The sequence below is a fragment of the Xiphophorus maculatus genome, chromosome 17, assembly GCF_002775205.1.
Source record: "Xiphophorus maculatus strain JP 163 A chromosome 17, X_maculatus-5.0-male, whole genome shotgun sequence".
NCBI lineage: Eukaryota > Metazoa > Chordata > Actinopteri > Cyprinodontiformes > Poeciliidae > Xiphophorus > Xiphophorus maculatus.
The window spans coordinates 1,136,774-1,271,312 of record NC_036459.1 but is presented as its reverse complement, the minus strand read 5'-3'; the positions used below and the strand labels follow the sequence as shown (position 1 = coordinate 1,271,312).

The 134,539-nt window shown below is 37.0% G+C and overlaps 7 protein-coding genes and 1 long non-coding RNA gene across 10 annotated transcripts; 3 read left to right on the top strand and 5 right to left on the bottom strand.

Annotated features, from left to right (window-relative positions):
- Positions 1 to 8,123: 8,123 nt before the first annotated feature.
- On the bottom strand, positions 8,124 to 10,365 carry LOC111611871 (23 kDa integral membrane protein-like). The gene is made up of 7 exons (XM_023350611.1): positions 10,238 to 10,365; positions 10,089 to 10,163; positions 9,680 to 9,769; positions 9,428 to 9,535; positions 9,317 to 9,349; positions 9,139 to 9,222; positions 8,124 to 8,216 (listed from the first exon to the last, which is right to left on the bottom strand). The coding sequence occupies exons 1-7, from the start codon at positions 10,355 to 10,357 to the stop codon at positions 8,124 to 8,126; spliced, it is 603 nt and encodes a 200-aa protein (XP_023206379.1). The 5' UTR covers positions 10,358 to 10,365.
- Positions 10,366 to 14,186: 3,821 nt separating this feature from the next.
- LOC111611792 (tetraspanin-33-like) lies at positions 14,187 to 22,227 on the bottom strand. The gene is made up of 9 exons (XM_023349878.1): positions 22,121 to 22,227; positions 18,997 to 19,062; positions 18,283 to 18,411; positions 18,024 to 18,098; positions 17,690 to 17,785; positions 17,196 to 17,281; positions 16,247 to 16,337; positions 16,084 to 16,167; positions 14,187 to 15,613 (listed from the first exon to the last, which is right to left on the bottom strand). The coding sequence occupies exons 1-9, from the start codon at positions 22,178 to 22,180 to the stop codon at positions 15,491 to 15,493; spliced, it is 810 nt and encodes a 269-aa protein (XP_023205646.1). The 5' UTR covers positions 22,181 to 22,227; the 3' UTR covers positions 14,187 to 15,490.
- A 5,240-nt stretch (positions 22,228 to 27,467) lies between these two features.
- Positions 27,468 to 38,319, bottom strand: tspan8 (tetraspanin 8). The gene is made up of 8 exons (XM_005810173.2): positions 38,194 to 38,319; positions 31,080 to 31,142; positions 30,771 to 30,890; positions 29,493 to 29,567; positions 29,317 to 29,412; positions 28,954 to 29,067; positions 28,760 to 28,843; positions 27,468 to 28,060 (listed from the first exon to the last, which is right to left on the bottom strand). The coding sequence occupies exons 1-8, from the start codon at positions 38,248 to 38,250 to the stop codon at positions 27,989 to 27,991; spliced, it is 681 nt and encodes a 226-aa protein (XP_005810230.1). The 5' UTR covers positions 38,251 to 38,319; the 3' UTR covers positions 27,468 to 27,988.
- A 1,877-nt stretch (positions 38,320 to 40,196) lies between these two features.
- Positions 40,197 to 53,226, top strand: LOC102225650. The gene is made up of 6 exons (XM_023350610.1): positions 40,197 to 40,249; positions 43,536 to 43,840; positions 44,152 to 45,226; positions 47,816 to 47,891; positions 48,499 to 48,796; positions 50,196 to 53,226. Exons 2-6 carry the CDS (start codon positions 43,561 to 43,563, stop codon positions 51,401 to 51,403), a joined length of 2,937 nt encoding a protein of 978 aa, XP_023206378.1. The 5' UTR covers positions 40,197 to 40,249; positions 43,536 to 43,560; the 3' UTR covers positions 51,404 to 53,226.
- Positions 53,227 to 53,965: 739 nt separating this feature from the next.
- LOC102225381 (F-box only protein 15-like) lies at positions 53,966 to 69,001 on the bottom strand. Its single transcript, XM_014472960.2, has 11 exons — positions 68,919 to 69,001; positions 61,738 to 61,971; positions 61,585 to 61,656; positions 60,731 to 60,835; positions 60,428 to 60,646; positions 59,949 to 60,149; positions 58,447 to 58,567; positions 58,289 to 58,371; positions 57,106 to 57,251; positions 56,067 to 56,191; positions 53,966 to 54,456 (listed from the first exon to the last, which is right to left on the bottom strand). The coding sequence occupies exons 2-11, from the start codon at positions 61,956 to 61,958 to the stop codon at positions 54,190 to 54,192; spliced, it is 1,560 nt and encodes a 519-aa protein (XP_014328446.1). The 5' UTR covers positions 61,959 to 61,971; positions 68,919 to 69,001; the 3' UTR covers positions 53,966 to 54,189.
- Positions 65,963 to 91,064, top strand: dyrk2 (dual specificity tyrosine phosphorylation regulated kinase 2). Of its 3 annotated transcripts, none has more exons than XM_023350024.1 (7): positions 65,963 to 66,003; positions 78,987 to 79,090; positions 81,028 to 81,370; positions 81,455 to 81,618; positions 83,253 to 83,642; positions 84,546 to 84,636; positions 85,581 to 91,064. In XM_023350024.1, exons 3-7 carry the CDS (start codon positions 81,046 to 81,048, stop codon positions 86,219 to 86,221), a joined length of 1,611 nt encoding a protein of 536 aa, XP_023205792.1. In that variant the 5' UTR covers positions 65,963 to 66,003; positions 78,987 to 79,090; positions 81,028 to 81,045; the 3' UTR covers positions 86,222 to 91,064. The 3 variants fall into 3 exon arrangements, with proteins under 3 accessions (XP_023205792.1, XP_023205791.1, XP_005810229.1); XM_023350023.1 differs by lacking the exon at positions 65,963 to 66,003 and adding an exon at positions 68,425 to 68,668; XM_005810172.3 differs by lacking the exon at positions 65,963 to 66,003 and adding an exon at positions 77,583 to 77,925.
- Positions 91,065 to 105,916: 14,852 nt separating this feature from the next.
- LOC111611812 lies at positions 105,917 to 112,392 on the top strand. The gene is made up of 3 exons (XR_002754245.1): positions 105,917 to 106,017; positions 108,803 to 108,910; positions 112,306 to 112,392. It is a non-coding gene; the product is annotated as an uncharacterized LOC111611812 (long non-coding RNA).
- Positions 111,403 to 116,103, bottom strand: LOC102230430. The gene is made up of 4 exons (XM_005815448.2): positions 115,859 to 116,103; positions 114,991 to 115,062; positions 112,893 to 113,162; positions 111,403 to 112,444 (listed from the first exon to the last, which is right to left on the bottom strand). The coding sequence occupies exons 1-4, from the start codon at positions 115,988 to 115,990 to the stop codon at positions 112,277 to 112,279; spliced, it is 642 nt and encodes a 213-aa protein (XP_005815505.2). The 5' UTR covers positions 115,991 to 116,103; the 3' UTR covers positions 111,403 to 112,276.
- Between the last annotated feature and the right edge of the window lie 18,436 nt (positions 116,104 to 134,539).

Sequence of the window (134,539 nt, the reverse complement as noted above, 5' to 3'; positions counted from 1 at the left end):
ACGATTCTGACTTTTTTCTCATACCGACATTTTTATCAAAATTCTGACATTTTTCTTAAAACGAAAGTTTTTCTCAGAATTCTAACTTTTCTTAAAATTGACATTTTTCAAAAAATTTTAATTTTTTCAGAATTTTGTTTTCAAATCAGAAATCTCATAATTCTGACTTTTTAAAAAAATCAAAAGTCTGACATTTTTATAAAAATTCAGATTTTTTCCCCAGAATTCTGACTTTAAAGTCAGAAATCGTGGAGGATTTTTTGTATGATGCTTTTCGTCCTCAGGACTCTGTTTGCATCAGAGCGTAGACTGGAAACCGGCCAGGAAACCGGCCAGGAAACGGGCCAGGAAACCGGCCAGGAAACCGGCCATGAAAACGGCCAGGAAAGGAGTTAGTCAGCGATCAGGAAACCACCTTTTCCTCTCTGTTCTGTCATTTTGTCATCTCCTAGCAGCTAGAATGACTTTGTACCCTGTTGCCTAGGTTCTAGGCTACAGGGTACAAAGGGAATAGGACTGTCAATGTTATAACAAATGTAATTAATCTAAAAATATAATATCAATATAATTTCCCCAAATTCTGACTGATCAGATTTTGTACTTTGTTCTCAGAATTTTTCATTTTTTTCTCAAAAATCAAACTTTTTCTCAGATTTCTTTTCAGAACTCTCACTTTAAACTCAGAATTTGTTCCTTTTTTCCCACAGAATTCAAATTTAAACTCAGGAATCTCAGAATTCTGACTTTTTTTCCTCATAACTCTGATTATAAACTAACAATTTTGACTAACGAAATAATTCTGACCTTAAAATCAAAGTTTTGATTAAGAATTTAGTTTCTTTTTCTCAGCATTCTGAATTTAAAAATCAGAATTCTGACTTTTTTGAAGCACACACCAGACATTTTTTTATTTGTTTGCAAAGTTTTGGCAGGAATTTAACTCCATATATGCATGGCTGAATGCTATGTAATTCTACCAGAGACCTTCAGGTTTACATAACAATGTGGGAGAGAAGCTGCCATGTCTGGTTTTCATCAGCTGACATAAAATCCAGTTTATTACTCCTGCTGCTGCTGCTGCTGCTGCTGCTGCTGCTGCTGCTGCTGCTGCTGCTGCTGCTGCTGCAGCTGCTGCTGCTGCTGCTGCTGCTGCTGCTTCTCATCTCCATCCACGCTCATGTCGTTAACCCGCTAACAGAGACATCAGGGAGCAGATGTGAGGAAAGGAGGAACTATAAATTACTGAGAATTTCTTTAGATAATAAGATAAAGAAATGTAAGTTTTGTTTACTGCTGTGTTGGATCAACACAAAATGCAAAACAGTCCAAACTTTGGGTTTTGCTGGAAAGTCAAATAATCTTCATCGTGCATCAAGGCGAACATAAATCTCTCTCTGAGTTAGGGTTCAGAGGGTAATTCGTCTGAATCTGATTTAGCCACATGGTTCTTTTCCAGGCAGATAAACCCTGGAGTTCGGAAATAAGAGATAATTTCTGCTTGAAATGTTTATGTGACATTTATGAATAATATGGTAAAAATATGACTTTGAAAAAAACAAATTTTCTCTTATTATTGCTGTTCATTTTTGACTGCGTAATTTTACAAAACATCACTCTGTAAACAAACAGCCTCAACAATCATGTTTTATTTACTGTAGTTTGCTGAACTTTTCTAACCCCGACATCCCAGTGGTTTACAGGAAACCTCAGCACTGGGAACTACAAATTTCCAAGTAAACCCAAATCCCACTATGTACAGTCAGTCAGCAGAAGAAAAAAATAGACCATGTGGTTTCAGAAATACCATCTAAATCACTTGAATAAAAACAAATCTGGAGAGCTTAAATAAACAGAGGAGGGAGAGAAAAGGACCAAATAGTCAGAGGAGCTAATGACAGGTGGAGGGAAGCAGCAGGTTGGAGCAAATAAGGGAATAAAAAGAGTAAACAGAAAGAAACACTAAATAAACTAATGGAAAAACACAAACGATAAACTAAATGAACTGACGCAAGGAATAAACTGAGATAGCAAGAGAAATGATCAGTAAAAAAATAAACTAAACTGAACATAAATCAACTTAAAAATCCAAACATCTACAGATCATAACAAGCAGTTTTTAAATCAGTCCCTAAAAACAATTGTCATTATTTTATGCTAATTTTAACCTCAATTCAACTAAGTTTTACTCAGCATTTGTGATCTAGTTTTTTAGTGCAAATATTTTAGTTCACTGGAAATAAAAACAATTACTTACAAGTAACTTTTATGCATGATATAGAAGCTTGTTTTAAGTCAATAAATCCTTAATATTGTTAAGAAAATGCAGATTGTTTCACTTATAACAAGATATTTTTACCATATTATAATAATCTGACAGTAGAACTGGTACATTTTTAATCTATATTAAGGAATAATTGTCCTTAAACTCCTGTATCTTGCTGAAAAGTTACTTGTAAGTTAGTTTTGTCTTATTTCACATGAACTCAGACATTTTCACTAAACTAAACCAAAAACACTCAGTAAGATTTTATGTTTTTCCATAATGATGGACAAAGATTTCAAAATGTTTTGAGGTGTGAAAAGATTAAAACATCAAAGAGCTACAAACTTTTAATTAGATTTTATTTCTATGAATATATTTGTCCAGTGACAAGAGGGATTCTGTTCTGTTGCACGATGCAGCTGTCTGAGAAATCAGCTTTTTCCTTCCGTGTTTTAATAGAATAAGTTCAAACCAAACTGAGTCCAGATGAGGCTTTTGGGGCCTGTTAGCTTTTAGTTTGCTAAACAGAAAGATTAAATCTAAATAGTGACGCACCGGAAAGGCCTGCCTACACATTTGGACTCCGTTTAGACAGAACTCGACTGACGGCGTTTGGCTGCCAGCCTGCAGCTCAGAGCTGCAGCGAAAGTGATACTTGGTGAACATTCAGAGAGAATTTTTCCAGTAATCTGATCCCTGATGCCAAAACCCACCAACTAACTGAAAACCTTTCACAGCAAACAGAAACGTAACGTCTGCAGCGGCTCAGGTTTCGTTTTAGCTTGAGTTTCAGTTTATCACAAATGAGAGTTGATCTCAACCGCAGATAAATGTTAGAAAGCAGCTTCACAGACAAAGTAGAGCTTCAAGTCTGAACTTGTGAAGATGCGATGGCGTGTCAGGGTTATGCAGACAGACAGACAGACAACCTTCCACCAAAAGAGAAAAAACAGAATCTGAGATTAAGACATTTTTGAGAAAAAGTTTAAAACTTTCGACGTTTTGAAATTTCCTGATTTTGAAGAGATGAAAAATTTGCTAGAGAATAATTTCAATTTTAAGATTAATCTCAAAAATTTTCTAGAAAAATTCCAATGAAATTCCTGAGTTTGAAAATTTAAGACTTTCCCAAAAACCAACAAACATTAATTTATGTCCAAAAGACGTCTGGTCTTTAAACGCTTCAGCTGCTTTTTGAAGTAGTAGAAACCCAGATGGAAGTATAAAAACTTGCACAAGGTAAAACTAGCTGACCAAATGTTCTGGCTCGGCCTGGGTTGCTAGGCGACGGGCAGAGTTCCATTGGGGTTGCTAGGTAACGGCCAAGAGACCAGAGAATGTGACTTAAATAAGGAGGTTTTTGAAACATTAACTTATATTAACTGAAAAAACGGCCAGATGCTTCAGGTGTTTTTAGAACCAACAGAAACACAAAGTACAAAAGTGTCCAAAAAGTGAATTTTGAAATCCAGATCCCCCTAAATTGTAAGCAAATTTGTGAAACCGTTTGTAAAGTTGAGGTTTTAAACACATAAGCTGATTCCTGCTTACAGGTAACAGCAGTGAGTAACGGCCACACACTTTTCCTTTTGTTGCCAGAAGTTGCTCAACATCCTATTACCCCACCGTCCTCAACTTGCAACATTTTTATCAGTAGTTTAATGGGAATAAATTGCTTTGCAGATCATAGCTTTTATTTACGACCTGGGGATGTGATTCATCGCTGTTTAAATGTTTTTGACTGACGTCAAGGATCAGATTGATTTGTCAGATTGGACAGAGCGGGTGGAGCCAGTTTACAGTTTCTCCAAACAAGATGGCTTCCACTCAGAAATGTCTGATAAGTTTTTTTTTACTTCTTCTTGTTGCAAGTTGTTTCTTTTGTTGGTAGATTACTGAGCCATTTAGGAGAGCAGACCGTGAGAAGATGAAACCTTTGCATGATTGCAGCTGATTAAAATTGAATCCAGCTGCTGCAAGAAATGAAACCAGAAACCGGGTTCTGGATTCTGTCCAGAAGTGTATGGGCATGTAATGCACCAGCCCTCCAACATCCTCCTCCAAAGCTTCACACAAATAGGAAAAATTACAATATCTGCCAGTTTTTTCTCTTCGGCTCCCCATACAGTTATGAAATGCATCACTGTTACACAATAGAACCGAATCCAAACAACGAAAGAATATATTACAGGAACTAACAAGAGGTAGAAACGGAAAAATCCTTGGTTGGTAACAGAAAGAACTTCAGAGCTTCGATGTAAAACCAGCAGGGAGAGAATGAGAACGGCTCATGTACAAAGAGTTCGCACAAAAATCCTCACACAGACAATCCTAATGAAGCAACCAAAAACCGACTGGAAATGTTGCCTCCCTTTTTACGGATACATTGGCGACACCTGCATTGCATTCTGGGAAACAGTGACTATTGAGAAAAAAAAAAAACACAACAGTGAAGGATAATAAGCAACAACACATTACAAGCAGGTGAACGGCCAGCAGTAAAAGTCGCTTTGCAGGGTTTTTAAAGCTGCTGAAAGCAAATCTAGGATTCAAAATTCACCTTTTGCATTTTTTTCCATTTGTTTCTCTGCTGCTTCTAAAAACAACCCAACAGGTTTTTTGGTATCTGGAAAATGAGCGGTTTCAAAAACTTCCTGGTTGTTGAGTCACACTGATCCGTTACCTAGCAACCTCAGCAGAGTTCCACCTGTTACCTAGCAACCCAAGCTGAGCTCCAGCACATTTGGTCGGCTGGTTTTACTGCTGTATGCTCTGTACAATGGCTGCTGGAAAAGACAAGTGTTTTTGTTGACTTGCCATCCAGAAACCACTTCTTACATTCTCGTTGATTGTGCAGGAGGCTCCACTAATGCTTTTCAAAGATAATAGGCTAGTGCATCTCGCATTAAATAATAGTCAGTAATTTAAAATCAGATAAGGTAGATCTTTGTTTTTACTGATGGAAATGGCACAATTTGAAGTAACTTCCTGAATTTTAACTTCCAGAAACGTTTTTCAGTTTACTTGAGGCGAGTTTTGGCTTTTCTTAAAAAGAAATAATGCAGTAAAGGGGAGATGGAAACATTTCCTTGATAAGTTCTGAGGTAGTAAATCCTCCCATCCACTGGTGGCTCTGTGCCTTACCAGAGGCATGAAACTCTGAAGTCCAAGCCTGAAGCTCAGAGGGGAAGTCTGTCTATTGATCTAAGACGTGTGGTTCATGCTAACGTGCAGCCGCTACTTCCTGTTTACTGCAGCCGCTACTTCCTGTTTACTGCAGCCACTACTTCCTGTTTACTGTAGCCATGCGTAGCGTCAACATCTGATATAATTAAGCTTTTAATAACCTGGTTGATTCGCTCAAAACCTGTCGAATTGTTTTTGTTTTTGTGGCATTTTAAAAATTCACTCCAAATTTATGTCCTCATTACCATTTTACTAAATACTTTTTATTCTTATTTGAGTATTTTCTTGAATGGATACTTCATAAGTACATTTCTTGGTTAATCTTCCTTCCTCCCTTTGTGGGTAATTCAAAGCTTCTGACATTTTACTTCTTTACAGTTTGTTCTGCTTTGACAACCACACCCTAAAATCTGTGAGAAGATCTTGTCAACCAATGGAGAGTTAATGGCGGCTGCATTAACAAAAACTGCTTTAATGATTGTTGTTCTTACTGATGACAGGTTTGCTTCAGAGAGTTTTTGTGTGCAACAGGCAGAAACAGGGACTGGAATGTCGTGATTTTATGGGATTAAACAGAACAATGTAAACCTCCATGCATGTCTGGAAATGTTCTCATGGTGGTTTGCAAAGACGTTTTCTTTTTGTTCATGTGTGGGAGGAAGAAAGCCAAAGTTAATCTATAGTTTAACTCATTCAGCGTGAAAAGTAAATGTAGTGAGATGGAAAGCAGCTGCAGAAAAATATATATATATTTAATATTAAGCATTCCTCAAATGTTCAGAAACTGAAGGTGTAAAAATCAAGAAGGTATACGTCTCCAATTACCTTACAACCAGGTTTTGCAGCAATATGAGCAAAAAGGCATAAAATAAATACAGAATCTCATGAGAGCCATGAATTGTCTCTTTCCAGTTTGTTCTGACTATTTTCTAACTTTAAATTAAAACAAAACTTTAACTAATAGGTTAAAAAGTATGAATTATTTAATGTCCTACATGCAACAGAAGTCAAACATTTTTCTTTGCACCAAAGCAGGATGATCATGAATTAGTTTTTATAGTGCGGATGCATAACTGCATTTCCATGATAAGGATGGCAGATTCTCTCACAACTATATTTGTTTCCTATATTAATGTGCTTTAAATGCATAAAATATTTAAGATTTGTGTTGCAGTTTTCTGTAGTTACTGCTGCACTGATGATGTTTAGTGTTAATAAAATCTGTTTTGTTCCTGATCAGACTGGAAGTCCTGACAGGTTTAGTTAAAAGTCAGACTCAGAAACAACCGACGGCTCCTTCTCAAACTCCAACGTTAAAGGTTAAAGTTCAACACAAAAACTGCTGAACAAGGTTGGCTTGTTTGGAAGAGCTGGGGAAAAATCTAGAAGTGGTCGGCATACTTCTGCCTATGTGCTAAACACTAATAACTTAAAAACATTAATAAAAGTCTCCGAACACAAACCTTACTGAGTTTTCCTGGTTCAAGTGAACATAGCAACAAGTTCAAGGGAAAATGTCACGATTACTTTATCTTTCAGAGTCCAGTCTGACAGGAAATCCTGTCATTCTTCATCTGATAGTTGCAGAATATCAGATAAATTCAACTTGGACGCGTGAAATCAGGGGGAAAATTAAACTGAAGCTCAGGAGGAAGAGCAGGAAACCGATTGGGTTCAGATGTTTTTCCCTGCTTTAATCTAAAGTTTTACCAGAAATCAATAAACCATCAAAACCAGTTTAATTACATAAGAACTAATGAAGAACGAATCCTTTTTAAGCTTTTCTCTTCTGTTTAACCATTTGTTGATTTTAGTTTTATTTGTTGCCTTTTGGCCTTTATGAGAGGTTTTAATCTCAACTGGTCAAAGAAAAGGTTTTATATATATATATATATATATATATATATATATATATATATATATATATATATATATATATAAGTGAGGCCTGTCAGGTGGGAAGGCAGAAAGAATAATAAATCACTAACTAGATGTAATCATGGCTGCTTTTGACTTTTACTCCTTTACATTTTACATTAAGTATCTACTTTCTACTCCACTACGTTTCTATGATGTGTTACATTCATTGTGTTTGTTTGAAAGTAATCAATGACCTTTTCGTTGAACTGTTAAAAAACAAAGTTTGCTCAAAGCTCTGGTCCATGTTTAAAAATGATTTCAGAAAATGATTTTGATTCTATTATATTTGGACAGAAAAGTTTCCCTGCAGCGATCAGTGAAGTTTGAGGAACTGACTGAAGGTTAGAAATTACTGTAAATGGAGCATTTTGTTTTGTTTCATTTCAATGTTGTGACAGAAATTAAGAAAATTAAGATTTTACTGCTGCCACCTTGTGGTAACCAGATGTTACTACAGAAAAACAGATTTAAGGATAAATTAAATTCGTTTTATTTATAAATCGTTAAGAAAATAGTTTTTTTTTCTTTATATTGAACTTTGTATTTTTTTTAAGATTCTGCAAACAGAACAGGAACATTTTAAGGCTCAGCAGTTTTTCCAACAAACATTTAGGAATGAAATTAAATCAGAATAAAACACAGTGACATGTTTGGTTTGCAAAGCATTTTCATGTCAAAGTTTTTACCAAAACAAAGAAAAAGTGAGAATAATATTCTTGCACCCTGGCACAAAACCCTAAAAAAATTAAAAACTTTAATAAACCCTCATTTCAATATCTGGCTCTCCGACGTTGTCATGACGACTGAACTGCGTAATCATTTTGATGGCGATGATCAAACTCATCATCTGAAAGAGCAAGTAGATAAACAAGTGATCAGAAAAAGGAAGTTTCTATTCTCACAATACGATGTGCTAAACAGAAGTTTTCTGCTCTTGATTTTCACGTTTCTGTCGTCCTGCTAAAACGCCTCTGCTTAAAGAAACATTCAGGCTTCATACCTGTTAAAAACCCAAGTTTTTAACAACGGTAAATGGATGACAGTATGTTATAAACCGTGTTTTTCTCTGCTCATAACTTAACGACCTTATTCAGAGACAACCTGTAAAGGAAAGACTGAGAAAGTGGCCACAGGAAGCTGAAGCTGCCCTACAGGCTGAGGCTACGGATCGGATCGCTCTCTGCCAGCCTCATGGAGCTACATCTTCTCTAAGTCTGTTGTTGAACGTCATCTCTTCTGCCATCATCTGTCGGGGCAACAGCAGCAGAACCAGGGACTAAAAGAGGCTCAACAACCTGATAAAGAAGGCTGGTTCAGTCCTGGGAGAAACTGTGGAACCTCTGGAGACGATGATGCAAAGAACTTTATATAAAATCAAGAAAATTATGGAAAACCCTGAACATCCTCTTTATGGGAAGGCAGAGTGTCTTCAGTCAGAAGCTTCTTCAGATATGCTGTAATACAGACTGTTTCTGGAAATCTGTATTTTTACTTGGGTATTTTCATACAATATGTAGATAGTCATAGAAGTTTGTTCTGAAAGTCTTTTATTTTTTAATCCAGGGGAATCAAACAGATGAAGACGTTCTCAGATCCTGATGGTCTGAGTTTATTTTCACAGTCCAATCTGTCAGATGAACTCCTGCTCTGCCTCCATTTTTATGTACGTTTTTCCAGTAGCTGTGATATTTTTTTATCTGGTCATATTTTACTTTTGACTTGTTCCACATCATTTAACAGTTTAAAACAAGAGAATATGAGAAACTTACAGCAGCTACAGCAAATCCAAAAAAGATGCCGAGAACAATATTTGCCACATGTTCAACATCAGCTCCAATGATTTCTCCACACGGCTGCAGAAGAGAAAGTGGGGAGAAAGTTACGGATTGCAGGCTGGAGATGTGACAGAAAGGTGAAGCTAAATTAGTCGGGTGTTTGACTGAATACCTTGGAGTAGACGTGTGATGGCCTGGTGGATCCCTGTCAGAAAAAAACTATTTCAAAGATTTGCAGATAAGATTTTTTTACATGATAATTGTTAAACCTTTTTAAGCTCACCTGTGGGCTGGGTTTACATTCATGTGAAGGTTTGCAGTCTATACAGTGACAAGAGTCAGGGATGTCTGAACCCCAGTCCTGGACTCCAGTCCATCCACAACAGTGAAGCTGAAACACGAGACAAAACCGTAACAGATGCTTTCACTTTTATATAATTATTTGTCCAGAAGAAGTAGCATCCATCACGCCTTTAATTAAAAATGTTTGTGTGCCTCCTTTAAAACACCACCAGGGGGAGCCCTTTGGTCTTACATGTTCTTGCCGGGTTTTTAGCAATTCTTTTTTTGCGTCGTTTTTCAGGATCTCCTTGGCAAATTCAGCACTTTGACCTTTTTCCATGACCTAAACAGAAAAGAAGGATAAAATTATTTTAGCCAATTTTCTTTGTGTGAAAAGTAAATTCACACAAACATAAATCAGGAAATCCAGAACAGAAAAATTAAATTTAAGTTTAGTCATTGCAGCTTCATTAACTGGAATCATGGGAGACTGTGTATTCATTTCACGACTTTTACATTTAAAACTCTTTTTTATATAATATTTAATGTGTTTTATTGTCTTTTTATTAAACGTCTGGTTTCAGCTCAATGCCTGCTCCCCAGACTGATCTGCCACAATAACTTTATCTTTCCTGCAGCAAACAAAGCAGGCAGTAAATTACCTGGCTTTTTAAAACAGCAACATTAATCCCAAAGACGATCATGACGACCATTCCGACGCCGTTGATCACTGCAAACTGCACAGAAAACAATCAAATTAATTTTACATTTGTTTTTTATTTGAATGAAATACTTGAACTGGTGCACATACAGCTATGAAGCAGCATTTACTCTTGGTCCATGTTGCACATCTGCCAAAAATGGAGATCAGGACAAGGCCGATGGCAAACACCCAGAGCCGCGTCATCATGGGGGCGTTCAGTTCTTCCATCTGATCAGTGAGAGCAAAAACACAAAACTTACAGCTGAAGCTGATTGTTACATAACATGATGAACATCCGTCCATCCAATTCTGCAACCAGGTTATGTGGCGCCAGATTAGAAGTCAGTATCTTCCCATCAGTTGATCTTGGCATCATTGGCCTTCATTCAAAGTAGAAGTTTAACTGCACCAAAAACTATTAGATGTTCTAGTTCATCAGAGAAACTTTAAATCGCTGGACTAAAGCAGCGTTTCTCAAACTTCATCAGGACCTTAAATTTCACAAACACTCACGTAATTACCCCACAATAACACAACATCTCAATATATACAACCGGAAATGAAATTATTAGTCTCTTATCGTCACTTATTGTCATTATCAAGTCTATTTGTGGCGTTCTGAGTTTTTTCTAAGCTTTTCAATGATGTCAAACACATGGAAATCAAAAAAGAAGTTGCTATGTACTATAAGTGTTTGCCTTAATAACATTTTATGTTTATCGGTAATTTAGAAGCACAATTAAAGAAAAAAATACACGAGTTGCTTTGACAGAAACAAAAAATCCTTTTCTGCTCTATTAAAGTTTGCAGACCAGTGTGATAAAGTCTGGACTAAAGTGAGTCTGAAGAGACGATTTAAATTAACTTTTCTGAAGGTTTGCAGTCAAACAAATGTGTAGACATAAAGGATACAAACATTTATGGACAGCAGGTTACATACTGAACACAAATACTCACAGGATCTCATTTAAAAATATGAATTATCTCCTCAAGTAGTAAATATTCTTCTGAAACAGTGACTGTTAGGACTTTAAATGTGAAGATTTAACAGTGAAGCTTGTTGTGTGTTTTACCAGTTTCCCGGTTCCAGTTCTGTATAACAGGCAAATAAAGAGAATCCCAAAAACCTAAAGAAGAAGTTATGCATAGATTTAGTCAACAAAAACAAGGAAAATCAAAGAAATTATTTTAAAAAAATCACATTTCCAAAAATAAAATTGTGAATATTAAAGAAATCATCATGTGTTAGATATAATTCAATATTTTAGAACGTAATAATTTTACTTGGTGAGTCACATATTTGATCCACATAAGGCAGGTTTTTAAATAAATTAGTTTAAAAAAGGTAATTTCTTATGTTTCGTTTTTGCATAAGAAATTGTGTAGTTTCTGCATTAAACACTAGAGGGCGACACAAACTGAACGATGCTGGACATAAAACATTTATTATATGAAAAATAAGTGACTCAAACACCTCAAAAATCTGGACAAAACTGCTGATGTTGAAAAATTATACATATTTCAATACATGAACTCAGTTTAAAATAAATAAATTCTTACACTAAACAAATCGACAGAAAGGCCAGGACTGTCTCTCTGCTTTTCAGGCATCATAAAATAATCTAACATAAATATCAGTACGTAGACATCAAAATAATAGTAAATGGATATTTTGATATTTTTATTTCTGCCTCTTCTTTCTAGCATTTTTGCCATGAAAAGCAAAATTCTGGTTATTTTTACCTGCTGGCCTCAAAGTGTTTCTTCTTAATGAACATTATATAAACTTTAGCAAAAATAATCAATTAATTTAAATCAAAGGTATTTTACTCACCCCAAAAACACAGCTGAAAAATACAAAACCATTCTTCAGACAGCAGTTATTTTTTTCCATACTTTCTGTCTTACTTTGACTAGACCGCAGAGACGGAGAGAACTGAACTGTGCAGAGACGAAGGTGAGTGAGTCACATAAAGAGCAATTCTGCAGCCAATCAGTGAAACCGACCAATGATCAGCAAGAGGAAGTGTCAAAATAAAACATAAACTAGAGCAGTGAACGACCTCTTTCATTTGAGGATTTCATTTCCACACTTCAAAACTTTTTCAAGCAAAATTAAAGAAATATTTTTAACAATAATACACAACAACTGGCAAGACGGACAAAATCATTTTGGACACATTAATAGACGAGATAAAAATGTTAGACTGACACCAACATCAAATACATTTTAGAAGCTCAGATGAGAATTTACATTTGTTTGATTATTTTAATTTTAACATGCCTAACTACCTAAAAAACTAAACTGTTTTTGTTTCTGACAGTTTGGTTGGTTGTTTTGTTGTGAAGGTTGGGAGTTGTAGGTTTAAAAGTATCTAAAATTTTCCTTTCAGAAATGCTGATAATTTGTTATTACAGGTGAAACACTGAAAACCCAAACAGTTTGTTTTTAACAGACTTTATTTAGCCAATAAATAAATATTGGCTAAATAAAAACATTTGTTTTTATTAAATGTTTTGGCTAAATAAAAACATTTGTTCTCTAAATGTACGTATTTTTTTTGGCAAAGTTACAGAATATAATAAAAAATATGTTAAGCTGCTTCTAAATGTTTTCTTTAGTGGTTTAAAGCTGTAAAGAGCAAAATCTACAACAGTTTGGCTGTTTAAAGAGGAAATGTTAACAAAATGTTAACGTCTGTCTGAATGTGGTTTCCACACCAGCAACAAAAAAATAAAAAATCTGCTAACAGGTGGAGATGAAGAGAGACAGCGACTGGCTCAAAAACATTTCTTGCTGCTGATCAAGTCAGATTATTTCTGCAAGTCATGCTGGTAGCAAAACCAGTGACCCCATTTAGTGGCAGCAGCTAAAAGGGAAATTTCATCAAGAAGAGAAAAGTACAGAGAAGAGAAGAACAAACATAATCAGTTTCATGGAGAAAGGTTTTACACTAAAGAGCAATTATAGAAGTCAGATTTCAGAAATATAATCGTCCACGGCTCATATACAGAGGTCTTAGTAGAAGGTTTGAGTCCCAGCCTGTTGACCTTTGCCCCCTCTGATTACCCACTTCCTGTCTGACAACTGTCAAACAAAAACCACGAAAGCTGGAGAAAACTTAAAAAACTCAGATAACGAAGTCAGAAAAATGTTTTAATTAAAAAACAAAAATAGCTGAGGAGAGGAAGTTTGGTCAGTTATGCTAGCTTGACTATGACAACTGTAACATTTAGATGTGCTGTGGAATTTGGCGTGTTTAGGTTCAGTTATAACATTAATAACATGCATCTGGTCGTCTCTTTCATATGCTCCTCCCTGTCCAGGTGAACACGGGTTCTGGGTGAAAGTTTTACTGTCCTTCATGGTCCAGTTTAACAACGTTATTCAGACGAGCTAACGTAGATTTTAAGGTTCAACTGGAGTCTAAAGGTACAAAGCTTCTTTTTCTTAACGTGTCACTTCCTGTCAGATGCTTGCGAAGATACGACATCATCATCTGGGATTCCCAGATTAATACTTTCAGTGATTAGTCTCTCATTATTCTGACATTTAGAAAACATGTTGGTAATCCTGACTGTCCTAAAACAAAAAAAGTTCAGTTTGTCAGCACAATATTCTGCATTGTTCACCAGTTTGATTTTTGTAGTTCTAGAGAACTGCAGAATTAGAGCAATCTGATGCAGAGTGATGTGGTTAACCCCAGATTACACTGCATGCGGCTCCACTCAGCTGCAAACCCCCAGGTGCTCCGAGAAGCCTGCGGGTGAACTGGGCGATGGCGTGATAAATAAACACCAACGTGGTTAGAGTTGCCTTTTAACTGTAATTAATGGAACATTGGCCAACATATTTGACGTGTTTTGATGTTTTTGTTTCCTGAACATAAAACGTGTGTTTTATTGATGCTTTATTGATGTTTTTCTCCCTTCATTCGATCAAAACTGACTGAAGGTTAGGAGTTAATTATTACTTTAAATATAATTTTACATACGTGTTGTTTCTTTTTTATTTAATCATTAAAATTAAGAAAAAAAGTTCAGATTTGAAAAATTCCCATTTATCAGTCGCTGCTTCCACCTTGTGGCATTTAGATGTAACTGCAGAAAAATCACTGATTTAACTTTAAGTTCATTTTATTTACAAAGCACACTTCAGAAAAGAAGACAGCATTTTTTTCTATATATTAAATTTTAAAACATATTCTGCAAACATAGAGACATTTTAAGGTTAAGCAGTTTTTCAACACTGGCTCCCATTTATACAATTATCATCATTAAAAGCAGGAATCCTGATCCAGAGTCTCTTCAGCCCCTTTAGGACCAGATTTCCCAAGAAAACAACAAAAAAACACAACAGAAATTTGTGTGATTAAAGAAAATGAATCTTATGTGCAAATTGTTCTAATTAGAACTTTATGTTTTCATAAATGTAGTTATCAATTTGGACTTTTAAAAACTAGACAAAAACTTGGTAACATTTGGTGGTTTTGCAGTGCAGTTATCAGAAATGCACGAACTATTCCTAAAGGTTCATACTTTAAGAAATTTTGGTAACCAAACATCTGGAAACCAAATGATTTGAATAAACTCTTCCAGTTCTTCGAAGGAGAAGGGAAATCCAAAGTCCCATAAAGTTTGGTTTGTTTGGAGAGAAGTGAATGTGAAACTGAACAAAACAGTTAACTTTGATGCGGTTTGGATGCAAATGTGAACGTCAAGTGGACCGGAGACTGCTCCAAAAGCAGGAAGAGGTTGCTACAGTGCAGGGAATTCTGGGTAAATACACCAAAACAGACATGCTAGCCTAGCGCTAGTGGGAGAAATGTCTCGTAGTCTTTTGTAAAAGACTAAAGAAAAATCCTACAACCTCTAAAATCTGACACTACTCCAGTTTTGTTTTCATTTTGTGAAGAAGGAAGTTGCACGCAGTGGATTTCATGCGTTTCCTTCAATGGGTCTTCCTGCAGCGCCCCTACAGGCGAGGAGGGGAACAGGTTTATTGGTTGGTTTGTAAAAGAGAAACAGCAGCTGAAAACATAACAAATGTTACAACTTTGGTCCCAAATCGAACCGAATCCATTGGACTATCAGAGAGACTCTACCCAACATCAGTGGGAGAGTGAATCTACATTACAGAGAAAATTCTAACTTGTGCTCTCAGTTGTGTGTTTAAACACATAAATCTGTGAAAAACTAAAATTAAAAGCTATGATGGTGGAAACTACAAAAAGTCCAAATGACCCGTTTCTGGTTCTGAGTCCATAACCTCACAGCTCTTCCTGTGTTGTTCTCTCTAGCTCCACTTAAAGGCTACATGTTAGCATCAGTGTTCGTCCTGTTTGGCTCAGGGGTCAGAGGTCAGGAGAGGGAAGGTTTGGGTTGGTATTTGACTCTGTTAAAGTCGTCGACCGTCGTCTCGACCGGAGGCTTCTTCCAGAGATCCTCCAGACCCAGAACCAGGCACAGAATGATGGCGGTTATCTACAACACACACACACACACACACACACACACACACACACACACACACACACACACACACACACACGTGAACCTCAAGAAATGACTGATGAATCATCATAATGTAGATATTTTTAGAAATATGCAACATTTTCATCAGTTTTCAATTTTTAACAATTTTTCACTTTTTCTCCAGAAATATTTGCATTAAATTTCACAAAATGACAGTAAAAGAACCAGAATTATGGTTTTACATCTGTTTTTTTCTTGTCATTAGGTTGGAATCAATTTGTTTTTTAAAATTGTAAAATAATTTCCCATCCTCTTTTTGTAAAACAAATTTCCAAACGTAGATATTTATCTAAATGTATAAGACCATCAGACAGAATCCAGTTTCACTTTGTGACATTTTGAATGTCATATTTTCAGTTTTTTAGCTCCATAAGACGGTGAAAATAATAATAGGAAGAAACTAGAAGCTGCAGGTTTACCGTGATGGTGGCGAAGGCGGAGATTATTCCGATCCGGAGTTTGATGGGGAATCCCAGGTAGCTCTTCAGGATGGGACCGCAGGGCTGAGCGACAGAAAAAACTGATCCAGAGGGAAGGAGGGACAGAACATCAACAGTCTGTGAGTAAATGAAGCGGCGATACCTCAGAGTGAACCCAGAGTTTATCTGAAGGATGAGGGTTTGTTCCAGTCATCACACAGGATCCCAGTGAGCTGGAGTTACTGGTCTGAGCGCTGAGGAATGGGGAGGAAACAGTTAGTGAGTTAGGGATGTGATAAGAAAATAAAATATATATCTACGAGAATAAAGTATTAATACTACGAGACAACGTAATGTTATGACTTTAGTCTCGTAAAATTCTAACTTTATTCTTTTGAAAATATTCAGATTTTATCCTCTTAGTTTTATTCTTGTACGACTTTATTGTCCAAGTATTATTATAGTTATTTTTTCCTTAGTTTGGTCCTAATTGTCTTGAGAGAAACCTTCCCGGTTCTGCAGTAAATGCTTTATTCAGCCTGTGGCCTGCAGGGGGCAGCATTTACTTACATGTGATGAACTTGTGTTAGAGTTAGGGTTATGCTGTGCTCTGTATACCCTGCTAATTAAAACAGTTAATTATTTCTGACTCTGTGAGACTATTGAATAAAAGAATAGCAAAGTAAAAAATACATTTCTAACTTTTGTTGTGTTTATGTCAATTTTCTGTTTTGCCAAAACTCTCCTGAGTCCCTGGACATTTTAATAGATTTATTCTTTCATAAAACTTTCTGCTTTATGCAAACATCATAACTACCAGGTCAGTTTGCTGGGAGGTTTTTCCTTTAGCTTTTCTGTTGAACTAAATAAAGAAGTTTGTCTTCCTTCAGCATGATTGGTTCCAAATAAAAATGCATTTTTCAACTTCTAGTTTCTATTTCTATTTTCATGCATCATAATCAGTATTAAAACTATATGGGTAAGAGAAAAAATACATTACACAAAATGCCATAAACTGTATTTAATTTATTTTATCTAAGGAATAAATTAATTTAAAAATTCCTCCAAAACCTAAAATTTGTCACATAATTTATTGTTGCTGCTGATCTAACCTCAGGCCAGCAGGGGGCGAGCATGAGCAGGAGTCAGGAAGGTGATTCCCCCAATCCTCAAAACTTCGTAAACCGCAGCAGGAATCCTTGGAAACAAAATATTCACCGCAGAGAAATGAAGATGATTTTTACTGCTAATCAGTATCAGGAAAAAAAGGTTGCAGCAGGAAGCAAACTCGCAATTACATTTCTAAAATAGTACTGAAAATAAAACATAAATTAAATAAAAATACACAAAATAATCATTTAAATTAAAAAATTAACAATTGTTTAAAAAAATATTAAAAACTTAAAACGAAAGAGTAACTTGCTAAAAAATAAAATACTTTAAAAAAATTATAATAATGAAATAAATAATTTAAAAATAAAAAAATTAATTAAATAAAAGTAAAAAAATGCGTTAAAGAAAAATGGGAAAAAATAAAAATAAACTTTAAAAATGAAAGTTAACAGAAACACTGAAGCCTGAATTTCTGGTTAGTAATGTGGCTCACTGAGGTCTGGAGTTTCTGCAGCTCCGTCTGGATGAAGAGCTCAGCTCTGTGAAGAGGAGTAACGTTCAGGAAAATGTCCTCCACAGCGAAGTTCACCTGCAGAACCAGAACCAGAACCAGAACCAGCAAACACCTTGTCAAAGAGAGGAACCGGAAAGCCAGATAAATGTGAACAAACTGAGAAGAAACTGCAAGACTAGACAATAATCTGCTAAACAAGAACACATGTTGAATATTAAACTGATTATTTAGTTAAAATGCAAATTTAAATGAAATTACTGTAATGACCTGTGCAGCCCTGCAGGGGGCAGCAGTGACTCAGAAAAGACGTTACCTCGGCTTCAACGTGAACCAACGGAGAAGCGACGATCATCAGAGCCACAAACTCCACAAAAATCAGAGCAGAAAACTGCAGAAGATCAAATTATTAAGTTAAAATAATTATTTTTAATGAAAGAAATGCTAAGAAAATATCATTAAAAACAGCTGGAAGAATAATTGGAAATCAATATTTAAAATAAACATATTTAAAAATAACCCAAACAATGTGGATGTTGAAAACAAAACAACTAAAACTATATATTTTAAGTTACCAGCAGCAGCAAAAGTTTGTGGTTTGAAACCGCAGCACTGATGCCCAGAACAGACAGAACCACTGTGATCGGGCCGAACACCTGCAGAGCCAAAACACCGTCGTCGCTAATCGATAACTGGTCGAACAACTGAAACAGATTAAAAAAGAAAAACAGTCACTGGCAGAATTAACTATACAGGTAATGTTAGCTTCATATGAGAGAGATTCATTTTACCAACCCGGAAATTTTATTTCAGTAACTTTGATGATTTTGGCTTAAGAATATTAAAAATATAAAACTTAGAAAATTAGGATGTTATGTAAAACAAGTAAAAATTATTTTGAAAACAATTATGGCCCCAATTACCAATTACAAAGAGACTCCAAATGAAGAGTAAGTCACAGAAATTGGATGTATTCAAGCATATTTATGGAAAGTTGAGTGAAAGGAAAAAAGAAGCAGGGCTAAACAAGTAAAAACAAAACACTGGACATCTTAAATGTTCAGATTAGCAAGTCATTTTTTCCTGATTTGGTCCAGAAAAACATTAAAATAAACAAATTTTAGCTCTAATGTTTTCAATACAAACCCAGGGAAAAATCAAAAGCTAGATTTCATTCTTTCATTTGATCAACTGAGGCGAGATTTATATAAAATAGTCAATAAAATTCACAAATATTGCAGAAAAAAGCCATAAAATGTGAGGTTGTGTTTAAGTGTCAGCATGGTTACCTCGGCAACAGGTACGTTTCCTTCAATTGATGAGAATCCAACACCGATCATCACAACACCAGACACCTGCAGAGCCAGAGAGAGGAGTCAAGGCGCTTTCCGAAGGGGGCGGAGCCTAACGGCGGGGCCCCATCAGCTGGGACCGCTGGAGGCTCAGCGACTCCCAGCTGCAGTTTTATCAAACTGTTTCAGAGAGAAAAGGAAACGTCCACGTTTCTGCTAAACGCCAGAATAATCTGCAGAACAGGATTAGAACCACTAATCACCATAAAACTTTAAAAAAAAAGAAAGAATCCTGAATTTAATCTCAGAATTTTGACTTTAATCTTTTGAGAAAAAAAAAAATCAGAGAAAAGTTAAAATTTTGAAATAAAAGTATAAATTCTGATAAAAAATTTATTTCTGAAATTTTGCTACTTAGAATACCGAAATTCTGAATATAACTTTATACTTTGTTCCATTTATTGATGCCATTTTTAAATATTTGATGTTTTGATCAGCTACTCAGTACCTGAATACTTTTTACTCTTACTAGAGTAATTTCTTGGACGGCTACGTTTTACTTTTACTTGAGTAAAAAAAACGTGGCGATATTTTTACATGAGTACAACTTCAGAGACTTGCAGCGTTTTGCTGCAGGAGCGACAAGCAGACATTATTAGAAAGACCTTAATTTTGGAAAGTTGAAGCAACATTTAAAAACGTCAACCAGGAAGTCAAAGCTTGGGGACAAAAACGGACAATAAGTCCCAGAAGACCATGAAGTTGGTCACAAAACAGCTTTAGGACATAAAAAGTCATTTCTTCGGCCAACGCCTGGAAAACACACGTCCAGCAAACGATTGTGAAAAGCTCTCAAAGGAAACCTAAAACATTGAGTTTGGATGCAATTGCACCAAAAAAGATTTAGGGACATGTATAAAATCTATTCAGCAACTGGAAGTAATCTTAACCAAAATTAAAAAAGAGAAAAGTTTATCTAGGTAAACATTAAAAAGTCAGTTCTGGTTTCAGCTACATTTGGTTTTAGACATGAATGACTGAATGAGTCCCTGCAGATTCATTCCTCACTGCTTTGGCAACAACAGACTTAAAATAGATATAAAGGTATGCAAACACAATGTGATACAAACACCAACAGCTCCTCAAATCCAGTTGGAAACCAAATTAAAACATGAAAAATGAAACAAGGCGGTTAGGTTAACCTGAACCTAATCAGAAAATGAGCCTCAACAGTAAAATCCTAAGCCTGGGAGTGAAAGTCTCATGAGCTTTACGGCCAAGTTGAAAAGGAACATTCAACATAATCACTGCAATCAGCCGATAAGCAGCTCAGCAACAGGAACAGGAAGCAGGAAAAAGTGACTCCAAACGATAGAAATTAAAATAAAAATAGCCACAGAAGCCAATGTAATCACACACGGTGTTCCTGCTGCAGTAATGATAGTGGACAAGCAGCCGGCAGGCGAGATTTGGCAACATGCTGAGATAAAAGTGAAGAAATGTCGTAAAATACACGAGGTGGAAACAAAAAGGTGAGAATTTTATGGAAAACGAACGAAATGAGGAAACAGTCGGCAGGAAGACGATAAGAGGAAATGAGCAAAAACAAACGCTAATGACACAAACATGTTCAGGCATACCCGTACATTCAAAACCATAACAGTAAAAATATATTAGATTGATCAGAATAAGCACAGCTGTAAACATGGATAAGTTTTTATTTCATTTTATTTATAACAGATTTCTAAAATTTGTACTCCGACCAACACAGAGCTGGTAAACGTTGGATCTTCTTGCATGAGGTTGGCTGATTTAATGACGTCACAAATGTCAGGTAAAAATAAGAAAAAATATAAACAACATGAAGGTTTTACTGTGACACTTAAAGGAGTTTTAATTTCTGCAGGAAAAATCTGAAAACGTGTTAAAGAAAACACAGTATCATCTGCAAAACTGGTGATTTTCCTGTTTCATTACTGATTTAACTCCTGACATTAATTACATCTGAATTTTTTCTTATAGACTTTTTTTTAAACAATTTAAATAGTTTGGCTTTAAATACATATTTGCCAGTTTCTACAAAAACAATTTAGATGGGAGGAGGTCCTAAAATCATTCCCTGAGGAACTCCAGAATTTGCTTGACAACCTAGTGAAACAAGTATTTCATGAGATAAAGAAAATCTACTTAAGAAAGAGCTATAATCTAAATGAAAACACCCAGGGATGAGGTTAAAAACAAGCAAAAATAAAGAAACTATAATATTGTGCACTAGATGTTATTATATTTGCAAGGGATAAACAAGAGGAAATTACTTTGTTCTGTTATGATAAAGAAGGGATTTAACATGACAGACCAATGCAAACTGTACATCAGCTTACACACGTCTTCTTCATGGTAAAACATGGCGTTGGCACCATCATGCTGTGGGCTTTTATCCTTTAGGAGGGATGAGGAAGCTGGTAAAAGTTGGATGGAGATAAATTCAGGAAAATCCTGGAAGAAAACCTGTTAGATGGTGGGATGGATGTTGGTCTAGTCAAAGTCTAGAGTCAAGCTCAAGAATATTCAAAACGTTACTTTTCAATGAAAATTGGTCAAAACCTTCTGTAAACATTATAATTATCAACTATTTTGTTTTGTCACAAAATCTTAAACTTTGGGTTTGTAACTAGAAAAAATATTAAATATTTAAATTAATTTTAAAATGAACTGTATATAAAGCAGAAATAGCCTGACTGTATTTCTCTTTAATTTTTTATAGCTTTTCACTTCGTTTATTGTAATAAAAATGTGGCTCAATATTAAAATAAAGTAAATTGGTGAAAGCTGATTAAATGTGTTGTTTCATTTCTTCATTTAAAAAAATACACACTTAAATAAACACAAAAATCTGAATTAAACATCCATACAAAAAGAGTAAGTAAAATATATTGATGATGTAATAATTAATGATGCATTTAAAGCCAAAAGAAAAACAAAGTGATTTCTACTCTGAAAACGTTTTAGGATGATAATTATATATTCACCAAAATTAACATTTAGATTTTTGCGTTTGGTTAATCTGACGTTACAGATGGAAACTTTACATGGAGTTGTTAGCCGTTAGCATTTAGCTTACCAGCAGCAGCACAGTGACGCAGATGGAGAGTCCTCTTAAGTAACTCCAGCAGCGAGCCATGATGACGGCCGTCTGAGAGCCGAGCTGGAGAGGAAAGAGCAAAGAGCCAAGTGTGTGTGGACAAGAGAGAGAGAGCCAGAGAGAAGGGGTGTGTGTGTGTGTGTGTGTGTGTGTGTGTGTGTGTGTGTGTGTGTGTGTGTGTGTGTGTGTGTGTGTGTGTGTGTGTGTGTGTGTGTGTGTGTGTGCGTGCGTGTGTGAATGTTGTTTAAAGCTCGGGAGTGTTTGGCTGCAGAAAGAAGAACATGACCAAGTTTGGAATACCAGCTGAGTGGAGGAGAGAAAGGAGGAGGTTAATTGACAGAAGTGATTAAAGATGGCGGCTCTAAATGACGACAATAGATCTGATTATCTAAAACATATCAACAACAACTGGACTCCTGAAAAATCTGAAACTGTAGCAGGATCATTATCACCAGTCATGATGCTAATGTTGTTGTTCTCACCAATTAGCCGCTTTCCTGCTATTGTGTTTGTGTCCGAAACGCATAAAACATTAAAGCTGCAGGATGTAACCTTTACAAAAATACGTTTATGTATTTATTTACTCTGTTGCCATGAAGTGAGTCAGAGAATCTGTGAAAACAAAAACCAAGATTCTCCAACTACTATTTCTGTCTGAAGACATGCACCAAACAGAGTCAGGAGGCGGGGCTTAGCGCTGTCAATCAACCTCATTTGCTCAGTGCCAAATGTGCAGAGAAACATCTTACCTTTAGAGGAAACCTGTGTTGTGGAGTTTCTGTAGAGTCAGAGCTAGAGCTAGCACTCTTAGTCACAGCTAAGAGTGATATGCTAAAGTTCAGAATGTTAATAATTATAATTTTCAGCCATTGTTTTTGTCCAGATTTATTGCATTCATCTTCTTCTGGTGCAGAATAAAATGTTTCACATCAATGGCGTAAAAGTCGAATAAAATGCAATGATTTAGTTCCACATGTGGACGAGACACAAATCTGATTTTTTGGAGTGAAGAAATCGGAGTTGGGGGGGGAACCTGCAGTGGGAATGTAACTATGGATACGATGCTGATGCTGTGTTTTCAGACCATATGCTAGCTGTTTTCACCCAATCCTTGGTGTATAAAGAGCTAAAGGCACAACTTCATTCTGCCTGCCAAAAAGCTTTGGATTCAGCTGCTCCATTGAAAAGCAGACATCCAGAACCCAGATTAAACCGCCACACGATCTAAATCTGCCTCCAACATCAAACTCTCCAAGCCTCCATTTTCTTTTTCACACGCTGAACTTTTAATTTTCATTAGTTTTGAAACGTTTTTGAGGAATTTCATCTATTCTGGACAAGGTATTCAGCTCTAAAGCCTAGATTTCTCCAACTTGTGACGATCCAAACACTTTAACCCCTTGACCTTTTGCCAGTATATGCGGGAATCAACCATGGATGGATATTTGTGTTAAGCTAATCTGACACATTCAACGATCCGGCTCCTGGTTTCCCAGGTGATGGCTCCCATCTCCTCGGTTTAAGTGTGTCGGAGAGAAAAACCAGACGTCCCATTTACTCCAGAGGTTGTGCTGGTTGCTATAAATAAAATACAGCAGTGGGGTCTGTCTGCAGAAACAAAACCCTTGTTTGGGAGGACCTGACACCACTTTTTATAGTTTTATGACAAAGAATAGCAGCGATCCAAATTGAAGGAGGGCAATACAATAACCAGACGCCTAGCTAATGTTGAGCGAAGCTGAAAGCTGAAAACTCCGTCAGTGGTCCAGTTTTGTTTAACTTTATGACCAAATACACCAATAATCAGTTTGTTTTTAGGGTGAATAATGTAGCAAAGCAGCAGAGTGAAGCAGAGAGGAATCCTGCGGTCATTAAGAGCCGGGCTGTGTTGACTTTAGACTAAAAATAACCAGAGGGGGAGAGGCCGACTGCGTGTTGCAGACATTAATGTTGCTGCTTGTTTCCAAAGCTCTCTCACACACACACACACACACACACACACACACACACACACACACACACACACACACACACACACACACACACACACACACGTACGTCAGCTGTTCAAAACGGTAAAACAAAGCGCGTCCATCCATCGGGTCAGACATAAACACCATCACAGCTGCTCCACTTCAGGTCCAGCCTGCCAATGTCAGCACCAGCATTCGTCTCGTTCGACGTTTTAAAGCAAAACACAAACCATGAATGAGAATGTTTAAAATTAAACGCTCAAATAAACACTACAGGAAAAAAAAGAAGATTTCAGCCTGTAGGGGGAGACAAACTACGACAAAATATTAGATCCACGTAAAAAAAAAAGAAAAATCGCAAGAATAAAATTATACTGTTAGTAGAATAAAGTTTAAATAATGCGATAAGTTGTACTATTAGTAGGACTTAATTCTTGTAATAATCCTTGCTAAGAAAATTTTTATGAAAGATTAAGAAAAGTCATTCAAGAATAATATGACTATTCTCGAAATATTGACCTTTTTCTCAAATTACGACTTTATTCCTGTAATATTTCAACTTTACGAGAAGTCATAACAAGAATAATCTCGTAGAAGAAGTCGTAACATTACGAGAAATCGTACAAAAATAAAGTTTAAATAATGCAGAAATAAAATAATGACTATTCTTGAAATATTGACTGTCATATTACGACTTTATTCTGGTAATATTTTATGAGAAGTCATGTTATGAGAATAAAGTCACATGAGAAGTCAAACAAGAATAAAGTTTAATACGAGAAGTTGTCCCATTTGTATATTTTATACCAAGATAAACTAAAAAAGTTACTAGAATAAAGTCCAAAATTACAAGAAGTAATAAGATTTTTTTTAAAAACAGTATAACAAGAAGTTGTAGGAGAATAAAGTTGAAATAAGGCAAAAATAAAGTCATGATGACTAATTTTAAATTTTAAATCTTAAATGGAAAATAAGATTGAATCAAGTTGTGACTCGTGTGACAATTTAGACGGATGACGATATTAAACCAAATCTAGCCAAAATATTAAAAAAAGTAAATTAATAAAAGCTCAACTGTACACAACATGTGGAAGCCTTTAAAATCTAAACATAAAAACTAAATAAATAAAGTTAAGTAATTAAGCTCTAAAAATTGGGGTTTTCACAATAAAAGCTGCTTCCATCTGTTGTCGCGTTAGGATAATTCTTTGGTGCACATCTACCCGAAATGAAGGAAAATGAATGAAGCCGAGCCAGAGAGCTGCAGAAAGAAAAGCTACATTTACAAGGAATAAAATCCTTATAAAGTCACGTTAAAGTTCTCCAAATTCTCAAATGTGTCCTTCAAACTTTGTGGCTTCAGTCTTAAAACTAATCCAGCCTCGGCTCCATTTTCCAATGAGCTGAATAGATAAATATGTTGCTTTTAAAACTCAGAAAAAGGAGAATATTCTATAAATAAATGAGCTACAGACACTTATTTCTTCAGGCATTTAGGAGCGCCGTGCTTGTTACTAGCGTGCCACCTGCTGGTCACATTTGGCTACTACACTTACTGAAACTAACATTTTATATCCACACAGAGAAAAAATACTTGTAGCTTATAATGAACACATTGCTTTGTCTACAGTGCAGAGCTTATCAAATACTAGCAGAGGCAGAACACAAATTTAATGCTAGCTCTGCTTGTATTAAATTAGACTCATACACCCTTATAATCAGACGAATATAAGGAGTTACGGTAGGGAAACCAGTGGATTTCTGAAATTTAGGTTTTTAATTGTAATTAAACTAATTACTAACTAATTTCACATACCTGTAAATAACATTTGAAAATCTTACCTTTACTTTGATGTGACTTTTTATTTAATAACTGAAACGTTTTTGAGATTTATACTCAACTTTTAAGTCGCTCCGAGTATCTGGGAACATTTAAATAATTTAAGATCAGCTTTTCCTGGGGTTCAAAAATAATGTGACACACAGGCACATTTGTCCTCTAATGAGGACATAATGTCAGTTTTCCTTCACTGACAGCAAAAGAATAAAATACAAAAACTGATAAAAGCTGACAAATGTAATGATGTGTAAAATTCTGTAAAAAATAAAAATCCCAATTGAATCAACAAAAGGCAGAAAACTAAATAAAGTATAAAGATAAATGGACAATGGAATTAACGTTTAAAAGCCGCCGTCAATTTTAATGGAGCATATTTTAATATCTAGCAAAATTATTTAAGATAATGCAATAGTTACCAACATGAAAACTAATTTGACACTCTTCACGCTCCATACAAATTTGTGTAACTATGGAGTTGAATTGGCGCCATAATTTTTCTTTTCAGTTTCAAAAATAATTTACGTTTCAAATATTATTATTTTTTTTGCCATTTCAAATATATTTTTGAACAAATGTCGTCCCGATTTAGCTCCGTCGTAATCCAACACTGTGAATAAAGTCTCCGTCGCTTTTATAACGAAGTTGTTAGCAGTTAGCTTACCAGCAGCATGACGTCAGAGAGTCCTCCATTTCCAGCCGCGAGCCACGATGGGCCAAATACTTTCAGTACGAAGTCGTTTGGATCCCCTTGGATGTTTTCCTTCTGAGATTTAGCAAAGATACGTGAGCAGTGACTGTAAACAGGTGTTAGCATTCGGCTAATCGGATACAAAGAACCCGATCCTGGTTTCCAAGGTGACGGCTTCCATTTTGTCGGTTCTTCACAACTAGCAGAGAAACACCAGACTTCCGGTTTACTGCAGAGGTCCTTCCGGTTGCTACAAACATGGGGGTCTGTTAATAAAATCTTAATTTGAGAGGATCTGACGAGAGGCGGCTCGAGTACAAAAAATAAAATAAAAAATAGAGGAAAGAACCCTGCACGCCCAAAAACTACTTCATGAGTAAAAATATTGTGAAAAGGTTTAAGTACCGAGTAAATAAGCATCAAGTCTGATTCAACATTTTTAAAAAATTGGACAATTTTAATGCCAGGCATTTTTTTAAAACTATATAAATATAATAATGTAAAAGCAAAATACATTAAAGACTTCTTTTAAAACATTTAAGGAGACAATTCTGCAAAAAGACAAAAAAAAAGTTAATCTAGACTACACATTCTGAAAGTCACATTTAACAATTTATGACATGTGGAAGAAAAATGATGTCAAAAGAAAAATTTCAATAAACTCACCTGCATTTAATTTGCTAAAGTGAATTTCTGCCAAAAAAAAAAAACAAACTAAAATAAATAAAATAGAGAATAAGCGTTTCACAGTTTCCCCCAATTCTACAGTTTGTCAATTACAGTTCAACGACCAATACAATCCAAATGAAATGCATCCAGTCTGGCTTTATTTGAATGAAGCTTTATTTCTCTTGAATAGAAAACTGACATTTTATGTTACATGGTTAGATGGATGAAAACAATCAAAAACAAGCCAGTATAGATTTTAAAAGTAAATAAAGAACTGTACAAGTTCCTGAGAAATAACCATTCACATGCAACAATATATGGAAGCCTGGTGCTGCCCAGTTAAAAAAAACAAAAAAAAAACATTCAAATCCAATTAACTTTGGTTTTGCTGAAGTGTTATCAATAACAACTATTGAGGCAGCTATTTAAATAAAACTCAAACAGTTCTATACTGATGAATGTTAAGAATTTCACATAACAGCTTAGTTTCACACAAAAATAAAAAATATTGAGCAAATCAAACCACCATTTTTTTTTTATCTTTCCTGGTCCTGAAACCGATATGTATACTGGCATTAATAGTAATATGCTCCTTCACAATAAAAGCTCAGAATAAACTGCATTAGTTCTGTTGTTGGGTAGGAAGGAACTGGCTGATTGGAGGCGACTCAGGTGACTCAGGCGGTGTCGACGGCGCTTTTCCTCCCAATCTGACAGTAGAGCATCATGGAGAAGACCATGCCGAAGAGCTGCAGAGACAAATGTACCAAGTTAACAAACATAGAAATACTAAAATAGACAGGCCAAGAGATTTTTTAGGTCTGTAGGCGTCTAGAAGCATAAAATAAATGAATAAAATAAATACAAACAACTTCTTTTGGCATCAATCCGATACAACTGCCCAAGAGTCGTTCGACCGAAGGAGGCTAGCAGAGGGACGGTTTTAGGGAACATAATACCAAACTAAACAAAATGCACAAAATTCACATTAAAACCTAAATAAATTATTTTAAACAGTTTCAGCAAAAAATATATAAAATGTTATTTTCACTTTAAAATATCAGGATGGAGTGTCAAACGCCGGGAAATTGTCAACGTAAAAGAAATAGAGCAACTGACAAAAATAATAATCTGACTAATTTTGAGATCAAATCCAAGAAAATCTCAGAATTCTAAGGCGAAAAAATCCAAATTCTGTGCAAAAACAATAGTCAGAATTTTTAAAGCAAAAATGTATATATATATATTATTTTTTTATTTTAAACCAATGGCCCTAATGCTCTTCTGTAAAAAACATGGACCAAGTCGAAGAGATCACCTGATTCTGGGGCAGTACCAAGTATCACCAGCAGGTGGTGTGAATAATTGTGCTGTCTGCTGTTAGATATTTATGGTTTAAGTGAGATTAAGTGTTTGACATCTTTAGAGCTCAGTGTGTGCATTTTTACCAGAATGGCGGCGACTGCGAAAGCTATGCCCAACGCCACCACCATGTTGTCCTTCATGTAGCTGATGATTTTGTCGTAGCAGGGCTGCGGGACGAGGACAAGACGCGTTCATCACAACATGAGCTGAGAAAGCTCTTAAAATTAAACAATTTTCAAAGATTAGTGCATCATTTCTTCACATCTCGTCATCTTACATCCTTATAGTTTCCATTGTTGCACCCGTTAGCTGGAGTAGTGGTGTTGCACTTGCAGGAATCTGGGATTTTGGTCCAGTCTGACGGTCCATTCATGAGTCCACAACACATGAGCTGCAAACAAAAAAGCAAGAATTAGTTTCACTCATTTAACTTAATAGTGAAACGTCCAACTCTGCATGGAAGAGCCAAATATAATCCTGTTATTAAAGAAAAACATTTTGTCGTCAGCTGGTGAAGGGACTAAAAGTGATGCAATGGCCTATTTTACAGAAATAAGCCGGGAACGTTACAGTGAAGCACAAGAGAGATGAAACTTTGGTCCTTCAGACATCAGATTTATAAAGTTTGTTGCATAAATACCTCACGCTGCAGTTTCTCCATGTCGGCAATCACTTCTGGATTCTGGGATGAAATTGGGGTGAATTCCTCCAGTCTCTTCTTCAGCCAGTCCTTCACCTACACAGAAACAAAGTTTAGTCCTTCAAACTCCAAACAATAAAAATATTAAGGAGTAGGGGACGATCCATCCATCTTACTGTGTTCCCCCCGACGGCTGCCACGATGCCAGCTGCCAGCAGCAGGACGAAGATGAGGAGCAGGAAGATGAAGAACTGCAGAGATGGAACAAAACGAATGCAGTTCATTTCTTCATCAGAATCCAAAATGTCTTTATTGGTACATTTCTTACACTTTGTTTCACACATCATCCTGTGCACAGCTTTCATAATGACATTAAAATAGTAGCTGCACATTTTAACGTGCAAACAGCAGGCAGGTTTGTTTGTGTGTCCAACAGGTGGCGCTGTTGGAGGGAATAATTGTCAGCATTATCAGTCCCAATTAAACCTATTGGCATAAAATCCCTTTTCTTTAGGTAAATACTCATGCAGTCACATGTGGGGTTCCCCAAGGTTCGATCCTGGGACCCCATTTAAAGTCTACACACTCCTACTAGCTCAGGTTACAACAAGCTGAATCTGAACCCGTACAAGCACAGAACAGATTATTAAAAACAAATCAATAACTTTCTCCAGCTGAACAGAAACAAAACTGAAGTTCTTATTTAAAAGAGGAACGATCTAGAGTTACAGATCTAGAGTCACGCAGCTTCAGTTATTACAGCTGGAGACTAGAGATCAGGCTGAAGTCTGAACCTTCAGAGTCACATAAAGACAGTTACAAAATCAGCCTTCTATCACCCGAGGAACGATTCCAGTGTTTCAGCTTCTATGTGCCACAAATCTGGAACAACATCCAGAAAACTGCAGAAAAACAGAGTTCCTTTAAGTTGAAGCTAAAAACTCACCTGATTAGAGTTTATTTTTATTACCAGCAACTGGAACATTTATTAACATTTGATATTCGCTTGATGGCATTTAACAAAACGTAATGTTTATTTGTTTCATAACTGGTGAATGTTTTAAAGACGAGTCCTTGTCTGTAAAAATGTTTTCACCCCAGTTACATCAAAATCTGCAAAACGTCCTGAGGTTTGAAGCTTGACTGTTGTGTCATCAAGCGTCAGATTAAACATAATTTAGCATTCTTGGTCCGTCTACATTTCAGGCAAGTACTTTTTATTTTTTTCTCGCAAGTCAATTTATTCAATTGACTGCAACTCCTAATTAAAATAAATAAATACATGATGTGTTCAGTGTTCTGCTGTTCACTAGAAGTTTGCTGGTCTGGTGATGTTTTGACAAGATCTATTGAGGCGGTTAAAAAAAATACCTCAGATCAGTTACTGACCTGCAGTTAAATCAACCCGTCGTTGCATGAAAATGACCTGGAAGTTGATGCTAACGGATTCTTACCACCAGCAGCATGCAGCGGCTCTCTTTGTAGGCGCCGCAGCAGCCCAGGAAGCCGATCACCATGATGATCACCCCAATCGCGATCATGAGGTCGAAACTAGGAAGATATTGATCTGTAATCTGGAAAGGAGGAGGTGGGAATTAATCAGGCATTGAGATGGGATCCAGCAGCTTCAGAACTGGTCAAGTCATGGAAAGAAATAAAAAATGAAAACTTCCAGTTGAATGAAAATGACTTGAAATGTTTATTTCCCCCAGCATGCAGAGAGGAAGATGATGCATTGATTCTCAATATAAACGGAGTCTCACCTTGTTTCCACCTTTGGTGACTTTCAGGTAAATCCCAACTCCAAGGATGACGCAACCGCAGACCTGAAGAGGAACAAGAGAGAAAGAAAAAGATTCAACATTAGTTTGTTTGCTGCAGGTTGTTCAGAGCAAGGAACCTTTAAGGGGAGACACAGTTTATTACACAATTATAAAAGTCATGTGGTGTGAATTTATTGAAAGTTTGTAATTTGATCAACAAATTAGGAGGTGGTTGTCGGTTTCTAGCCGTTTCAAACTTTAGTGAATATCTCCGTCTATGAGCTCCAACCAGGTGTGTTGCGTTCACAGACAAATTAGCTCGACTCAAACAAGTAAAATCCATTAATGAACTGACAAAAACAACTTTGGAAAATTTCAGTCGCTCCGTTCACTTCCAACGTCCATCATGGCGCCTCGAACGATTATGTGACGAAGTTGCAAAGGGTCAATAGGAGGCACACCAGACATTTAGCAACAGATCAGTTACCAACCCAAAACATCTACTCAAACTCTGGCAGTTAAATGCTTCCATACATCAGGGATGATAAATTAGGTGAAACGGTAAGAACTTCCTGTACCAACTATTACGTTCAACAATTATGCTAACCACTATTAGCAACACAAGCTAATGCATTTCACATTATAGTCCAATCAGTTTCACAGATCAATGTGTGAAACATCAGATGGATTTTCTTGCGGATAGTTGTATTTGGAAGGCAGCCATGTTGGAATTTGAATCCATTAGTTACAAATAAAGAAATTAAGTCAGCAGGTTATCGGTTGGGTCGGACGCCCAACCCAACAATCGGGTTGGGTGTCGATTTCAAACTTTTGAAATCCAAACCTCTCGGGTCACGGAGCGTTTCCAGCTGCTCAGTGGGTGTGACTCCAACATGCATTATTCAGCTCTCACACAAACCACCATAAACATGGTGCTGCGAGTGATTTTACGCCATAAATATTTAATCTGAGGAGGAGAGCAGAAAAACAAACCAGGCAGCCAGTCTGACTGATGGAGATGGCTGGTGAGGCGGCTGGACAAACAGGAAATCCGCCTTTAAATCGCTACAGTTACTGCAGTCAGCTGGTCTGCTTAAAATGTTCATTTAAAAGAATAAGACAAAAATAAAATTCTTATACATTTGTAATAATGTATCAGGATTTTCTGTTCCACATCATAATAAATCCTTGAAAGTGTTAAGAGGGTGAGGTTATTGATAAATCACTTCTAAACCTCTGAATAGACAAACTACAAAAACAGGAAGACATGATCCAAACAGCAGCGCCCGACCCAAACCTGTTCACTGGATAGACAGGATTCCCACACTCCGCTGCGCTTAATTAACCAGTAAATCCAGTACAACCACCATCAACTGCTGGCCAAATAAAGTTGAATAAAATAAATAATTGATTAGAAGTATGATAAAGTACTATGAGCTGTACTTAAAACTTTGTTCTAGTCAGAATTAAAAGTGAGAAGGGTTTTATTAAAGTAAACATTTCCAACTTTACATATAAAAAAACATTTTGTTACTTAAATCCCACAAAAACCTTCCTGTTTATCTGAAGCATTCGTTATGCAGATGATACCTTGTTATACCTTACAGAATAAAAAACAATACAGAGTAAATCACTGCATTTTTTTAAATAAATTGAAATACTTTCAGTCCTTTAGTTTTAATGTAGACGATGCAAATACATTTTTAGTCTTAAATACTAGTTCTGTTCAATTTCTGGGTTTTTTCAAGCCGCAGGTTAATTTTCATTAGAAAAACTTTTACTGAATAAAATTGCAACAACTTCATTTAAAGCATCAAGGTGCTTCTTTATCTTCATTTAAACACAAAACAGCACTTCTCTGTTGGAGATAAAGAAACACCTTCATCAGATGAGCTTCAGCATCTTTTCTGCCTTTCAGCAGGAAACGCCTGCAGATATAAAGGCCAACTCAGCAAACCGGTTCTGGAGGTGAAAGGTCATCCAAGGAGGACTTTCTATCAGTTACAGTTGAGTCATTAATCCTGCATTGTAGTCCAGTTAACAGATGAAAAGAAGTTAAAAAAACATTAAAGTACAACTAAAAACATTCATCTAAATATCCCCCAGTATTTTTTTATTTTTTTTGAGGTGGGAAAAACCAAATGCTGAGTTTTAGTTGTTGGAAAAAAACCGCAGGGAGTCAAAACTGATCCGGTTTATCTACAAACAGAACGAGCTGCTGGTCGACAGCCGGGGGAAAAACCACCGTCGTCCCGTCTGAGGAAACATTCAAATCCCAGTTCGACACCAAAAACTGTAAAAATGATGTTTAGTTTCAGCTGAAACTTTCTGACTGGACAGAAACCCAGAAGCAAAGCAGCAGATGTTTACTCTAAACAAAGAAAGAAGTCATTCCAGAGCTCTTTCTAGAAAACTCGACCGGATTACTGTGACGCAAACGCACAGAAACAACAAGAACCAAACCTGCAGAGGGACATAGCAACCTCACTGAATCAACAAACAAACACGGCCGCTGAGGAAAAGCAAGAAGGAGGATTTAAACTTCAGGCTTTTTTATATATAAAACTACAAAAACATGAATGTTCCACTAGAATTAGGAATATTACAATTAATCCAGATTAACAGTGTAAAAGTCGAACTTCAACTGTAAAGAAACCAACAATATTTACTATGATATGAAGCTTCAGGACTGCCAGGAATAAATCTGGATTAAGTATATTTAGGGAATAATCTGAATGAATTTGTTTTTAACATGGATTAGACTGTTTGGTCAGGATAATTTCTGGATTACCAGTTCACCACTAAGAACATAATTCAGCCCCTAAAGACAAGAATTACCTGGATTACATTTGGGACAAAAACAATATAATGAATATGATTATAGTTAAAGTCAGATTTAAATCTCAGATTTGCAACATAAAAACAGCAAATTAAGATCCAGAATCCAGTCAACACAGATTCTCACAATCGCTTATTAAAATTCTAAATTTAGATAATATGGATTACAATAAACTGGAGGTCCTGTCATGACATTAGCATTAGATTACTTCTTAATTTTAGAAATCGCATGTTAAACTGAGATCAGGTAAAACTAATCCATATTATAATCTACAAATCTTGTAAAACATGAATTCTACTTCCATATGAAAGACCAAGATTAAATGAGAAAAGACTGAGATTAAATGAGAAAAGACTGAGATTAAAGGATGTTTTCCTTAAGATTAAACGGAAAACATCCTGAAAATCTGGATTATTTTCTGTGGATTAAAGTGGATTCCTAGTCGTGTTTTGGTTTCATGTGTCTCTTGTCCCAGGTCCATTTCTTCTCAGAATCTTTTCATCCGTTCATCTCAAACAAAAGCGTTCATTCATAATCCAGAGCGTTTCGCTGCGTGGGCGTCTTCGTCCCTCCGCAGTGACTCACAGGCCACCAGTCTTTCGCAACAGGCTTCTGAGCAACGTGTTCAGTCATGTTCTCATAATCTGCGTCTGGATCCAGATTAGTTTCAGAAACCACCACCAGGTCAAACCCTGAAACTGTTGGAGAAATTTGAGCTCCTGCACCACAAGTTGGTCACGATGTTCAGTTTTCTGTCAATAACTTTTCTGCAGTTTCGACACAAATTAAACAAGAAAATGATCAAATACAAGAACCAAACTAAAACCACAATAATTCTCAGCAAATCTGCCAAAAAGGAAGAAAATGAAGGTTTAAACTAAATCAGGAAAAACTACAAAAAAGTATTTGTCCAGTTTATTGAGCAAATCTGTTTGGTTTTTTTTTTTAAAAGGAAATCTTTCATTTTTTACAAGAAATATCTTGGAATAAATGAAAAAAGTGGCAGTGGAAATAATATTTTCATTGTTCGTACATAAGAACTTAGTTAATTTAGTATTTATGCTTAAAAATTATAGCATTTAACTGAGTAATTTTGTATTTTTAACATTTCTTAGAAGCTCTTTACTTCTGCAAAACATTATTATTATTATTATGTTAAAAATCTGATTTAACTCAAGTTACAGAGTCATGTTGCCTTTGGAGGGAAAAAACAGACAGTGATTGCAGTCCTGATAAATTAGAAATGTTAGCCACATTGCATCTTTAATCTAGATTTTTCCCCTTTATATTTTAAAAATTTCATTCATATTTGAAGTAATTTTTAATCCATTAAAGTGTGTTTTCATCAAATGTTTGATATTCTGGTAAACTTTCACATTTAAATCTTATAAAAAATGATTTTCTGGGAAATGAGGTCGTTTTCTATTCATAAGGATTAAATTTGCAGATATTAAAATGATTAAATTTGCAGATATTAAAATGTTTAAATTTGCAGATATTAAAAGGATTAAATTTGCAGATATTAAAATGATTAAAACATGAACACATTCAAGTCATCAGAAGTCGACCCAGCTTGATAGCTGCTGTATTTTAATTTTTTCTTCACATCTTTTCTAAGATTGAATTATGTGTACAAATAAAATCTGGTGTTTGTTGAAGTGGAAACGTTGCAGAATTGGATCCCTGCAGAGTTTTCAGAAACACTCGGCTGTTTGCATTAAAGAGGTTTTGTTTGTTTTTTCTCCCGACTGCAGATCATAATCGTTTCTGCTCTCAAATGTCAAAGCAGGAAAAAAAAAAGTCACGATTTCATTCAGTCTGGCCGTAGTTTCACATATAAAATACAAAACGTATCTCCTGTCTGAATCCAAATGTTTTTACGTTCTGAACTGGATCAGAACAGAGCCGGGATTTCTGCTCAACTCAGAGGTGAAAAACAGACGCAGGTCCAGTTCAGCCAGATTAACTCAAACTGGTTTCAGAGTAAATAAAGGAGCCGCCTCAACATTTCCATCATTCTGTGAAAACATGGTGTCCAACATGGCCGAGTGGGTCGAGATCCAGTTAGCATCGATCTGGAGGCGTTTCAGGAGGACGGGAAGAACCACAGATAAAAGCTGCACTGACAAAACAAATGAGTTAAATATCTGCACATAACTGCCAGGAAAAATAAGAGATTTTAGGAATGAATATCTAAAATTCAAACACTTAAGCACTTTTAGTTAGGCAAAACCATTTCATTAATAAAAAGTTTAAATTATAAACTTAACCGTTTAAAACTCAAGCACCTTTGATTTTATATGAATATGCAGGAAAGTTTCTGCTGTAGGTTTAAAATAAATAAAGCAGTTTATTTATAATAAAAGCTTCCACCTACACTTTATGTCCTCTGCTTTGGCAGAAATTTCATTATATTTCATCTATTCCTGTATCAGTTTTGTCTTTTTTACGTTTTCACTGGTTAAAAATGATCAAAATAAAATCGTGTTGTTATCTTTAAAGAAGTTCATGTTGGTTGTTCAAGTTAAAATAAACTGTAGGAACAATAGAAGTAAATCCTACAAAACATCTAAAAAAACAAAAACAAAAAAGCCCCGTCTTGAAACAGGAAGTTTAATTAGGAGGAGATTGAAAATGTTGGTGATCGACGTCCACAAAAGTTGCGTTGACTGGTGAAAATTGCAAGTGCAACATTTGCAAACCAGAGTGAATTTGCATCAATATAATTATCAAAACTGCCTGCAGTGACTGACAAGGCCTCAGGTCAAAGGTCAGAGCAACAGAACTGGATTTGTGCTTTAGTTTTATAATAAAAATATTGCTTTTTGTGTCTATAGTTTAGTTCCAAATATATTTAGTAACAAGTTCATCACGAGTCATTTGAATAAATTTGACTTTAATTTCAGCTCAAAACTTTCACCGTTTGTTCTGGTTGCAGCGTCTCAAACTGGAGCAAAACGTCCAGCGAAGCCTTACGACGAGTTCTACAAACATTTCTGGAGACGTTAAAATGTTTTGTCCACCGGAAGCAGCCAGTCACGCCTGCCAGGGCGTAAACTTTATGAGAAAGGCTGCTGGAGGGCGACAGCAAAAAGGAAGCTTCAGAACCAGTTCCACCAGTTTACAGGTGCAGAACTGGTTATAGTTCACCATTACTCCCAGGAGTGTCAAAACTAAACCAGCAGGCCCAGTTTACGAGCAAAACTCCTCGGCTTTCACCAAAAACAGGCTGAAGACACTAAATAAACGGCTTAAAACTCCACTTCTTAACAAAAGACAAGACCTTTCCAACAGATTATTTCATTTCTATCTTTTAATTTTCAAAAAATGTGAAGCTTAGATCATAAATTCAGAAGGACGTTCAAACAACCCACATCTTAACTGCAAATTTTTGTTTTGTTTTTAGTGTGAATGTCTTGGCACACTCAAAATAAGATAAATGTAACTTAAAAATAACTTTTCAGAAAGCTTCTTTCAGGTAAACAAAACATTTTAACTTAAAACAAGCTCCTATCCTGTTGAAATGTTACTTCTTAGTTAGTTTGTTTCTTTTCACTTATACAAACATGTTTGCTCTAGAAACTGGACCAAAAATATCTGGTAAGATTGTGGATTTGAACCGTAGCGAAGCACTTTCAGCATGTAGTGCCACATCCGTTCTCAAGTAAAGGTAATTTTATTTATGTAGCACATTTTCAGCAACAAGGCAATAAAAAGTGTATAAGTAGCGATTATGAGGCATTTTCTGATCAAAACAAAACCTGCAGATGTAGTTTTGTGCATCTATTAGGAGAAAACAAGCATTTAAAAAGTGCATCTTTGAATGGTGGAATGAGGAATAAAACTTTCCAGGAAGTGGTTAAGTACCAGGAGACCATGTTCAGCTGAGCGTCATCTCGTTTAGCAGCAGAACCGCCTGCCTGGTCCATTAGCGTCCATTTAGGGGGAAATGCAGCTGAATGAGAGAGACGAGCTGGTTCTGCAGAAACAGGAACGGCTCTAAATGGACTCCAGTGTTTCTGGGAGAACCTGGCCACACCCTGAAACTCAGCTGGTTTGGTTTGAGGGCGAGGCCAAAAATAAATAAATAACACCTGTTCTACAAAAGTTTATACATAAAAACAACAACATGAAGTGATCAGGACGAGAACAGAAACAGATTTAAAAAGCTTCATTTGAGATGTTAAATACCAAAAACCACCTCAGAGCAGGTAGAAAAACTAAAAAAAGAATCTCAATTTAAACTAAAAGATGATTTTTATGTGTGAGACTCACCCAGAACAGCAGGTTGAAGAAGAAGAGCAGATTCTTGACACACTTATTAACCGCCATGGTTCCAGTCTGAGGCTCCTCACAGCAGCAGCAGAAGCAGTCAGAGCAGAGCCGGTATCACCTGGACGCTTTTCCTCCTGCTGCTTTTCTATATCCCCCTACAGGCTCCGCCCCCTGCAGGCTCCGCCCCCTGCAGGCTCCGCCCCCTGCAGGCTCCGCCCCCTGCCGCTCCTCCTGCTCACAGAGCTTAAAGATGCAGAAAATACTAAAGTTTTACCAAAAAACACTCAAATAAATCAGATTTATTTCAATGGGTTTTTCAGTGGTAGAGCAACATAAATGCTCTGATGTGACGTTTAAATTCAAATCCCCCGATCCGCACTGCAAAAACAGAAAACCTTAACAGGTAATTTAAGTTTAGTTTCTAGTACAAATATATTAATACACTTGAAATGAGACTAAATTAACTCATTAGTAACTTTTCAAAAAGAAATAGGAGCTGGATTTATGTAAACAGAACTAATCTCAAAATTTATATTCTGAACAGATTCTTTATTTTGAACCGATTCCTTATTCTGAACAGATTCTTTATTTTGAACAGATTCCTGAATCTAATCTAGTTCTACATTCTGAACAGATTCCAGAATCATTTATAATAAAACATTCTAGTTCCACTAGCAGATTATTTCACTTATAAAAATACATTTTTCTCATGTTATAAAAACTAAAACTTTCTCATCAAAACTAAGGAATTATTTACTTAAATAAATCTCCTGTCTTCAGGAAAAGTTACTTAGTTTTGTCTCATTTCGAGCGTACTCAGATATTTTCACTAGACAGTAACACAAAGATTTGATCTTATAATCAGTGAAAATGATAAAAATAAACAGCAGGAACCTCAGAAAGACGCTTTGAGGACTCTGTCACAGAAAAACCTCCCAGTTTGTTAATGGACCCGGCCGGCCGGGTCGGTATGAATGAAGTTTATTTCTCAGTTGGTCTGTGAAGCTGATGCTCAGGACGTTTCTGCGCTGTGATGCGTTTAGAGTTATGAGATCTCGCCGAGCCTGAGGTGAACAGATGAAACGTTTCTCTGAAATGTTGAGGACGGATCGGAGAACGCAGCGGCTCAGATGGAGGCGTGGTGGGAAAATGCTTCCGTTATCTGAAGCATGAAAACAATTTAACAACCTGATATGTGCACAAGAGTTAAGAGTTTTCCTTCCTCTTCTGCATTGATGCACAATCTGTGTCATTTTTGTAATTAAATAAACTTTTATTGTAGTTCCAATTAAGTTGTTTTCATGTGGGAATTAAAGTTGATCTTCCTGTCAGATTATTTCCTCCAGAATAAAAGCAGAGAGAAAATATCTGGAGAAAATATCCGCAATGACGTCAGAGAAGAAACGATCAACCTGTGAAGAGTTATGAGGCCATTTTCAAACTGAAGTGCAACTAATTTCCAAAGATGAACAGATTCAAATAATCTGAACAAATTCCCGGCTCTCATTTGATTATAGATTTTATAAAAATACTTTAATTTCATCTGAACTTATTCCCAGACACTAAAAACAAATTTATTTTTTAAAGAAATTCATGACTTTGAAAGATTCCTGAGTTTAACCTCGTTAAAGATTCTGAACTGATTCCTTATTTTGAACAGATTCATGTGTTTGATCCAGTTCTAGATTCTGAACGGATTCTAAGATTCATATTTGAACAAATTCCAAGATGCTAATCTGATTCCTTATTTTGAACAATTCCCAATTCTGAACAGATTAATTTAATTGATCAATTTTGAACAGATTTCTTATTTTCAACATATAAAATGTATGTACAAAATTATTGTGGAGTAAAAATACTCCTAAAAGTAAATTTTTTCCAGAGTTACTCATCTAAATAGTTACTGTAGAAATGAGACTTCATCGCCATCTAGTGGCAGCTTTAAAGAATTACAGCCAGTGGGTTTTATGTCCCTCCCTTTTATAGCTCATTCATGAAGCAGACAGAAAAAGAGGAAGCACATGCGAGGAAGAACCGAGTCTGGACTCCCGTTTTAGTAAGTAAACATTTATATTCTTCTGCTTTATTGGATTGCAGGAATAATCCCATAATCCCTGCGGATGAACTTCTGCTTTCTGGTGAATTTCACAGTCGCTGTTTGTTCTCTAATCCCCAATGTAAAAAAAGAAAATAAACCGCGTAAATGTGCCATAGAAATGTGAAGGGAACGTATTTCCCCTATTTTCTACTTCATGTCATTTTAAAAATTTCAGGTTTGAATCAACAGAAATGTGAAAAATTTAACAAGATAAACTGCTACGTTACTTTTTGAAAAAATCCGTTTCAGAGTTGACATAAATATAATTTTCTGTTTTATTACGGAGAAGTTTTGTAGCCTAGATTAGGCTTTTAGTAAAATACAGCGCTTTGTTTGCACTTTTATTTTCTACTTTTGCTTCTTTGTCACGTAAATGCTTCACACACATTTCATTTTAAACAAAGACAACCCAAATAAACACAAAAAGCAGTTTCACATTGATTATTTTATCTATTAATATACAAAAAACAATCCTATCCAACAGGAGAAAGTAATAGCCTCTTATTTTATAAAAACGTTACACTTTTATTTTTTAGAAAAGTCCAAACTTTTCTTTAAAAAAAAAAAGCTCACTTTTGTTTTGTTGACACTTCAAAATACATTTTATTTATAGTTTTATTTTTACTTATTTTGGATATTTGAAATGTCTTCCAGTTTCAGTGTTAAATATTCTTTAAACATGAAAGTTTATTGATTTTTTAGTTGCTGTACTTGCATTAATATGCCGTTATTGGTATTTTATTAGTTGGAAAATGGTCTCAAAATGACAACTGTGTCTTTCCTACAATAATTTCTGGGAAAATTTATGGTCCAGATATGATAACTTCTGCTTCCAGTGCAGATAAAAACCGTCCTGATGGGATAAATCAGGATGTCGCTCAGTTCCCGTCCAAAGGTTCGGTTTCGTTTTGCTTCCTCGGTTTATTGACCCGTCCAGCAGTTTGACTTAAACAAAAAACATCACTGTAATAATAAATCAGGTAAATGCTGATTAAAGAGTTTTTGTAGTTTTTCTGCAACTTGAGGCCCAGAGATCAGTTCACTGAGCCAGTAAATGTGTAGATTAGATTAGATTAGATTAGATTGCAGAGTTATACACAGTAAAGTGAAATATGTTGTGGTACCTGCAGCCAAAGAAAGAAACATAGCAAAAGAAAGCAGGAGTTTACAGCACATTAAGTCATAATTAAAATGATAAAACTATAAAATTCTAATCTTCTGTCATAAAATTAGTAACAGGATGTAATAAAGCATCTTATTACTTCTTCACAGCAATAGGATGTGACAAAGTGCATGGAATAAAACAAACTGGAGATACTGAATTATTTAAGCCTCAGAAGTGAAAAAATGAATCGTTTGTGAACAAAAAGTCTTTTTCACCTTTCAGCCTTAGACCTGACAGTCTGGTAGATTCAGTTTGATTCGTGGCGAAGCGCCAGGTAGCCACTCCCCTCTGCTGCACCTTTCTGCAGCTTCTCCGCTGGTTAGTGATGAGAACCAGGTGGACTCAACCAGAGAGCGCAGGTAGGTTTGGTGTGACTGACCCGTCACTCCTGTTTGAAGGACAGGAGCAAACAGTGCTGGCAATTCAGAACTGTGCAAAAGTTTCTACAAACTGTGAAGGACAGCCGGTAAGCTCCACAATGCTGCTGCTGCTGTCCTGAGTCTCACTGGAGCAGAACATGGACTCTGATTGGTTGTTGTACTGAACAGTTTTAATATTCAAATCAAGTCAAGTGAGTAATTTAAAAAAAATCACTTGGTCTTTATTGTTTATGGCAGAAAGTGAAAAATGAATAAATGTTGAATAGAATTTTGACTAAAAATATATTTAAGAAATGTTGATAAATATGCTAATTTATTTATTGGTGTTGAATTTTACTATAAAATATTTGCTATTTATTATACTTTTGGAATAATTAGTTTAAAGGGGTGGAAATCTGTTTGATTATTTCACAATGTATTTATCTTGTTAATTTCAAAATGTAATAGATGTGTTTCCGTTTCTTTCAGCTATGTGGCTGGAAGGCTAAAAACTATGATGACCATCATATAAAAATAAAGATGGATCAGCTACAGTGGAGGCTCTATGAGTGAAATCCAGTTAAGATTCACAGTAGAGACTTTCCCTCTCAAGTGGGGAATCGCACAGGAAACCAGACTTGATAAAACTTGACAATTTGGGCTGTTGTGGTTCTCTGGTCAAATCAACCAAACCATTTGAAAAATCTGTTCCCCTCCTGGCCTGTGGGGGCGCTGCACCAATAACCACTGAAGGAAACATGAAAACTTCCTTCTTCACAAAATGGAAACAAAATGGATTAGCGTCAGATTTTAGCGGTTGTAGGATTTCTCTTTTGTCTCAAAACCATGAGTCATTTCTCATGCCAGTGCTAAGCTAGCACATTTGTTTTGCTTGCATTTACCCATAATGCCCTGCGCTGTGGTCCTCTTCCTGCTTCTGGAGCGGTCTCCGGTCCATTTGGTCCGCTTCAAACCAGAAGCATTCGAACTCTGGTTCACTTATCTGTACTGAGACCGAGGTTTGTACCAGAACTAGCTTTTTTGGTTCTTATTAGAGTTTGATTAGCATTCACACCTCTCCAAATGAACAGAACCTTCTAGGTAAATGGACTGCAGTTGGATTAAAGCGGACTGAACAGGGTTGGTGGGAATGCTCCCTTGGGGCGCAGGAGTCCGGTCCAAAATCAGGAAGTGGTCTGCAGAGCAGGGAATTCTGGGTAAATACAACCACAACAAACGTGCTAGCATAGCGCTAGCGGGAGAAATGTCTCATGGTCTTTAGTCAAAGACAAAAGTGAAATCCTTGAACCACCAAAATCTGACACCACTCCAATTTTATGTTTTGTGAAGAAGGAAGTGACTCAGTGTTTTCAGAGGTTTATTGTGTCGTTTCCTTCAGTGGTTCTTGGTGCAGCGCCCCCACAGGCCAGGAGGGGAACAGGTTGCTCAGAGGGTTTGGTTGGTTTGACTCAGAGCAGAGAGAAAGAACCACAGCAGCTGGAAATGTAACAAATGTTGTGACTTTGGTCCCAAACTTCAGAATAAACTAATACCAATTTATCCAAATGTTTTACATTCATGGGTTTTTGGGTGCTGTCAGATTAAACCAAACTAAATTCATTGTTTATAGTGAACATTTGTTTAATTATGATAGTTTAAAAAAAAAAATCAAAGACAAGCTTCAGTAATTTAGTATTTTGTGTATTTTTTGTGTTTTCAGGGTCTCAGCTGGTTCCTAAACAACAATGGCGACAGCTAAAGAGGATCTGTGGAAGACCCTGGAGGACCTGACAGGCGACCAGTTCAAACAGTTCAAGTGGCTGCTTCAGGCTGATGGGAATGACCCCCGGTCCATCCCGGTGTCCCGGCTGGAGAAGGCGGACCGGACAGACACGGTGGACCTGATGGTCCAAAGGTACGGCGAGGCCGAGGCGGTGAGGAGATCGTTGCAGGTTTTAGAGAAGATCAGCAGGAATGATCTGGCACAACATCTGTCAAACACAAGATCGGCGCAAAGAGGGGACGGTAAATATGAAAACTGTTATTGTTATAATGTCCCAAAATTCTGACAATCTCAGATTTCTGACTTTAATCTGAGATTTCTGATTTAAATCTCATAATTTAAATTTGTATATCATTAAATATCAAAATTCTGACTTTAATGAGAATTTAGGTTTGTGAGGAATCATTTTATCTTAGATTTCTGACTCTAATGTGAGAAATTTTACTTTCCTCTCAGAATTCTGACATTAACGTTACAATTTAAGTTTGAAGCCATCACTTAATCTCAGAAATATATGAGTGGTCCAACTGATTCTGTTTTTGCTCCAATCCAGGCCTGACTGCTGTTCCTTCCCAATGTGAAAGTGAAAGACAGAAGTCCAGACTGAGGGAAATGAAGTCAGAAACGAGGCTGAAAATAAAAGAGAGAAAGATGAAGATCTGTGAGATCCAGCGTTCAGCAGAGCTGAGCAGGAAGTCTGCCGAGCGACAGACCGCAGAGAGTCTGCAGACTTTCAGAGTTTTAATCCAGTCGGTCCAGGAAAGTCTGTCCCATCTCACCGAAGCCGTCGAGGAGAAGCAGAAGACTTTCCAAAAGCAAGCGGAGCAGCTCATCAGAAAGCTGGAGAAGGAAGTCTCAGAGCTGACGAAGAGCGAGGCGGAGCTGGATCGTCTTCTCCTTACGGATACCAACCTGCAGTTCCTCCAGGACGTGGAAACCTCCGACCTCACAGAGTTCTCCGTTCATCAGCCGTCCTACGGCGAAACCGTCATGGCCTCCGTGAACAAGCTGAAGGAATTGCTTGACGGAGAAATGAAGAGGTTCCTCAGCAAGGCCAAGCTGATCCGAATGCAGCAGTTTGCTGTCGATGTGACTCTGGATCCGGACACGGCGCATCCCAACCTGGTTTTATCTCCAGACGGGAAGCGGGTCCACTGTGGCGGCGTGAAGCGGAATCTCCCCGATAACCCGGAACGGTTCGACACTGCGGCCAACGTTTTGGGCAGGCAGAGTTTCTCCTCTGGGAGAGTTTATTTCGAGGCTGAGGTGAGAGAAAAAACGGCCTGGGACGTCGGCGTCGTCTACGGGTCGATTGGCAGGAAGGGGTCGATCTCGTCGAGCCCCGGCGGCGGCTACTGGGCCATCGGATTACGAAGCGGGGATACGATCAAGGCGGCCGGTTTGAACCTGGATGTAAAAACTCCATTGAACAAAGTCGGTGTTTTTGTGGATTACAAGATGGGCTCCATCATTTTCCACAACGTTGATTCTGCAGAAGAGATCCACCGATACTCAGACTGCTCCTTCACGGAGAAACTTTATCCGTTCTTCAGCCCCGGCGTTTATCACGGCGGCTTGAACGCCAAACCTCTGATCATCAAGTCACCGCCATCCAACTCCATGAATTAAAGCATCTGCAATTCAACTGGTTGTTTTTTTATGATTCCATTTGTACGGCGGAGTTTAAAGTCATAATATTACGAAAATAAAGTCGCATGAGATTTAATACAAGATTAAAGTTGCACTAATATGACAACAAAGTCATATTTGAAAAATAAAATAGAAATAATATGAGAATAAAAAATATTTTAAGAATAAAGTAAAAAATTCTAAAAATAAAATCAAAATAATACGAGAATAAAGTCAGAATATTATGAAAATAAAGTCATAATTATGACACTAAAGTAATATTTTAAGAATAAAGTCAAAATGATGAGAAGTTGAAATAATGAAAATAAAGTTATAATATTGTGGAAAATAAAGTCAAAATAATATTAGAATAAAGTCAAAATAATGAGTATAGTTGTAGTTATTATATAACAATAAAGTAATATTTCAAGAATAAAGTCATATTAATACAAGAATAAAATTATAATATTTTGACAGGGTTGAAATAATACAAGAACAAAGTCATAATTTTATGCTTTTATTCATGTAATATTTTTATTTTCAGAGTGTGGTCCTAACACTTTATACGATACTTTATCTAGTGGGTGTTTGTGTAAAACTTGCATCATAAAATCAAAATAATTAAAAATGTTCCATTTTACACACAACTTCTCCATGTTTTACTGTCAGAGGTTTAATATTCCTGTTGAAACTTTGTTTTGCGCTGTGATAAAATTCAAACTCTGTCAGTCAACATTTAGTTTCAGGCGTCAGTGTGGGAGTTTGAACGCTACGTCACTCATTTAGCTCAGTCACTAATAAAAAAACGAGTTACAATAGAAGCTAGAATAATTACTGGTTTCATTTAATAACATCACATTATTACAAACACGTTCGCTCTTTAATACTATAATAATTTTCCTGTTTTTAAAACAATTTGAGCTGTAATTGTCATGATTGTATTGTAGATATTGCCAGGAGACGAGATAAACTATTTTCAGGTAAACAGACAAATTATGTAGACAAGACGTTCAGGTTGTAATAAAACCAAGTCCTTTTTTAATTATACACAACATTACGTTTCTCTGTTATTGTTACCATCATTAATAAATAAGGGTTTGTTCTTTTTGGATATCACTGGGTCAGATCTTATTCTAGATATGTCTGTCAATATTTTCACAAATATTTACTAGGCGTGTATTTTTGAAACAGTTTGAAAATAAATATATAAAATATAACTTTATATGTCCCACAGATGATACATATGTTTAAATTAAGAGCTAAACGCCAGTAAGGCCTGCAAATAGTTAAATTGAAAACATAATTGTAATTCAGCTATTGTAATTATTTGTATGCAAAACATTTGAGAAAGGGCCACAGGTTTATTGTAGTACCATCTTTCTGCCACCAGATGGCAACATCCGCTATTTTCGCTGTTTTCCCTCCGGGTTTTCTGAATCTCATCCTATCCATCTCTTTTTCTAAGAACATTTCCAAACCGTCTCTTTCCTCTCGCCAATCTGTTCACTTCTAATCCCGTCCATCCTGATCATCCCAATGAAAATCTCTGCATCTTATTAAATAAGAGGTGGGATCTAGACAATGTTTTTCTTTTCACAACGTGTATAAAGTTTGTTGAATTGATGCGATTGATATGAAAAAGGAGTAATAAATCAAAACCGTTGTGCAGTTTTCATTCTGATTATAGTTATGTGACAAGTTAAAGTTCAGACTGTAGATGTATAAATAAAGTCAAAGTGACAATATACATCTACAGTATATAGTAATGACATCTTAATACCTCAATGTAACTACACTTGTGTTAAGCCAGTCAGATTGAAATCGTAAAGAGTAGTCATAAAGTTCAATAGGGGTCAAAGTTCATGTGATGAGCAGCACAATTAAGCAGATTCTGTGAACAGCATTTATTCACAGAACACATTTCCATTTATAAACAAAGGTGTATTATAATACAATAGAAGTATTATAATGGTATTTAGTAATATAAATTGAATATATATATATATATATATACATATATATACAAGGCAGCTAAAGAGGTAAGATTATTTACTTTGGTACAATAGCGCTCAGTGATTGGCTGGTTGGACTTACTTTCATATGCTACTGTAGCTGTTGCATTTGCATGCAAAAGGTAGTGGGATCGATGCCCGCATCCTCCAATTTTTCATCATTTCTTTTGCGTTCAACTTCATTTCGACTGTTATTCTAATAAAAATATACCAAAGTATTGACGCTGTTCTACTCTCACCAGTGATCCCTTCAAATCAACATGAAAATCGCAGCAGTTAACACGTCATAAGTGTTTACTAAAGAGCTATCCTTTAACAAAGATATCTTTTTGACAGAGATATCCTGTTAAAGAAAGGATATCTCTATCTTTAACAGGACAGATATCCTAACCTGTTAAAAAGAAAGCATAATTGATCCCCTTTAAAGCTTCAACAGGAGCAGATTTATGATTGATGATGGGTGTTTTACTGTCTGCACGTTTGCTGAAGCTGCTTTCAGTTTGAAGAGTACGCTCCTCCTCTGGAAGCATAGGAGCTGATAAGAGACACTGACGTCTACAGGAAGTCAGACTGAAGCAGGACTGAAACTGTTACACCGTTAGCGGACAGAAACATTCAGCTGTATTTAAACAGCCGGGTTGGACTGAGATGGGTGAGTTTTCCTTCTACGCTTGATTCAGTAGCAGAAAATATAGAAATACTCGGCACAAGAACAGAAACTAACATGTTTAGCAAAGCAAAGAACGAGGTTTGCTTTCTGTTTGATAAACGCCTCTCTGTAAAAATAACGCAGAGATGTTCCAGGCTCTTTAAAGCACTTTAAAAACAGTTTTACACAATTAAAAAACAGATTTTTGACTGTTAGTTCTGTCGCTGTAACAGAAAACACCTAAAACAAAGCTGGGCTAATTATATAACCAGAAACATTTACAGAATAAAGAGTTTTTAAACTAATATTTCCATGAAGGTAAGTCAGGCAGTAAAACAAAACAAAGTGAAAGAAATATATCAATCGGTTGCATTGATTTGGAGACATGAATTCAATCAACAAAGCAAAATGGAAACTTTCATTTGGTGTTCTGCGTTGAGAATTAGAGTTGTGTATTTAGCCTTTGTACATGACATGGAAACAGGTTTTATCCTGTAAAAATCAACCTTGATTTGCAGAAGTAAGCACAATCTTGTTTGGAGTATATTTGTTGGATCTCATTTAAAGACATTTATTTTAACTAAATATTTTTCTGTCTCCATATTTCCAGAAGTTCCCCAAAAGTGACAGCATGGAAAAACTTTCTGTGGAGCTCCTAAATACTCTCAAGAACTTGAAGCAGGATGACTTTGAACAATTTAAATGGTTTTTGAAGCAGGATGACATCTTGAAAGGTCAAAAAGGCATCCCAGAAGATGAGCTGGAGGGGGCAGAAAGATGGGAGACGGTTGATCTGATGCTACGCCAATACAAAGGCCCTGGGGCTAAGCAGGCAGCAATCAATATTTTACAGGCGATTGGACAGAACAACCTGGTGGAACAGTTAAAAAGATTCTGTGAAGAACAAGGTAAGGGAAAATAAAACAATTCTGACAATAGAAATGTGGAACCATGTGTATTAAATGTTTCATTGACGTTTAGTCTCACAAATGTGTGCTAAATTTGCCAGCACAGTTGTGTGAGTGGAATAATAAGATACCAAACACACACCCTAGTGGAACTCCTGTGCTCAGACTGATGGACGCACTATTTAATCTAAGTACAGATTTCTTACTTAGAGCTACTGTAGAGAAGAAATCCCATCACACTGAAAAATTTTACTTTGCTTTGACACGTAAATGTTTAGTTTCTTGTAGTTTAAAAAATATTTTTTTTCGAGATTAATGTGCCGCACATACATGTTGTCTTCAAGCAGACTTGAGCTCTTCTGTCTCCATCTAACTGGGTTGCATAGTTATGTGGGTGTCATTTTGAGGGGTGAAACGATACCTAAATCTCATAAGACGAGACGAGAGGTGATATTAAGTTAACAAGAACAAAATGAAATACTTTCAAGAAAACTTTAAAAGATTTATGCTGCAAAATGGCCTTTATTCTGCATTTTCATTTTCACCTGAAGCTCTTGTCTGATTTCATTCACCTCTTCAGACCTTGGGACAGTGCTTCAACCATACATGGTCTTCAGTACAACATTTACCATTTCCTAGTTGCTACTGATAGCATGCGATTGTGAAGTAGCTCAGCGAACCCCTAGACACCAGCGATCAGTTGTTTTATTAATGCTTTCTGCCTCCATCAGCCTCTCAACAACTTGAAGTGCTCAGATATTGTTCGTCTTTCTCACTTTGTTGCCATTTATCATTCCTACTGAAAAGCCAAAATGCTGCCAAACAGATGATTTAAGGCTACTTAAGGCATCTTCTTAACCGTTGCGCATCAATTTACCCTGTGCGCGGTCCGGTGGGGACACAATAACCCAGCATGCGCTTTTACAAGTTCTTTTTGTGTGTGGTTTTGAGATCAGCTTGACTGGACAATCCCACGCTTTCCCGCTGTCCGACCGTGACATCTGGTGCGATCCTCCTGAGCGTCACATTAAGACCGAGGGTTAAGTTACAACGATGGCAACTGGCTAATGCTCATGAGATAGCAGTCACCGCAACAAAAAATATGGTGACGTTTTATCTTGTTCTCGTTACATTTTCAGTAAAGAATGATGGTATGGTTAGTCTCTGTCGTTTAGGTTTCGTCCATTTTGTTGGACGTTAGTTCCCAAAGTTCTCCCCTGATCAGTTGGGTGTCCTTTGGGTAGCCTGTTGCATAGCTCCACTTCCATGACAACAGGTCTTGAAAGAGTCATTGGTAAAATTAAACAAAATATATTGCAGCACTAATTCTGATATGTAAAAACTAGAGTTGTTTGTCCAGATGGAAGAGCTACTTCATGGATGCCTTGCTTTGTTTCAGATCTCAACCCTCGGCATCTACGTTTTGTGACAGAAGGCATTGGAGAAAAAGAAGCCGAGTTGGAAAAACTCCGTGAGTTTGCAGTGGACGTAACCTTGGATCCGGATACGGCGCATCGCGATCTTGTCCTCTCCAGTGATGGGAAACAAGTTTACGACACTAATGTGACCAAAGATCTCCCAATGACCTCCCAGAGGTTTGACACATGTGCCAGTGTAGTAGGAAAGGAGACATTTTCCTCAGGAAAGTTCTACATTGAGGTTCAGGTTGAAGGGAAAACTGATTGGTCTGTTGGGATAGCCCACGAGTCCATCAACCGGAAAGGGAAAATCTGCCTCAGCCCCAATAATGGCTTCTGGACTATATGGTTAAAAGACAAGGTTTATGAAGCTTTGGCAAAGCCTTCAGTCGTACTCCCTCTGAAGTCCCGTCTTCAGAAGGTGGGAATCTTTGTGGATTATGACAAGGGTCTCGTCTCCTTCTATAATGTAAATACAGCAGATCTGATCTATTCATACAAAAAATGCTCCTTCAAAAAAAATCTCCTGCTGTATATTAATACAAGTAGTAACTGCAATGGCAGAAACTCTGCTCCGATGATTATCACTCCTGTAGTTGACAAGATAAACAAAGCAACACTGAGGAGTATCAAGGAGTTTGCATTTGAGGTGACTCTGGATCCAGATACGGCACATCCAGAACTAGTTTTATCTGACAATGGGAAACGGGTCCATCATGTAGATGTGAGGAAAGACGTTCCAGACAATCCAAAGAGATTCAGTGACCATGTCAGTGTTTTAGGAAAAAGTTTCTCCCATCAAAGATTCTACTTTGAGGTCCTGGTTAAAGGGAAGACCGACTGGACTATAGGAGTCGCCACCGAGTCGATTGAAAGGAAGGGAGAACTCACACTGCAACCAGAAAGTGGTTTCTGGACAATTTGTCTAAGGAATGGGGAAGAATATGAGGCATTTGATAAACCAATAGTCCGTTTAACTAGAAGATTAAATCCAGAGAGGGTGGGAGTATTTGTTGATTATGATGGAGGTCTGGTCTCCTTTTATAACGTAGATACTGCTGATCTTCTCTACTCCTTTACTGGTTGCTGCTTCGCAGAGAGACTTTTGCCTTTCTTTAGTCCCTGCACTAATATTGGAGGTACAAATTCTGCTCCTCTGATTATTTCTCCTGTCAGTCTCTTTGATTAGATCAATCATATCGTCATTTGAAAGACCTAGAGACAGCGACGAGTGACGGTGCATCCTGAGAGAGTCACCAGTCCATCTCAGAGACACACAGGACAATCAACCATGCCCAAACAGTCTCAGACCTGAGGTAGACTGAGGGTACATTCACACTAACCCTGGTTAGCCCACTTTGAAATAGAAAGTCTAGTTCAGTGAGAACGTCAAAATCTGACGTGGACCAAAAAAGCAAACTCTGGATCGCCTACAAACCTAGGTCTTGCATTGGTTGAAGTAGAATCTGGCATGGTTCAAATTAATATGTGAATGCCAAGCGGGCCAGAGACTGTTCCAAAGACAGAAAGCAAACTATAGCATTCTGGGTAAATACAACCACAACAAACACATGTCTACTTCCAGAAGGAGAAATGGCTCCTGGTCTTTTACCAAAGGACGGAGAAATACTACAACCACTAAAATCTGTTGCCACTCCATTTTTGTTTACATTTTGTGAAGAAGGAAGTTGCGCTTGGCGTCTCCCCAGAGAGAACCTAACTAAGTACAGGGAGAACATGTGAACTTCATGCAGAAAGACCCCAGCTCAAGGTTCAAACACTTATATGTCCAATCCAGATTTCAAGCATGTAATTCAGTTAACTTTGATGATTCTGGCTTATAGCTAATGAAGCAAATTCAGTTTGTCAGAAAAGTACATTACATCCAACAGGTGAAAAAGGATTTTAATGCAAAAATGTGGATGAGTTGAAACTATGTCCATGCCCCTTACAGTACAGCATTTGCTCTGAAGTCCAGGTTGCTTTGGTATCGGTCAGACAGTCAAGAACAGCACCACATGGTGATTAGACCAACTTTTGGTACCTTTGGCTGTGTGGGTTGGTGTGGGTACCAAGTCCTGTTGGAGAATGAACTCAACATCTCTAAAAATAACATCAGTAGAAGAAAGAATGAAGTGATCCAAAATGTCCTGGTAGATGACTGTCCAACACCATCAATGAGGCTCTTAAAATCCTCACTAACTGCGGAAACATCACACTGGAACTAAAACGACCAGATTCCCACAGGTTCTGGGACCTTAATTTCAAAAATTAAATTCAAGGTTTTGTCTTAAATTTGGACTTTAAACCACTGGGAAAGAGTCCAGTCCTTTTTCTCTCTGGCCCAGGCGGGACCTCTGTCCTCGGTGAAGCAGGTCAACTCAAGGAATGCGACTGTTGTAGCCTGGATATGTCTTGTGAATCTTTACTTCCCAATACAGGCTGCAGTAATCCCTGCTGTTTGTGCACCTTTTTTCTTCCACTCTACTTCCCATGAATGTGCTCAAGTTCTTGTTTCTGTTTTTACTAGTTTGTTTCTATCCAATAAAACTTTGGGTTTCATCTGAAGTTATAGAAAAGAAAATGTAAAATATATGTGTAATGACTCTATAAGTTGCCATTTTTGAGCAGAATTACTGAAATAAATTATTTTTCAATGCTGTTCTAATGTATTGAAATGCATCTGTATTCTTGCACCATTAATGTTTTATTTTGAAGAGTGCACCGGTTCATACTGTCCTAAATTTCACAGGTTGTGTAAACCGTTTCCGTTATTCTCTCAGTCCTGGTCTTGTATGAATTTTGTTTTTTTCCAGCTTGAGACTTTCTTCCACTTTCAGCACCTGTAGTTCCTGTGTTTGTTGCTTTGCGATGTGCTCTGGTTTGTGACTCAACGTCGTGTTTACAGACGAGTAAATCATTGCACTGGCTTATTTGGTGCTCCAAGTACTGCAGCAGTTAAAGGACTTAGTTCATTAAAGTTTGAAATGTTGACCAAGACTTTTAGGCAAATCAAAATAAAATGCAATTCTTAGAAAGCAGGAACTTTGTGTTTTTTCTTCTATCTAGAATGTTTTATTTCCAAGTTTACAAGGAAGTATGACAGATTTGATGAAACCCAGTCTCTATATGTTGATAAAACCATTTTTACGAAACAAAGCTTTGCTTCAGTGCTAATATACAAGCGATTTTAGTACTTTAGAAACAAATAGGTTAGAGAGTAGCTTTGGCCTTCACCTTTTTTAATTCAAAAGTTCAAATAAAACAGCAATAAACTAACTGTGTGCAGTTCTAGAGGCTTATTAACTATTTTGGCGACACCTAGAGGCCATCCTGGGTAACTGCTGATGGGAAAACCATTATTGCACAAATCAAAGACAATAATTAATTTAGTACAGGTTACTGCTTCACTTTCCCGATGTTTCTGAACATAAACCTCTTTCTTGAGGTTGGATTCTGGATGAATTAATGCAGAAACAGACCAAATTATCGAAGAACCACTCACACCAGTGTTTCTTCAGGTAAAAATCTGACTTTCATTTTCTGCCAGTGTTGTAAAAACACTACTGTGGTGTTCAGTTTCTGCAACCAGCCGTTTCCATCTTCAGATTTTATGAAAAACATTCAGAAAACTGAATGCAGCATTTTCTGACTATCGTAATAAAAGCTTTTCACCAAGTGTGTATTAAGTGAATTGAACAGTTTATTTAAATTAATATTTAATAGTTAATACAAATCAATCATGCACATTTCCAACAGGAACCTTAATGTTGGATCTGTTTGGCACCGGAAAGTAAAAAAAAACATGTTTTTCCTCTAACCTAAAAACCAATTAATCTGAAACCCTTTGGAAAAATTCACATTAAATTCAGAAACGAGTTTTTAAACAAGTCCATCTATCCTAACAATAATAACAGAAACCAAACCTGTAGATGGGAACCAACAACTCTGCGTGAAACGCCCTGATGCCCAGCTTCAGTACTCCCTGTTGAATCGCTTGTTGACTTTGGCGACAGGAAGGCAGACGGTGAGGCCGATGAGGAAGAACTGCTTCTGCTCCTCCAGCCACACCAGCAGCATCTTCACCTCACCGTCCGCGTTCCTGTACAGCATCTGGAAGTCGTGGCCGCTGTAGTCGCAGGATATGGCCGTCTTGGCCATGGTGATGTGGATGGGCGTGCTGACGCACCAGAACGGTTTCTGGAACTCATCCAGCAGAGTCAGGCTCATGATGCAGCAGTTCTACGCAAAACGCAACAGAGAAACATCAGAACTGGACTCCTCAAACAGAACCTTTCCCAAACTTCTTCAGGCCGTGAACTACTTACCCCATTTAACACACACTCACTAAACCTGAAATTGGCCCCACAATAACACAACATCTTAATATATACCACCTGAAATGAAAATATTAGTCTCATAACTACTACTGGAGGCGTTTGAGTTATTCACAGATTATGAGAGTACCTACTCTAAGCTTTCCAATGATGGAAAACACATTAAAACCAAAATATTTATTTAATACAAGTGTTGGGTGCACTAATAAAGTATTAGGGCTATTTATAATTTCAAAGCATAAAAAAAGGAAAACAGACTTGAGTTGCTTTGGCTTAAGCAAATATTTTCTTTCAGCCAGTCGACAGCCCAACATAAATCATTTTATTGTAGGTATTAAGATGCAGTTAGTCAGCGTGGGGCGCAGCGCTGCTCACTGCTTCATCACCAGCAGATCGAGGTTTATGATGATATGTATATTAATATCGTTAATATCGTATATTAACTCACCCTGAGAAACTTTCCACCAGTATCTTCAGGTTTTCTTTTTAGTGACCTGGTCTTCAGCCAGCCTTCCATCATTATTTTTAAACACAATCCTTTGGTAAGCTAACTGTAGCGTCACACTTTGAGCTCACAGAACCTCACAGGACCTCACGGACAGGTAGGGGGCGCCAACAGACCAGGGGACCAGTTTGAGAAAGACCCGACTACAGTGTCAAAAATATTCACCAACATCCACAGACTCATAAAATCCAGGAACTGTTAATGCTTCAGCAAATCAAGACAAATCCCTGAGTAGCTTAGGAACAGCTTGGGAAGGCATGTCTTCATTTCAATGATATTAAAAGTTTGCAGAAACCATCAACACCATTCTGGTTAGATTTGAAGGATGTTGGTGGAAATCGACTCCGCTCAGGTTTTATAACGACATGAATGGTCAGGTTTGGTGTGGAAGGAAATGACCTCACAGTGGGTTGAGACTGAGTCATACCTTCTCATCCAACATCAGTGTCTGACCTCACAAATGAACGTCTTCACCATAAACCAGGGGTGTCAAACTCCAGTCCTCGAGGGCCACAGTCCTGCAACTTTTAGATGTGCCTCTGCTGCACCACACCTGAATAGAATAATTAGGTCATTAAGGCTCTGGAGAACTGATCTACACAAGGAGGAGGTAATTAAGCCGTTTCATTTCAGTGTTTTGTAGCTGTGGCACATCTAAAAACTGCAGGACTGCGGCCCTCGAGGACTGGAGTTTGACACCTGTGCCATAAACACTCCTAAACCTTCCTAGAAGAGTTTAAGCTGCCAGAGCTGCAAAGGAGTGAAACATCGTAACAAACTGAGACTGTAAATTCACATCTCGACGTGTCTGAAGGTCGAGATGTCAAAAACGAACAGCAGATATTTGTAGCAACACAGAGTCGTGACAGGAATCATGTTAAATGACTCAAAATTTAACTTAAATTTTTCTAATTTAAATTAAATAAAACCCAAAAAGTTTGAAAAGTGGCACATTACTGCCACCTTGTGGCGGCAGAGTATCTGCTTAAAAAATGTCGTTTTGTTTTTACCTCCACTGCTCCTTTCACGTCCTCATGTCTCCAGGGAAGTCTGATGCTGCCAGATAGCGATCTGTGCTGAGACAGATTTGACCTCTGGATGACCTTGAGCTTCACCAGGCCGTGCTGAATCTGAGCTGACCTCCGCCAATCAGAACCGAGAGAAACGGGATGAAAACAAATCATTTAGGATGCTTTTAAATCTACAGTCAAACATTTACAAAACATCTAAGACAGGGTGTCTAAAGTGAGGAGCGGGGGCCATTTGTGGTCCTTGGACTGATTTTATGCGGCCCCCCAACTGCAATTAAAAAATGATATAAATTTGGCCCGTAGATCCAGATGGAGACTTTGAATTTGTAATCAGGGCAAAAATTGTTAGCAACATGATTTTATTATACAAGAAAATGTGAAGTATAACACAAAGTATTTGTCTTTTTATGACCAAGTTTTATTAAAAGGTAAAACCAGGAGGCTTTTACTGAAAAGCCGACTTTGCTGCACCTGAACCAGTTTAATTCTGTCTTAAACTAGGTTAAATATAGATAATATTGTGAGAGAAAGCGACCCAAATCCTTATACTGTTACTGAAAATAAATGTATTCAATTGAGTCCAAAAGAAACTGAAAACATGCAAAGTTAAAGTAGAAGTAAGTAATATATTTTTGTAGGAAATCTCAGAAATTTGCGAAAAAAGAAAACATGATTTTTAGATTCATATCAAAAATGTTCACAAAATTTGGAAATTTGAAAGATTTTTCAGATTAATCACTAAATTTCTGAGGTTTTTTTTGCAGAAATGTAATTATTTTTGTCTTTCTACAATGGACCTAATACACCGTCGTAAAAATTGCTTTCAAGTTTTTGATGTACAATAAAAAATATGGCTACTTTATTTGCTTGATTTTAGGTTGGGTTTTTTTGTTGTTTTTTGCAAAAGGTTTGGACTTTGCTGATTTAAGATATTAATCCTGGATTTTCTTGACATTTCAGTCAACAAAATACGGAACGGAAAATTGTGAAAATCTTTCAGCTTTTGTATTTTGATCACCTTTGTGGCAAAACAGCTGCTGGAAGCGTCCCGACATGATCACAGTGCCGGTGTTGTGAAGGACGAAGTGCAAACTGTAGCCGTGAAGACCCAGCTCGGGGTCCACATCGTCCACAGGGGGAAGCTCCACGGGCTCAGAGTACGGGCTGCAAGGAGGGACAAAAAGAGCTCTGTGATTTTCTACCTTTCACTTACTAAAAAAACCTAGGCAAAATAATATGATTTTGTTGAGATTGAGAATGTCCTTTTAGACTTAAAAAACAAAGTTACCCAAAGTCAACATTTAGTTCTTGTTATAGAGGTTTATTGATAGAAACAGCTAAAGTCTCTGTTTTCATGTCAAAATGTGGACAGATACAAATATCTAGTATCTAATATCTAACATCTATTACATTTTTCCTATTCTAAGGAAAACAACAAATAAAAGAAAATTGTTTCTGCAGGTTTTTAAACAAAGGCAAGTTTTAAACATTACAGGAAATAAAATTATATGTCAAAATATTTTCCCCAAAGCTTTATCACATTTAATTAACCTGTAAAAATGGCATCAAAAGAAATGCTGTTGGTTGACATTTATAGACTGAAAATGCTGGAAGGTCTTCATTTTAATGCATTTTATAAAAATATATTTTTCATGTTTTGCCAATCACTAATAAGACCTGATAGAGGATAAATCAGTCGATTGGGTGATTAATTGGTGCAGTTTCAATAAATCAGTGCTATCAGAAGAAATAAATGACATTATGAATAAATTTAAAACATTTTATATTTTAATGCCTAAAATTAAAATGATTAAATTTCAGTTTTTTTAAAGCTGTGCAGAAATAAAGACTAATAATTCGCACCAATCAGCGGCTGATTGAAAGAAATCAGCAGCAGTGACGCACTGCGTCCAGCAGATGGAGTTCTTACTTCATTTTGATCAAAATCACGATGCAGTTGAGACCAAAATCAGTTTGAAATGTTTAAGTTGGGAAACATGGTGCAGTCAGTTCACCTAACAAAACAACCAGCTGGGTTTTAAAAATTGATTAAGTAATTAAGTCGTCACTAATGCACTGTTATTGATCTGCTAAATCTAGTTTTTCTCTCCACTTACTTTCTTTGTCTGACAGTGAAAACTGAGTGAGAATAAACCAAGCAGAGAGAAAAGCAGAGGCCCAGTAATGAGGAGGAGACTCACCAGGCTGGAGAGCCCAGCAGACTTTTCTCCACCAGCTTGTGGAAGTGAAGGCTGATCATGATGAAGGCCACCTGGTTCTTTCCCTACAAACATTCAGACGTTAAGGAGCTGAAGCATCCAGGTTCAGCCCTGATGGGGCCCATCGATTCCCTGTTTACCCTCCAGACTCCAAAGATGACCCCCGGCTGCAGAAGCAACATCTTGATCAGTTTGTCTTTGCCGATGACAAGAAACGGACTTCCTGTGTCCAGCTTTAAGATCAGGGAGCGCCAGTTGGGTCTGGAGGAGGAAGAGCAGGAAATGTTCGGCTTTTCAAACACAGAATGAGACTTTGAGGACAAAATGGTACAAATGGTACTTACTGAACAAATATAGATTAATAATCCCCCTTTAATGCTAGAACAACCAGGAGGTCATTTTGACTGTCATGGCTATTTGTGTGTTTATGTTTGTATTTATATTTGATGGAAGTTAAAGCCTTGCTGCTTCCTGACTTTTCCTAAAACTGTGTGAATTTTCATTAAAATTATCTGCTGTTGGGCTTAATAACAAACTGGAACTTCCAGGAATTATCAATAAATTAATAAACTGTATAATAAATTTTCAAAAGTTCTCAATAATTTCCAGTTATCATGTGTCTCTTTTCTCTCTCTTTCTAACAAAAACTTGATGATACAAGTCTTCAGTCTGATGTTTTGATCTCAACTGGCTCCTTTTTTTAAGGATATTTTTTTCACACAGAGTTCATAATTAATTTAATTTCTTGTTTCTATTAGTTCCAGCCTTAAATTACATTAGAGTTTAAAGTTTATTGAGCTCGGAGTCATTATGCCATTACCATTATATTAATTGAAAATGGTCTCAAAACAGAAATATTGTCATTTATCGCAGAAACTTCTGGGAAAATTTGTCATCCAGTAAAATTTGCAGACACGACAACAAAAATTAAAATCTCTGAAAGCTGCAGCAGACGCCTTATTTCATTTTGACCAAATAAAATAAAGGCTCCAATGTGTCAAAGCTGTAAGTAAATAGGTAGAATAATATTTTCTTGCTTTCATACTTCTTTTTACTAACTTTTGAGATCTACTTTGTGTTCTGTTACTTTATCTCATACTCCTTGATTATCATCTATTTCAGATATTTTTATGCAATTTAAAAATTTATGTTTTAAATTTGCTTATGTGATACAGTAAGCTAAAGTTGTTGATTTATTGTGATACATATTTATTAGATTTATTAGACAAATTGATTGACAAAAGTTGCTCTTCTATATTTCTTGTAATAGTTTGATGATGATGTCCGATACAGGCAAAAGCTTAAACCACATATTAAATAAAAATGGTGTATTTTGGTCTTATTTTGTTTTTAAAAACATTATTAAGCTAGTTAAATTAAACATCATCTTTGTTGTAACCTTGAAAGGGGAATTAAGTGAAGTTTGAATGCCGCAGTCAAAATGACCGCTGGCAGCCATTTTAGTTTTAACCCTCCCTCAGACCTAAGGAAGGTCGAGTGGAGCACAAGTTAGCTTGTTAGCTGACCCAGTGTGAGCTTTTACAAGGTTTTTTTCCCTCTTTGGTCGTTTTGGGAGCTGACGGGACATTCCCATCTCCTCCTGAGTATCAAGCCAGGACAGCAGGAGAGCACTGGATCTTACTTCGTGGTTTTGATGCTGCTCTGGGGCTCCTTCCTGACTCCGTGCAGCTGAATAGTGGTGATGTGATGAAACTTCATGTGGATTCCATCGCTCCAGTGAACAATCACAGACGACTCAAAGAAGTGCGCCTGGCTCTGCTCCAGCGTGTGCTCCTGACCCAAACGCTCGCACAGCGTCAGCTCCCAGCTCACATTCAGGCTTCTGAGACACACAGCTGGAATAAATACAACGTTTAAACGGAAACAACTTTTCTCTCTTAGTTCTTCTCACCAAACATGGAACATGTTTGTCTAAACTCACAATGCTGACTCTGCAAAATACATTGCATTTTGTCATATAAGACAAACCAGGAAAAAAAGAGCAGTGCAAGAAAAATTACACTTGGCTGTTTACTTTTACAATATCTGAAAAGTGTGGCATAAATATATTCAGCAAAAATTCTAAGAAGTCCTGACTTTTTTCCAACCACCCTCCCTGACCTGAGGGCCCACTCCGTCTGCCGGGGCAGGCCGGTGTACGGACTGATGTCTTTCAGGGGTTTCCTCCACTTGATCAACTCCTGCCCGGCCATCGATTTAAAGTACAACCTCTTCCAGCGGCTCGTCAAACAATCCTCCCCCTCCACGCACTTCTCCGATGTCTTCAGCTTCCAGTTCCGACTGCCGAACTCCGACGTGTAAATCCTCTGCCACAAGACGCTGCAGTGACAAAAATCCAGAGGGAGAGGGACTTTCAGACTCCGTTTGGTCATGAACCTGACCAAACGGTCTGCTTGGACTCACTCGTCATTGGAGAGCCGATGGAGGAGTCTGCTCACGTGGCTGAGGCAGAACAACGAGGACGGGTCCAGGTAGGACAGGATCTTCACCAGGATCTCCGAGGGAAGACTGGAGAAAATGGCAACTTTTTCTAAGAAATATAAGTTTAGGGACAACTCCATGCTCCGTTTACTATTTTTTAATCACTTTATCTATTCTTTTATATTTACATTTTTGTTGGAAGCTATTAGCCTTCACGTGCTACATCATCATCATCCCTCATTAGCAACCATCAGCCTTTCTTACAGAAGAGGATTAAGGCCACTGAAAGAAAAATGTCTAATTTAAATCAGAAAATTCTGCCTAATTTAAGAATTTTGATTTTCATCTCAGGATTCTGACTTTAATTTTAAAATTCTGACTTTTCTTTTGATTTCAGTCTCAAAATTCTGATTTTAATCTCAGGATTAACACCTTTTTCAGAATTCCGGGATTAAGGTGAGAATTTGTTTTTTTAGTTAGTTGTAACCCTCTTCTGTATTTTTTATTATATCCTTACAAATCCCATGTACTAGACATTGAAGTGCCATATTATTCTATGGAAAACATACACAATAAGAACTGTCAGGTGCAAAAGACTGCTGATAATGTTTTTTCCTTTTAATTTGGAGTTTAATAACGTTTTTATTAACATGTTTAGGCTAATTCGAGTGCCAAACGCTTCATCAGTACATAAAACTCCAACAATAACTCAGCAAATCAGACCAGGCTTCACTTCACAAACCAACCAATGACAGGGCTCGTTCTCAACATTAGGACCAATCAGAGAAGAGTTTGTTTAAATACAGCGGATATTGTGGCTTCTTTAATTAGCTCACCTTTCCAGTAGGTTTAGCTTGCATGGAGATGATTTTCTATGGGAGCCTTTTTTTGGCGGTCCACTATCAGAACTGAAAAACAAAGCAATTAAAAATAAATCTATCAAAATTCGTATAAATAAAGACATTTAAGGAACCATAAAGAAACGACACCTAGCTTCAGTCTCGCTAACCGAGCTTCGAGTAGAAACTTTCCTCTGTCCCTCCTTCCTCCTTTGGCCTGAAAATCCTCTCCCCTGACCGGGAAACCTTCCCCCGGGTCGCGAACTACCTCTGCCTCGGTTCGGTTGTCCCGTCTCCGGAACCCGTTGGGCAGGCTGCCGCTGCAAACCCTCCAAAAAGCTTCGAAAAAACTCGCCCCGTCCCGCCGCCATTTCCAGAGGGTGCCTGTTTGCAGAGAGCAGAAACCGGATCATCCGCTAGATGGCAGCAGAGATGTTTCTAAATCACACCTGGACATATAATGTAATAAAATCTTTTTGAGTTTAAGATCTGCATCTTGGTCCAAATATAAACAGTTTTGGGGATCATTTAAGATATTTTAATATAAAGTGTGGCATTGTTAGTATTTCAATACATGTATGCCTTAAAATTAACTAAATTTCAAAAATGCTTTATTAATCCCTCAGGGAAATTAAACGTTATTGTAACTCAATCGATGTGACATGATAGGAAGGGTCTCCAGTAGCAGTCAATCTTGCAATGCATCTGACTGAAGATTGTTGCTAATAGCTCCTATGCTATTGATGCTCCTTCTCTACATCTCTTAAAAACCTTGGCAACATTTGGGGTCATAGTTCAGGTATTATTTGAGCTTTTGAGATGTTAATCTCAAATGCTAAGCTCCCTGTTGTAAAAACAATACCTTGTTGCCATGGTTACATCTGTGCAAAAGTTAAAAAAAAAAAAAAGTAAGGCAATATGTCTTTCGGGCTGCATTGCAACTGAAACCAGAGGGAATAATTGGGTGTATTCACACCAGCCATGTTTAGTCCGCTTTAATCGAACTCCAATTCATTAGGGGAGGTGAGAATGCGTAATTGTACGGTGGCCGACAGGTGCAAATGCGCAGCAAAAGAGAAAACATGCAAACAAAAAAGAAGACACCCCCGAATGAAATGCAGCAAATAAAAAGAGAGACGCAAACACCCCCGAATGAAATGCAGCAAATAAAAAGAGAGACGCAAACACCCCCGAATGAAATGCAGCAAACAAAAAGTGTTGAAAACGGAAGTGCTCCAGACCACTAGGGGGAGTCAAAGAAAATAGTATTCATTTCTATGGGACCAGATGCAAGATTCTTCTTCTTCTTCTTGGTATTTATTGGCGGTTGGCAACAAACTTACAGTAGCATTACCGCCACTTGCCAGTATGGAGTGTGGTTCGAGATGGTCTATAAACTTTCACTTTCTACCTTTTCCCTCCATTAACTCCTGATTAAACATACCCCCACACATACACACCTGCTTATATTATCCAACTTGCTTATAACTTTATATACCCCTCTTTGATATTCTTTACACATTCACACCCAACTTGCTCTACTCATATCCTATGAAATAGCTTTGTTTTTTTAAGATACCGAATAATTATTTGAATATGTCTACTCCCGAAATCTCTCCTCAAAAATTCTATTAAATTAAACCTTTCTTTAATACCTACACACTCTCTCAGCATGCATCTTCTCTCTTCTTCATACTTACAACACTCTAAAATAACATGCTCTATTGTTTCAGACTTCTCACAATAATCACACTTTCCAGATGCAAGATTCAGAGAGATACCTTTACTTTCTTTCAAATTTCTTTCTCTGAATCTTGCATCTGGTCCCATAGAAATGAATACTATTTTCTTTGACTCCCCCTAGTGGTCTGGAGCACTTCCGTTTTCAACACTTTTTGTTTGCTGCATTTCATTCGGGGGTGTTTGCGTCTCTCTTTTTGTTTGCTGCATTTCATTCGGGGGTGTTTGCGTCTCTCTTTTTGTTTGCTGCATTTCATTCGGGGGTGTTTGCGTCTCTCTTTTTATTTGCTGCATTTCATTCGGGGGTGTCTTCTTTTTTGTTTGCATGTTTTCTCTTTTGCTGCGCATTTGCACCTGTCGGCCACCGTATAATTGGACCAAAAAACGCGAATTCTGGTCCGCCTACAAACTTAGTTCTCAGTTCAGTTGAACCAAGAACCGAACTGGTGCGGTTCAAATGCATATGTGAGCATCAATTGGACCAGAACAGGAAGCAGACTACAGCGCAGGGCATTCTGGGAAAAGCAACCAAAACAAACCCGCTAGCAAGAGAAATGACTTGTGATCTTCAGTAAAAGATGAAAGAGAAATCCTCCAGCCGCTAAAATCTGACTCTACTCCATCTTTGTTTCCATTTGGTGAAGAAGGAAGTTGCGCTCAGATGTTTTGTGTTGTTTAACTTCAGTGGGTACAGCGCCCCCACAGGCGAGGAGGGGAACAGGTTGACTCAGTAAAGTGAGAAAGAGAACAACAACAGCTAGAAAAATCAAACCGATTCGACCAAATTATCAGGTGGAAATTAGAACAATTCAGAGCTAGCAGAGCTTGAATTGACATCATATATGAAGAACAATGTGTGTGTGTGTTAGGGGTTGAACGACTACATATTTTTTAAGGTCGACTACATCATGATAATAGTCGAGTCGATGTCGACTAGTCGCGGTGACGTCATAGTGACGTAAGCGCAAAAACCCTTCACAACTACTTGGAGGCTATATTAGCTATTTTCACGGCAAATATTGACCCCCCCCCGCCCCCCACCACCACACACACACACACACACACACACTCTCCCCTTCTCCTGCTTTTACTAAGTCTATTATGGAGATTCTTTGTGAGCAGCGGGGAAAAGTTTGTTGCACAAAGTCGGGTCTGACTTTTTTTTTCTAAACACCGGCTGATGCTGATGATCTCTGGATAGTTACTATAGGAGTCAAATTATCACACTGACTACATGGAGCTTTTGGAACATCACAAGCCGAACTTGTTATGAACGGATCCCGTTTGGTTACAGCTGAATTCAACGAAACCACCTGCTTCTCCTCCGCCCGATGCGCGGCAGGAAGCTCTGCTGACTCAGCAGATTGAACGATTTAAGATATTTTCTAGTCAACGTCAACATGATAAAAGTCGAGTCGATGTCGAGTTGACTAGTCGTTGTGACGTCATAGCAACGCAAGACGCAAAGCTTTGGAGTAACGTACAGGCTTTATTACCCGTTTTCACGGAAAAATACGGCATTTACACAGAACAACAACAAGTGAAACAACAAAACATCGGGATAGTTTATGATAAATAATAAGTTGCTGGGAAACCAACATTCAAAAGGAAACGCACATCTTTTAGATGGCATGTAAAAACAATAAAAAGAGGTGGCGCGGGGGCGGGGGGGTAAATAAAGTTCACTTGCTGTCAATATTCTCTTCGCTAAGAGTTCGCTAAGAGCACATTGTCATACAAGGACCCAGTAATTTCTACCTGTTTGACAAGATGTGGGTTTTGTCCTCGATCTGTTTTGAAGACGCCATTTTATAGCCAGTGTTCTGTCAGATCAGCTGTCAGAGTATCATACACTTCTGACAGCTGATCTGATGACACTTCTAAGCACGAAGTGTCATTCTTAGCCCGAACTCACGGCTATATATATGTCAGACAAGTATACACTGTCATTACCAACTACAGGCTTTTATTTAATCAGCAGCTATCATTACCACAGATCTTTATTTAATCAGCAACATAACATCATAATGTATTAGTTAGATCGTCGTGACAAAGACACTCGCGAGCCGGCTAAGTGACATCCTTAGCGGGAAGGGGGCGAGTTTTAGACGGCTCGTGTTTTGTAGTGGACTGCAGCTGCAACTCCATCTCCTTTTAAAAACACTGTAAAACCACAAATATGCATCCATCTACATATCATTTAAACTAATGTATTAACTTATTTTTCTTCTGTCTTGTGACGTATACTGTGCTGTCAGATCAGCACAGGCTGTCACCACCGGCAATCACATGACTGCGACTAGTCGACATGAAATGTAAAAACTCGCGAGACGTCCTAGAGTCGACTAGTCGACTAGTCGACTAATTGGTTCAACCCCTAGTGTGTGTGTGTGTGTGTGTGTGTGTGTGTGTGTGTGTGTTTGCTTCTCTTTGTAATTTAACTAAAAGCTGAGAAACCTGAGATCACACACTCACACACACACTGTTGTTATGTGAAGCGCCGTGTCTTTGTCTGTGATGTCAACATGTTATTGGTCTCCAGGCAGCTCCATAAACAACAGAACGCTGCGTAACGGGACGATGCCCTCATATGGAAACTTTCAGACACCTCACATTCATTCGGAGTCTCCTGGGAATCGGAGCGGAGAAAACTGGAGATCCTCGGAGACACACGTGGTGAGTCCAGCATCTTTACACATCTTCATTTTCACCTAAACATGCTAAATATAAAGTTTTTGTCTGAAAATTTGGGGGAAAGAATGAACACGTCTAGTTTGTAAACGGCTTCTTGTGTCTAAAAAGAGAAACCAAGTTGGAGAAACGTAGCATCTCATACTAGGTGTCAAGCATGGTGGAGAAAGAGTCATGATCTGGGCTTGATTTACAGCTCAAATTCTAGTCCAAACTGAGTTATCTACAGCAAAAAGACAACACAAAGACCGAAAAAAAAAAATCAAGCTGCTGCAACGGCCTACTCAAAGTCCAGACCTCAGTTTGATTGTAAAGTAGTGACAGGAACATCAGACTGAAGCAAGAGAGGTTAAAAGTTCTTCCACATTGATAAACAATGACACGAGATTATGCAACAAGCTGCTAAATCACCTGTAGTTTATATTTACATATACATTCTGTTCTGCATTTTGAATCTTTGCAAGGACTGCTCTAAGCTGCTTTTTATATTGACAGCATGTCATATTTTATTCTTATTTTTATTTTGTCTACAATTGCTACTCAGTGGTGGTTGTTGTGTGTCTTGTCTCTATGCTGCTGTAACTGCGAAATAATTTCCCTGCTGGGATGAATAAAGTAATTCTATTCTATTCTATTCTATTTCTAATAAAACAAAAACATAAAACGGGTGATTTGTTGATTTGGGACAAAGTCTGCGTTTATGATGCCAGCAGTCTTCCAACGGGGTCATTTCAGGTTATGTAAATATAAACGATAAGAGATCACGTTTTACACGGCGGCGTCACTTCATGTGTAAGAACGAAGAGAGAAAACGACGACAAAGAAACTTCAAATTATGACAGACCCAGAGTCTGAACCCAGAGAGGACTGACGAATCAGAGAGAGAGAATTCATTAATAAATGCAAAGAAATAGCAAACAGAGAGAAAATGAGACCAATGAGGGACTGGTTCAAAACACAGAGCAAATGGAGAAATATGGAGCAAATGGAAATATTTTGGATTAACTAAGATGAGCTGCGGCTCTTTTCTTATCCAAACCTGATTATTCAGACAGGAATCTGTCAAAAAATTACGGTTTTCTAATATCAGAGATACAACTGAACCAACAAAACATTCACTGTGTTTACATAGGCTGCGCTTTCTTACAACGCAGTATTAGCGTCACTGAAAAGACAGAGTAAATTTCCACCAGAAACTTAGAATTTTTTTTGTTAATCTCAGAAATTTTCTAGAAAAACAACTTTCGAAAATTTTTTGAGTTTTCAAACTCAGAAATTTCCTTTTTTTCTAGAAAATGTCTGAGCTTAACCTCAAAATTTCTGATTTTATTTCTATCAAAATTTGTGACTTTTCAAACTCTTTCCAAGATTTTTTCTTGAAAACGTCTGAGACTTTTGGCAGAAATTTACTACTTAATTTTCTATTTTATATATCTTATTGTGTTTTAAATTGTTCATAAGGCCAAGTAGCTCCATGTCTTTTTAAATTTCACAAAGGAAGAAATTTAAGACAAAGAACTATTAAAAACCTGAGTTATGCCCATAAAGTATCGTGATAATCTCAAATTTTATTTAAAATTTGTTGATTTAGTTACATTATTGGATCTAAAAAAAATCTAAATATAATTAAAAAGTTAATTTATTTCAGTAATTAAATTCAAAAACTGAAACCCATATTATATTTATTGCACATAAGTTATGTACTTCAGGAAGTCCAAGAAATGTTGACTAATGAAACCAACAAGAAAATGATTTTTTTTATTCCTCAAATAACCAACAATTAATGCTATATGCAAGGAGTCCGTTAGAATGTTGAGTGGAAGGAAAAAGTGCATTAGAAAAAGTGCAAAGACAACATTGAGCCACCACATTCAGCTTTAGAGAAGTTATTTAGCTGCTCTCAGTTGGAAGAAATGGCTTGTTGCCATGGTTACACATCCTATTAACTGTCTAAAAGTTAAAAAAAAAAAAAAGTAGGAGCAAAAACCCAAAAACAAAATTTAAAACCAGAGGGAAAAATTGTACAAAAAAGATTTGGTGCAACTGAAAGAACTAAAAGTCTGAAACTGTGTCTTTTTATAATTTATGTGAAAACTATCCACAGATAAATAATTTTTTTTTTGTTTCTCGGTTATAAAAAGGAATAATGAAAACTAAAAATGCAGAAATGCTGTTTGTGTAATTTGAAAAGATTTTATTGAATGAAGAATGAAGTCATAAAATTACTACGACTTTATTGTCATAATATTATAACTTTACTTTCATAATTTAATTTTAAAATTCCTTTTAGCATAGCCCTAATGCTCATACATGTCATATATATATCACAATCCCACCATTTAAAAAAATGTAATTACTAAAACAAATTAATAACACATCTATTTACTGTAGTAACATAATCAAACTTTATTATAAATAAATTATAGTAATGGCTTTCCACTAAGATTCTGAGTGGGCCCCATCTGGGCACCTTCTGGGTGCGCCCCTGGTAAGAAAGGGTGATTTAAAGGAGGAGGAGGAGACATAGTAGCAGAAGGAAGAGGAGGAGCTGAAGATGGAGGAAGAGGAGGTGTCCTGCTCAGTGGAGACCAGAGGAGAGGAGCGGCCGCCATGTTAACCAAGAAGCCCGGAGCCTCGGTCCTCCCGACGGGTAAGCATAGCGCCTGTTCCCGGCGTAGCGGCCTCTGATCGCGGCAGCCTCGGGACTTTTACTCCGCCTCGGTTTGATCCAACCTCCGGGAGTCAGGAAGGCGGGGAACTCCCGACAGGAAAGGCTGGGAGGTCTGCTAGCTGACCTGGCCGCAGCAGTCTGCCTCTCCCCGGGCTCCAGCTCGTTAATTTATCCGTAATCTCCTAAAGTGGAAGCCGGGGGAGGAGGGGGAGAAGCTCGGAGAGCTTACCGATCAGAAGCAGCCGAACCGGGGGAAGCTCCGGGCGTCTCCTTAGCTGTCTGTCAGGTTTATTTTTAGCCCGCAGATGAGAGTTGACAGCGGCAGGAGAAGCGGCTTTTCCTGCCGCCTTTCTCGGCTCTGTGGAGCCTGTTTGCGCCTCCTTTGTGGAGCCTTCCCGGGGTGGTGCTGCGCCGCTCGGACGGCTCTCTGTGGGGGTTCGGTTCGGGGGGTGTAACGCCGGATTTGGTGTTCGGGGTATTCTGCGCGTGTTTTTCGGTTGCTTGGTGATTTTTGGCCTTCAGGCTGGTTGGCAGGAAGACTGCTTCCTTTTCCGATCTAGATCAGGTCAGTTGTTGTTAAAATCTACTTTTTCTTACACATATCTTCCGTTTTAAACTTACTGTGAAGCTTGATAAAGTGTTTTATAATGTTAAAGTTGTGTAGCTGCTGCCAGCTTTGTGCTTTCATTAAACCTGCTGTTACTGCTGTCTACTCTGAGATTAGGGATGGGCGACTTGGTAAAAATATCACGTGTTGTTTTACAGTAATTATCTTATTAAAATGTCCAAACACAGATAAGTCGAAACAATTTTTGTTGTTTGATTTAATGGAGCATTGAAATAGTTTTTAAATGATACAAAGATACTTCATGTTGGACACAAATTAAAGGCGCGGTGCGTCATAAACCTGAATTCTGGGCTAATTTTTGTTACTTTGTTCCAGTTCAGACCTCTAAGAAGTTGTGATGGGAATATTCGGAGTTTAGATGCACCGATATAAAAACATGGGCATACAGTACATCAGATTATTAAAGATACTGTTAGCGCTTGCTAATTAGCATGTATAACAACTCTTTGGAGAATCTTGGATAATGAGTTGAATGCATTTAATTTTCCTTTAGGATTAATGAAGTATTTTTGAAGTTTTGCACAAAAAACACCAGAAATAAAAAACAAATGTAGATAATTGCTATTTAAGCTTTCAGGGTTGTTCTTATTTTGGCTTTTTCAATGGTTGGAGTGAGTTACAGTCACCAGTCAATCTGAATCAGACTGGTTATTAACATGTCTAAAAGTAAAAATCCAATTTATATTTTTAAAGGAATGTGATTAAATTTGTTTTGTAAACATTATTCAGCTAAAAGTGGCTTATTTTAAAAAAAAATCTTGTATATCATTCAGTTAGGTGGCAGTTTAACTCTTAAAAACATGGTCCTAATTATGAAGTTGAAACCGTATTCAAATTGAAATCTTACTCTGTATCGTTTAGTTCACTCCCGTTTAATCCAGTCATAATTTAATTAGTTGGAATCAGATTATCTGTCCATCTTATTCAAGTTGTAATTCCTTCCAAAGTAAGGAAGTAGTCCCCAGCGCAGGGTATTCTGGGTAAATGCAACCAAAACAAACAGTGCTAGCCTAGCGCTAGCGGGAGAAATGGCTCATGGACTAAAGAGAAATCCTCCAGCCGCTAAAATCTGATTCTAATCCAATTTTACTACTTTTCCTGAAGAAGAAAATTGTGCTCAGTTTCTTCTTCTGAGGTTCTTGGTGCAGCGCCCCCCCAGGCGAGGAGGGGAACAGGTTTTTAAAAGGGTTTGATTGGTTTGACACAGAGCAGTGAGAAAAGGAACCGCAGCAGCTGGAGATGGAACAAATGTTGCAATTTGGTCCCCAATAGAACTGAATCTACCGAACTATCATACTGGAAAACGCCAAAAGTATTCAGAACTGAAACATGTTGTCCAGAATTTTCAGTTAAATGTATTTATAATTCTGTTGAAATTTTAACTAAAATGAATTACATATAGTTCAGCTTACTTAAATTCATTCTACTCTTATTTCTAAGTGAAAAACAAATGAATGCCAATGTGAGCTTGTGGATCAGTGGTAGAGCCGGAGCACCAAGGCTGTAGTCCCTAATGTGATTGGCCTTGGTTCATTTATCGGACCATTTCCTGCAAAGTGCAAAAAAATCAATACAACAATCTAAATAACATAAACTCCAATTTATTTAAGTTCGTTCCACTTCGCCCTCATTCAACTTGTTTAAATCTCCAATTAAATCCAGATGCATTGGTTGCTTAATTGTGACTGGAAACAGTTCATTTCAACAAACATTGAGATCAAAGTACAAAAACCGGCGTCATAAACTCCAGTTCAAGTCATAGTTTTGTGATTAATGTATTTATGAATGAATTATTGACAGATTAAAAATGTAACCATTTTAATCCAGTCAGTCAAAAGGAATTAATTCTGAGGTCAGAAAAATAAATCAGTTGAGTCCAGATTCAATCCCATTTCAAGCTGTTTCCATTTATTCCAGTTTAAAGTAATTTGTTTAAAGGTTAAAACCAGTTCCATAATTCATGTTGTGATGCAGTTCAGTTAGGAGTTAATTTACCCTAAATCCAAATTCATAACTTTTGGTTGATTAAATTTTTTCCAGATTCAACATCCATTTAATAAAAATAGGATTTAATGTAAATTGGAGCATGTTTTCTTTTTTCAATTCATTCATGTTAGAATTGCATCACTTAAGGAAAAATCAACGTAAAATACACTTTAAACCAGCTTTAATGAAGTATAGTGTAATTCAAACCTAAAAAAAAATCTATCTTTGCCTTCAAAGTTCATTCTAATTTATCCATTTATCACAGTTTAATGCAGCTAGACTAAATTATAAATGAAATTGCATAATGTATGCCTTTTGTTTCCCCATTTCTGTTCATTTAACTGAAATGAACTGGGAAGTGAAGTGGACTCCAGTTTGATTTGAGTTTCTTTCCACTTTAGTTATGATTGAGGAGACTATTGCCATTCATTTTCATGCAGGAACATTAAAGGAAATGTAATGTTTTTTTTCTGGCTTACATTAAGTTAACTTGTTTAACATATCAAAAATATGTTGTTTTTTAAATTAAACCAACTGAAAACATCAGGGATAAAGATTTCTGTTTGGACTCTGACAGGTATTTTATTTGCAAGTTTCAAAAAACAAGCTGTTTATTACCTTCTTAAAGTCCTAATCAAGGTATGAATACTAATATAGTGTTAAAAACTGTAACAAATTCTCAATATTATCAAAATATTGATAAATAGTTCATTGTAGCTGATAGTGTTAGCAAGCATGCTAAGATTAGCCTGTTTGCTCATGTTACAAAAGCTACAGTTGGCATAGCACACTGTGTTAGCTTCAGATTGCTAGTGACAGAAAAACAATGTCCTCTTAGCGTAGTATTCGCAGCTAACATGCTAGTCTTGGTGAGATGCTAAGATTAGCGTCTTGGCTGCTGTTAGCATTTTAACTCATAACAGTATAACGCCTGCAGATTAATGGACAGCTCCGTTTTCATGACAAATGTGTGCAAAATCATTTTGATATTCGGCTTTTTCATTAAATAAGAAATACAATTAAAGTCATACATGAATAAGCCTGTTCACACAGCAAGTCATTAAAATCATGGCGGCAATGGATGTAAACATGGCCGCCACGTTTCCTCCGATGCAGCTGAAAAACCACCTCATTCTAGCAAAAAACATTATTTTTTTCTGGTGAACTTTTCCTGTCAAATTGGCATGTTTTCATAAAAGTTTTGCTACTGTTTGCAAACGTGACGTTTTGTAACTTGTTATCCAGAACTAGTTTTTTAGAGCGATGGCTACATGCTAATGCTAGAATGTTTGCTGATGTTGGCATTAACAAAAAAAGTGCTGCATTTTGTAATTTAATGATGACAACTGACAAACTCCAGACTACTCATGGACGTTAGAGCCTAAGACAGATGCATTTTGGACCTTACTCGATAATAAAACAAACTTTATTGCTGTTGATATTTATACAGGAATATTCTCCTATGAGCTGTAAACTTGTTGAAAGCAAAAACCCACCTTTTTTTCTGTCTTGCTTGCCCATCAGCTCACCGACACATCTTGTGTTGGAATCACAAGACCAGGACTTTCCTGCAGAAAGCTACATGACTCCAACATGACAGCACCGGTTCACATGTTAATATAAAACGAACACCTGCAGCTTCCTCGCCTCCAACGCTAAGCTAATCCAGTGGGCCGCGTGTATTTTTAGCTGCTTGTAGAAAACTATCTGGGCAAAGGGAATCCAGGGGAAATGTTTTGGCAAAACAGAGTGTCAGCATGACGGACGGTGAGTTGTGGACTGTTTTTAAAGTGCAGAGATGACACTGATTGGTTAGGAAGTGACTAAATTCACTTCTCTTCAGTTACATTACAGGCTTTTAAAGGCTGGAATGACTTAATAATTTCTGTTCTTCTTTTCGTAAAATGCTGAAATGGTTTTGCTTTTCAAATACTTTACCTCAAGTGGCCCGGTTCTGTTTTCTGAAGATATTCTGTTTGTTTAGGAGGAAATATTAAAAAATTAGCCAGGATTAAGAGTTTGATTTAAAAGAAAATTGAATGATCAGGACATAAAGTTAAGCTCATTTGTACGGTTATCAGATTTATTTTTAAATATGTTTTTAATTATTTATTTCTTAAAGGATCCAGGGGGGGATTATTGATTTGATTATTGATTTTAAATTTTAATAAGATGGCTTTACAGCCGCTATCGTCTTCCTATTGTACTGAAAAGGTTTTTATAAGTTTCCTCTGGTGTTGAGCTCCAAGTCTTTTAGGTTGACTTGGAACGTCTGATAAAGACGTGAATTATTTATCAGATTCACATCTGGACTTTGGCCCAGGCTAATAAACATGCTGGTTGAATTAAAGATGGCCTTAAATCTAAAACGTGCCAAAGGTGTGAGTAGCATTAAAAATGGCTGCTCCTTATCAGGTTCGGTGGGACTGAAGGTAAAAAGTCACTTTCTGTCTCACCTCTGCAGTTCCTCTGATTGTTGCGGAGACGTTTTGGCTCGGTCCTCTTCCTGTGACGTTGTGTCACTGCTGGCAAGATCCAGTTTGATCCTGTTGGACAGATGACCTCACGTTTGTCTCAAGAATGTTTTGGTATACAGAAAAGATAATTAGTAACCAAACCCAAAGCACCACCCCTCCTCCACCATGCTTTATAATTGTCATGAGTACATTGGTCGAGGGGTCTTGAGGTATTTTCAGATGCAGCATTGCTAAACTTTTTGTCGTGCTAATTGCTTTGGGCTTGAAGCTGGACTGGTCCATGTTGGGAAGATTGGCTCTTGCAAAGCGTTTGAGTAGGAAATGCAAAGCAATGGTTTATTTTCTAAAGCCGTTTCTCTTTTTTTTTTTTTAGATTAAGCTCAGTAATTTTCTGGAAAAAATGTTGAAGCTTCTGAGAACATTTGCAAGAAAATAACTTAATTTAACCCATTATAGGAAAAAAACTTGAAATTCTGAACTTGTGACGTCAAAACATTTTTTTCTAGAAAATTTCCTAAATCAATCTCAAAATGTGACTTAATTTGTGGAAATGTACACGTCTTTATATCTCTAGCAGAGCAACAAACACAAGCTTTTCCAGAGGTGCTTGCAGGATCTGCGTTCCAGTTACAAAATATAGTTATGAATATTGTTAAAACTATTTGTTAATATTCCGCTAATGTCAAAAAAAACACAATTTTGTTTGGAAGGACATTGGATATTCAACATGGTGGATCGTCTTGGCCAGGTATCGCAGCGTTTCCGGCCAACGAGGACGTAGCCCATTGAATGTGACGTTTAGAACCGACGGAAACAAATGCTGCGTTCCAGTCAAACTTGAAAATGGGAAATTCCAGCTTCCCTGTCAGATTTCCCACTGGGAAACTGAGAGCAAGTCCGAGTAGCCGCTGTTACGAAGGCTGACTTCGCGTTTCAATATGCCGCTCCCTCGCTTTAACAGTAACAAGCGATGGTGGAAACACCCGTATTTTACAAGACAGATCCAAAAGGGCCTAAAATCAGTGTAGCATGCATCACCTGCAACTCTAAGCTGAACAAATTAAAAGTGGCATTTACTAATTGGAAGTAAAGCTTAAAAGTATGTTTATAAGCACTATTGCAAACAATAGGGTGTGATTGGTCTCACGTCAAATCCAGCCTTGAGTTTGCAAGGTAACTGAACGCATCATAAAATACACAGAAGCCAAGACAACCGCCATGACGCACCAGAAAGTCTGATGGACGTTGCAGACGTCTTTATTTTCTCTGCTAAATACAATCAGAAAGCTATTGCCGTTGCTTCTTCTCACCCACCATGTTTGTTTACGCTGAATTCACGTTTGGTCTCGAGAGGTTCTACGATTGCCTACCGATCTGCGTATCGGTGTATAAATGTGTGTGTTTGTGAATGCGACTGGGTGAATGTGACTCTAGTGTAAAGCGCTCTGAGTGGTCAAACTGACTGGAAAAGCGCTACATGAGTTCAGTCCATTTACCATTTACGAGATTTCCCAAATGTCGGTGGGTGAAATCGGTTCCTGTGTGTTTTGGACAATTTTAAAATCTTGCCGTGTGAACCAGACTGTCGGCTTTCTCCTACGATGCTGCGTGTGTTTGTTTTCTTTCTTCATCATATTTTCCTCAACGATTTTAACTGTAAACTTCTGGAAGAACTGGAAAGTTCACCTTGGAAGGTTCTTGAATCAGACTCTGAACCAGGCGGAAGGACCAGGCTGATGAACTCGGCGTCTTTCCTGTTTGTTTGGATGTTGCATCACAGATCGTTGCTGTAACTTTGTTGTCATCTCTGTCTGGTTCTGTTTCAGGTTACATGAGCTTAAATACCGAAGCCTGACCCGGCGCGGTTTTGGTTTTCAGACCCAACACGTCTCTGTCTGGAAACTCTGCACTTTGCAACCAGTTGTTTACAGGTTCGGATCGAGGCTTGGTGTTTGGGTGGAGTGGGGGACACTTTGTACCGCTGTGTTCTGGTTCTGTTCCACTCTGGTGTCACAGCTTCAGGTTTTACACAAACAGACGTTTAGAGAGAATGGCCCCTGCGGGGAGATTGTTTGGATTTTGACCCAGTGACGAATACCAGTCGAACTGGCTCTGGAAAAACAGTTTCTTCTCTGCTTTCACCTGAGGGTAGGATTTGTGGATTAGAGTACAGTGATGATGAAAGTCAGACGAGTTCCTGCAGATGAAATCAAATCCTCTCCATCAGATCAGATCCAAACTCCATTCATATTTCTCCTCGGTTCTAGTGCGGCTCTGGTTCGAAGCAGATTCAGTAACGCCTGAAATAATGGATCCATTTTGCTTCACTCAGGCTGGGAGCAGAACCACACCTGCAGCTGCTGTTAATGTTTTATTTTTTCAGAAGAAACTTTGGACAGCTGATATCCAGTGCAAAAGTAAACAAATAAAAACTGGAAGTGATGAAAGGTGTCCCACAGCATCAGGCTGCCACCGCCGTGTGAAGGCCGGTCGATACGGCGTAAAAAACTAAACCCCTGATGTTTCTTTGGTTTTTCATACCAAATCCTATTTCCAATAGTTTTTTATGTTTGTTTAAATTTTTCTAATTATATTTTTAGACATTTATTTTTCCAATGTTATGATTATTTTTATTTTTTACACAATTTACATAAATATATTCTTTATAGGTATATTTTTGGAACGGGGGAGTGTTAATATATCTAAAAGTCTGATATTTTATCCATTTATTTTCACATTTTATTTATTTATTTTTTTATGTCGTTTTTATTTTATTTTTTAGCCAGTATTTATTTTTTTTATTTTAACCCATACATTTTTTTAATGGGTTAAGAATTTTTAATGTCATTCTTAACTTCATTTTTAGAGGTACTTTTTAATTTTTTATGTACTATTATTTTAATTTTTTAGAAGTTTGGATTTTTTAAAATATATTCTATTTTTAAAGGTATATTTTGTTTATTTTTAGCTGTATTTTTTTATATGTTTTTGTAACTTAAATTCATCAAGAGGAAGTTGGCAGATTCTCAGATCAGCTGATTGGACTTCCAGTTTTAACCTGCAATATTTGAATTTAGAATATTTTTTTTAAAAATCCACTTTTTGTTAAAAATATTTTCCAGGATAATTTCAACATTAAGTTCTTCCTGGAACATGTCTGACTGTAGTTCACTTCTTCAGAACAAACCGTCTCGCATCCGAGAGGCTGGCGGAAGTGAAAGTAGCAAATGTTTAATATTTAACGATGATGCAGCCATTACAAGCAGGAGGTCATGGAGTTGACCGGCTAGCAGCAGGAACCAGTCCTGAAACGAGTCCGATGGGGAAATCCTCCCTGGCTGGGTTCGGGTTGAGCAAACAGACTTTATCTAGGACCCGTCATGGCCGCACGTCGCTCCTCATTAGCAGGATTACAGCGAGCGTCCAGATTACAGCAGCAGAAACAATCTGAGTGCTCCGACCGGAAGCATCAGACGGTTTTGGAAGTACAGATTGGACCCCACTGTGTCTCTGATCAGAAAATTATTCAGTAAAATCACATAACTATCCCTTGATCTGATTTTAAGTTTTAATATGTTGAAATTAATCTGCAAGAACAACTTAAAACAAATATTTTAAAAAGAAATAAGGTTTTGTTAAAAATATTCCAGGATTAAAGTAAAGATCCAATCAGAATCCGCCTGTTTCCCCTTGACGCGCTCTGATTGGTTATCAGAATGTCACATGACCTCATTAACAGGTGGAGGTGGGAGGGTGATCTTTTATTTCATTTAAAAATAAATGACTCTAAAAAGTTACAAAAAATATCTCTAAAAAAACAAATTTACAGTTTTTGTTTTTGCTGATTGGAAGGACAAAATGCAGATTTAACCTTTTGCTTTATTGGTTTCTTAATTTTTCTTTTTGCCTGATTATCGTAGAAACATTTGTTTGCTCTAAAACCGGCCAGATGGAGCGACGTCTTTATATCTCCTGCTGGTCGGAGACGATCTGAGGCGTTTTTGACCCGACTGGATCTGTGAGGCGAGGAAGACATGAAGCAGATAAAACTGGAAGGAGGAAAAGTTTTCAGAGAACCTCTGCTGCGGCTCATCTAGCGTGACCTCTGACCTCTGCGTGCTGTCGTCACATCTCTACTAAAGGAGGTGAAGCTTCAGGAGAGTTGAGGGATTACCGCGCTAAAATAAAACCTTCATCCGTCTTTAGGCCGAGTCAATCTGCTGACCGATTGAGTCCAGAGCAAAGCTGCTCCAAAACGGCCTGAGCTTGAGGGAGAAAGAATTCAATCAAACCTTGATTTAAAGGGACAAACCGCACATTACCTGCTTCTCTAAAGGCTCTGGATTCATTCAAATTTCAGTCTATGTGCTGTGGAGGAACGTCTGCCTGGCAGAATCATTTTAACGTTTTATGGGCTGATTTAAGGTCAGATTTACACCTGGACATTTATTTTAAGAAATAAATACTTCCTAAGAATTAAGCTTTAAAAATAGCATAAATATATAAAAATAATAATAAAAAAATTTAACTACAAAAATAAATAAATAATGCCTGTAAACAAAAAATAATATAAATAAAAATAATCTTAACATTTTGAAATAAAAATTAATTTAAAAATACATTTAGAAAAATCTTTAAAACATTTGACAAATAGCTAGTTTCAGTGAAATGATCTGATGTGATTCTTGTTCTTCACAAGATGACGTGTTGCTTCATGGGAACTTTCAGCCTACTTCCTGTAGTCTGACTGGTCCTTTCTTTATTTTCCAAATCTCTCTGGATTGTGAAAATGACCTCAGATTTAACAAAAGGAAGTGATTATGGTTTCACTTCTTTCCCTTAATGGAGGGACGTCCAAAGCACATTTACCAGATATATCATACAAGAATAAAATGTCTGTTTTATCCGTTTATGATTGAGCAGACAAATAAAAAAATATACACGTTTAAAAACAAATGTTTTTAAATATTTTTGTGGCTTCATGTGCTTACAGCTTTGCAAGTTTGGAAACTTCTCCCTTAATGAATGAAATAATAATCTTGTATTTTTTTTCAGGTTGTCCTTGGTTGATGTTGTAAAATATTTAAATGTGAAAGAAAACGCAGAAGCAAGCAGATGAATATTCTGCAGTGGGAAATAAAAACAGTGAATAATCTGAAGATATTTCAGAAATTCCTCACGTTCTCTCTCTCTCTGCGTCCTTCAGGCAAATCGGGCGAGCCGGTCTGCTCTCCTGGTCACAGCGGCTCTCAGACAACATCGCCCGTCGCCCTGCCACCACTGCGCAACAACAACCACAACCCCTTGACGGTATACACACACACACACACACACACACACACACACACACACACACACACACACAGCGGCCTGTTCTTCAGGGTGTTTTCACAGCTGCAGCATCGCTGATGTTCCTCCTGACTTCAACCAGCTTTGATATTTAGGAACAATCACCAGGGTTCTTGTCCTGCTCAGATTCTCCTGCAGGTGGCGCCACGCAAGGTCTGAAAGCAACTGTCGGAGCTGTCTGCAGCCGAAAAACAGAAAATTTATGCTTCCCAGTCATCCATCCTTCCATCCATCCATCTGAAACTCTAAATTTGTCGTGAAAACTGGGTTTTCTGTGAAAACTTGCAGAATCAGTTTTTTTGCTGCTTTTCATCCTGGATCCAGAGAAAGACTCCATGTTTGTTTGTCGCTCAGCAGAACTTGGAACAGATCCATTTTGATTTGGACCTGGATTCTTTTCATCACCGTCAGCAGCAACGTTTTTTTCTTTCCTCTGGTTGAATCTATAAGTAACGATTTCAGCTCCAACCGGACGATTCTGAACTGGTTTCAAATCAGACGCTTCACGACCCCTGACCTGTCGGCCCTTCCTGTGATGATTTGTCAGCGAAGCAGCCATATTGTTTTCAGGTGTGGGCAGAGTCACGACTTCACAGTCGGCCGTTTGTCACATCTGACAGCAGAAACGCACCAACCTGATCTCAGAGGGACGGTTTGATGTTGTGTTTCTCACACACACACACACACACCTCTTTGAACTGAGCCGCCTCACCGCGTGTGTGTCTGTGTGAATTCGTCTGAAAGGAACCAGGTGTGCTGGTTGCCACGGCGACGGGGGGCGACTCGAATCCGTTAATAAGTACGAGCGTAATCAGGCTGTCGGCATTCAGACGTTCATTCTGTGTTCATCATGTTTGTGTTTATTTATTTTTCTAGGTTATATTAATATTTCTCTTTATTCTCCTAAAGAAATAATTAGTTTTAAAAAACAGCAGCATGTATGTTTAGTTATTTATGGAGTTAAGGTACAAGAAACCTTCAGTATTCATCAACTCTGATCAGAAAACCAGTTAAAAGTTGGATTATCAAATGATCTCTTTGTTTTTAAATTAAATATTCAGATAACAATCATCTTTGGGGTTTTAAATAAGAAGGTGAAATAAAATAACATTTGTTTTAAATCTTGGAAAATAAAAGGATAAATTCATGGATTATTAAAATAGATTAGAAAAATACAGCTTTAAAAATTTACAATATAGTGATGTTATAAAGAAAGTTGAGTGGAAGGAAAAAAGTGTGGTAAGGAAAATGTGAACCAGCATCAGAAACAAACACCGACCCACACTGTCAAAAGAACCAAAATCTGGTCCAATAATCATGTTGGTTCTGTGCTTGATCACCTCCGTGTCACGCCGCATTAATGCAGGAATTCATGCAGAAGGAGCCCAGACCAAGTATCAATATTCAAATTTTGTGCACCACATGCAGCCATCACCGTGTTTGAGTACCGATGGTGTTAAGGGTCTGATACAGTTTTAGATTTAATGTAGAATTAAATTCTATACAAGAATAAATATGAATTTATTCTCATTATCACAAAATATTATGATATTCTCATAATTGTATGACTTTGCTCATTATTACAACTTTTTCACGTGACATAACTTTATTCTCAAAATATTATGACTTCATTGCCATTATTTGGACTTTATTCTCCTTATTTTAGGACTTTATTATTTTTCTTAGTACTGCCCTAATACTCCATTGTATGCCTGAGACACAAATGGAAGAAAACTGGGAGGAATGGACTCAAAAAGCAAAGAAAGTGACGAAAAATAAAGAACCTGACATTATTAGAAGAAGTTTTCTATATACATTTTATTCTATATAATGTTCATTGTGAAATGTTTATCTCATTCTCCTTTACGCTGATGGTGCTCTTCTGTTTTCTTCTCCAGGGAGGTTCTAAGCCCGCCATGTCGGACAACATCCAGGTCTCGTCTCAGTCGCAGGTCCACATCACCCAGCTGTTTGAGGAGAACTCCAACAGGCGTTCAGTCCTCAGCACGCAGCCCAACGGCCTCACCCCGCTCAGCTCCAGCCGATCGGCTCTGCAGCTCCCGGACCGGCAGAGTTCAGCCACTGACTCCACCCATCATGGCCGCCAGACCATCGCCATCACCAACAAGCAGGGAGACGCCAAGCCAAAGCCCTGCCCCATGTCGCCCGACCTGGCCATGAAGCAGTACATGTCCAAGCTGTCGTCCTTCGAACACCACGAGGTGTTCAACTACCCCGAAGGTGATCCGTTTCTACCGGGAGCGCCGTCTGGGTTGGTTGTGTCGTTGGAACGTCGTCTGATTTGGTTTGTTTCTGTTGTTTCAGTGTATTTCATCGGCCAGAACGCAAAGAAACGCAACGGCGTTCTGGGTGCAGCCAACAACGGCGGCTATGACGACGAACAGGGCTCCTACATCCAGGTGCCACATGACCAAATCGCTTACCGCTACGAGGTTCTGAAGGTGATCGGAAAGGGCAGCTTCGGACAGGTACGAACACGCTGGCTTCACGTTTGATTGGTCAGTTATCTGAGCACTCCGGCCCTCAAATATTTTAGATTTTCCTGGGGAGTAAACCTAAAATACTCCCCATGAAAACACAGGTTGAAATGCATTAGCTCAAAGCTAATTTACATGCTAATGTAGCTGATTGTCCGGTGGATTCGGTTTGATTGGGACCAAAGTTGCAACATTTGTTTCATTTTCAGCTGCTGCAGTTTTTCTGAATGCACTGTCAAATCTTACAATTTGAAAAGCCAGTTTTTCAACAGTTTTATCCATGAGGGCAACAGCAAAAATCCATATTAAAGCTAAAAACATTAGATGGAGCAATATTTGTGTAAATAAAGACAACAGTGGATTATAAATCACTATTCATAATAAATACCACGATATTGTGATATGTTGTGTTATTTGCTTGTATTGAATCAGTTTTATCTTCCAGCAGTTTGTTGTTTAGACGTTGTGTTTTCGCTGTTATTCGCTGTTTTTTGACCCTGTTTTTCTTCACTGCGGCTGTTTGAGCTGTTTTGGTCTCGGTTCTGGTTTCTGTTCTCATATTTCTTCTGCTTCTGTTATTATCTGGAACCTCCCTGTGGTTTGGCAACTTGTTGCTGTTTGTTTCTGTGTTGGATTTTTAGTCTCGTTGCTTCGTTTTTTGGAGATAATTTGTTTATATTTTTCTGTCTTCATTGCTTTAAGTCACTCTTTCTTGTGCTAAATTTGTTTGGGTTTTTTTTAAACAATTTTTTTGTCCGCGTTTATTTCTGGACTGCAAGTAACAAAAATGTTAGTTATTGATTATTTTAAGGAATAAATTAATCTGATTAAAAAAGCAACATCCTGGAAATGTTTTATTTATCCACATAAGCTTTTTTAATACAATTGTAGAAATCCATTAAAGGATGAAAATAAACATCATTTGTAGCAAATGATGCATCTTCAGCTAAAAAATAAAAAAAATTTTTATCTTGTATGCAAAATGTATTGTTTGTACAGTTTTACCTTAATTACTGCTCTGAACATGTTCATCACTTTTGAGTCTGTACACTCGATTAATCCATTACTAAATTAGTTGACTATTAATTCAACAATCGATTAATCATGATTAATCCAATTAATTGTTTCAACTCTACTTTATTTTTGATAGAATTTAAATTTTATTTTGTTTTTAATTTCTCAGTCTGGCTGTTACCTTTTGTATTTTAGTATTTTAAATGTTTGTTGTGGTTATATTTGGATTTAAATATAATGTATCATGTTTCCTCCTGAAACACCTGTTGGTAGTCAATTACTGAACAAGTTGGCAATTAATTCAAGAAGTGATTAATCACAATTAATCCGATTTATCGTTTAAACCCCATTTTATTTTTGCTATAATTTAAATAGTATTTTGTTTTTAATTTCTCAGTCTTGCTGTTTGTGCTTTCTGGAACTTCTGTACTTTAATATTTTGGTATTTTAAATGTTTATTACGGTTATATTCGGATTTAAATGACTAGTGTTTCCACCTAAACGCTTGTTTCTGTTCTTTTCTGGTCAGCTTTGGATGACATGTTGATGTGAGCGCCACCTGCTCTGACAGATTAAACATTAATCAGCGTGTCGCGTTTCCCCTCCTGCAGGTGGTGAAGGCCTTCGACCATAAAACCCAGGCCCACGTGGCTCTGAAGATGGTCCGCAACGAGAAGCGCTTCCACCGGCAGGCCGCGGAGGAGATCCGCATCCTGGAGCACCTGAGGAAGCAGGACAAGGACTCGAGCATGAACGTCATCCACATGCTGGAGCACTTCACCTTCCGCAACCACATCTGCATGACCTTCGAGCTGCTCAGCATGAACCTCTATGAGCTCATCAAGAAGAACAAGTTCCAGGGCTTCAGCCTCCCGCTGGTCAGGAAGTTCGCCCACTCCATCCTCCAGTGTTTAGAAGGGCTGCACAAGAACCGCATCATCCACTGCGACCTCAAACCAGAGAACATTCTGCTCAAGCAGCAGGGCCGCAGCGGCATCAAGGTAAAACACGAGTCCTTCCTCCGCTGGAGACGCACTGCAAAAACACAGAACCTTACCAAGTATTTCAGCCTAGTTTATAGTGCAAATATATTAATAAACTTGAAATGAGACAAACATCCCAAGTAACTTTTCAGCAACATATAGGAGCTTATTTTAAGTCAACAATTCTTTAATACTGATAAAAAAAAAAGCTGTAGTTCCACTGGTAGATTATTTCATTTATAGCAAGATATTTTACTCATATTGCAAGTGAAATAATTTGTCGATGTAACTAGAACTTTTTCATCAATGTTAAGGAATTATTGACTTAAACAAGTTTCTGTACCTTGGTGAAAAGTCACTTATTAGCACAGCTGGATAGCAACTGGTTACATTTACTCAATTAGATGTACTTGAAAAACCTTTTTGAAAAAAATTTCTTTTAGGAGTATTTGTACTACTTTACTTTTACTTGAGTAACATTTCTGGATTTTCTATCCACTGAATGAGGAACAAACACGTTTTAACCAAAAATTCACCGGACACAGAAACACCTGCAGTTTTTGTTTAAGTTTTATAAATGTTATGTTGAATGAAACAAAAATTTTCTTTCTGTTACTTATATGAATTATTGTAATTTTCATCCTTAAAATACCAAAATTTCCACTTAACTTTATAATTTGATCCATCTGATTATATGATTTTTAAATATTAAATAATTGATAAATTGATCACTCAGTACTTCAGAAGACTTTTTTACCCTTACTTGAGTAAAACGTTTGAGTACCCACCTCTGCTTATAAGTTAGTTTTGTCCTTTTTCATGTCTAGTAACATATTTAATTAGACATTGTTTGATTAGAAAAACAAATTTTAAAGATTTTGTGTTTTTTGAAGCGCATTACAGGACTCTGTTCTTCTGCAGGTCATAGACTTCGGCTCCAGCTGCTATGAACATCAGAGGGTTTACACCTACATCCAGTCCAGGTTCTACAGAGCTCCAGAGGTGATTCTAGGTAAGGAACGGCCCAACCTGCAGTAGCTACAACAATCCGCTCACAATAAAACACATTTAAATGTGTGAAGCAAACCGTTTTATTAGCTTTTGGGAAATTTCTTAATGCCCATACAAGTTACAGATGTTTCAAAAAGCTATTTCAAACAGTTAATTGCTTTGTTTGACCAGAAGAATATTAGTTGGACCTCGAGAGGTGAAAGGTCTTCTTAAATCATGTCAGAAACTAAATTAAGGATATACTCCCACCAGTCCTGTTTAGTTCACTTTAGTCAACCTCCGGTTTGTTTGGGGGTGTATGATGCGTAATCGAACCAAAAAAGCAAACTCTGGTTCAAATAAAATCTGGGTCTCGGTTTACTTGAAGTGAGCTCTGGTTCGGTTTGAATGCATATGTGAAAACCAACCGGACCAGAAACCTCTCCAAAAGCAGGAAGCGGACTACAGTGCAGGGAATTCTGGGTAAATGCAACCAAAACAAACACATTAGCCTAGCAGGAGAAATGAGCCGTCTTTTACCAAAGACAAAAGAGAAATCCTCCAACAGCTAAAATCTGATTCCAATATTGTTAACATTTAGTGAAGAAGGAAGCCACGCTCGGTGTCTTCAAAGGTTTTTGTTGTTTTATTCAGTGGTTCTTGGAGCAGCGCCCCCACAGCTGAGGACGGGGACAGTTTTTTCAAAGGGTTTGTTGGTTTGATGCAGTGCAGTATGAAAGAACTGCAGCAGTTGAAAATGTAACAAATATTGAGTTTTTAGTCCCCAATCAAACCAAGTCTATCCGATTATCACCCCAATTCCTCTAAAACAACTTTTCAATAGAAAGATGTGGAAACTAGATGGCAGTAATCATTGTATCGGATAAACTGCTTGTTGAGTTGCAGAAATGTCTTAAAATCTATTTCTTCCTGAAAGATAACGACCTGCTGGACTTTGTTCTCCAGGCTCCAGGTATGGGATGCCCATCGACATTTGGTCCCTGGGCTGCATCCTGGCTGAACTGCTGACCGGTTACCCACTGTTACCAGGCGAAGACGAATCCGACCAGCTGGCCTGCATCATTGAACTAATAGGCATGCCCAGTCCAAAGGTCCTAGAAGCCTCCAAGCGAGCAAAGAACTTCGTGTCGTCCAAAGGCTACCCGCGGTACTGCACCGTCACCACCATGCCCGATGGCTCCGTGGTCCTGAACGGAGGACGCTCCCGACGGGGTAAAACACGCGGTGCCCCGGGCAGCAAGGACTGGAGCACCGCGTTGAAGGGTTGCGATGATCCGCTCTTCCTGGACTTCCTCAAACAGTGTCTTGAATGGGACCCAGCACTCAGGATGACGCCGAGCCAGGCGCTGCGCCACCCCTGGCTCAGGAGGCGGCTTCCCAAACCTCCGTCCGGAACCACAGCAGAGAAAGTCACCCCAACCAAACGCACCGTCAACAACAGCGACAGTTCCATCACCTGCGTCTCCAAACTTGCCTCCACCTCCGCAACCACCACCACTTCCAAATCAAGAACTAATTTGGCGGCCATTACAGACGCCAACGGAAACATCCAGCCGAGGACGGTGCTGCCCAAACTAGTTAGCTGAGACTCAATACACCCCATCCCCTGTGGTGGGGAATAAAGGCTGAGTTCAAAAGAAACCAGCTGGACCTGAATAAAACTGGTCTATCCAGTTGTGAAGCGCATTTGGTTATTTATTGCGTTGCTGCGGTGCATTTAAGTGAAATGAAGTCCTGACGTTGGATTATTAAAGAAGCTAACCAAGCTGGGATGCAGCCTAAACTAAGGAACCCTGGGTGCATTCGGAAGCCTCAAATTCAAATCATCTGGAGCGGATGAGATGTTTTGACGTTTGGGCAAAAGGACGGTAAAGTGACGACACATTGTGGGGCGGTTCAGACAATCGGAACACATCACACTGCTCTGTAGCTCCAAACTCACAAAAACACATCAGAAACATGGTGCTGATGGAGGGAACAAGGCTTTTTAAAATATTTTATAACAACAATCTTTTTAGCTGAGTCATGAAATCAGTTTAACACCAAAAATGTTGAGTGACATCAGTCTTACAAGTTTTTATCTACGGTTTTAGGGTTTCATCTAAAGTTTTATGTCATCAACTGATTGTAGCGTGTGTCTCTGAACCCTAAAGCCGCGTCTGGGTTTTGGTTCATTTCATTTTTGGGGTTCTGTTGGGCAATGATCCAATTCACAGCATCAGAACTCTCTAAACCCTGGTTTTAAACAGCTACCTGAGAGCTGGCTAACAGAATTAGTTAGCCAGTTTTATGTTATATCGACTAGCTAGCCATGTTAGCATGCTAGCGTAGTGCCTGTTAGCTGGCTAACTGCTAACTAGCACGAACTGAGTTGGTAAACAGCAATATATTCAGGTTTAGCTGCAATATTGCTAACTATTTTCGACGTAACTGGCTAGCAGTTAGCCTAGCACACACAAAAGAGATAGCTGTCATTAACTGACTCAGTGTTTGCCTTGTATATCTGTCATTTGGCTAGCATTAGCCGTTATAGCCATAGCATGTCAGCTCTCCACTGCCCGGCCTTATCATTCTCAGACAGAATAATAAAATATTTCTACTTTCTATGATTTTAAGTTTGTTTTTCAGGTTGTAAAGCAGGCGAGACAGTTGAGGACAGATAAACAGTGGTTCTGTTTATGAGAACAGGCTTGATCCCAAAAGTGAATTTCTGGGGCTTGACCAGGCTGATGAAGGAGTCGTAACCTCAGAAGGTAAATTCAGTGTGATTTACAGACGAGTTCAAATCGAGGCCTCTAATGGTTTAAAAAAAAAAAAAAAGAAGGGTAAAATAGACATGTTTTACAACAAATCTATAAAATAACTCAAAATTTTAATATCTGTTTTACTGTGAATGCTGAAAAGCATTGGGAAAATATAAATATTGTCTGCAGTAGTTAAGTTTATGTGGATATTAAATAGGGACCTATTGTAATTTGATCAGACAAAAACAACCCGAGTAAATACAGGATTCAGTTCTTTATTATTAAACATAAAACAAATAGAAACTGTAAAACACACTAGTCAAACAAAATGGTGGCACTGGTTAAAAAAACAAAATAAAAAAAATTCAGATTATCCAAAAATTAAATCTTTAAATTGATTCATCGCCAGCCCAGATCTGGTTTCATAATTATTTTCTGTTGTTTTGTTTTACATTTAAACACACAATATTAATAACTCAAAGTTCTCTCTGGTTTTTGGACCGTTAGCTTGTTTCTGGCATCGCCTGAATTTTTATCAGCTTATGAAGGAACCAATGTTCCAGATCTCACTGCGATCCATCGATGGTTTGGTTTCTGATGATGTAGGTGAACAATAGAGCAATGATCAAACTTTAATCCTGATCTTTTTAAATCAGTGTTGCTAACCATCAGGGAGGGGGCGACGACAAGTAAAGCATGTTAGATTTAATTTATTTGTCACATTTTAATATTTAAAAGTCTAATCTATGTATGTACAGTGATGTGCAGTTATTACTGTATACTTGAATGTGTGTGTGTGTTTGTTGCAGGATGCGTGTGTGCAATATTAAAAAGTTCTCTTAAAACTTGTTCCCTTACAAACACACATGATATTGATACATAAACAAAATCTGAACGCAGTCTGAAAATAAAGTCACATGAGGAGGTGGAGGATGAAGATGAGGAGGAGGAGGAAAAGGTTCCCGGGATTGGCTAATCGGTGTCCGTTGACGTAATGTAGCACACAGGAAGTGAAAGACAATGACATGATGCACAGGAGGAACCGCAGATGCTACAAGCTCCGCCCATCTCAGGGGAAGCTCCGCCCCCTCCTGGTGCAGGAGGAGGGAAAAGTAGAAAATGTGGAGTTGAGTCTGTTTTGTTTTGATAAATTGAGTTGATTGTATGTTTAGTTTAGTTTTTTTAACGTTTTTTTGTGAGACGGAGTGCTGAGAGTCGTAACTTTGTGCCTTCAGTATCTCGACGCCATGCCACGCCCTCCCAACACACACAAACATGATGTCATTCATTTATTATTCAGCCTGAAGTGGCTAACACAAAAGTACCAACAAAATCTCATTTTCCATTCTCCATGATGTGTAGCCTGTATTTTCAAGTAAACATTACATGATAGTCATATGCCTAAAAAAAAATGGAAATTTGTAATTAAAAATAAACTGCAGTCTAATTTTTAATTTTTGTCTTAATTTGGTAAAAACAATCTAATATATATGTTGGATTCCTCAAGTTTAATGTATTTGTTACTGTTTAGCTTCAAAATACTTCTGGATTACACATTTGGTGCCATTAGTTGCCTTCTGTTTGCCTCTGAAGAATTTGGGAATGACATCTTTTATAAAACATTTCTAGTTCCACTATTCACCGATTGAAAAGTATTTGTACAAAGTTTGACTTTACCTAGTGATGTCTCAAATGGAACAATAAAAAACATTTTAAAAATGAAAGGATTACCACTTATTTGCAGAGAAAAAATTTTAATGCAGCGGCAACAAGAAACATGGGGGGGGGGGATTAAAGATGAATTATGTGTTTCAGCCATGTTGGATTCTAAGAATGGGGTTGGTGAAAAGTCTCAAACTAAAAACTGTTGTTGTGTACTTTGAAATTGGATGCCAAATTTTGAGCTGTAAGAATTTTGATGTTCCTGAAGTCCAAAGACAAAGTGGAACCGTTATCAATTTAAGCTAAAGACGCAGTGCAAGTTTTTATATGTGTAGTTTTTGTAGTGCTTTAAACAGAGATTCCAGTTGGGTACTAGTTGAGGACAGGTGAAAAAAACTTTAAAATTCTGTTTCAAATCTTTGCATCCAAACCTGGATGCTGTTAGTCGGCAGCAGTGAGCTGATTGCCTTCATGTTTGTTTATTTCTTCTTCTTCTTTAAATACAGTCAACGACGACTGTTTTCCCTTGAAATTCAAAATTCTACTAAAAAATACCTTATTGATCCCAAAGGGAAATTAAACACATTTCCCAATAAATGAAGAGTTTGATGCATTCAGCTGGTCTGTGATCACTCAGCTCAATATCTGTCCCCAAACTTAGGGTCACAACAAAGTTAGATTTGTCCATTACTCGCATTTTTAAATTAAACAGGAAATTATAACAGTCAAAGTAACTCAGTTGGGGTGTCTCCTTTCAGTTGTTTCTACTAGTATTGTGACATTAAAAACAGAGGAATGATTATTTGAAGTTATAAACCTATTCAGGGCAAATCCAATTTTCAAGCTTACCTGTGACCAGCTTCCGGTATGCTATGGCTGCCGTTTCCGTTGAACGTTCTCAACTCGCATCTGACGTCATTCCCAAACGCGAGCTCCAACTTCCGAGACAAAAACGAACGAACATAAATTATAAATTTAGACTTGTGACTGAAATTAAAACACCGTTAGCGCTAGCCAAGAAAACAGGTGTCATAATGCCATTACTGACGCTCATATTGCTATCTTGCTGAACCTATGGGCCTCTGCAATGTTTACAGATCCAGCAGAAGAGACCAACAGCCCAACCACAGATCGTAGCTTTAAACTGCTCTGCACTGATGTTAGCATTTCGTGTTTGTGTGTGTTGGAACAGAAAGGGAGAAATTTTAGTCATGGCAGCACAATGTACAGACACATATCAGCCAACTGTCGTTTGCCAACGACAGGGCGAAGCTAACACTAGCCGTTTGCTGCACTGACGTTGGTTTTACTTACTGAAGCTACCACTAGCCTACTGCTAACTGAATGCTAGTAGCAAATGGTTTTCTTGCTCTCTGCAGCTACGTTGAGCTCTTCAACGAAGTTCTCAACCAAGTTGTTAGTATTAATGTGGTTGTTTTTGATGTTTGTACCTCAGATTGCATTACTGTTGTCATTTATATGACTAACATGCAGGGCATTTGGTTTAATCTACCAAAGTGCATTCCTTTACAAAAGTAGCTAAATGCTAGCTACTCCAGCAGTCACATATAGGCGGTCGGAAAGTAAAAACAAGCAAAAATACAATAAAGAGACAATTTTTCCTATAAAACATGTTTTAACTTACCTCTTGGTAGCACTCTGATAAAAATTTTTTGTTCATGTGAAAGCGGCTTTAGCCTGTTAGCCAATTAACTCATTAGCCATTTGGCTTCTCTCAAGAAGTTTTCGCAGCCAGACATTAGTGAAAAGTTTCTATATCGTTTGCCAGCTGGGTTTTATTGTTGATTTTTTAAAAAGTTGTAAATATTGTGCAAAAGTGTTTGAATAAAACATTTGGGGACGGGGCTGGGGGTATTCAATGGGCTGTGGTGCCACCGCACGGCCAGTTTTATTTTGTACTGTATCTGCTGTACAGAACACAGAAATTGACACTTTTCTAGTGAGCCTTTGTTAAATTTTATTGTGGTGGAAAAAAATATTAATAAAAACACTTTTATTGTCATCTTTTGTGTTAATAATTTGAAAAACATCTGTTGTGTTTTTTCCATATTAATGTCTAAAAATATTGAAATAATAACCCGATTGCTAAATGAGCCAAGCTAACCTATGAACTTTTGAGCCATTTGGCACATGGATGAAGAAAGTTCAAGAATAATTAAGTGTTATTAAAAACAAATTGAGAAAATATCCACTTTAATTTTATCAAGCCCTTAATCTAGCTAGCCTATTCAGCCATGGTTTATCTACAGAATTACAAAATATGGAACATATAAAGTAAATGTTGATTTTTCGTTAGCTAATACACATTTAAGTCTAAAACATATTTAAAACTATTACTTCACATTTTACTGATTCTTAAAGTATCAAAAAATGGGTCAATCACAAAAGTGGGCATTCAGGTTGCATTAAAGAGAAGGGAACTAATGTGGCTTTTTGTTTGAATTTATATTGGTTTTAAACAGAAATCTCTATATTTTCCCAAACCATTAGTTGATGGAAATGGATTCGGGTGTAATCCAAAAAACTCTTGAGCCATTTAATGAATCTAAAATTACCTTTTCTTTACTTTAATCAATGTAATATTAAATTTTGCTTCCAATATGTTTGAATTATTTGGTGAAAATGTTTTTAAAAATCATAGATCATCATAATCTCACCCCTTTGTTTATTTCTGTGTATTTTATTATTTCAAAGGATTAGGGATGAAAGATATGTCAACTGTAATATCAGTATCAATTTGAGTAGTGAAACTGGACTAACAGCAATATTAAAACTGATATTGACTCAAATTTTTATATCCTGGTTTATTTTTAAACTGAGATTCCTTCTTTTGTGCTCGAAACTTGATTTTAGTGTTTTGAAATTTTAGTTTTAGTGCTATTTTCTATTCTTGTTTTTTATTTTCTTTTTTTCATCAAAAGATGTTTTAACGTTGGATTACGACTTGAAAAGTTAGCCAGAATATGGATAATCTGTATTTTGTCTTGACGAGGTTTATTGGGCTGATTAAGAAATTAATTAGTTCTCCATTAATGACTATTTCACATTGCTAGTTGCAAATACATAAAGGCAATTGTTGACAAATCTACTACTTCACATTATCTAATTACTGGCCTTTATATGTGAATATTTATAGATTTTTAAAATATACTTTTCTAGTCTCACTTTGATTGTTTTTCTTAAGCCACACAGAGAAAAATGTTCTTTAAAAAGCAGTACCAAAAAAATGTGAAGAAACTTTGCAGGAATCTGAGGACACTGAGTGATTACACTGGGTTTCCATGGCAACCCAGGCTCTTTAGGTGGTGGTAATAAATGCAGAGTTGACAGGGAGGGGGACCTGACATCATGAAAGCCGGCGCTGATAGCGCTGCTTAGATTATCACAACAGACGGCGTTGGAAACGACATGCAGGAAGTGAAGGCGTCACTATAAAAATAACTTCAACATTTTTTACATCTGGAGAGAGAAATTAACTCAGCAAAATGACTCATCAGTGAAAGCAGATCACAGCATATTTCACTGAAAATATAAAGATTTCCATAAAGAGGTTAACATATTTCTATTAGCCTTATGATATCATGCAGCATCATGGTTTACTTTAATGTTAGGATGTTATTCTCACATGCTGTCAAACCTCAAATTGTTTTGTATTTTAATGGCATTTTATGTAAAAATGTGTATAATAAATAATAAAATGGAAGAAAATAGTAGGTTTCTTGCAGCTTTGGCTGCTTTTAGAGTTTCAAGTTTGTCTCTATAAAATTGGCACATCCATTTTTTTTGCCAAACAAATCGAGCTCAGACTGGATGGAAAACATTTTTAAACATTTATATTCAAGTTTTGCCTCACAATCTTAGTTGTATTTAGGCCTGAGCTTTGACTAGGCCATTCTAATACACAAATCTGATTTAAATCACAGGTGTCCAAAATGTGGCCCCAGGAGCAGCAAACATCCAGTGGTTTTTACTTGAGATCAGATTTTGCTGCATCTATTTAGTAAAGTTGGGTAAATGAAGGTGAAATTGTCCTGACAAAGATAGAGAAACATAATCATACAGAAGTCAGACTTGTTTTTAAAAAAAATATTAAGTTTTGTTTATAGTTGTCCAGGGAAAAGGAAAAATGTTCAGGAAAAAAATGTAAAATAGAAATCTGTTTGTTGTGTCCCCCTACTTCTGGTTTCTTCCTTCTTGCCACTTTGTTTCCCATCGGTCATTGACGAGTTAATTAGTTCACCATGGCAACCAGGGCCAGCCATATGATTGGAGCAGAGGTGGAGGAGATTAGCAGGAAGGACACAGCTGCTAATTATAGAGCAACAGGCTTCCAGGGTTAGCTAGCTTGGAGCAGCTGCTGCCTGGCTCAAGTGCAGGTGGCAGCAGCTTTGGTCCAGACTGGTTTCCTCAGAAGAACATGTTCCCACTTCTATAAATTGGATCTTGAAGAATGTTGTCCAAACAGATCTGAGGGATGAGGGAATGATTGAACCTGTCAGACCTCGCTTTCCTGGTTGGGTCAGCCAATCAGGGTGAGACCTACAGGTGAGTCAGGAGGGTTCATCTGCTGACTGATGGAAAAGAAAAGGACTGCACAACAGAACCGGGTCACTCCAGGTCAAACAATCCAGGAAATACAGCCCCAAACATCTAATTATTGCTAATTCATGACAGAAAATAATCTTAAGGTCTAGCTACATCATTACTCCAATAGCTTTTCATTTAAAAATGTCAAATTTAATTTTACCTGAGGATTCAGAAACATTTTGCATGAATTAAATTTTTTCTTTAACCCATTTTTGCAGCCAAAAATTAACAAATTAAATGATAATCAACATCTTTTCACATTGATCAATGCCTCCAGAATTTCACTTTCAATTTGTAACCTGCTGCCGGCCGCACCCCAAAAGTCAACATCTACACTCACACATGAAAATGGCTGCAAAAGATACATAAATATACAACTGTACATCTTTGAAAAGCAGAAGTGGAGCCTCCTGCACAACCAACAAGGAAGCAGCAAATGGTTTCTGGAAGGTAAGTAAATCCCCTGTCTTTTCCAGCAGCCATTGTAAAACCAGCTGACCCAACCTGCTGGAACTCAGCTGGGTTGCTAGGTGTCAGGGCAGAGCCTGTAGAATGTGACATTTTTGAAACAAATCATTTTCCAGATGCCAAAAAACATTAACTTTTTGCCAAAAAAATAATTTAAAAAAGCATCTGTGTGTTTTTTAAGCACTTCACTGATTTTAAAATCAGTTGAGACCCAAATGGAGGCATAAAAACGTGCAAAAAAAATAATTTTACATGATTGGTTCCCTCTAACTGTTATGTTGAAGGTTTATTTCGTGTCCCATGAGAGTCATGGCAGCTCTGGAGGAGCTACAGAGATTCACAGGATTATTAGGAACTATTAGCTCCACAAATCTGGACTTTATGGAAGATTAGAAATATAAAAACAGCTGAATCTAAACCCTTATTAGCTATTATTGATCATATTTGTGATTATTTCTGATCCCATCATGCCCTTTTTCTAGTTTAGAAAATAAAATACTCACTTTTATCCTCATTTGCCTTCAAAGCAACATCACCTGTGAGCTTCAAGTAGCCCATATGTGATTCTCATGTAAACAAACGGTTCATGAGAATCATGAACCGTTATGAGCGATATGAGTGAACATATCGCTGGAAAACCTTGGATGTGTTGAAGTGGTGAAGAAGATGAATCTGGACTCTGATGTGCTGCAGATCTGAGGACAGACGAAGATTTACCTCCAGCACACGGAAATAAACCTGTGAGAAGGTCTATTTTAAACTGGATGCAGTTCAGAGCTCAGCAGGACACTGTAACCCGATCGAGTGCAACTCGCTGCAGAAATTATGGGCCTAAATTAATATCCACTCACAGCCTAAATGTCACACGGACCGGAGAGTTTGTAATGTGGCAGCGCTTTCACTGCAACAGAAAGCTCATTTTACCGTCTGGATGGGCGTGGCTTCAACTTTATCAGCTAAATCTGAGGAGCTGAGGAAGCTGCACATAGCTGACGTTATTTAGAAGAAGAAGAAAAAGGAGAGAAAAGGAAGAAAAAACAAAAGAAGGGAAAAAGAGAGAAAAAAATTAAAAATAGGGAGAGAGAAAATCAAGAAGAGAAAAAGAAATTAAAAAGAGAAAGAAAAGGAGGATAAGGAAAACAAAAGGAAGATGATTGAAAAAGAAAAAACAGAGAAAAAGGAGGTGAACACTTTTCATTTTTGAGAGAAGCTAAAAAAACAAGGAAAACAGAAAAAGGATGAGAAAAAGAAAACGGGAAGAAAAAAGAATAGAGAAAAGGAAACACAAAAAAGGAAAGAGGAAAAAATTAAAATTAAGCATTTTTTGAGAGAAGAAAAAGAAAAAAAGGAAAAAGGGATGAAAAATAAGAAAGCAGGAACAAAATAAACAAAAAAGGATAAAGTAAAAAGAAGACTGAAAAAAGAAAGGAGAAAATCATTTAAAAAGTTGCACATTATTTTCATTGATGAATGAAGAGAAAAAAGAGAAAAAGAAAACAAAAGGAGAAACAAAAAAGAGAAACATGAAAAGCAAAGTTGCATTTTTTATAAAACTATTTTTTTGGTAGTATAGAAGAATATAATGAGCGACTATAACTGGAAGTGGGGAACAGTAAATGTTTCCTCTGTCCAGAGGAATCTGTTTCCTGACTGAGGTTCCACTGCAGGAGAGGAGCAGAGATCTCCCAGCATGCACTGGGGTGACACCTGAGCAGGTGGGGCGTTTGTCAGAAGGTTTCAGAGCTGAATTTGTGAACACGATGAGGAGAAAACAGAGCGCAGCGCAGCAACAGGTGTCGAGCTCGTCGCTAGCAATGAGGCGGTGTCGTGTTTGCGTTGCTATGGGAACCTGCTGACCACACTGAGGCTGCTGGTGTCGTTACACGGTGATGCATCTCAGATGTGAAAACGAAGATGATATCACCTCGTTACACACACTGTGATTTATTCAAGCGTTTATTTTTGTGGGGCGCCGATTGTAAAATTACACGGTCAAAAACTGACAGCAAAGATTATTATTTAGTTAACTAAATATTTAGCTCATAACTTGGAGATGGTCTGTCAATGCAGTAAAGTTTGTGCATTTCTTCTCTTCCATATTTTTTTCTTCCGCTTAACTTTCCATTGATATGCTTGGAAACAGCACTCTGTTTTACTTCATGTGTGTATGCTGATGGTTGAAACTCTAGCCAATAAAAGCATCTCAGATCTCAAGAAACTGCATGTGGCTCCTAGAAACCTTCAACACAAGGTGTAAATAAATCAGTGCTAGTCTGTTAAACTTTAGCTACTAATTGGTCTGGGAATAACAATAACAACTCAGAACCAAACCTAATTAAATCTAATTTTTCTAACACATTTTCAGTGTTCAACCAGCATTAATGCATCAGATCTGACCCACTCCAGCCCAGTTTAGCCGGTCAGAACAACTCCAGCAGCTTTTCAAGTATCATCTGAGCATTTCACCTTCCTCTAACCCTAAATATAACCCCAGTCATGGAAAGAGTCTGTACCTGCCTGTGTGTCCATCTGTCTGCCTGCAGCTGAATGCGGCCCCCAGCAGGCACACAGCGACCTGCTGAGGGGGTCTCTGGGTTCATGGAAAACTCAGAGGGTGTCAGATTTGTCAGGCCAGAGGTCAGTTTATTTCCAGAGTCTGTCTTCATCACCCGAACGCCTCACGCACAGGCAGGCTGGGTCCGGTCTGTCTGTCCGGCGTTCCCTGTTGGATTCACAGAAGTTTGCAACAATCCCCGGTGCTCCTTCAATGCAAATTTCCTGGATGGATCTCAACGTTTCTCTTACAGAAAGACAGATGTTTTGTAAAAGTTAAAGTGCAGAACGCCAGACTCTGCTGCCATCTAGTGTTTAAAAGTTGTCATTCAAAATGAGCAATTACTTTTATTCTTTGAATGTGATCTCAATCATATTACCTGTTAATAGGTCAAAATACTCCAACTAAGTAAAAGAAAACCAAACAAACAAACAAAAATAAACAAAGAGAAATATGTTTTTTTTCTGAATCTGAAAAGTAGAAAACATGTGAGGAAAAAAACTCATTTTTAAATTAATCTAAAAAAATGTGTTAATTTTTTTGTGGGGAAATTTCTGAGTTTGAAAAGTCATAATAAATTGCTGAAAAAATCTCTGAAATTACGTTTTCCTGCAAATTTTTGATTTTTGAAGCTCAGAATTTTTTTATTTTATTTAATTAATAAATGTATGTATGTATGTATGTATGTATGTATGTATGTATGTATGTATGTATGTATGTATGTATGTATGTATGTATGTATGTATGTATGTATGTATGTATGTATGTATGTATGTATGTTGTTATTTTATAATTTTTCTTAGAATTTGTATTTTTGTCATACTTTTCGGTGTTTTTTAAAAAAACTTTTAAAACATGTTTTTTATCATTTCGACTTTATATCACTTTGGTATGACGTCATAGTCAGATTGAGCTCAGAGAAATGTGGAAGCTGAGAGAAGCTTCCAGAACTGGTACTAATAAGAGGGAGTTTGGCCTTTATATCCGTAAAAAAGAGGTATAATGTATCCTTAGTGGGTATAATGCATGTGTTAACTATCAGTTAAACATTTACCAAACAATTTTCCATATTTCAGAATGAAAAAATTAAGTATCTGATGTGGACGGAGCCAAGTCCTAGCTAGCTGCAGCCCTTGACGTTAGCTCGTGGAGGAAGACGTTTCTTCCCCGGTCAAACAAAACTAAAGGTAAGTTAAAAAGTTGAGGTTTGGGTTATTTTTATATTCTGTTAAGTCTTTTTTATGTTTAGGCATTAAAATACGTCGAAATGTTTCAAGGTCAATGCTAACATTCTGACTTCAGTTTAGCTAACTGTTAGAGTGGCTATGCTAGTGTTAGCATTTAGCTTAAAACATTTTAACCACTGTTAGAAATGTCGCTAACTTGCTAGCCTAAATATTATTGTTATACATTTTTTATGCCTCGCAAAAGTCTTCGCACCCTTTAACTCTTTCCACGTTTCTTCATGGTTCAGTCACAAACTTGTATGTATTTTATTATTACTTTTTTATGAGACAGACTAGCAGAAAGCAGTGCAAAATTGTGAAGTTCAAGTAAAAATACGTGGAGTGCCAGTGAATACTTTCAATGCAATCAAATTTGCATTTCTATTTGTGGTCTTTATCAGATTACGTCTTTGCCCAAAATAAATTGTTTACACTGGTGCACAAAATGGAGCTCACCAAATTTTTTAACCAAATTGCGTTTAACATCGTAGTTTTACAGATTTAGTTTTACATAATCAGCGTCTTACTTCTAAATGACTAATCTAGTTAATATAGGGTTCTTTATTTGAAGCAGAATTGTACAAGGCAGTTAAGTTAATTAAAAAGTGTTAATAGCTTCAATTCGCTGATATTTAATCTCAAAAACGTCTTCATTAAATACATGAATGAAAAGAAAGAAAATCTATCTTATAGTACATAAATTATTAGTGCGTCACAAAATCTTTACAGTATATTCAGTTGGTGGTATGGTTGACTGAGTGGTTTATTTACACACAGATTTAAACGGTTTTATTGCAAATTATTGTTTGTTCACATAGTTACATGAGCTCACATCAGTCTCACTGAGTGCTCAGATTGGTGGCTCAAATCTAATAATCAACACCGCAATATGGAGAAACCAGACTGGAAGGAAAGTTTTTTAGCAAAAATTCAGACCTCACTCAGAAAAATGTGGGTGTCAAAATGTGTGATACACATAATCCTGGAGGCCTTGAAATTTTTAGACTTTCTTCTCCTCTTCACTGCTTCCATTTTGTGTATTCAGAGTTGCTAATTAAAAACTTTAAAAGCAATTGGGTGGATTCGATTTTATTTAAGGGTAACATTCTTTACCCACTTAAAGTTACTGCTCTTGAGTGATGCATGACTTCACCTATTGATCCAGTTGCTGTTGCTGTTTGTGTCCACTAGATGTCAGAAGTAAGCTTTGAATTAAAACATGTTTTACATAACATCAGGGCTAAATTATATCTGAAGTTTTCCCATTACATTAAAACCAGTAATTTCATGATGAGATGGGAATAAAAGTGATTGGATTTTAGACAGAATAGGTAGGTCTTTATTGATATTTCCCTTATCATCCTAAAATTGCCTGTTTTAATTACAACATTTGAAGTATTAAGGGCTCAAGATGATGCGGTTTTTGTACCCTCAGTTGACACGAATGCGAAATGTTTATCCGGTACGGTGAGAAATTCTGTAAAATTTTTACAATACTTTAACCATGGAGGAAACTGTCTGCAGAAGAAAAACAAGATGGATGATGCAGCGAGGGAATACAGTGAACCCTTGTTTTTTGCGGGGGTTACGTTCCAAAAAGAAGATAGGCGAAATCCGTGAAGTAGTAACCTTTATTTTTTTACAATTATTATACAATGAAATACTCCATAATACATTGAAACAAAAGAACAAAACATTTTTACAGGCCCAAACATTTGTTTAACAAATAAAAAGTACTGTATAAACATTTTTTTTTTTTACAAATAACTACTGTACTGTAAAATAATAATTTTAATATGAACTGAAAGCGGATTCCCTGCCCGAATTGCGGAGATCAGCGCCGCCCCACCGCGACCTGAGTCTTTGGATTAGAACGGAAGAAAATAAAAAATGATTATGAAAAAAAACAAAACAAAGTACAGTAGCACAAATAGTGACTCTCGTGTATTTCACTGCTCTTCTGACTGAGCCGCTGCAGCCTGACTCCGCTCTGTAGCGGGTTTTTTTTTTTCTTCTAAAGCCCGCGGTGCAGGTGTGTTTTTTCAAGAGAAGAACATAGTTATTGGTAGTTGTTGTCGCTCTTTTTTCTTCTGGGCAAAAAGATTCTTATAAACCGACATGCCACCATCGATTATGTTAAATTTGGCAAGCTGTTTTACGTACGTGTGCATATTAAACCGCAACGTTGTTGACACACAGGTAGAGAAGAAGCGGAGAGACTGTTTAGCCAATCAGGATGCAGAACACAATGCACGATGCAAATCCGTGAAGCAGCGAGACCGCGAAAGGTGAACCGCGAAATTGCGAGGGTTCACTGTAATTCTATGTAAACATGGATTAATATTTAGCGATTAATGTGAAAAAGACACATTAATGTCTCCATTTGTCAGCAGACCAAAGTAGATCATGAAGATCCTTTGCACACTTATAAATTAAAGCAGAAATCATTATGAACGGTAGGCCTGTCACGATAGCAAATTTTGCTGAGCGATTAATTGTCTCAAAAAATTATTGCGATAAACGATAATATTGTCTGAAGACCTTTTTACACTGATTTAATGGAAATGACGTAATAATGCATGTGATTTCCTGCCAAAGATAGATACATTTTATTTTCAAAAGAATATTTAACACTGGAACTGATAAACTAAATAAACAAAACAACCAAAAACAAAATGGATTCTCAGTCTCCATTAACAAAAAATGTACTTGATAAAAACTAAACAACATAAAGCCAAAGTGGAAATAAATACTGCATTCAACCAAAAGAGTGCACATTATGAAGTCTGTATATTATGTTGCCCTTCAGTAATAATTAGATTTAAATAGAGAAGACGGGCACATCGACTACCTGATGCAATAATTCACACTACATGATTTTTTGCTCCTATTTTTCACCATACAACAATCTTAGACCTTTGGTCTTCCTAAGATTGTGTGGTGTGTTACGGTAGATCCTCGTTGCCGCTCCGATCTAAATCAGGGGTTTTTCCCGACTGGGATCGTTAACGCAGCCTGTTGAATGTGACAGGTAGCCAATCAGAAAGCACGGATTCTCCTCAGTGTTTTCTGAGGGGAAATTAAGTCGGGGAATCCCAAACAGCTGACACGGCGCAACCCGAAGTCCAGCCGACGTGGAAACAACATTAATGTTTATTCAACATGCAAAGAATATAGAAATGACAAGAGGAGGTGTTGGAGCGAAATTGCTACCGCAGTTGATAAACCCGGTAACTTTTCAGCTGTTCATCGTTAACGTGACGTAAATAGGTTCTAATGATTTTCATTCAGTCAGGACATTACGCTGACACTAGCCACATGCATTGCAGGTAGATTGTAGTAATGCATTGATTAATGCCTGGTTTTAAAATTAGTTCACTGGACTTGTAGCCATTATTTTGTGCCCATTGTTGGACACCACACGGCAGGAACGAACCCGATCGAACAGTTATACCTAGGATTTCTGTCGGCTAATGTTTGGTCTCTCAGGTTTTAAAAGTGGGCCGACAATCGGCTGACAGCTCTAAGATCGTGTCTGCCCTGGGCTTTACACTAAGGAAATGAGGAAGGGAGGATCAGTGGAGAGCACCGGAGTTGAGCCTTTTTTCATTCGGTGTCATCAACAGAAAGAGAAAAAGGCCGGAAGAGACGATAATGCCGATAATTGAAATGACGTCGATAGTTTTAATTTATTGTACGATTAATCGATTTATCGTTTATCGCGACAGGCCTAATGAACGGTTGTTTTGAGGAAAAAAAATCTGAATCAAATCAAATTGTGAGATGGTGAAAGACAGAACCAAGACTGTCATGATAAGTTAAATTATCTCAGAAGTCATTGCGATAAACAGTAATATTGTTGTTCTCAGAACATTTTCAGGTAGTGTGACAGTAATGGCATAATAATATAAGAACACGTTATCAAAGATCACTATACTTTAAATTGTAATGAACATTTAACTCTGGAGCTGGAAGAAATTTTAAATATTTAAAATAAATAAACAAAACAACAAATAAAATGACAAAAATTTTCCCTCCAAATAAGGTTTAGTTGAGACCAAAACACCAGACTGAAGACTTTTATCATCCAGTTTTTGTTAAAAAAAAGAAAAGTAAAAATTATTGGTATTGTTTTAATTTATCATGAGATTTATTGCTTACTGCAACAGGCCGATTCAGAACCACTTAAAGATGTTCACTTCATTGAAATGTTCATATTTTTATTTTCCAGTCAGAGTTGTCTTGCAGTGACATCTGGTTGAAGCTACATGAACTGCAGCAGTTTGAGCATAAAAATGAGTATTTTAAACATGAATTCTGCTAATAATTTGTTAATATTGTGGTTCGGGCTGCAGAAATAAGCCAACGTTTACGTCTAGAATTCATTTATGGAAGCAGTTAAATCAATTAATTAATTGAGATAATATATCGTTACAGATGCTCAAAATGGAGTTGCAGATTAAAAGTGAGTGTTTCGTGAATTTTGGACAACACAAAGTTGCAGAAAGCATTTTAATGAGTTTTCCTTTTCCAGCTCTCTGGCAGTCAGCGTATGAATTGTATGACAGAAAGCACAGCTCTCAGTGTGTGTGTGGTTGCAGTGAACCTGCTCAGAGCTTCCTTTGCAAGAGGAAACAACACACAACTTCATGGAAATGCCACAGTGTGTTTCGCATATGTTAATGAGCGCTTAGAGTGAGAGCATTCATGCATGTTCAAAGACACCAAGGTGTTACCTGCTTTCATCAGTCAGCATTTTCACTGAAACCATAAAACTCTTTGGGAAGAGCTGTTGTTAAAAACAAGCTGCCTGAGTCAGCTTTTTTTGTACACATTGAAAAAAATCATCCAAGTTTCATCTACACACCTTTATCAGCTTTTATATTTTGAAACATAATGGCGTTTCAGTTTGCAGACAAATCACGATACGGCTGAAGAATATATCGCAATATATTTGTTTCATATCAGACGATATCAATAATTATTGCTTTTTGTTTTAAATATCTAAAATCTTTCCTGTTTTATCCACAATTTTCACTTCACTTCATTGTTTTTTTATTTTTGAGTAATTATAAGGTGAAACCTTAAACTGCTGCTGCACAAGTTGCTCAGCAGGCTGTTGCTAGGTAACCAAAGAGCAAGTGAGTTAGTTGTTTGCACCAACATTGCTTAGTTTGGATTCAAGGATTTTTTTACTGTCATACCACCTTTGCTTGTTTGTGGTATGAAATTCTGATTCAAGTCCCAAATTAAGAAAAAAACAAACAGCTAGATAATAAAGTAATTAATGTAATTTATGTATTATAAAAAAAGTGTGTGTGTAAATAGCCAGGCGATGTTGAGTGGCTAAACGTTTTCCTCTACCTACATTTCCCAGAATGCTGTGCGGTTCTGGGTCAGAGGTCAACGATATTATTGAATATTCTATCAGTACTTTCTCTTGATATTGATCACATGTTTATCGTGATATATATTGTTAGTGATTTAACCAGGTGGAGATCTGGACTTTGACTAGGCCATTGATAAGCTTGATAGACTCACATTTGACTCTAGAATACTTTGGTGCACTGAGGAGATCATGGCAGATCCTGTAACTGGAAAACAAGCCCACATCACCAACCCTCCACCACTTTGCTTTAGAGCTAATATAAGGTGTTTATGCTGGTAAACAGTTTAAATTTTGCAGTTTCTCCATGATTTGGTTACTTTTGTCCAAAGGTTGTTCTAGTTTTGTGGTTTGTTCTTGTTATTACTTTGCAAACCAAAGTCCTGCTGCTGTATTTTGTTTTTAGAAACCCCTGTAGAGTTTTTTTTTGTTTTATTTCTTTTAGCATTTTGGAGGTAAATTTACTGGGACGTCCTCTCCTTGAAATGTTTTATCTTTCATTCTGAGGAAACTTTATAAAATAATCTATGAAGATGCTTACGTGAGGAGCAGACATGTATTTATTATGCATGCATGCAGCAGTTTTCGACAGCTGTAGACATGTTTCTTGGGAGGTTCAGCATGTATTTATTAATGTTTCTTAGGCTTGATGTCATAACTGTGAAACCATGTAGCCTTAGCATAAAGATTACTAATACTTTCCTGTGGTTAGTTGATTTGTTCCTCTTTTTTACTTGATTCACAGCCTTTTGGTTTCCTAGTAGTTTCACACAGCCTTCCTATTTCAACCATCAATGATTCAGCTCCTGTTTGATTGTCTGATTTTAGAAGAACATGCTACGAATAGAAATCAGACTCCCTCATACCAGAAAGGAAGAAAGATGCAACACAGATAAAGTATCAAATAGTTAGACTCGTCATCATTTCCTCTGGTGTTCTGATGTATTTCTGTTTCTCCTCATGATCTTATCAGGAATCAGCAGGTGGATTCAGCAGTCTGTTTCTGTGGGCGGTTCTTGTGAATAACTGAATTCATTCAGATCTTTTTTTTTCTATTTTTAAACTATTCAAGATTCAGCTCAGATGACAAAAACAAATTGCAATATTTATTATGACTCTAGTTACGTTTTTTACTTCAGTTTAGTTAGAAAAAGTGCTGAAAATTTCAGTTTTTACTTGTGAAAAAGCTACGCTAACGGTGTGCTAGACTGGGGTTTTTCCCGTTTTTATAGGCTGATCCTAAATTTTTATAATCACGGAATACCTGAACTAGACATTTGTTAAATTAGTTTAACATCTGAAAGTGTGCTAAATTAGTATCTTTATATATAGAAAAGCTAAACAAAAGGTGTGCTAAGCTGGGGGCCGTTGCCAATGAAACAGCTCGTCCAAAATCTTTAAATGAACTTTTTTACTTCTAGAAACTATAAGCTAAAGTTCGCCCAGTTTAGATAGTCTTACTCATCAAAATAAGTTTTAAAGGGTGTGCTGTGGTGGCGTAGGGGATAGTTTGACCCATGTTTGGAGGCCTTGAGTCCTCGTCGCAGGTTCGACTCCCGGACCTGACGATATTTTCCACATATCTTCCCCCCTTTCCTGTCAGCCTACTTTCATATAAGGGACACTAGAGCCTACAGCAGACCCCCTGGAGGGGTAAAAAAAAGTTTTAAAAGCTGATCTCAAAGTGTGCTAAATTAGCATTTTTACCCATGACAAAGTTAAGCTAAAGGTGTGTTTTTTTCTGTTTTTGGACATTTGTTATGTTGTGTTACCATGGCAGCAACATATTATTTTTACAACTGGAAGAAGCTGATTAGCTGCACAAAAGCTCAAATAATACCTGAACTACTGAAAAGGAGAAGAGAGCAGATTTATATCCCCTACTTCAACATCTTTCCAACCAGACAGAGATTTAAGAAGGAGCAGCAAAAGAAAGTGAGGTGGATTAGCAGATCTCGTTAACAGAACATGTTAGCATGTCTGGATTGGTATGAGACTCATACAGAAAGTCTTAAGTCAGAGGCCTCTACAGATTTGTTGCAAGAGTGACTGCTACAGGAGATTGTTCCTCCTCACAGCATCATCATACACATCAACTCTTTGAAGATATTTGGATGATTTGAGTTACAACAGCATTTAGTTTCCCTTTGTGGTTAAATAAAGTATTTTTTAACTGAATTGAATTACAGTTGGAGGTTTTTCAACAGATTTCTGCATTAGCGAAATAGGATTACTCATTTTAAGACGAATGTACTGATGTGCATTCATGTCGAAACTTTTCACATATTTTGAGATTCCCGGACTCCACCTGCGTGGGATACGACATTATTTAAATTTCTTAAGAATTTATATTTTTAGTATTTGATGTTTAAAACAGATAGTCACGCATTCAGTCTCTGTTCAACAAATTGTAATGAAATCTGGTTTGTTTACATTGTGAATACTTCTCCTTTGATTTAGCTGATTTGAAACAGAATTGTTCCTGACTTCCGTTTTTCTTTCCTCCCGTTTGTTGTAAAATGTCTCTTTGAGTTCCCATTCAGCCCTGAAATCATCATTGTTGTTGCAGATCTGCCAATCAGGCACCATCTTATTTGTGGTTTCCTGTCCTCTAATATCTGCTGAACCTTTGCTGCCGTGCAGAGTTTAGATGCGTCTTTATCTGTCGTGCATCGTCTGCAACAAGCTGACTCACTCTGAAACCCAAACTCTGACAGCGACCACAGACACAGAGGTGGGGGTAAAAGTTGACTCCTAGTGTTTCTCTCGGTGTTGTCAATGTTTCCTTTACAGCCCTGCTGAAGTGCTGTTTAGCACCCTGAGCTAACAGACCCTCCACCCTAATCATCGCCAACTGTCCATTCAGATCTCTCATCTTCTACTGCCTTCAGAGGCTATTTTTATCTCCTGATAGAGCTGATTTCCTCTCTGTGTTTGGTGCAGATGCTGCCTCATTCTCAGTTTCAGATTAACTCATTTTCGATCGGGACGCTCCGAAACTGCTGTCATTTAGCTAGCCGTTAGCTAGCAGCCCACATCTCTGCCTGTTTAAATAAGGAAAGAATGCCAGATAGCTCATTACCTTATTTGCAAAGTATTCACACCTCTAGAACTCCAACACATTGTCATAACCATGAATTTTAATAGGTTTTGTTGCATTTGTGGATTTTACTTTAGAAAGTAGAGAAGTTGCCAACTCTAGAAGTCTGATCTTTATGGAAGAGTGGCAGATATGTTTTCTTTTGAAGGAAGGAAAACTGGATCTTATATTTTTACTTTTGGACAATTTTAATGCGTAACCGCGGCAACAAAGTATTGTTGTGTTTTTACAACTGGGAGCAGCTGATAAGCATCTGAAAATTTCAGGACATGTTACTCTGGAATATCATCTCCCTTTACTTGGATGTTGAGCTGTTAGCATGTCAAACTGTCATGCAACATCAGTGTTCAGTCAGAGGCTTCTTTAGATTTGTTGCAACACTGACTGCTACTGGAGATTGTTCCTGCCCACAGCGTCGCCATCCATGAGTTGCGATTACGATAAATAAAGTGGTTTTCATTTTAATTACATCATATGTAAAACTTAAAGGCTCATGATTTAGACAATTTTCAGATTCACTTGACATGACCCTTCCTCCTCCATGCCTTACAGCTGGTCTGAGTTTCTTTTCCTGGCACGGTGTATTTGGTTTTTGCCAAACATGTCCAAATAATTCAGTTTTAGACTCACCTGTCCAAAGAACATCATTCAGGATTTATTAATGTATCCCTCTCAAATTTTAGGTAGTTCTTAGACAGCAAGATGCTGATGAAAATAACTTTCAGTGTTTTTGGAGACGTCTTTTAGCATCTTGCGGTCTGCTTTCAGGATGAACTTTGCTTGTATGTCCAGATCTGTATGGAGTGATTAATGTGAGAACTTTATATCCCTAATCAGACCTATAGGCTGATAAAATTGGCTCTTTAAGTTTCGATGGTGTTGAGTTTGAGGCCTTTTTTGCTTTTGGACAAAATATTCACCTACGATGCACACAGAGACGTTTTTTTCTCTGAGACTTTCCATCCTGCTTCCTGTAAATCTGTAAAAGATCGGCTTTTTCCACTTTGTCCAAAAGCACATTTACCAAAAAAAAAAACAAAAAAAAAGTTTCTGCATATCACGACTCTTTTGTTTTATATTCTGAAACTACATTTTCTTGCACATCACCTACGTGTGAAGTTGTTATCAACACAAAACGCAACCCTAAGAGCCTCATCTGCCACTTTTGACGCGATATAAACAAAAGTGAGAACGCACCTGCGTCACCAACTGTCCTACTATCCGGATCCGAACCAAACTGCCAGAAAATTATCCTGAATTTTCCGCTATTCACGCATGACAGAACGCCTGTGGATAGTTTCGGTTCATCATAATTGAATGTTTTCAGTCAGGTTTTTTTGTGTAGCACTTTTCAAAAGGCCCCTTTCATATCCAGTGCCCTGCAAAAATAATTATTGGCAATTAAATATCTGAAAAGTGTGGCCTGCATTTGTTTTGAACCCCCAGTCAGCAGTTACTGTAGTGGCGACCATCTTTAATCCTACACCAATAACAGATTTTAACAATATCTCTTAAGGGAAATTTGTTTTAGTTTTTATGGTAAAGAGCAACCACGTTATTGTTGAGGTTTTATAATAAAAAATATAATGATCATCAATTAACAATAATCAATTTCTTCAGTGAAATGTAGATATTTACGCCAAAAAGCACAAGTTTGCTAAATGTTTTTTTATATTTCTTAAAAATTACTAGAGCTTGCATTTTTCTATTTTTACAGCTCAAAAAATTTTAATATTGTGAAACATTTCAACATTTTTGTTATCCCAGAAAGCGAAGCTCATCTTATGTAAATTCATCTCACATACAGTGAAATATTTCTTGCAATTTTGAGAAATATGTCTTGCAGAAAATTCCATCTCTGAAAATTTGAATATTGTGAAAAAGTTCAATACAGTATTCATAGAAAGTTGAGTGGAAGGAAAAAGAGTGGTAAGGAAAGGTGCACCAGCATTGTTTTTCATATAAAGCAGAGAGGCATCTAAACATTGGAGAAATGTGACCTCTGGATGTTAACGCAGTGATATTAAACCCTGGTTCTGCGTTTTTCCCCTGTTGCCACTCGCCCGACTTTAATAACTGGGTGATTAACAACCTTTTGTGTTGCTTAATGCCTAAACAGGAAGTAATGCAACTATTTCAGTCGTGGTTCATTTGTGAAATTCATGGGATTTTTCTGCAAGAATGTCTAAAAACTGCAATAGTCTTTGAAAACTAGCATCTGTTTTTATTTTGCCCAGCCAGAGAACTGTGCAGAAGTCCCTGCAGTCAAAATGGCTGCTAATTGAGACCAAAATAGGCAGAAATGATCGTATTTCATATGAATGCAGTTTTTTATGAAATTTTACTGTTTTAGGAGAACCCTATTAATGTTTTATGCCTGAGCCTTTCCTCATTATGGATACATTTGTCTTGTTTTTAGAAACTTGATGCATCTCATTGAGAACTAACCAAGGGTAACCATGGCAACCGGTGACAGTTTGAAGTCAGGCCAACACTTTCTGCAGCACTTTCTCTATACTCTCTGAAGGTACGTGTATGATATGATTTAATTTCCCTTTGGGATAAACCAAATATTTTCAAAATTAGAATTGCATGAAAACTGTAAGTTAGGATGAATTAGTAAAATAAACACAATATGCAGAGAAAATGTACTTATGTAGTTTATGTTTGGGACTAGAAATGGAGAGAAGACTCCACTTTATTGTGTAGCTGCTTATGTGAACATAAATGGATGTAGATCTGGAAATATGAGATGAACACCTGATGGAAACTAATGCAGCTGTGCACTTTATGAATTTGTTTTGTTTAAAGCTTCAGTTTATAGCTAAAAATAGCAATAAGAGATTCAAACCAGCTGATTATAGCAGCTGGAGGATTGCAAACTAAAGAGGCTCTCAGACTGAGCCTTGCAGAACTCCACTGTTCTTGTTTTTGCTCTAAAAAAGAAAAAAAAGGAGAAAAATAATCAGCTCGACTGAATTAGAATTTATGTTTTTATTTTCGCTGCCAGCAGCGCTGAGAGGAGCCTCAGGGTTTTCGTTGACCACACAAACAGACGCCGCTGCAGTGGGAAAGCACAGCTCGGGTTCTTAGAAGTCACAGCTTCACACACAAACACACATAGCGCCTGCAGTGCATTGTGGGTAAGCCAGCAGTTACTGTAAGAAACGTCTATGGGTTTATGAGAAGTGATGTAACAGGAAGTGACATCGCTGCTGTGGGGTGGAGGGCTTGGGTCCGTCCAGCTTATCTAAGCTGCAGCAGAAGTTTGAGTTTGGTTGCTAGGGGAAATGTCTCCAAATTAAAACAGAAAAAAACAGCTTAATAGTTAATCTGCATCTTTATTCAAGAGTACATGAAAATAAATCTGCAGATCAATGTTTTAAATTAAAACAAATAAATAAAATCATGGTGAAAAATTATATTATTTTTTGCACAATTGTAGAGCTAAAATGGAAAAACTGTGTTTGTAATTTTAAGTACATTCTTGCTGCTTTGCTGGAGGAAAAAATACATCAGCAATGACTTTAGATAAACAACTGATAGATGATTTCCATATTCTCAGAGGACTATATAGGTCCCAGGTAGCAGGTTAAAGGTTAAAGTTCATGACAGGAAAATACAGAAGAGATGAAACAAATAAGAATTTGGAAGGGACTCTTTCCTCTAATAAAATATTGGCAACAAATTGAACTTTAGAGATGTGTATTAATTAAATGCAACATTTTGCAATCAGTCAGCCTATCAAATGTGAAGCACGGTGGTGGAGGGTTGATGCTTTGGGCTTTTTGCATCCACAGATAGTTATTAAATAAACTATGAACTCCTCTGCATCCTAAATGTGAGGCAGTCTGTCTGACAGCTGAGGCTTAGTCCAGGCATTGTTAGAAACACCAGAATGGCTAAACAGCATGGTGCAATGGCCTAGTCAAAGTCCAGACATCAATGTGAAATCAATATAACCTGTAGTGGGAGCGTCAGAGGAGTGTCTGCAAACCTTAAAGTGTAACTAACCCCCCTGTGAAAGCAAAACTCCACCCCTAAACAAATTATAATGACAGTTTCACCAAAGTGGGTGGAGCTAAGAGACACTAGGGGCGTGGCCAGTCGTGGGGATGAGCGGAGGGGGGTCGCAGGGCTGTGGTCAGGACGAAACAAGCACTGCTGCCAACTTAGTGACTGACGCCATATTTAGCCACTTTTTTCTGTTACTGGAAACTTTTATGGTGACATTTGAAAGCATCTCTGCATATGGAGGCCAAATTTAAACTTAGTTAGAATTTAATGAACTCAAACAGTGTTGGGAAGAAGAGGAGGAGAAACTGATAAAGTCAAACAGTTCCATCCTCACATCGTCTTTCTGTGGTTCCTTTGCTGCTTTTTGAGCTCTTTTTGCCTACTTCCTGCTGCCAGACAGGTCCTATCAGGTTGATTTCATTCTACAGGTCTGCCAATAATCACATCTGGCTGATTTAACTCAAGGTTTTGCAAATAATTTTGTTAATTTGTTTTTTCAGGTTTGATAGATTTTCTTCTTAATAAATAAAATCTTGTTGAATTGATTCTGGTTTTCTTTATCTGATGTTAAAATTTATTTTGATGAGTGTCTGCACAAAAACAGCGACTCAGATTAAATCCATCATTATTATAGTTAACTAAAACTGACAAAATCTGAAATGAAGAAAACATTTTATTTTCCTCAACTGAAATAAATAAATAAAAACGTTATTAATAGGGAAGAACTGCCACTAACTGGAACAACATCGTACATTTATGGAACTTATTTATGAAAAGTCAGTTTTTGTGTTTATAAAACAATTTATTAGCGTTTCGAACAGTTTACATCAGCTGTCAGCAAATTATCCAATGTATAAATATAACAATATACTTCAATCATTTTGAATTCTGCACCTAAAAATTAACAAAAGTATTAAAAAACTAAAACTACTACTACAAATAATAAAAACTAAGCTAAACTTTAATTAATAACTTATAAACACACCCTGATTAAAACTGAATTAAAATTAAAACTAAACCCAAGACTATTCTAATTCTGAACCACAGAAAATAAAGGCGACACGGTCAACTGAAGTGCTTTCTGTTTATTTCATGCTAACCTGTCAGTGTCAGCTTGTGCCAATCAATAAATACACAATAAATAATCAACAGTCATAACATCGTGATTCACTATTAAATAAAACTCTTAAATACAAAATAAATACAAAAAAACTAGAACATGTCAGCAAAAACGATGAAATCCCTGGCAACTGCAGTACTTCTGCTGTAATAATAGTACATCAGTGCTGGGCTTGAAGGTCCAGAGAAGTAAAATTACTTTACAGTACATAATGAAAACCTTTGGTGTACTTTGTACTGTAAACATCAACTCTCCAAGGCACTTCAGTAAAAACAAGTTTGGTGATAAAAAATTCACTCAAACTCAAGAAAGAAAGAAAATAAAACTTGGTTTGGTCTCTATTTACTTTCATTTAAAGTGTCTGACCAATCAGAGGTCTCCTCCCCACCCACCTCTCTGCCACTGTCCAATCAGAGTTTAACAACCTCTATCCAGGGTTATGTTTTACGCCTAGCTGATCTTCTCAGTTTTTACCCTGTGATGTTTTTAAAGTGGATAAATCAAGTATTTCCAGGTAAAATTATTTATCCTAATCTTTGCAGCATCTTGTTTTCAAGTAAAAAAAAAACAAACATTAAATCCGACTTAAAACAAACATTACAACATTAGATGTTTCAAGCTTAGCCTGATAGTTTGTTGTTTAGTCAATAAATATATGTGTATGAAAGAATCCCCTAATTACAAAATCCTTAATAGGCACTTTAATTTCAGTTTTTGTTATCTGACATCCTTATTTCGCTGGTGTTTTTGTAGCTGTTATTGCTGCCCTTTTGCTCGTCTTTCAGGCTCCCTGGTGAGACCGGTCCTGGTCTGCCGCCGCCTCCGCCGCCGCCTCCTCATGACGTTGTCCGCCAGCGAGTTGGCTTTCTCGTAAATCCACGGCAGCTCCCACAATGCTTTGCCCTGCACCTTGATGTTGTCCATCTGGAGAAGGAAGACTGGTCAGTTTCCAAATAATATCAACAAGTTCATCCAGCGATAAGCTGCGTCTGTAAATGCTTAATTAAGGTGACTTATTGTATTTTAAGACCTTGAAAATACTCAAACTGTTAGCCTCTTATTTCAATTATTTTGGTTAAAATAAGGTAATTGTTCTCAAAGCTTCTTTAAAAGTCTTTAAGATCTCTTAGAACTTTCACAAACACTTCACAAGGTGTTTTAATAAACCCAAAATGGACCTTTTTGAACCCAAACATCAACCTTGACTTTGAGAACTTCAAATATTGTTGAAAGTCCTTCAAATTTACAAAGCATCCACACAATTTAAGACGCCACACATGATACTCGCTGGTAAAAACACAAAAAATAACTTTAGAAAACTCTTCTCCAGATCCAGATGTCAGCAGAACCAAGTGAAGAACCGTTTCCGTACCTCAATGTGTTTGAGCTTCTGCAGTCCGTGGAGAACCTTGAGTTGCTCCTGATAGCTGTGCCGCTTCAGCTCCCTGATCTTCTGTAAAACTTTGATCAGGTTGAACCTGGTGTCGCCGGCAGCCGACGGCTCAGCGGTGCTGGGGCCCGAAGTGTCCGCTTTGTCCCCATTGGTGGCCGACAGGGGGCTTGGAGTGGGCAGCCCCTTCAGCATGTGTCCAAACAGTTTGTCATACGCCTCCAAAACGCCGCCCATAAACAACATCTGGGACTGAAAAGATGAAAAAATTAGTAAAAAGAGTTTTAGTTGTCCATTTTTTACTTTTACTATCTGAATAAGTTAATTGAACCTGTTAAATGCAACAAAAAAGCTGCTGATCTCTTGCTTTACTAGCATGTACCAGCCTTGAGGTTCTAAAGGTTTTTTCACACAGTGGAAAAACTCTGTGGTTTCCCACACAAGAGTTAAACTAAGTGTAGTGTGGGCCATGAAGGGGAATGCCACCCACTGCCTGCTAAACATGAATGTCACATTCCAGTTTTGCTCATCTGGATGCGACAGTTTCATTTGGTGTAGATGCATATTCAGGTGCAGCGGGAGGGTCAGAGGTCAGGAAAAAAAGTGTCAGACTGAATAAAAACTAGATCGAATTGTTGCTTTTTGGGGCATTAAATGAGTCACAGGAGGTCTTAGGAACGTTTTGCTGTAAGGAAAAAGTGAATGGCAAACCCCCTGGGGGCTGTTCACGCTAGCTGGTCACTAAAGCTGTGCTAAAACTCCAGTGAACACCAGAAATAATCTCTACATATGCGACAAGATAGTCTGTGCTTTATTTATGGGTTTCCTTTGTGACACATTCACCAGATTCTTTAAATAAATTCAGCTCTAAAAAGACAAATAAGCTCTCATGGTTACAAACTGTTAGCTGCATTTAGCCAAATTCCACATATTTTACACAAATCATAGTGAAGAAATGATCTAAAGTTATATTTTCTGATAAAACTAGCCCTTTGTGTTCAGGATTTGTTTTGGTTAGCTTGTTGCTAAGCTAGCCTAACTACTTGAGCTAATATTTATATAGTGAAGCTATTTTCACACATTTATGTAAAATTTGGGATTTAAAGTGTATTTAAGTGACTAAATAGTCCCATTGTGAGTGTGTGTGTGTATTAAGGGGCTGTTGAGTATTAGAAGCTGTTTTCTTGCCGATGCTACCAAGCTAGCAGTTAGCTGGTGTTTCTGTCTGCCAAAACATTTTCAGACACTTTGAAAAACCTGAACTTTATCACACAGGAGTTTATGTTGAGGTTATTGTGGTTTTTCTTTCCTTCAAACTGGAACTTTCACTCTCCCCAAACTGTGACATAAAGTTGGCATTTTGTTAGTTTCAAGAGCCGATTGTAGATGATTTCAAATGTTAAGCTCTTTGTGGCACAAGCCGGCATTTCTCATGAAGAATGGTGCGGTTTTCATGTGAAGATGGAGATCAGTTTCAGGTTTAGATCAGTAGGGGAACAAACTCCAGAACATGCTAGCCTGGCTTTTCTGAAGTTCAGAAATATTTACTCTCTGCCTTTTGATAGATTATTTTTTAATAAAATAATGATTTTTGCTGTTTTCTGTAACTATTCTACAGTAAATATCTTTTAAACAAAGTTTCTGTTTATCAGTGTTGCTGGATTTAGATTATTTTCTAAAAAAAAAAATTGGGTCAAGCTAAAACCTGTAAATTACAAATTACAGTTTGAAATACTAACAAAAGAGAAAATCCTGGATTAGCCTTTGATCGTCTATAAAGGTTAATTTCTCTAAATATTATGTATAATTTGTTTGTGTTGTAATCAAATACCTTACTTAAGGATCTTAAGTTATTAATGTCAGTGCTAACTTTGTTTATGTTGTACTTTAAGCTAACAGCGCTTTAAATGTAATGGCTCTACACCAATGGTGCAACACAACTATGACAATCAGAATAATTAAATGAATCAATAACCACATTAGATTAGACATCTTTACATAATTTATAACCAAAGTAAGGACTTTATACTATTTTATTGTTTATTTCTGTAGCTGTTATTGATTTAGATGTTTGATTTACCTCCATTTTGCCTTTCAGTTCTTCTTTGGGGAACACGTGCTTTCCGTCGTATATATCCGATTTAGAGATTTTCTGCAAAGAGATCAAAAACACAAATATTTGATTTTATAATAATAGAAATAATTAACATTCCTGCACATTTAAACAGACTAGCATTGAAAGAAGGCCTTAATGGTGCATTCACTGTTAGAAAATGAATCTCAAACTTGCATTCTGCTTGGCTTTCAAAATAAGATAAAAATATTTCATGAAATAATTAAGCATGATTTCTGCAGACGTTCATAGCATCCTCTGTAGCAACAAAAAAATATTTTTGGTGCAAGTATTTTAGTATACTTGGAAAAAGCTAACTTAAACGTAACTTTGCAACAAGATACAGGAGCTTGATTTAAGAAAATAATTCCTTAATATTAAAGATGAAATACTAGTTCCACTAACAGATTATTGCACTTAAAATCAGACACTTTTCCCATGTTGCAAGTGAAATAATAAGTTCGTATTATCTTTTTTGTCCAAGTATACAAACATGTTTGCACTAGTACGATTTTGTGTTTTTGCGGTGTAGATTTGTAGTCCAGTAATGCAGATGTAAAAATCCTGAAAAGTCTAATACATTTTATTCCTTTTTATATGTTTTACTGTAGCTGGATTACAGGACACTTGTTGTTGCATTAGTTGTTGAAACAAACTTGAGAAATGAGGCACAGAGTTGGTGCATGAAAGCAGCAGGTTGGCCTTTAACCCACACAGGTCTACGTGTTTGCGCATGTGTGTGTGTGAGTTTGTGGCGAGAGCCTCAGGAAGCAGCAAAGACCTCCACACACTCAGACTGAAGCAGCTCGGCTGCGGCGCCGCCGTTCATACTCACATAGTGCTGCAGCAGGTCCTGCAGGGTTCTGTTCATGTCCTGAGGGAGGTACGACCCGCTGACCTGACCCACAGACAGCCATGCCAACAGGCAGACCACCTTCCTCATCACAGCGCCCATCCTCATCATCATGCCGCTCCTCTCACTGTCTGTTGAGTGTCGGTTTGATTCCCGGAGCGATCCCGATGCAATAGCCAGTCGTTTTTGATCCCTGTCGGAGCGACTCGGCAGTCGTGTCTCTCGCCTTGAAGTTGGCTCAAACTGTTTGACTTGTCATGAAAGCATTTATTTATATCAGCCTGCGAGAGAGAGAGAGAGTGATGCAGAGATGCAGCAGTGATCTAAGTGTGAAAAATGTGGTTGTGCAGTTTCCTTTAAATCACCAAACTTCATAGAAGTGGGTGAGGGGTCTCCCACTCATGCAAGTTCAACAATTTATAAAGTTTCTGATAGTTTCCTCCATCTCCCCTGGATTTAGTGGGAAGTAAAGGTGCAGCTGGTTATTTTGGGGGATCAGAAAGGAGCAGGGATGCTGATGTTCTGCATATGAAGACAAAAGCAGCTGGAAAACGCTGAGGTGGTTTAGGCTGCAGCCTGCGTCGGAAAGCATTAGATCCAACAGAAACCCCATGGAAACTTTTACAAACGCTGATCAGTCTGGTGTGTTTAGGGTTTCCCTGGGAAATCTGAGGAGTAATTAAACAGCTGATCTCACTTTGAATAAACTGTTTGGCTGGATTTATTTGTCACTTTTGATGCAATGCATAATATTTTTTTATTTTAGAGTGTATGGCACTAATTGTGCAACATTTGGTACAACATCCACAATGTTCAGACTGGAAAGGCCTACACTGCAAAAACTCAAAGTATTTCTGATCTAGTTTCTAGTGCAAAGCTCAAGTTATTTATTCTACTTGAGCTTATTTTAAGTAAATAATTGAATATAAAAAAAAGTGCTACTGTTATTTATTGCAAGATATTTTTTTTACCACAACTAAAATCTTTCTACAGTAAAGGTTTATTTATTTAAACAAGCTCCTATATCTCGCATAAAAGTAACTTGTAAGTTATTGTTTTCATATTTCAAGTATAATGAGATATTTGCACCAGAAACTAAACAAAATACTTGGTAAGATTTAATGTTTTCACAGTGTAGACTTTGAATTTCAACAACAAAGTGAAATTTTCATTATTAACTCCAAAATAAAAAGCTTATAAATTCCAGGAGAAAATGCAGAAGTTCCAACTTCTGCATTTTCACAAAGTGGTTCCTGGTTTCCTGGAACAAAATGTCACATTTGGAAATTAGGGGGGAGGCGGTAAAGTGCAGTAAAGTCTCACTTCTATATGGCAATAATGATGCACAATTTGGTACAACTTCCAAATGCTTAGACAGGAAAGACCTACACTGCAAAAACCTTTGGTCTAATTTCTAGTGCAAATATCGTAGTACACTTGAAATAAGACAAAACTAACACAAAAGTAACTTTTTGGCAAGAAATAGGAGTTTGATTTAAGTCAATAACATGTAAAAATAGTAAATTTTCATCAATATTAAGGATTTTACTTAAATCAAACTTACCCATCATTTGCAGCGCATAGACCCAAAATCAATAATGCATAAGTTATAGCTAATCACATTTTGTTATGAAGTTAATAAAGGAAATAAAGTAAAAGCAGAAAGAAAATATGTCAGATTTGGAAAAGAGTTTTAAAAAATTTTTGCAGGAAAGTCTTGCTCCTGATATATTAACTATAATCCAGTGAAAATTCACCTACACTGCCAAAACATTAAATCTTACTAAGTATTTTATATAGTTTCTAGTGCAAATATCACTTTTTATTCAAAATAATACAAAACTAACTTGCAAATAACTTTTCTTTGCTTGTTTTAATTCAGTAATTGTTGAATATAGATACAAATTACACCTTCCACTGGTTGATTTTTTTTCTTCCAAAAGTAAAAATCAGCCAGTGGAACTGGTATTTCTTTTGTCTATATTCAGGACTTATTGATACAAATACATGGTAAAATTAGTTTTTGCAGTGTAATGTAGTTGGATAAAAATCTGTTTTCTTTTGGTATTGACAACAGATACTTATAGATGTTTTGAAGTGTATTGTGAACACTTCTGACCCCAGATATTAATGCTCAAAAAACATTGAAAATAATAATTTTTCTATATTTCACAACACAATTAAGCTTAATAAAATATAACAATGCATTTTGCAGAACTTCTGTTTTGTGCAGGATCCCAAATCTTAATCAGAGCAGCTGAAAAGCTACTAGTTAGTTTTGTCTTGTTTTAAGTCTATTAAGATATTTGCAGTAGAAACAAGATGAAAATATTTGGTTCTTGTTTTTTTTTTTTTTTTTTTTTTTAAGATCTCAGCTGTCAAACTGCAAAAACATTAAATTTGACCAAGTATGAAACTGTGAAATATTTCAGTTTATCAGTGAAGACATAAATGAAAAAGCAAATTTTACTAGAATCATCTCCAGCGATTAATATCTGCCCAGATCGCAGCTTATTGAAAAAGTTAAACTGATTCAAAATGTGACACATTTGATTGTAATTCAGCAGAAAATCACTGATATCTTCCACAATGAGGAAAAACTGATTTCTGATGAGCATAGCTGTTCATCTTGCATGCAAGGATACCCATGGAAAGTTGAGTGGAAGAAAAAACATGTGGTGAAAAATAAATAATTTGAAGTGTATCAAATTGTCATGAATGGTGCGGTGAGGGGTGGTGAGGCAGACGCTGTAGACCCAGGTAGGATGAATAGTTGATTTTAATAAAGAGAAAACACAGTCCAAACAACAGGCAGCACGCACATTAGACGAGGACCCGACGAGGACGCAGACACACAGGTGGCATTAAATACACAGAGGGTAATCACAGAAACGAGACACACCTGGGAATGATCTTGGGGAGAACAGGACAACACGGAGACTCAGAGACACAGGAAACTCAAAATTAACACACAGAAAACACAGAACATGACACAAATATTGTGTGATAAATAACTTGTTTAATTGAATTACTGAAATAACTTCAACACAGTGCTTATATTCATAGTTAGCATGGTTCCTCTCTGGGTACTCTGGTTTCCTCTCACGCTCCAAACTGATTACTGCTTGTTTGAAATGGAGATCTGCATCAACATGAAGGGAAATAATCCATATAACTTACTGATATCCACCTGCAGTAGATCAAGTTCATACCTTGCTTTGTGTAAAAATAAAGGAGGAAGAAAATGATAAGAAACTGTAAATTTTAATTTTACATATGTTTATATATTTTCTCTCGTCTTGTGACGTTCAGCTTGCAGAAGATATCACCTTTCTGTGCTGCAGTGGGTCATTTCAGAGAAGCAGCTGAGCAGAAAGAAAAGGCAGTACGACTGTGGGTGGCACTAAAGGTTCTGTCCTGAGCAGAACCGGTTCTGATTCTGGCCCGTCTTTCTGTGCAAATGAAGTGAGATAATTACCTGGAACGTTAAACAGACGCAGTTCTGCGATCGCATCTCTGCTGCGCGTGTTTTGGGTGGGAAACAACCTTCTGCAAGATGCATCAGCTGCAACCATGAAAGAAGGAAATTAAACCACAGGAGGGTCGGCGCTTCACAGAAAGAGCTTTATAGTAAATGAGACGAGATGTTTGACTCAAAACTTATTTATTAGCATTAATGTTTCTGCATTACATGCAAATAAACATATTAAATCCTGCAGATGTATTCAGCCCCTCTTCTTTGCAGAACTACAACAAGTTCAGTCAGATTGGATTCATAACGTCTGTGGAGATCAGATTTTAATTCTTGAATCAGATTCTGAGTTGGATTTTGGTCTGGACTTTGACTAGGCCATTCTAACACATGACTCTGCCTTGATCTGAACTGGCAGTTGTCCTGCTGGGACCTCAAGTTTTCTGCAGCCTTTTAATAAGGTTTAGCGCCATCATCTTCCACACCATGATGCTGCCACCACCATGTTTCAGCTTGTAGAGGGTTTTGCATGCAGAGAACCTTCATCCTGATGTTTTCTGGAACCTGAAAATATGACTTCTTATGACTTTCTCTCACCAGTAACTTTCTTCTACTAAATCCTGATTAATGAAGTGCATTATTTATAGTTATTACAAACTAACTTCACTTTATAGTTGGGGAAAAAAACTTTTATTTATTTTTTTTTACATTTTACTTCAGATCGATGGAATTAAATAACTGAACATATTTCCTGTATGTCAAACATTTTGCAGTAGTTGCTTTGTAACGACCCCTTATTAAAGGTTAATATAGTTTTTTTTTAATTAAATGTATTCTTTGTGATATTTTTATATTCATTGTGTTAGTAATTCTTTAATTGTTGCAGCTGTCTGCAGGCTGGATGCACAGTAAACTGATCACATCCAGCAAACAGAACAAAGACCAAACTGTGGACTGCAGGTGAAATGCGACGTTGTAGGCCTGCGGTTTAGAATGCTCTGCAGAGTTAAACGTCTGCATGAAGGGTTAACTCAGCAACACAAACACACAACAGCAGCAGATAAACTAGAATCAGGGTGGATTTCATTTGATGTATAATTTTTTATCTAACTTTAACAGACATCTTGAGCTTCATTGGTAACTTTTAGCTCTTCAAAAAGCAGAAATATTATCAGAATGAACAAGTTTGAGCCTGTGTTGGTGGAGTTTTAGGAAATAGACTGACATTTATAACAGGTTTGGTTTCTGTTCTCATTCATGGAGGAATTTAAAATATTGTTTACTGAGAAATAAGTCACAGATCTTTTTTCTGTAACTTAAAGTGACAAAGTTTCTTTCAATTTTTATTTAATTTTTTTCTGGTAAAGGTTGACCAAAATGCTGAAACCCCTCTTCAGTCTTTTTTTATTTTTACATAAATAATTAACTTGTAGGTGATTAATGCCGCAGTACAGTGTGAAGTACGGTGCTGCAGGTATCATGATGTGGGGATTTTGCACTCAGATTAGGAGTGAACTCCACAAAAAAAGTAAAAATTACACCTATAAACTAGTTTTTGCTCTTCTGATACGGTTTGTTCTCAGATCTTTGTAAAAAAGTTTTTAAAAGTAATTTAAAGTCACATATATGATTATATGTTCAAAAGGTTTAAAAAGAACATGTTGTCCAATTTTCATGTTATCTACTTAATAAAAAAGTCAAATGATTTTTGTGTAAAACAAATCAGTAAATTGTTGTGAAATGTGTCTATTATAAGACAAACCCACAGATTAACGTAAAAACTTATAAATGAGAATCTATATTTTACACCTAATATTTCTTTGAAGAAGTTATTGTTCTGTAAAAAATGTTACCCTAAAAGATGAAGAAGTGTCCATCCACATTAACTGTGCTTGTAGGTCAGATTTGCTAAAAATTCAGAGTCAAAAAGGCCACTGAAAATCCTTCATAGGGCCAGAAATGGCCCCTGGACCGCACTTTGGGCACCCCTGATCTAAGCCATCCATCGTGTCTGAGGCTTTTTTTCTGTCGGGCTAAATTCTTCTGGAGCTTCTAACATTATTATTCTGGATTCAGCTCCATCTTTCTTCAAAATCCCTGCTGGAAAAAAAAGCATTCCCACAGTATTAAGCTGCCACCACCGTGTTTCAGTGTGACGATGCTGTGTTCAGGGTGAGAAGCGGCATTGAAGGGATTCTTGTTTTGGTAGCAATAAAAAACAAATTCTAGATTAATTAATGTAAAGTTTTTGTTTCTTTGTGTCAAAGTGAATTTTTGCAGTAAAACTTTACATGAAGCTCAGCTGCAGGTAGCTACCTGAAGATAATGTTTTCTAATTTTCCCGCTAACTCAGTTTCTTATTTTCTTCCTCTTTGTATGAAATTCAGCTCTGAGGAACAACACGAGAGCCTTCAGTTGTCTGACGGAGGCTGCTGCCATTGACTAGAAAAGACGAAGCAGACAAAGAAACAGGAAGGTGAGGATACTCAGGTGTTAGAGCGTACGGGTATCCCCTGCTTAACGCTGGAGTTTCACAAAAGGAAGTTTGTCTCTGTTTGAAGGAAATGCACTGTTTCTTCTCAAATATGATCCTGAATATGAACCATCTTATTTTTACAAAACTTCTGATGAAATAAGGGTAAAATCCTCTCACTGTTTTTACCTACAATGGTGATTCAGTCAACTTTAGGTTTTAAAATGCAAAATATAATAACATTAGCAGAACCTTTAGAGAACAATGCAGGTTATTCGGATGGTTAGGATTTAAAATATTGGGACATTTTTCAGATTTTAGCGATAAACCTGATGAACAAATAAATCCCTGCAAATACAGGAATTTATTTGTGTACTTGCAGTGTTTCTAATGCCTGGCTCACTGCATATTTTGCCTAATTCTAGTTTAATGTGTGTATCTGATTAACTCTTAAACACTGAGCTTTAATGGGTCGACAGTCCAACGTTTTCATTCAGCTTTCTCAGTTTTCAGATGTTAAAAATTGATGTTTATAGCATAAAACTGGTTTTTAGTTGAATTGTCTTGTGTTCTTGATTTTAAATTTAAACTAAAGTAGAATTGTTATTCCTCTAAAATGAATCTTTCCTTTCAGAAAATGCATCTAAAACTGATTGCTAATAAAGAGAAGTGAGAAATAAAGGATGGTTGGTTAATAAAGCAAAGGGCCATCCACTGAATCTCAATCTCTATACTTGATGTAATCTGTGATACCACAAGATTCTTGAAGGCATTTTAATGACAAAATCAAAATATTAGAACTGCTCTACAAGCTATATTTCCATTGAAATATGTGAATTTTGAGAAATATCGCAAAAAAGAAAGAAAATGTTTGCATCTAGTAGTTTGGATTGAATAAACCAGGCTACACAAATGGTGATTCTGTCAGACGTTGATGTTACTCATTGCTGTAATGAACAGGAAGTATGAGAGGTAAAAGTTTGTTACGTCAGAACTTATTCAGTAATTGTGTTTCCATCTCATCTTTACCGTATTAACTCTTTCGGAAAAGCCAAAACCAAAGTTAATCGAGCATTAAAAACTTTTTTGTGAAACTGAGGGAGTTATTTTGAGTTTTAACGTTTCCATCAACCGTTTTTAATCAGTAGATATTTCAAATTGCGCATAAAAAAATATAGATGAAAACACGGCTTGGTCGGACAGAGCGTCTGCTCTTCTCCTGCTTTTGTTAAGCGAATCCCAGAATCCTAAGCAAACAGGAATCTGGTCCATACAGATGAACTTTTCTGCTTCTGCTGCTGCAGATTTGTGGAACAAGCTTCATTTGATAGTCTGGTTGCCATGGTTTCTGATTGTTTTCTTGTAGACCTTTGTCAGAGTTGGGTGATTCTTCTCAAAAAGAACCCAGACAAGTTTTGAAATAAACTCGTAACTTTTTGAATTAGTACTGTTTATGAATGCTGGAATGTAAGAGCAGCTAACACGTACGTAAAACAGCTTGCCAAATTTAACATAATCGATGGTGGCATGTCGGTTTATAAGAATCTTTTTGCCCAGAAGAAAAAAGAGCGACAACAACTACCAATAACTATGTTCTTCTCTTGAAAAAACACACCTGCACCGCGGGCTTTAGAAGAAAAAAAAAACCCGCTACAGAGCGGAGTCAGGCTGCAGCGGCTCAGTCAGAAGAGCAGTGAAATACACGAGAGTCACTATTTGTGCTACTGTACTTTGTTTTGTTTTTTTTCATAATAATTTTTTATTTTCTCCCTTTCTAATCCAATAACTCAGGTCGCGGTGGGGCGGCGCTAATCTCCGCAATTCGGGCAGGGAATCCGCTTTCAGTTCATATTAAAATTATTATTTTACAGTACAGTAGTTATTTGTAAAAAAAAGAAAAAAAAGTTTATATAGTACTTTTTATTTATTAAACAAATGTTTGGGCCTGTAAAAAGGTTTTGTTCTTTGGTTTCAATGTATTATGGAGTTTTTCATTGTATAATAATTGTAAAAAAATAAAGGTTCCTACTTCGCGGATTTCGCCCCCTGCCCCGGACTCGATACTTACGACGCCGCCGCAGCAAAATTGCGAAGGGCTGACTGGTCCGCGCGACTAAAGAGGTTGGGGACCACTGGTTTAAAGGGTTTAGTTGGTTTGACAGTGAGAAAGAGAACCATTGCAGCTGAAAATGTAACAAATGTGGCAATTTTGGTCCCAAAACGAACCGAGTCTACCAGACTATCAGGTGTGAAATCACCCTTAGTGAGTTTTATTTAGTTAAACTTATTCTTTCATGTTTGTATTGTTTATTTTTTCCATTCTTTATGGCTATTTTCTTGGGTTTACTCTTCTAGTAAAACACTTTGTGATCACTGTCTGTGAAAATTTGCTTTATTACTTACATGCTTATCTAATGCTGTTACCAGAATACCCTAAAAATCATGATTTTTATTTATTTGTTGACGACCCTGCCAACAAATCGTCCATTTCGATGAATCATATTTTCTAAACTTTTGGAGAGTGGACGTTTTTCTTGGTGTGAACGAGGCGAAATTCCGGAGTTGCGTTGAGGGCTGCCCCTGTACGACGAGGCCTGAGTCAAAGGCTGTGGTTTGACGCTGCATTTAGATGCTCCTCAGTGTAGGAAGGTGACGACAGCAGGAAGACAGAAAAAGCTGAAAGGTCTTTTTACCATAAACCAGAGGAGTGTGAAATGAGTTAAGTGACGTGGTGAAGGCGTAATTGCTGACCAGACTTCAACATGCAACACAACCAGAAGCATTATTTTTAAAACATTACACAATTCGAAAAGAAGTGGGGAACTTATGTCAGAGTTTGAAAGGTGTTACTATAGAAGCTGTAGTTGTTAGCGCTTTAAAATAAATTCAAAATATACACGTCTATGATCAGTTTGAAGCAGAATTAATTTAGTTTTACATGAATAGTTTAGAATAAAGTGGGCTGGTTTGCTTTTTCTTAAGATCCAGGTTTACGGTTGACTATTTTTACTGCAAATTTTCCAACATAATTTCGAGAACTTCTGTAGAACTGACCTCTTCCTTCCCACCTGAAGAAATGTGCGTATAGCTCAAATTAACTAAAGACTCGCCAACGCTGACGTCGACATACCAAAACTGTGACATTAAGAATTACCAACCAACCGACTGGCGGGCGTTTGGACATAGGAGGTGTGAATGGAAACAGAAACAGGGGAGGTAAAGTGGTTTGTTAGCCAAACTCAAACACACCTGGCATCCCTTCACGCTTGCTGTTGGATAGCAAGATATATTTGCTAAAAATCTACTTTTTTTAAATGGAGACTCAGTAAAACTTAAACAGAATTTCTGATTTAACTGGATTATTCACAGTAAACAACGTCAATCTGAGTGGAAACATCACTGGCACTGGAGTCCCACACCAGCTGCCTGTTGCATCCAATCAACTCAAACTCTCTACAAACTTCATTAAAACGATTGATTTATTATTAAATATGGGCAAAAATGTGTAAAAATCAACTGTTTTCAACTGGTTACATGTGTTATATGGTCTATTCATCTATTGACATTTTCTATTCCTGTTTATATGATTTTTGCAGTACAGAACCAGTCATTTCTGTACTACAACACAAATCTGGAACAGACTCCCAGAAAACTGTAAAACAGCTGAAACACAGAGCTCCTTTAAACCAAGGCTAAACCCTCCCTGTTTAGAGTTACCTTTAATTTGAAGTAAATGAAATATTGATTTGTTTATTTGATGTGCATTTACTTGGTGATTTTAATGATGGGATTTGACAAAATGTAATGTTTATTGCTCGTTTCATAATTGATTATTGGTGTTTTTGAACTGCCTTGTTGCTGAAATGTGCTACATAAATAAACTTGACTTTACTCTTTTTGTAAGTTCTGGAACATAATAGAATCAAATAAATGGAAAAAGATGTGTTACTCCACACTGAAGTAAAACAAAATTTTTTTTTGGATTTTTCTTGATCATACTGAAAGGAATACCAGGCTACCTGAATACATACTGAATCGTGACTTTTGTCTACTAATTAATATTTTTGAAAGTGTTGACACACCCTTAAAAAGTCTTAAATTAATTTTTCTAAAATTAAAGCCTTAAAATGTCTTAAATTAATTTTAAAAAATGCAAGGTGGTCCTAAATATTGTAAAGGCGGAACTACCTAATCTTGTATTTTCTATGTAGCTTTTTTCCTCACTGGGTTTTTCTGTCAGGATAAAGTTTGAGTCGCGTCTTCATAGCATTCTCTGACACAAGGCGGTTGAAGCTACCGCTAACTAGCTGCTAATGTGCTCTTGCTAGCTATCTAGCTAGTTTTTTATGTGCATCATGGCTAAGTGCAAACTTATTGTTTTTCATACATTTGTATTGTGGGACACGTCTTAAATGTAATTTATAATGGTCTTAAATTTGAGTTGGTGAAACTTGAGGAAACCTTAATTTTGTTGTTTAGATTATTGTTTAAATAGATTGTTTTTTTTATTTATTTATATAGTTACATATTCTAACCAGTTGTTAGCCACTACCGTCCTCCTCTTAGTGTTTTATTACATCATGCAGTGGAGGGGAAATCCCTCCACATGATTGGTGAAGAGAAGGGAAACCTGTTCATGTCAGTCTGATGTCACAGGAGAGTCATTCCACTCACTTTTTCTTCTGTTCATCTTAAATATTTTTACTCCACCGAATAAATGTTTTCCTTCAGAAGGTGGGATTTAGTACCGCTGATATTTTCAGACATTTATTTATTTATATATTTCACATACTTTAGAGTTTCCTTTTAGTTGCCGAGATTTAAAATGAAACCGGCTGTCAAGTTTATATCCTGTTTAGTCTTTATATGCCTGCAGACCTGCTGCCCTATTACTCAACCAAAATCAGTTTGTTGAATTAGTACATTTGGAAATGTGTTTACACTTTAAATAATTCACAAAATAATTGATTCTTAAACTTTAGAGACCGATTCCCTCTATAGAAGAACACCACACCCACTTCAACAAGACAAGACTGACTTTATTTAAAATTTTAAAAAAGAAACATTGACATAGGTAAAAGTAAACTTGTCTTAAACCAAATCAGAAGATTTTGCTGCTTCCTTTTCTTCACCAAATGCAAATAAAAATGGAATGGCATCAGATTTTTGTGGTTGTAGGATTTCCCTCTTGTCTTTGGTAAAAGACCACAAGCCATTTCTCCTGCTAGCCTAGCGTGTTTGTTTTGGTTGTATTTACCTTCTGGGTAAATCAAGCAGCAACGTTAGCATCGTGTTCTTTGATTTCTCCACTGCATTTAACACAAGTCAGCCTGATTTCTTTGTCAGAAACTCTTCATGTACATTCACACCACTTCTGTGCAGTCCGCTTTTATCCAACTCCGTTAGTCCAGAAAGTGCGGTCCGGACTCCAAAAGCAGGAAGTTGACTATTGCTCGGCATTTTGGGTAAATTCAACCAAAACAAACTAGCCTAGCGCTAGCGGGAGAAATGACTCCTGGTTTATTACCAAAGACAAAAGAAAAATCTACAACTGCTAAAATTCGATGCCACTAAATTTTTGTTTCCATTTGGTAAAGTAGTGAAGTTGCGCTCAGTGTCTTCAGTTGTGTCCTTCAGTGGTTCGTGGTGCAGCGCCCCCACAGGCCAGGAGGGGAACAGGTTGCTCAGAGGGTTTGGTTGATTTGTCTCAGAGCAGAGAGAAAGAGAACCACAGCAGCGGGAGATGGAACAAATGTTGCAGTTTTGGTCCCATGTCAAACCGAGTCTTTCGGACTGTCTGGTGTGAAAACAGCGTTAGTGAGAATGAAGGATTGTGAGTCTTAACAGCACAGGAGCACCACAGGGACCTGTACTCCCACTATTCCTTTTCACTCAGATTTCAAGAACAAAGCAACAAAACAGACTTCTGTCATCTTCAGAAATACTCAAATGACTGTCGGGTAGATTAGATTAACATTAACTTTACTGATACGATTCATTCAGCCCCTAAAATCCAACAAGGCAAACTGTTTAATAGGAAACCGATTGATCTGGGTGTCAAATGTAACTTTAAAAAATGTCACAAACCAACATTTTGGGTAAAGTTCTTTGCTTTTATTGAAAGAAAAACGACACAATAAATTAAAAATAAATAACTCCTAATAAATAATCATAAAATAAATATAACTTAGTCAAGTGAAACACTAGAATGTGAAATGACTTCAAGTAACCTGTTAAATACTTAAACTGCAGTTACAGTAATTGTGAAAGTGGAAGTAGACATGAACACCGAACACAGCTAGGCCCGTCACAAAAACAAATTTTGATGGACAATAAATTCTCCCAGAAGTTAAGATGAACGATAATATTATTGTTGTTTTGAGACCATTTTCAAGTAATATAATGGTAATAATGTCATAGTAATAGAAGAACACGTTCTCAAAGGTCAATAAACTTTCAATTGTAATGAACATTTAGCACTGAAGACATTTTAAAAATCAAACATACATAAAGAAAACAAAGGAACAACAAATAAAATGGATACTGAAGTCTCTATTCAAAATTATCCTTCAAAAAAAAGAAGATAGTTGAGACCAAAGCATCAAACTGAAGACTTTTATCAGAGATAAATCATGTGAATGGAAATTATTGAGCTTGTTTTAACTTATCATGTAAATAATTGATTTATTGGTTATTGTGACAGGCCTAAAGGCAGCTCAACTCAAGTTATAACTTAAAAAATAAAAACAAAGGTAAATAATTATAAATAAGAAGTTAAAGTGAGAGAACGATGTGGTTGGTTCGCAGAGCGATTTTTAGTCAAACTGGTGAATAATTGCTGGTTACTTTGCAGAAGCAGCGTTGGATTCTGCCACAGCAGAAGCTGCCTGGTAGATCTGTAGGAACTGAGCCAGAGCCTTTTTCTGCACCATGGGGTCATCCACCTGCAGATGGAGAAACCCTCGGGTTAATCACGTAAAATCACGTTATTATATCAGTTACAACCAATAAATAACTTCTGCTGCTACAAAAAGGTTCAGGGAAGAGTGTAAATCAAAACAACGCTGCGTTTTCTATTTAATCTACAGGTACATTTAATCAAGTAGATTTGGTAACGCTATATTTGAAGGGCTGCGCACAAGACTGATATAACATGAAGGAGTCTTTATAATCGTTTACAACTGTTGTCATGAAGTGTCATTTGGTAAATAATTACAATTTTAATGCAAAATTGCACTGAAAGTTGCATTAAAAGTAATTTAAAGTGTCAACTTTTAATTATTTGGTAATTATTGCCATTTTTGATACAAAGTTGCTCTAAAAGTTGCATTGAAAGTAATTTAAAAGTGTCAATTATGCATTATTTTGTGAGTAATGAGACTTTTAATTCAAGTTGCATTAAAAGTCCATTAAAGTGTCAACTTTGCATTATTAGGTAAGTAATGACACTTTACTGCAAAGTTGTACTAAAGCCTGCATTAAAAGTTGGTCTAATGTGTCAATTTTGCATTACTTGGTAAAAAATTACACTTGAATGTTTCATTAAAACTTGGATTACAAGTCAACTTTTAGGGCAACTTTGCATACAGTGTCATTATTTACCAAATGACCCTTCATTACAACAGTCATAAACGTTCTTGAAGACTCCTTCATGTTTAAATTAAAGCAGTTTGTTCTCGCTTCATAAAAGTAGTGATTGTATAAGTAAACCAGTTCATAGTTTTTAAATTTTGTCCGTAAATCATCTTAAAAACAAAACAACCTTTTTTTTCTGTTAGTAAACATATTGTAGATATATTATTTAGTCATGTTTCTGCTTTTCGAAGGCTGAATCCAGACAGGTCACACAGTCTTGTTTAGAAAAGTTACCACAAATAAAAATGGTGGATTTCTAGACGCATCACTGATTGGGGTCAGTTCACTTTAGATGACTCCAATTTTTTACTGAACATATGAGATAGTGAAATAACCAGAAGACACATCAACAGCAGTTAAAAAAAAAAAAGGTTAACCCTCTATGGCATGACTTTTTATTTTTGTGGGGAAGAAATATTTTCCTGCATTCTTTGGGAGCTTGGTGGTCCCTAATTACATGTCAATCATAAAATCGGACTCTGACACCTCCTGGAACCAGATTTGGGTTTGTTGCCTCAGGGTAACATTGGTCTAGAACACCAAGATTGTCTACACTGATTATGAGAAATGAAATACAAATCAAACAAAAACTATATTCATAAAAGAACTATTTTTTGGACAAAAATATGTCAAAAATCATGCCCCCCAAAAAATAAAATAAAGGAGCAATGTGAGGTACAGCTATGTGGTTTGTTGCCTGAGGGCAACGCCATGCCATAGAGGGTTAATTTAAATAATTTTTCCTCAGAGAATTCTGGACAAAATCTTGACTTCTCATTTTAAAAAATATGATTCTCATATGACCAAAATATTGAAAATGAACGTTACCTTGATTCTTTCCAGCTCACTGAGCGCATTCTCTATGTTTTCATTTTGACAAATCAGTCGGCTTTTCAGCTCCTTCGTCTTATTCTCCAGTTTGGCCAGATGTTTTATTACTTCGGTCCGCTTCGGCTCGCTCAGCCTGTCCAGCAGGTGGTTGCCGTGGTGATGCCGGACATGGGAGAAGACTTGCAGGTAGACGTCCAGAGTGGCGTTCATCAGCTGCATGTCTTCTTTTCTCTGTGGGACGTGAAGGAAGAGACAGTTCTTGGGAATTAGAGAAGGCTTGTTTTTCTGTCTAAGTTTGTTTAAAATAACACCAAAAGTAACAGATGTTTACAGCAGAATTGTTTGATAAGATTACAATATATATTGTTAAACGTTTAATCATTTATAAGCATAGGCTGGAGATCCTCAGGGCTCAGTTTTGGGTCCAGTTAAATTGTTATTAATCACATTAATACAAATGTGTCCAAAGTGCGTCACATAGAACTAGATGGAGACTTCTAATTTTTGTTTTTATAAAAAAAAATTAAACCAAGAGACTTTTACTGAAAAGCCAACTTTGCTGCACCTAAGTCAGCAAAAACTTGGCTAAATGTAGCAAACATTTTGAAAGAAAGTGACCCAAATCCTGTTTTTATAACTGAAAATAAAAGTATTAAATTGAACCCAAAAGAAACTGAAAACTAGATGTATTTGTTTTAATACAGCAAACATGCAAAATTAAAGTTTTCTGCCAAAACATTTTGAGATTACCCAAAACCTTCTTGGAGAAAAAAAAAATTGCAAATGTGATATAGAAAAAATATTTTTTAGGTTAGTATCATAAATTTTCTCCAAGAAGATATGAAACATTTCTAAATCTCAAATGTTGAAAATGTTCCTTCTGAAAAATTTCTGAGTTTTTGGCAGAAATTTATTCATTTTTTTCATCTATAAAGGCCCCGTAATTCACAGCCATAAAAATTACTTTCAAATTTTGGATCTTTCTTTTGGCCTGCAAATACTTTTTTGTCAAGAAATTTGGCCCACATGGCAAACGTTTGGACACCCCGGCGCTACAGACCGTTTTAACTTCCAGCTCTTCCACTTCTATTTGGTCAAAATCTTGATACTACTTATTTTCAGTAATGCTTAGATTTATTGTAAATCTCATTTCATAACAGCAGAGATATGGCAATACGAGGACCAGATGATATTTAAAATGCTGCCTGACGTTTTTTTTTAAACGTTCAATACAAATGTACTTACCTGCCTATGAGTCTTTTTTCTGTGTCATGTAGTCCCAAATTATTGCAGTTAAATAAAACAAAGATAATATCAGCACATTATAAATGTATTGGCTTTGTAAGACAGAGTTTAAATAGCTTAACTAAAAACAAAATCTAAAATAAAACGATCAGAGTAAGAAATAAACTTTCCTTGTTACTAGTTCACAAATATGTTGGGGGTGGGGGAAACTATTTCAGCTTTTTTCTTCTTGTAGTTTCACAGATTGTTCAGTAAGCTGTGGAAGATGATGGATGTTTTTCAGTACATTAAATTTTCAGCTGCAAGTTTTCATGAATTATGGATCAGAAAGGATTCTTCTGAAGCTGTTTGGTACGAAGAGTCCTGCATTAAACGGCTCCATTTCAGACCCAAAAACGTCTAAATGACAAAGAGGTGAAACGACGACCACCATGTTGTTTGTTTACCTGGCAGGAGGTGTTGATGGTTCTGATGATAAAATCAAAGAGAGGGTCTCTGTTGATCTCCAGCTGCGTCAGGCCCTAAAGCAAACATGATGCACAATTACACTCACTTCCATCCAACATTACAAACAGGAGACCAAACATCTAAACAAGTTAAAAATCTGGATTATTTTTTCTTTAATTAATGCGCTATTTGTATTTTTACTAAGTTTGATCAAATATATTAGCTTTCCAAGAAGATTGAAACTATACAGTGAAATATCTTTAATAAATTGAAGTAAAATCTAAATTGAAAATAAAGCCATGTGAGAGCAAGGAAATTTCCCTGATTGGTCACAGATTATTGAGATAACTTATCTGATGAAAATACATAAAAGTTCAGATTGCGTTTTCGCTTTCACATGATGTAAACTTATCTCTGGGATCAAAGTGCTTCCTCTAACAATTTGATAAAATCTGTGAAACAAAAAAAACTGCAGATAAAAATCCCTGTCAACCTTTACCACATGACACTGTAGGATAACTTTATGTAGCTTTAAGGCTACAGAAAGCTTATTAATTAAAAGTATAAGTGTCAGTCAATGGTCACATGCATGACCTCATTTGTACTGGGTGGAAACCACAAGCTGAGTAATAACATTCAGAAAACCGCTGCAAAAGACTGGTATGGGGAAAGTGTCAAAGTTGGTTCAATTCAAAGTCACTTTACAGATATTATTCTCTGTATTTAACAAATAAACAGATAATATTGTAGTTTGTAAACATAATTTGGTCGCAATGCTTATTTTTCAGCTTGTTGGAAATTTAAGAAACATTTGAATCTATTCTAAATCCTTGTTCCATCTCAGGATCTTGTCTTGCGTTTCCAATTACGTCCTAACTGAAAATTAATAACATCAACATCCACCTTTAAAAAGGAAAGAAAAAGGGTCAAAAATCGAGCCCTGTGGGACACCAACAAGTAAACTTACCAGATCAGTTGCGATGGACTCGTGACTTTCTTTTAGCTTTTCTGAAACGGCCTGAAGCGGCAGAGCGTAAGCCAGCACGCCCTCCAGTAAGACCAGTAGACCCAGTAAGACGCTGCAAGACGGCATGTTGGTTCTTTAAACTCACTAGATGCTCTGAACAGAGGACCGACTGATGCTCTGCTTTGACCTGTACCTGTACTTATACAGCTACCTCCATTCCCAAGTGCCTCATGGTACATCTGATTATGTTGTGGTTGTGGTCTGTGGGCTTTCAGCAGCAGCACCAGAAACTGCAGCATTGACATGAGTTTTCTTCAAAAAGTTGCTTCGCTGCTTCTAAATCTGCACACAGAGGAGACTCCCTGGTCGCGTTTCCAACGCTCCCATTCTCAGAGTGCGCACACAAACACGCAGCGAGGAGATTACCTGGTGGTTTTACTGCAGAAAGACCACCAGAATTCATTGAAACATCTTTGTGGTGCCCTAAACGTTGCTCAAACCTCATGCATGCTTTCTGAAAGGTTGCAGAACTTCGTTGGTGTGCATCTTACATGTTTGCATCTGCAGGTTCTCTCGAAGTCTATGAAAAGTCTCCAGTTTTCCCCTGAAAACACGTCGCACAACGCTCTGGTTTTGCAAAACTGTTGAGTGACGACTGTTTTTTTTATTTTAATTTTTTCTTGCACAGTTGTTATTTTTTTAAGTTTATTTGTGTAGCACACCACCAACAAGGCATCTCAATGTGCTTTACATCATAAAAACCCCAAAATATGAAAAGTCATACAATCAACGATTGGGAACACCAGTAACAAACATTACATTTTGATGAGTGCCATCAGCAAAATCATCAATTCACATCAAATAAGTTGGTCAATGTTTCATTTATTATGGTTCAAAAGCAACTCTAGCCAGGTGGGTTTTTAGTCTAGATTTAAAGGAACTCAGTGTTTCGGCTGTTTAGCAGTTTTCTGGATGTTTGTTCCAGATTTAGCATAGAGGCTGAATACTGCTTCTCTAAATTCTTAATTAGAAACAAACAATAGGGATGTAAAGATACCTAAAACATATGAGATCAAAATGAGATTTTAATATTTTCAAGATCAAGTATCTGATTTATGTTTAAAGAAAGCCTTTATTCTTTGATTTTTGCCACAAACCCAACAATCTTTTTCTGATTTCTTTTATCTCTTCAGGCCTTATAAAAGGACTTCAAATGTTCATAGTCTGCAGGACAAAACGCACCATTTTCCTGTTGGTAGTTTTCACTGTGATTGTGATTTAGCTCAACATACCCTTCAGACATCCGGCTATTAGCTGTTTGCACGGTGCCTTCTTCCTCCTTCAGCATCTGAACTGCTTGCACTGCTCACTTATTGTCTTGTCTGTCACTCTGTTAGCATTCCTACCGGAAACGCAAACAAATTATTTAAGGGTAGATGAAGCATTTTCTGTTGCGTCTATGCTCGCGAGATAATCACCAACAGGAAATTTTGTCTTGTTTTAATTTGTCCAGATCTTATACAATAAGATGCCGTTGCACCCCGACCAAACGACCACTTTGTAGAAGAATATTAATGGTTACATTGATAATCA

Bases quoted from the DNA above. Each gene is read 5' to 3' on its own strand.
- LOC111611871 (XM_023350611.1), bottom strand. From the start codon at position 10,357: ATGGAAGAACTGAACGCCCCCATGATGACGCGGCTCTGGGTGTTTGCC. The intron at 9,350-9,427 runs GTGAGCTTAAAA...TTTTTCTGACAG, and splicing joins AATGTAAACCCAGCCCACAG to GGATCCACCAGGCCATCACA. The intron at 9,223-9,316 runs GTATTCAGTCAA...TCTCTTCTGCAG, and splicing joins CATCACACGTCTACTCCAAG to CCGTGTGGAGAAATCATTGG.
- LOC111611792 (XM_023349878.1), bottom strand. From the start codon at position 22,180: ATGGCTCGCTGCTGGAGTTACTTAAGAGGACTCTCCATCTGCGTCACT. The intron at 17,282-17,689 runs GTGAGCCACATT...TTTGTTTCCAAG, and splicing joins TGCAGAAACTCCAGACCTCA to GATTCCTGCTGCGGTTTACG. The intron at 16,338-17,195 runs GTTAGATCAGCA...CCCATTCCTCAG, and splicing joins TCGCCCCCTGCTGGCCTGAG to CGCTCAGACCAGTAACTCCA.
- tspan8 (XM_005810173.2), bottom strand. From the start codon at position 38,250: ATGGCGGTTAATAAGTGTGTCAAGAATCTGCTCTTCTTCTTCAACCTG. The intron at 28,844-28,953 runs GTAAGATGACGA...CTCGTCCCGCAG, and splicing joins ACAATGGAAACTATAAGGAT to CCCTGCTACGACAAAATCAT. The intron at 28,061-28,759 runs GTAAAAATGCAC...TTGTCTCTGCAG, and splicing joins TCGCAGTCGCCGCCATTCTG to CTCTTCGGCATGGTCTTCTC.
- LOC102225650 (XM_023350610.1), top strand. From the start codon at position 43,561: ATGGCGACAGCTAAAGAGGATCTGTGGAAGACCCTGGAGGACCTGACA. The intron at 47,892-48,498 runs GTGAGTTTTCCT...CCATATTTCCAG, and splicing joins GCCGGGTTGGACTGAGATGG to AAGTTCCCCAAAAGTGACAG. The intron at 48,797-50,195 runs GTAAGGGAAAAT...GCTTTGTTTCAG, and splicing joins AAGATTCTGTGAAGAACAAG to ATCTCAACCCTCGGCATCTA.
- LOC102225381 (XM_014472960.2), bottom strand. From the start codon at position 61,958: ATGGCGGCGGGACGGGGCGAGTTTTTTCGAAGCTTTTTGGAGGGTTTG. The intron at 61,657-61,737 runs GTGTCGTTTCTT...TTTGTTTTTCAG, and splicing joins GTTAGCGAGACTGAAGCTAG to TTCTGATAGTGGACCGCCAA. The intron at 60,836-61,584 runs GTGAGCTAATTA...CATTTTCTCCAG, and splicing joins AAGCTAAACCTACTGGAAAG to TCTTCCCTCGGAGATCCTGG.
- dyrk2 (XM_023350023.1), top strand. From the start codon at position 68,629: ATGTTAACCAAGAAGCCCGGAGCCTCGGTCCTCCCGACGG. The intron at 79,091-81,027 runs GTATACACACAC...TTTCTTCTCCAG, and splicing joins ACAACCACAACCCCTTGACG to GGAGGTTCTAAGCCCGCCAT. The intron at 81,371-81,454 runs GTGATCCGTTTC...CTGTTGTTTCAG, and splicing joins GGTGTTCAACTACCCCGAAG to TGTATTTCATCGGCCAGAAC.
- LOC102230430 (XM_005815448.2), bottom strand. From the start codon at position 115,990: ATGATGATGAGGATGGGCGCTGTGATGAGGAAGGTGGTCTGCCTGTTG. The intron at 115,063-115,858 runs GTGAGTATGAAC...ATCTCTTTGCAG, and splicing joins AGGACCTGCTGCAGCACTAT to AAAATCTCTAAATCGGATAT. The intron at 112,445-112,892 runs GTACGGAAACGG...TTCCTTCTCCAG, and splicing joins AGAAGCTCAAACACATTGAG to ATGGACAACATCAAGGTGCA.